The 144,179-nt window shown below is 40.5% G+C and overlaps 6 protein-coding genes across 13 annotated transcripts; 2 read left to right on the top strand and 4 right to left on the bottom strand.

The window, feature by feature from the left end:
• Positions 1-16,153: 16,153 nt before the first annotated feature.
• On the bottom strand, positions 16,154-22,281 carry rhoub (ras homolog family member Ub). The gene is made up of 3 exons (XM_031732827.2): positions 21,848-22,281; positions 19,832-19,890; positions 16,154-18,266 (listed from the first exon to the last, which is right to left on the bottom strand). Exons 1-3 carry the CDS (start codon positions 22,044-22,046, stop codon positions 17,811-17,813), a joined length of 714 nt encoding a protein of 237 aa, XP_031588687.1. The 5' UTR covers positions 22,047-22,281; the 3' UTR covers positions 16,154-17,810.
• Positions 22,282-24,262: 1,981 nt separating this feature from the next.
• rtn2a (reticulon 2a) lies at positions 24,263-39,046 on the bottom strand. 3 transcript variants are annotated; one of them, XM_031732864.2, is made up of 10 exons: positions 38,836-39,046; positions 37,877-37,930; positions 36,814-37,404; positions 35,533-35,730; positions 30,074-30,281; positions 29,471-29,609; positions 27,292-27,361; positions 27,153-27,199; positions 27,005-27,063; positions 24,263-25,070 (listed from the first exon to the last, which is right to left on the bottom strand). In XM_031732864.2, the coding sequence occupies exons 1-10, from the start codon at positions 38,864-38,866 to the stop codon at positions 24,995-24,997; spliced, it is 1,473 nt and encodes a 490-aa protein (XP_031588724.1). In that variant the 5' UTR covers positions 38,867-39,046; the 3' UTR covers positions 24,263-24,994. The 3 variants fall into 3 exon arrangements, with proteins under 3 accessions (XP_031588724.1, XP_031588726.1, XP_031588727.1); XM_031732866.2 differs by lacking the exons at positions 35,533-35,730; positions 36,814-37,404; positions 37,877-37,930; positions 38,836-39,046 and adding an exon at positions 34,386-34,478; XM_031732867.2 differs by lacking the exons at positions 35,533-35,730; positions 36,814-37,404; positions 37,877-37,930; positions 38,836-39,046 and adding an exon at positions 32,470-32,987.
• A 4,226-nt stretch (positions 39,047-43,272) lies between these two features.
• On the top strand, positions 43,273-49,698 carry ppm1na (protein phosphatase, Mg2+/Mn2+ dependent, 1Na (putative)). Its single transcript, XM_031732872.2, has 6 exons — positions 43,273-43,804; positions 44,539-45,110; positions 46,080-46,197; positions 46,291-46,405; positions 46,500-46,563; positions 48,210-49,698. The coding sequence occupies exons 1-6, from the start codon at positions 43,399-43,401 to the stop codon at positions 48,240-48,242; spliced, it is 1,308 nt and encodes a 435-aa protein (XP_031588732.1). The 5' UTR covers positions 43,273-43,398; the 3' UTR covers positions 48,243-49,698.
• A 2,024-nt stretch (positions 49,699-51,722) lies between these two features.
• Positions 51,723-56,542, top strand: LOC116314754 (4F2 cell-surface antigen heavy chain). Of its 5 annotated transcripts, XM_031732877.2 has the most exons (9): positions 51,724-52,481; positions 53,623-53,787; positions 53,886-53,968; positions 54,044-54,121; positions 54,208-54,263; positions 54,348-54,357; positions 54,478-54,543; positions 54,962-55,069; positions 55,379-56,542. In XM_031732877.2, the coding sequence occupies exons 1-9, from the start codon at positions 52,142-52,144 to the stop codon at positions 55,766-55,768; spliced, it is 1,296 nt and encodes a 431-aa protein (XP_031588737.1). In that variant the 5' UTR covers positions 51,724-52,141; the 3' UTR covers positions 55,769-56,542. The 5 variants fall into 5 exon arrangements, with proteins under 5 accessions (XP_031588734.1, XP_031588737.1, XP_031588736.1 ...); XM_031732874.2 differs by having other exon boundaries at positions 51,723-52,481; positions 54,348-54,543; positions 55,379-56,541; XM_031732876.2 differs by lacking the exon at positions 54,044-54,121 and having other exon boundaries at positions 54,348-54,543; positions 55,379-56,541.
• A 553-nt stretch (positions 56,543-57,095) lies between these two features.
• ptgir (prostaglandin I2 receptor) lies at positions 57,096-82,865 on the bottom strand. Its single transcript, XM_031732826.2, has 3 exons — positions 82,635-82,865; positions 81,395-82,438; positions 57,096-60,325 (listed from the first exon to the last, which is right to left on the bottom strand). The coding sequence occupies exons 2-3, from the start codon at positions 82,223-82,225 to the stop codon at positions 60,038-60,040; spliced, it is 1,119 nt and encodes a 372-aa protein (XP_031588686.1). The 5' UTR covers positions 82,226-82,438; positions 82,635-82,865; the 3' UTR covers positions 57,096-60,037.
• A 10,522-nt stretch (positions 82,866-93,387) lies between these two features.
• Positions 93,388-105,310, bottom strand: calm3a (calmodulin 3a (phosphorylase kinase, delta)). 2 transcript variants are annotated; one of them, XM_039597942.1, is made up of 6 exons: positions 105,215-105,310; positions 97,684-97,714; positions 97,069-97,212; positions 95,830-95,936; positions 95,341-95,476; positions 93,388-95,174 (listed from the first exon to the last, which is right to left on the bottom strand). In XM_039597942.1, exons 3-6 carry the CDS (start codon positions 97,136-97,138, stop codon positions 95,146-95,148), a joined length of 342 nt encoding a protein of 113 aa, XP_039453876.1. In that variant the 5' UTR covers positions 97,139-97,212; positions 97,684-97,714; positions 105,215-105,310; the 3' UTR covers positions 93,388-95,145. The 2 variants fall into 2 exon arrangements, with proteins under 2 accessions (XP_039453876.1, XP_031588685.1); XM_031732825.2 differs by lacking the exon at positions 105,215-105,310 and adding an exon at positions 102,981-103,206.
• Between the last annotated feature and the right edge of the window lie 38,869 nt (positions 105,311-144,179).

Raw genomic sequence — 144,179 nt, 5'->3', positions numbered from 1 at the left:
GGTCAGCATATGTCCACTGATAACCATGTGAGATGTTCAGCCTTGACTTGAAATGAACATCTGCTTACTCACTTTATAAACCAGTGCAGGCAGAGGTGACGTGGTAAATAAAGTGTTTTCAAAAAACTGGTTTGGTAAGGAATAATGCTTCTTCAAGAAATAGGAATTCAAAACCCCCCAAAAACCTTCATTACTAAATTTATTATCATACAAGTTGCACTTTTTATTGGTAACACTGATGTCTTAAAGGAGTTGAATGAATCACTTGGGGTATACACAAAAACACACGTGAGGAATCAGCTACACTGACACTGCCAAAAAACTATCAAAATCTGCCTACTGGCACCTATAAAGTTTGCTAGTGAACATGTTTTATCATGTTTGTTCAACCTGCATAGAAACAGAAGTACAAATGGAACAGTTTGTAATTTGACAAAGGGACACGTGCAGGTTCTTAGTTCTTAATCAACTGTTCACTTTAACCTCTTAGTAAAAATTTGAATATTCAGTAAATATCACTTAATTTGAACTGTTTATAACACTGTAGTTAGATATTTTTATTATTGGCACAGTGCACATATAACATAGTCTGCATAGTATCAATCCGGTTGAGAGAAAATGCTTGCGTCAACACTATGCTTCAATGGCAGAACTGGCGGATGAACATTGTCATGGGCAATCTAGTCTTTTTGAAAGAGTGACACTGATTGGGCACAGAACATCACAGCCTGGAACATAATATCACTAGTTCACCTTCTAAGGAGCAAAATGAAATGAAGTGGATTGAAAATGTGGAACCTGCCAGTCAGAAGGTTGCTGGATCAATCGCTGGCTCCTCAACTCTATGTGCCAAAGTCTAGCTTGGGGAAGACATTAAACCATCAAACTGTGAGTGTGTCCGGGATGGCTAAACTTTATGCACTATTACAGCTTGGTAATATTGTGGTATTATTGGGGTAATACGGTGGACACAAGCAGGATATTAGAAATACAAAGTATAGTAAGAATAGTAATAATGGGCCAGAAACTGGAGGTAATAATACTGAAATAAATGTATACCCATGAGGCAAAACCATTTAATAATAGTATAGTGATGTAATGGTAACAATATAATAGTATGTTAGCAATATAATGGTAATAGCTCTGCGTTAGTCTTTTTATAGTGAGACTTGGTAATAACCCCATAATAACCAGGTAATACTGGATGATGACATTATATTAGTATAATATTAACATATTATAATGCTGGAATTACTCTTAGTTTATGTCCTCAACATTTTTCTTTGCTCTAAGCTGACAATAAAAACATTGCCTTTAATGTGGTTGCTTATTACCAGAAAACGTGTTCGGTAGCTTCTGTTTAACAACCAGAAATTGGCTGCAAAATATAAAAGTGTCTCTTTCCATCTAATTCCATGTTGATAACCTGTTAAAGATTACCTGGACACATGGGATAGTTTATGTGTAATAATCAGGAACCAGTCCTGCAAACTGCAAAACTGCTTGTTTCTATTAATTGCATGTTAATAATAACCATTAACAAGGATTTTTATTTCATATTTGTAACTAAACATTAAATTTGATCATTTCCCTTTTGCTGAAATGACTATAAGTTTGTGTTAAAATGAAGAAGAAGAAAAAAATGAGAATGCACTGATAGAAAATTACCAGGAAAGCTTCAGCTTCCTAAAATATAAAATGTGAATGAAGCCAGGGCACTATAGAACAAACATACTAAGAACCAGTTAGAACGAAACTAACCTACTAAGCTGGTAATTTTTCATTTGCAAGAAAAACACGTCACATTACTGAACTGTAAGAATTTAATCCCACTGAAATCCAGTTTCAGGTTTCTTACTCTCATTCTTCTAGAGGTGAAGGCAGCTTTACTGCTGACACAAACCAGACGTCATGACCCTGTTCCCAACGTGTCCAAACTCCCTCCCTGTTCTTAACATCTCAGCTCTTCCTGATGTTTTTGTTGGCTGACGCTCTGTAGACCAACAAAGAAATGAATCAGCAGGTCAAAGTGAAAAGGAATCGGACAATAACGCCCCAATCAAAAGCATCAAAGCCATTTTCTGAACTGAATAGAGAAGCTTGGATGGTGGTTTGACTACCTTTCAGTGGTGCACTCTGAGAAAAGCCCTGGAAAAACAGAGAAACAAAAGCAAATGGATGATGTGGATTCACGTTGCTCTGTGGCATCACAAAAGAGAGTTTGTTCTTATAAACTTTACTGGCGGTGACTGGATACGTTCATAATGTCAAGTGGAGGATGGGAATGGGTGAAGAAAGGCCAGAAGGGAGGGATTCACAGAAAAGAAAACGATGGTGTGACGTTCAGTTTAAAAGTTTTAATTCATTAAATTGTTTGGGAAGGAAAACGTAGGATTGGGTTAAATGCTCCATCAAGACAGATTTACTAATCAACTTAAACTTTCATACTCATTTTAGTCAAGCAGAACTGGATAAAAAAGTAAATACTTTACATAACTGAAATCACAAATCATACTTATTCTGTCTTTTTACAATCCACAGTGGTGTTTAGATGTTTGGATGCATTTTTTGAGGTCAGCAACCACGCAACCTTCTGAGGTCAGCTGTCAATACTGGGTAACATCATGTTTGTCTGGTGTGAAAGATATGTTATCATTGCTTTGTAGTACGGTGAAAAGTTCCACATCAGTCACAACAGTGAAAGGGCTTTGAAGAAAAATAAAGGAAGACTTTTGTTACTTAATGTCCATGTGTTTCAGGACTATATGGGAATCAAACAATAACGGCTGTTAGCTCAAAACTGTTAGATCACAACAGACAGCACAAGTCTGTTGAAACAGATTTGTCAAGCAAATATGCAGAATTGTTTCTCTTTGCAGTCTAAGTTCTACTGACTGTTTGAGCAGACCTTTGTTGCAGACAGGAAAACACTCCACGTGTAGAGCAAAAGACTACATTTGACTCTGTTTCTGTATTGTAAACAATGAACGGTGGACACAGCAGGAAGTCCATTGGCTACGCTGGAAGCTCTAAAAACTAAAGCTTGGTCACTGTATGGGCTTCGTCGCACATTAACTGTTATGTCACCAATTTAAACTGGTGCTTGAAGTGAGCCACACTCACTGTACTTCACTCCTAAATAATAGGAAAAAACCTTTGCATCAGCGAAGGTAAAGTAAAAGAAGATGTCGAAACAGGAAGCAAAAGAATCATGTTTTATTTTTTCTTTTTCTTTTAACGATCCCCACAAGGTCTCGTGTTTTCAAGATGCTCCAGCATCTCTTTCTGTATAATCTTTGAACCACAGGGATGCTTTACTGATGTATCAGTGAAATGGTGGTAACGACTGACACAGTTGTCCACCACTCAAGCCAGGTTACAAAAACTGAGATGCATGACAATCCAAAACCAAACATGATGGACACCAGCAGTTTGGACATCACTTTTGGTACATAGTGCATTTCTGCAAAGACAAAAAGTGAGCACGAACTAGGTGTGAGTCAGTAGGCAAGCTGATGGGTTACAAGACAAGTCAGCAGAGTATTTGAAATTTTTGGTTGATTAGCACTTTATAAAATATAAACATAGTGCTAAAAAAGGCAATATAAGTTTTTAATTTTTTTTTTAACTTTCAGCTTTTTAACTTCGTTGACAGCCTATGTGTGATTGAAGTTTCACCCTCATTTTTTTGAGCAGCATAGTTCAAATTGGCTATATTCCTTTTTTCATCTTCTACAGGATACAGGAAATATGGTGATTATTCTATTACCACTTATCTAAACTGCTTACATCTTGTTGTCAGGTGCTGCCTTCAGTCTCAGATCATTTGGGTCCAGACACTAAGTCTGGACAGTGTCTGGAGTAAAGGCCCTCCTACGGAGCTCCTCTTATAGGTCACATCCTGTCCAAAGGGGGAGAAAGAGAGGGCTCCTCTTGCCGTGGGAGGTGGTAGGCTGGAGGTCAAAGATCAGGGCTGCTTTCTCAGGTTTCAAAGCATGCTGGGGGCTGAGGTTGCAGGGTCACAGCGGTAGTTTAGCTCTAGTTAGGGCTGCTGTGTATTTGTGGGTAACAATAATGGCTTCCACAATTAAACACTAAAAACTGAAGCACTTATATCCTCTGCTGAAAGATGGTGATTGTCAGGGTAACTTTTGGTTTTGGTAGATCATGTGGTCTGTCTATGGGGGCTCCTTACCTCCTGTGTACTGCACCACATGCTCAAACAGTGATTTTAGTGTATGTTGTGTTGTTACTGTGAGATTACTAAGCAATCAATCATTGAGGGCAGCTCTATGTTTGACTTCAGTGGACAAACACGGTCCCAGTGTGAGCTCACTGTTGGGAATAAAAAGGCTATTAGGTCTGGAAGATTCAGGAGTGTGTGCATGTATGGTTGTTTGTGTATGTAGGGGATTATGGTAGAAAGTGGGCTGATAAATCACATTTTGTGGTTTGAAGAAGAAAAAGTGTAAAACAACAGAACGCCAGGATAAAAAATGAGAAAAATTACATAAATAAATAAATAAATCAGTGTGTTATGAAACTTGGGGGTGGAGACTTGGCAAAGAAGAATTAAAAAAAAAAGCCACTGGGAGGTCAGAGAGAGAAGAAAAGGTAAAGGTCATTTTGGTGGTCAGCGACTGAAGAATAAGGCATTGTATTTTTTTGTATTCAATGGAGAAATGAATGCATATATTCAGAAGTGGGATAAAGGGCGATTCTAGAAAGAGAGAAGAATAGGGGGTGAAAAAGGGAGTTAGTGTGGGTGCAGAAGAACGAAATAAAAGAAAGACAAGAGAAAGTCTGCCAAGACTGATGAGATTAAAGAGTGGAGAAAAGCACAAATCAAAAAAGCTGCAAGAAAATAAAAGGGCAAAGAAGAAAAAGTACGTCAAATGTACAAGCTGAATCCTGTTGTTATCCAGTGAACTGGAAAACTGCTCCACTGTACAGGCACAGAGAAGTGGAGCGCTTCTGCAGGTGTTATCTCAGTTACTGATAAAGAGCTTTAGGCACAGCATGCCGTGAGGCAGGGAGACTGGCCGCATAGGGAGAGAGGGACGTGCTTACATAACTGGCCCCGTAACTTCCAACAGCTGGCTTGGCCTGGGCTTGCAGCACTAAACTCTGAGTGGGTCGAGATTCAGATTTCATATGTCTATCGGTGAGTACATTAGAGCAGAGTGGGGAACAAAGTGTCCCTGGCCATGAGAGATTCTGTTTCCTGTCAGTATGCATCTCCTTAGGCTGAGCGGGAGAGCATATGTGTTGATCAAGCGCCAAGAACTGAGGAAAAAGCCACTTTAATTTGCTGATCCACTTATTTATTTCAAATAGTTTGGAACAAATGATGACACAAGGTAACACTTCCAAGCTCAGCACTCTTATCAATCTTTAAGAAGTTTCAACATGAAGTAAACTGTGTATCTTTGATGAACCATGAAAGATGTGTATCAGTAGCCAAGATGAAGAAATGAGAAATGAAAACTGGGGCAAAGAAAGTGATTTCATTAAATCTGCAAAAGTGTTTCCACAAAGACAATCAGAGCTGGAGTGACATTTGTTTTTTCTGTTTAAAAAAAAAACATGCCTCATTGCCTTTCATCCTGTGACAGCCGGGTTAGACTAACAAACCTGAATTGGATTAGAAAATGGATGGATGGAACTTGCCTTATTACCTTGTTAGGGTGAAGGGATCTCAGCTGTCATATTTAAAACAATAGCATATTTCCACTACTAACACATACCCATGCTCCAGTGTTGGTTGATCTTTTTGTGCTGCTTGCAAGCTGATATACTTAATCATGTTAGGAAGAGTAAAACAAATGTAGAAAAAAACCCAATAGTCAATTCTAAAAACAGGTCATTTTAGCCCAGCTGTGCGCCCCGGCTTTGTGGAGTCTTTCATAAACTGTTCATGTTGAGTCTGAGTCTGCAGAGGGTCCCAGTGCTGTGGAAGACATCATGCCTAGTACCTGTCCCAGTGGACCCCAGGATTACAGGCCTGTGGCACTGACCTCCCACATCATGAAGACCCTGGAAAGACTCATCCTGGACCAGCTCCGACCCATAGTCAGACCACATCAGGATCCCCTTCAGTTTGCTTATCAGCCCTGTCTCGGAGCTGAAGACGCCATCATCTACCTGCTCAATCGTGTCTACACTGATCTGGATTAGCCGGCGAGCACTGTGAGGGTCATTATTTTTGACTTTTCCAGTGAATTCAACACCATCAGGCCAACCCTCCTGGGTGGATGCTTCTCTGGTGTCCTGGATTGTTGATTACCTGACAAGAAGACCACAATATGTGCGTCTTCCACATTGTGTGTCTGACAAGGTAATCAGCAACACAGGGGCACCACAAGGGACTATCCTCTCCCCCTTCCTCTTCACCCTCTACACCACAGACTTCAGCCGCCGCACAGAGACCTGCCATCTTCAGAAGTTTTCTGATGACTCTATGGGGGTTGGATGCATCAGCAAGGGTGATGAGTCAGAGTACCGGGCTGTGCTTGACTCCTTTGTCATGCAGCTCAACGTGGTAAAGACCAAGAAATTGATTGTGGAATTTGGGAAGACCAGGAAAACCTTGACCCTTGTTTCAATCAAGGGGGTCAACATGGATATTGTGGAGGACCATAAATACCTTGGATTATACATAGACAATAAACTGGACTGGGTTAAAAATACCACTGCACTTTACAGGAAAGGTCAGAGTCGTCTCTATTTTCTGAGGCGGCTGAGGTCCTTCAACATCTGTCGGACAATGCACAGGATTTTTTATGAGTCTGTTGTGGCCAGTGCTAACCTCTATGCTGTTGCATGCTGGGTTGAGGGTCACAAACGCCAACAGACTTAAAAATGCCAGTAATGTTGTGGGGATGGAGCTGGATTCCCTTAAGGTTGTGTCGGAGAGACAAATGTTGTCCAAGACAAAGACAATGTTGGATGATATCTCCCACCCACTCCATGACATGCTGGCTAGCCACAGGAGCACGTTCAGTGCGAGACCGAGATTACCAAAAAGCACCACTGAACGACACAGGAAATCATTCCTGCCCGTGGCCATCTCCCTGTACAACTCTTTCACCTAATACACTGTAAACACTGCAATAGTTACACCCTTTTTGCAGCACACGCTCTTTTCTGCTCTGCAATATTCTTGTCAACATTCTTGATATTTATTTATAATCACCTCTGTCAATCCTTGATATGTTATTTATACTGGAGCAACTGGAACACACATAATTTCCTTAGGGATTAATAAAGTATGCTGATTCTGATTCTGATTACTAGGTGGCTGGGTTGCTAACAACATGATGACATGATAACAGATATGGATATCCGATATAGATAAGAACCTTCAGGCACCCCATATACATACACACAGAGATTTTGTGTATTATTAAGGTTTCTTTTGTCTCCCTCCCCTCACCCCAAACTGTTTGTGGTAGGTGCCCCGCCCCTCCCTGAGCCTGGATCTAATGGTGATTTCTTCTTGTTAAAAGGGAGTTTTTCCTTTCCACTGTCTCCAAGTCTTTGCTCACAGGGGTCGTCCTATAGTATAAAACACGTTGAGATGACTGTGATTTGGAAGTACATAAATAAAATTGAATTGAACTGATGTCATGCACAGATTGCTCAAGAGTTGTCTGACATATTGGATGTAATAACAATGTGCATTCCCTAATTGGTTGGTAGTAGCTCTTGGAAGTTTGTAGCTGCTGCCGATTGCAAAGATTGTGCTGTACCAACAACATCTTTCTGATTGCTTTGGTTGCTAGAAAGCCACAGTTGTCTCTAGTTTTTCACATTTGTTGCAAATATTCACAACTACTAGCCGAGCGGTACTAAAACTTAAAAATATATGCTGGAAACTTGAAATGGATTATACCTCAGAAAGTTGTACCTCAGAGCTGCAGCCAACATGTTTACTTGAAAGAAGAAACTCCTCCAATTTGGTTTGAGTTGCACATTTAACAATTTCAGCTTGGCTGGTGTTAGAAAATAAGTCCATTCACACTATGACTGCAGCAATTTGCTAGATAACAAAGCAATCACAAGGAGGTTTCTGCCAACCAGTTGGGGAATATATGTTGTTCTCTAGCCACAGGTGGTTGCCAGCAGGTCACCGACCTGTAAGCCTGCATGACCGGGACTTTAGCAATCATTTTCCCAGCAACTGCCATCAACCAACTGCAGCTGGGAATATTCATTTTTTCTCATGATGGGTAGCCAGATGGTCACTGACTGGTCTTCAAGCCTGTGTGACTGGGGCCTTAATCCCTTGATCCTACATCATCACCATTATTGTCACACGTCCAAAATGGTCAACAGGTTAATGTCATTTGGTTAGTGGTCATGTGCCTGCAAAACAGTAGTGACATTACAATTTATCATTATGATAGGATCAAAAATATTAAACTCTAAAAACCATAATTGTCAACTTCATTGTAGAACTAGAGGAAAAGTGAGGTGATGATCACACTCATTAGCTTTTGTGTGGTTGATGTAAACATTTGTCCCACGTGCCAAACGTCCAGGGATCACCAAACAGGGTGGATTTTTCTCCCAATGACCTAGAATTTTTTTTTTTTAAATCCATCTGATATTCTAGTCTGAAAAAATACTTTTGGACTAACCAGCTAATGGGCCATTCATATGTGCAGCTAAACTGGCTAAAGAAATAAAGATTTGGTTTAAACCGGAAAAATACAAAGCTAGCACAGGTTTCCACATATTGAATCATCTTTTGCTGGCCTGTTCCATCAACCCAACTTCCTCTCTCTGCTGCCCTTTAAAAATGGTCACATGATTTCCTCTTTTGTTCCAGATGGACATGAGTTTCGTGGCTTTATCACTTATCACTTAACACATTTACTGATACACATCTTTCATGTGTGGAAAAAAATTATCTTTCCACCACACCAAAGAACACAATGGTCCTGCAGTGATGTTGAGCTGTTCAGACCAGTAATAAGTCACAACGCTGGGTAAATAATTAGCTTTCATCTCAGACATTATCAGTGACCACTAAATCCGTGGACTGACTTGTTTGACATTTGTTTACTTTAGGAATAAATGTACTCTTTTGAAGATAATGTCAATCCCGCATGGATGTTTAAGAATGGTCAGTGAAGGTTTTTGAGCAATACCAGTCACTCATATGTTATCAGAGGTGTCTTTGTTCTGTGTAAATCAGTCAAAGTGAAGGCTATTGGAGTACTAAACTATAATACAACACCAAGGCCAGGGGAAACTAGGCATAAATGAGTGTGTATGCATATAGACACACAAACACACACACGCCCTGCAGTCTTATCTGTCCCATATGAGAGATCAAAGCGCCACAGGCTGCGAGCAATCACACAGAGAACAGGGAACACCAGAAAAATAAACTGATAAGGAGGTGATAGAGGCAACAGAAAAAAGAGGAAGCACTGGATAATGTGAAATAAGTCAAAGTATAGAGAGAGACAAGGAAGAACAGAGGAGAAAAATATATTCACATATGTCACGGAGTAAATGAGGTCATTATACCCATGAGCAGTTTCTACAGAGGGAACAATGCATGTCTCTGTAGGCCAATCAGACAACAGAGGCAAAGTAGGCTGCAGCTGTGAGCCAATCATAACCTCTGTTAGTGACATCAGCCATTCAGCTGGATCCAAAACAGGGAATATGATCAACTCAGGAAAGAAAAAAAAGGCTCCTCTTTGAAATCAAAACCTTATTGAGTTAAACCCCAAATTCTGTGCTCCTGTGCTCCAGTTTCATCACCACTTACTGTTCACAGGCGGGACTACTTTTCATGCCCCAGATACAATTTGACACTAAACACTGAAACCAAGTACAGTCGAGGTGACTTGAGGCACTAAGCAAACAGCAGATGTTCTCCTTACGAAGAAGCATAAAGCAAAACGTTAGTGGCTTCTGAACTCTTAAAAAATATATATATTCTAGAGCTCGCCTGGTAATGTTTACCTTTGAACCTTTGAGAAAACAAGATGTGTCCTGACAACTTGAGTCAAATATTAACAGCAGCCGTCAATGGAAAAAAAAAGCTTCTATTGTGCAGCAGAGGTGGAGATAAGAGAAAAGATACGGGGCCACTTCTGTCATCTCATTCTATCTGCAATTGCTTAATTACATTTTGAGCTGTGTTTGGCTATAAAGTTTGAGGAATGACATTACATTACGTGCAATTACATGCTCTGACTTTTGAAATGCACCACAAAAGCCACATGTGACAAGCACATACACAAAGGTGTGTTTGTAAATGAGGCAATAAGCTGCATGAGCTGCCAAATTTGTTCAGTACTTCAGTACGTTCACAACTCCTAGGGTCAGTTGTTTAAACATAAAATTGCAATGATAACATAAAACCATTCATATTTTCTTTTATATTTTAAAGCTCAATGTCACAATAATAATAATCTACTAAAAATAGTCTAGGCTTGAAAGGCTTGAAGGAAAGAAAGTGAGTGAAGATCTCTTCTGTGATTACTTTTCTGAAGAATTTGTTACCAAAGGACATATTTAAGGTAGCAGTTTATGGTAACTTGGATTATTCTCCATGCTTTCTTGCATGTCTAGTTATTGGTCTTCAGCCACATTTGGCACGCTAATGTTATCTGTGTAGAAACCAGTGCTTCAAGCTAAATGCTAATGGTGGGCATATGGTTGAGAAAAAAAATGTGAATAACAACTAAGCACATATTTATTACATAGTCATAGCATTCCACAGCCTTAAGATTGTAAGTGTGCACTTAATTGGAAATGCACTTGATTATCTGATCATCATCAAGTTTTTGTTTTGGGAGTTTGCTGGTCTGAAGTCTTCAAGTTTGTGTTGGCACAAGGCCACAATCTTCCTAGGAGTGGATCCCCCAGCACCCTCAAAGTAAGCTTGTGCAACGCTCAGAGAAACATTAAATAAATAAATAAATAAAAAATAAGAGCTACATTTCAAACTCTACAGGCCTCAGTTAGCATGTTAAATATTAAAGATGATGACAGTTTGAATGGTTGGGAATGGTTGCCATGAATAAGTCTCTACTCTTCTAGAAAGAACATGGCAAGACGACTTAGGTTTGCAGAGTTGCATCTGAACAAACCACAAGACCAAAGGATCAATGTTCATTGGACAGACAAGATCAAAGTGGAGATGTCTGGCCATAATACACAGAGCCACATTTGGTGAAAAACACAAAAAACGCATATCCGTTGTTAAGCATAGTGGTGACGAGGCACTGATTTGGGCTTGTTTTGCAACCACAGTACCACAGTACTCCTCTGTATAGCTGTGAAACAGGACAAGGATCCCCAGTAAGCAAGAATCTACATAGAAAAGAGTCAACGTGCTGCTATGGCCCAGTCCACAAACTCAATTGAAAAGTTGTGGCAGGACTTTAAGAAAACTGTAAATCTCAATGAGCTAAAGCAACATTGTGAAGAAGAACAGGCCAAATTTCCTCCACAATGATGTGAGAGATTGATAAAGTCAAACAGAAAACAATTACCTCAAGTTATTACTGCTGAAGGTGGTTTAATAAACTAATAAGTCAGTGGGTGAACTTAGTTCGTCACAGGACTCCACTGACTTCATCACGTGATAAACAATTTTTATATGATTGTAGTAAGGCTGCTTACAATTATGCTAATATTCAATGGCACTGAGCTAACTTTGCTAAATAGGACAGTTACCTAATTTTTCAAGTAGAATTTTTTTTTATAAAGCATTAATACTTAAGACGTAACATGTTACATCTTAAATTTTGCAAGTAACAGGTCAAAACTAGTTGTTAGATATAAAAAAATGTTTTTATAAAGTAACAACACTTAAAAAAAATCAGGAAAGCACAAATTATTACAGATCATTTTATTGGAATACCTTAAATTGTCATGGAAATCTATAAACTAAAACTTAGCATGTCATCACAACCTATATGGTCTATCCACCTAGGACAATAAATTTAATCAGAACCAGAATCACTGTTGGCCATAGAGTTGTATTATTTCCTGAAATTTAATTACAAACCATTTTAGACCTATGTCACTTCAAACCAAAAATATCTGTCTCATATTGGTGGTAGGTCTAAAAGTGAGGAGATTTTTGCTGTCTGCTTTCTAACTTTCATGACATCCCAACCTTTTTGCTATTCGTTCTGCTACGGCTTTGCTAAAAATGAGATGAGATTCTCATATAAAAAGCATACAGTTTAAAACCCCAATAAGGTTGATGAAAATAATAATTATTCGCAGAGTGGACTGAAACAAGGACAGAGGACTGTACCATTGCTGACAAATTGCTGTTTTAAAAAAAGAATTTACTGGGCTATTTTTTTAAAGTTATCCTCAAGATGTGAAAGAAGCTGAAGGCAAATACAGTGTACATGTGTAAGTGCATACATGTGCACGTCCAAACAGTTTGCCTGATACAAAGACACATGTTCTACAGACTACAGGACAGATGTTCTGAAGGCAGAGATGGGCCTCTTTATAGCAAAACACAGAGCTGTTCAAAGAGGCCCTGCTGACCCCCGGGACAGAGCGACTCAATTAGCTTCCCATAATGAGAGCGCACTGTGGGGGGTGTTTATATAAGCTTATTAAAACATAATCCTAGTTGCCGCGCCATACTGTAGCATGCCAGACAGGCCACTCCTGCAACCAAGTGTGAGCCAACAGCCGGCTGGTGGGTTCAGTCATCAGAAATAAGGAGAAAAAAATAAAAATATTATTCGTAAATCTATACATTAAAGCTTCAGCAAATAATTTAGATAACATTTAAAACTTCCTCTTCAACTAGAGGTACAGTGATGAGAACATTTTTACAGTCCTTTGTCACAATCACATAAACACCTAACACTTTTAGTCTTGTGAATATATAAGGACAAGTCACTGAAATAACTGAGGTCTAAAAATGATTTCTGTCAAGAATAATGAACTGTACTCAATCAATATCTTTTAATCGGGCCCCAGACATATTGCATCGCATTACACAAGCTTGGGCAACAGTTAATCCTAAAGACAATGTACAAAGTGGACCACAGTCCACATTGTTGAACCCCTTCTCAACCCACAGACCCGATTAACATGGTTAATGTCTTTCAGTAATCCCACCCCGTGGCCTGAGCTCCAGTCATTATGCTGGCAATTGTGTGTGTGGGGTACCACAGAAATCCTTCATCAACTTAAAGACATCAGAACTGATTACTGATCTACTCTTTCATGTGGAGTCAGAGTTCAGTTGTTACCTAAATGGTTCTTAGAAGTTATATAAGGAGGTGTGCTCACGGGGTTGTAACCTTTAGAGGTTGTTACAGCTGAAGGAGGCTACAGCTGACTGGGCCACCCATTTCACACCATTAGCTCACCCAGTGTTGGTTTGACAGAAAGCGGAAGGTATTTCCATGAAGAAGAGCTGCTAGCAGGAACCATTAAGTAATCATACTCTGTATTTGAGGAGTTCAATGGCATAAAAAATTTGCGCTGATTAGGCTTTTTCTGATTTAAAAAAAATGTCTAGAAGGAATGGTTTGACAATATAGGAAATACACTCTCTTGCCAGGCTAGAAAAGAAGATTGTTACAACTCTCATCATCGCCTATCCAATATGATGCTAAGTTAGCACAGCTTAGCTTAGCATGAAAGCAGGAAATAGCTACGCTCTACTTTAGTCTGTTAGAGTTGAATAGTATACATAGCTACTGATCAAACTTAAGCGTAAAGGGAATGTTAGCATGCCAGGTTAAGTCAAAAATCTTCTGCGTCCTCTTAAATGGACCCATGCCAAACCCATGCTTTGAAGCTTTGTGGCTGAGTTTTCTTTGGTTTCAGTTTACTTTGATATTATTACTGTTATGAAATTTCACAAACTCACTAGCTGCAATGTTGGCATCCTATTAAAGCCTTTCATCGAGCTCTTTATAGCAACAGATTCTTGCACCAGTGTTTGTGCGTGATTTTGTACACCTGTATTAATGGGACTAAGATCTACTGAATTCAAAGAATACAAGTCCTGTGGCCTATTCCTTTTGTCCATATACTATAGGTCTAAAAGCTTTGCTAATCTCATCTAATCTAAATTTGACTAGTATTCTAACTAATACTGCACAGTCTCTTTCAGCTGCTAAATGAAATTAAGTATGTCCTGAAGTTTAATTAGTGTCAAAGTTTTGTCAGAAGCTTTTTTCAGGTGAACGTGGGATCATGAAAAGACAGAATTAGACACTTTGAGGTGGTCGGTTAAGACCGGGGCATTTTTGACTTTCCCATGTCTGTATGGAAAACAGGGTGAGGGGTGGATTACACTTAGAAACTGATGGACACTGCATGCTCATATGGCAGTTAATTGTCAATCACAAGCTAAGCCATTGTGAAGCAAACTCTGTTTTATCCTCCTTTTAAGTCATTTAAAAAATTAACATCAAGTTGTCTTAAAAAAGACCTAAAACTAGCAATTGAGACCACATAGAGTTTACTCAGGTCACTGATCTGACTTTTGCACAACTGGATGTCTTTTTGCTCCCAGAAGAATCTTGACTTGCTGAGCATTAAAGAGAATACAGATTAAAGGCACTTTTGCGCTGGCCTTACCTTTTATTCCCAGAGGCTATGTCCATCTTTTTATACAATCTGTGTTTAGACACATCACCATGGTGTTTTTACAGTTGTAGTTATGGCCATGTTCCCATTAACATTTGTAGTTACCCTCGACAGATTAATAAAGGCATTCAAGAGAAACTGAGCAGCTTTTTTGGACTGAACCCAATATTTGCCATAGTGGGAGAAATCTGATTGAGCAACGAATGTTAGTTTGACTTCTTTAACCAGTGACCATGAATGGGCTCCATTGCATGCACAGATTATCAGTGAATGATAATATTTTGTGAGTTCCACATGACTTCCATAATCTTCATGGGTTTGGCTCATTGACGTAATCTTTTTATTTACATTTTGTAACACAAATCCCCCCACATATGTTCATACTGAGCTCTTCTGGTTTATGCAGTAAAATACGTATTACCCATTGCAGTCTAAATTAGCAGAAAGACGTGCACACGGTGACAGAGTTAAACAATCTCACAGTGAAACTTCAGCGATGCGTAGAGCCCGCTGCTATGATGTTTCCTGACTGTTAGCTTCATGATTGACATCTCAGGATTCCAGTCGCAGACAATAACCTGTACTTCTAGCAGGCAGGTAGATATTACAGTCAAACACACAAGCCACGATGCTAAATCACAGGACGTTTCACAAGATAGCTGCCTTGCTGAGACACAACAATGGGGTTTCATGCTAAAATATTGGTGGAAAGTGGAGCCGTGCTAACTATCATAATTAGACCACTTGGCATCACTGCTGCTTTAGTTTCACTCACTCTGAGGCCGGACAGCATACTCATCTGCAGCCTGCCAGACGACACAGACTCTCTTTTTAGTCACCTACCCTATCATTAGCGTTTCTAAACAAGTACAAGATACCTAGCTAACCATCCTTCTCTGCCATTGTTGTACTGTGGTGTAGACACCCAGCTATACATGGCAGGAAAGGGCTATTTTAGTCAATTATAATCATCTGATCCTGCAAAGTTAAAAGTCTTGGTTCCCGACAAAACCTCTGAGGTTTCTGAATCTTTGAAGCGTTTTCCAACAAAAATGAAGTTTTGGTTCATTTTAGAGAGAACTGCTTACCTATGCAGAATCAATGACTGGTGATAGAACATGCAGCAGTTCTTCACTGTTGTTTTCTATGTCAGGTTATCTCATGGTTAATGATCACTTACTGTATATTGCTTTTACAGTACTATAAGGTAATTTGAGTCAACTACATCTAGTATAATGATTCTTAATTGAGATCCAACTGATAACAATAGTTGGAATGCTAAAAAAAAAGGGGACTAGAGAGGGGATATTTTACTTTTGAAAAGATAGAGGACACACACATAGAGTTGTGTATGTTTTTCTGATCCTCATTGTGGCAAACAAATAAAACCCTGTGTGTTTGGATCAAATTTCTCTTTTAGGACATATGAGATCCACGAAAACGTCTATTCATACTCTGTAGTAACCACTAACCTCAGAAACATTCCCCTGCCCTCTACCACGCGACCATGTAACACAGCTCCACAGAAGAGTCAACGACAAAGGCAGGTTAAATATTTCACATTTTATTTAGTTCCACTCATAAAACCCAAAGAACTTCTCTCATGGCAGAATCAGACACAAACTGAAACAATCATACGGAGCCCATTTAGAGTTGGGACAGCACAGACAAAGACCGAGTCACTTATACTGTATCTGTACAAGCAGATTTATCCTGATGACATTACAAACATCAAATGATCACTATGTAACATACATAATGGCGTGTGAGATCTCATACATCTGCTCTGTATTGCTGTTGATCAGTTATTGGCCCAGAAGGAACAGATAAATAGACAGATGAATGAAAGGCTTCTGAAAAATAAGAAGCAAACACAGAATCAGTCTCTTTGGCGATTTCACCTCATTTACTGCATAATCTCAAAAGTGGAGAGAGTTCCGTTTTATACTGACTGACAACGAAAGACCCTGTGATCATCCAGAGCAGTGAGCGGAGCAGCTAAGAGCCTTTACCTGCTTGGATCCTACTTTTGAAGAAGGATTTCCACTCTTTCACTGGTCCAAAGACCATTGCATAGCCAGACTTCAGTGATGTGTTTGAAATGTGGATAATACGACCAAGGTACAGTGGTATAACCCATGTATTGCTGCAACATTGTAACAGTAACAAAATGTTACGAAGTCGAACTGGCTTTAACATTTTGGAATCAGTCAAAGTGAAAACAGATATTGCTAAAACTTCCATAAAGCTACAGCAGAGATGTGTTCTCCAGATTGTGTTGGTTGGATGATGATCAGATCTTTGCTATTAATATTTTGCAAAATCAATCTGATGGTAAAGGAGCTTAATGGCCAATTAACAGCTGTGACAAAACTACGACAGCCTGTAGCATAACATACACCATTTAAAACGGCCATACACATCCTGGAGATGTCATCATCAATCCATTAAAAAAAAAATTATACTCATATACATTTGATTGTAAATTTTTAAAAGGATGAGTTAAATCTGATAAACTACAGAGTCTATTTTAGAAGCTATTTGACTCACAGATGCCTCTCGTTTGGAAAAAGTGCAGGGCTTGCAATGTTCAATTTGGGCTTTTAGGCGGAGCAGTTCATGTTTTGAATTCAATAAAACAAAATTGAAAAGAAAAATCGGGAAAAAATCTATCGCAAGTCTTGAAATCTGAGTTACAGTGTAGATCAAATGAAATAATATACTTTGACAAAGAAATGAACCAAATCATAAAAAAGAAAGAGTATATTTCTTAATATGTGATATCATCACCTTAATGACCCCCAAGTCAGCTGGAATTCCTTTGGACAAGTTCTGTATGATATGCAGTCCATGAGCCGTAACACTGTCTTAGTGCCATAATTTTTGGTTCCATGATGGTCACAGTCACATTTTACATACTGGCTCTGAAGAGCAGACAGTGGTTACAACCTTATGCTGTCTCTTAGGCATCAACAAAGGGTCTTTTCTGGTCAAAGTAAAACCATCAAATCCCCAAACAGCCATATAGCTTAGCCAGGTGCCCCTGCTGAACTGTTGCTCCATCGAATTAAAGTCACAGTAGGTCGTTTGAGGCCGTCCATGTGAAAGTAACAAGGAGTCCTTAAATCCAACTCAGCACTCCCAAATATGTCAGCAGTTCCAGTTTTACATCAGTTACAGAAATATTATCTCCTTCCCCCCTACTGGACACACACATATTTCTTCCACCAGGACTTGGAGAGCATCTTCATCTTATCGGCTGTGCTGCGGACCTTCCTCTCCCGCCGTGCTCTCCTATCAGACTGTCGCAGTCCCACAGAGATGGCCACATCAAACACCTCCTTCAGATTCTTTTGTGTCAGTGCTGAGCACTCAACGTACGTCACAGCCCCGATTTTTTCCGCCAGCGCTCTGGCATCTTCCTCCGGCACCGGCCTCTCCCTCCTTCTTGCCAACTCGATTAGCACTTTGACGTCCTCCCGCAGGTCGCACTGTGTCCCTACGAGGATGATGGGCGTCAGGGGGCAGCGGCGGCGGATTTCGGGGACCCACTTCTCCCAGACGTTTTGAAAGGAGGCGGGGCTGACCACGCTGAAGCAGAGCAACAAGGCATCTGTCCGACTGTAGCAGAAGTGGCGGAGTTTGTCGAACTCGTCCTGATGGAGAAGAACAAAGAGAGGAATTTTATTTTATATATTTTTTTTTAACATTTGTCAGGTTCAGAGTCTTTATTTTGATTTGAGCTGCCTCCCTTTACTCTGACCACACACAGATGCACTTGAACACACTCAAGTACTGTAACATCACATCACAGGAAAGGGAGTGGTGCCAGTAACTGTTAAATAACAAACTGTCTCGATAGTGTTTATATTGCGCTAATATTCAGAACAGACAAATCCTGCCCACACATTTATACCATTTGCAGTAAATCTCTTAAATTGACACTTTGGAGCCACACAGCTTTAACTTACATGGGCCTCCCACATCCTTGAGTACACAGATTAAGGTTGGCAGTAACTTGACTCAGAGCTCTCCTTTTTTTCCGTTTAACTCCATCCTTTCCAGCATATATCTACAAATCCTTATTTGACTAAACAATGCCGCAATCCCTCTCTGTGCCCTTAAAACACAATTAAAATGTGCAGAAAAAAAATCAGTAGTTTCCACATTTGGATTTGAGGCCCAGCACATGCAGCTTTTGAGTTTGACACACACACAAGGTCTGGCTGCGCTTTGCGATCTGATGACGTAGGCCCATCTGCAGAATATACACACACGTATCAACATCTCTGAGTGAGGAGCGACGTTGTTTATCAGCCCTGGAAGTGGCTGCTATCATCTTTTTCCAGACCTTCTGTGTCTTTCCATCTCTCCTCGCTCTCTCCCCTCTCATCTCAACGTTTTTGGCACACCCGACCAGTCTCTGGTTCAAGCTCACCCCCCACCCTCGCATAGAATTGCATCACTACAGTAAGTGTTTGTAGACTTTTATCTAGTTGAATTTGCCCCAGCTTGTCTGCGTCTGCGTGTATGTGTGTGCAGATTTAACGCCGTGAACAGCTCAGAACATGCTGTGAGGTTTTACACGTATTAGGGGTTTACTCAAAAGCCTCATTCCACTTTATAGCCAAACTGTCTTTGATTCTATGCAGAACTGGCAGTGCCCTCGCAGCGGCTGTGAATGTCAAATATGCTGCTCCCAGGGCAGGGTTTGACTGTAGTGGGTTATGAAACAACCACCCAATGCCCCAGAGAAAGAGAAACTGTTTCACAACACGTTCTTTCCAAGATTGGCCTATTAACATTATAATGAGTCAATAAATGTACCTGGCAAGCTCTGTGTAGCACAGTGTCATTCACCTTAGTAACAGTTTGCAACTAATAATAATTTTATAACCAAATGACTTTTAACCGATTATTTGTTCCATCAGTTCAGTGCCTCAAATATAGCGAGGATGAGTCTGCAAATGTACTCAAGAATTTTTTTTTTTTTTTTTTAAATGTCTTTGTAAACATTAGGAGCATGCACGGACCCTAATATCTGCTGTTAAAAACTACTCCTGCAGAACTCTGCATATAACACTGCAACCAAGCACTGGCGACTAATCAACCAACATGTGAGAGTTATGTTGAGCAAAGGCCGAGAAGCATGCAGGCACTGTATGTCAATGACCTGCGTAGAGTGCGAGTGGTAATGCAATGTGTTTGTGTGCAAGCTCACCTGTCCCGCAGTGTCACACAACTGTAGTCTGACTGGGCTTCCATCCACCTGAACCACAGCTGCAGATACAGAAACGGACAGAGAGAAAACAAAGTGAGTCACAGGTGACGGTATGAGTTTTAAGGCTGTGTATGTAACCCCCACCTGACACTTGAGTTAATGCACACACACACAGCTACTAACCGCAACACTCTCAGCAATAAACAAAACCCTTACAGTTTAAAAAACAAAAAGACTCCCCGCTGTCGCCTGCTCTGCTCTTCCAGCTCGCAAATGGCCTTGCTCTGTCTCGCCCACCCACTCTGCCAGTTACCGTTCAGACAGTAACACTTTACTGTCGCTCAGACCGCTCGGTGGGCTTTGTTCTGTGCTGTGTTTTGGCAGAGGCCAGTCCAAGGCTGTCTGATGGTGTGTGTATGTGTGTGTGCATGGGGGTAAAAACAAAGCAGATTTTGTTTATTTAGTGACTCTCTTCCAATAGGCCTCATTTCCAGATTGGAAAAGAGAGTGAGTCATCTCACAGTGAGTTTCATTACAGGGCCATTTATTCTTTTCAGAAAACTGAACACAACGCAGAGCAGCAGGCACATGGAAACATTTACAATAGGCCTGGAGCGTTTGGTCGGTCATACCACCTGATCAAAGGGTTCTGCTGGAACTATTCATATAGGAGGACAGCCGTCAGAACACCCTGCTTTCACAGAGGCAAGGGGGGGGGGGCGCGGGAGGACACAGAAGAAGGAACATAAGAGAGATGCCATTGGGTAATCATTTCCTAATACCTGACATATGATACTCCTTTGATTTTCTCATCCAAAACTTCTTATTGTCCAGTCTCCTAGCCTCCCGCTTCTCCAAGTCTCTGCCACCTGTGGCATTGTGTAACTGCTCAGAAGTCAGCTTTCAAGGGAACGCTCTGATTCCAGGCACTGAAAAATGACATCACTATTAAGGGCCCCAACTGCACAATCACTCTCTGTCAGGCCAGGGAGAAAGACAATCTCTGCCTCAGAGCTACTGCAACAGATGTGCCCGTTTCAGTATAGAAGAGAGGCCTTGGGGTCAAGGCTGACAACAATAGGCAGAGTTGTGCAATCCAAAACCCGTGAACCAGTGAACCAACCTCTGTTCTGTATGGAAGAGTTGAGCCAGCACTTGTCTAAGGGCGGTGTGTGTTCTCCAAGAGTGTTTTATGAGATTTGGGTTGGCCAAGTTGTTCCTTTTAATGCTTATCAAGAGTAATGTCAGGGAATTAGCTATGATTAATGACAAAAATTATTAAGTTTACAAGTTTTTTCACAGCCAGTCATTTTCTTTTTAAATATAAATGTTAGATTTTGAAAAGGTAAAATATTTTTGTATATAAATCAGGGTATGATCCTGCAAAACAACAAAACAGCTCCCATGTAGCTCTAGAACTGCATTTCAAATTGCATTTCAAATGGTATGTCTAAATAACAGATGTGATCATACGTCAATAACAGTGATCAACAGGTCACCGTGTATTTTTTTTCTATTCCAATACTGTTCGTGTTCAAACATCACCTTCAAAGGATTTTTGTTTTTCTTCTCTTACATCGCAAAAGCTTTCAGGGATTACTGAGACAGAAAGTGGAACAGCGCCAAATGGAAACCCAGCTACACAAGGGAGGATACCTCATCCACATTAACTACCGCTGATGGAGGACAAGATAGCAGGAAACACAAAGACAGCTATCAGTCCTTAACATCTGAATAATAGAGGGACACTGGGGAATATAGGTGGGGTGGGGCGAAGCTGATCTCTAAAACAAGCAAGAGTTGAAAAGGTATCCTGTGGACAATGGGTGATACTGACAGGTGGATGGAAACCAACAGATTTTCTATAGGAGGGTTTTCAAAGTGTCATAACTTTTATTAAGTTTATGCACCTCATTAAAATAACCTGGACAGTTGACACACATACACGGCCTGCCTGTGCATTTGCAACATTTCTAAAATCTGGAATAAAATTAATAAAATAATATGTCGGTTTACCCGAGAAGTCATCAAATGCAGTAGGGACGTATTTCGTCGGGTATCCATTCGTGGTGTAGCTGACCACCAGACTGGTTTTTCCCACCGCTCCATCGCCCAGCAGGACGCACTTCAGCAGCCGCTCCTGCGCCTGTCCTGGCCGGGTAGGTTTGGGTTTATGAGGAGGCACTGGAGGGGCCATGGTCCTACCGTAATCCATTCTGAGTGGAGGTGCCTTTCAGTCAGCCAGCTCTGCACCGCGATCTCCTCGATGGACCGGTGAAACACCCACCATGAGAACAGGTTCTTTCCTCCTTTGCAGTTTTTTCCCCCCCACAACGGTTATGATCGCAAATGGAGCTCGTGCGTAAAACCTCTCCTCCTGTACGCGCTGTCAAATCCAGTATGGGAAGTTACCGTCCAGTACTGCGCCGCTGAACACTGCAGTTTTACAAGGCGAGGGAGGATCCAAAGCGTTTTTTGTGTGTGTTTTAGGATTAATTTGACTAATCCCACCTACTTTTTCTCATTGGCTCCGCCCAGCAACGTGGGAGTGTGGATCCAAGTGTTCTTTGAAGAAAAGAACATTACCCTTATTAAACTGTTTTGGGGAAATTAGAAAACAAGAGGAACGATCCTGTTTTTTATTATTATTATCAATCTTTCCTTTCAATATATTATTGTGTAGTTTTCTCGTTTAACCTGTTACACACTGGGTTGCTATGGGCTTGATGTTTGACCTCTTGCAGGCATGTCCAGACGTGTCCTCACCAGTTAGGAGGAAACCTTGATGCCCTTTTTGAACATAGATTTCATACCCAGACTTCAGCCTCCTGACTTACTTTAACTTGTACTTTGTACGCTTTTCCAAGAAGGAACAGCAAGAATCTACAAGATTACTCAATCAATCAATAAATGGAAATATTCAAAGTAATTCTCCACGTGATCGACCTGGTTTAAACTGTCCAATATCTAAGGTGATCCGCTTTCTTATGCTAATTTGTCAGAGACACCGGAAACCTCGAAAACTGAACCGAATATTTTGCCTTTTGCCGCCTCCTTGTGGCTGCAGCGAGAAACTGACATACCTGAAATCAATGTAGCATTGATACTTTTGTATTTTTAAAAAAAGCCACAGTATATGTTGATTTGATCTCTTACGAGTTTATTTTTCCAGCGATAAAACTAGTTATTTTCAGGAATACAAAGAAAAGTGCACTAAGATAATGCAGGTCACGAGTGGTCAATTTTTTGGAAATTGAATGAAAAGGAATTAAAAGATTTCATATTTACACAGCAAATAGAAAACAAAAACATCTGGTAATCTAGGCTTGGTATGACAACTGTATGAAAATGAAGTTTGGCTGGATTAGTAGCAGCTTTGCTAAATATGTACATGTGAATCATGACAAAACAGATTTATACATGTAAAGCTGTGTGGCTGCATAAAGAAACTGCTCATCATTTTTACCTTTTTAAAGAAAGGACAGATGGGTGTGTCTATGCTATTACTAATACTGTCTATGACTAAGCAGCACATGATTTCTGACACTAACTGGCCATTAGGTTTTGGTTTTTAACGGGTTATATCTATGACTGTAGCAATGCTTTCTCTGTTGGATGCAAATTCACATCTATAAGGCATAACAGTCTTTGTGTGAGCTTTAACAGCAGACACTAAAGGGAAATATGGACTTCAACTGTGGAGTATCCTGAATAATTTTATTATTCCTAAAACAGATGCACTTACAGTTCCATATAAGATTACTTGCCCTGTACAGATATAGGAATCCGGTAAGTTTTGTACACATACAAAACTCCATTATTGGGAAACAAATGGTTAGGCTGATACGAGAAGTGGTGCATTGTTGGAGGAAACAAGTTGTGAGTACTGTGAATCAGATCATGCACTGTAACCTGTGGTTGAAAAGGCACCTGCTGTATTTCACTTTCACGTTCCTTCACAAGCTTCCTCTACAACGGGAGATAAAACACTTTAAGAGCAGAGAGAAGATGGGAAATCTTAGCACTTTGTCTATTGCCCATATACGCAATCATAAAACCCCTCAGCAACACTGATGCCTCTGGTACTCTGCCAGAGAAGAACTTCCTCTTGTAAAATTTATAATATTGTAAATTACTAAAGTCACTGAGGAGCTCAGTTATCTTATTATTTATATCAAAGGAGGGAAAGCAGTGCCTTTCAGCTCCCTTTAGGGGTCGCCACAGCTGATCTGCTTCCATCTCACCCTTTGCCTAACATCCTCCTCTATCACACCAACTCTCTGCATGTCCTCCTTCACTACATCCATGAATCTTCTAGTGTAAGCAATGAAGAAATGAAGAAAAAAAAACCCAAAACACACACAAAACATAAAAAGGGTGACTGATAGTGAATAAAAATGGATGCCAGCGAGGGTGAAAAGAAACACAAAATTTTGGAAAATTAAGAAATGTGACTTTAATTGCTGGGTAACAGTTTTGTTTGAGCAAGCTCTATGTCAGTTACTCGCATACATGCACACACACACACACAGAAACGTCCATACACACCTGCATACACACAGATAAACAGTCATGTGAATGAATATGCATGGAGAAATGTACATGTGATTTCACACACATCTTTAATTGCCAGTTTTATGCTGCCGTGATCTGTGTTGACCCCTGTATTAGTCCTCTCGCACAAATCCTCTCAACGACTCGATTCCCTTTACTCAGGCGTGTAGCTGTCAGCGTGGGAACTTCCCTTTTATGGTCTTGTACCTCATTTTGGACTACAGCTCAATTTAAGACACTTTTTGAATTATTTTTACATGTCAAAAACAATATTTCCAAAGATGGTCATGCGCAATCACCTGCGCTGCAGAATCTCTTCGTCTTCGACACCAGCAGCAAGAGTCCTATCCAGGATTCATACACCTTCATTTCACCATGAAGCAGAATCATCTCAGCCCCATCCTCTAACCCCTATAACTTGGATACAGTTAGTGTGAAGTACCATGCGTAGTCCTCCTCATCATTTATTTAAATAACCTCCCTTTCCTTCCCTTCCCCAGTTTCTGGAGCTCTGTTCTGTGGAGCTCTGAGCACAGACTGCCATGTAAGACATCTGAGTGACAGTCTGTAACTCTTGTAGCTTCTCTTTAAGTTGCTGTCCATGAGTGATTACTGGGTTTTGGGTTTGGCACCACCAGGAGTTGGATCAGGAGGAGGGCCACCACCCTGGACAAGTCTTTGAAGACTACAGGGGAGAGACATAAGTGACAATAAGTGAAAATTAGCATCATTCACCACCATTATTTTTTGTTAAGTGTGTGTTAATGTGCTGCCAGAAACTAGACAGGTATGTCCCACAGATAAATCCTATGTTTAAGGAACACATTCCAACATTGTTAGTCCCCTTAGCTCGTCCTACTAGCCCAGGGGTGGGCAATCTCAGTCCACGAGGGCCGGTGTCCCTGCAGGTTTTAGATGTGTCCTCGAACCAACACAGCTGATTTAAATGGCTAAATTAGCTCCTCAACATGTCCTGAAGTTCTCCAGACGCCTGGTAACGAACTAATCATGTGATTCAGGTGTGTTGACCCGAGGTGAGATCCAAAACCTGCAGGGACACCGGCCCTCGTGGACTGAGATTGCCCACCCCTGTACTAGCCATATAGTAAAACCTTTTAAATTGCTTACATTAGATCCCTCCCCTGGTTTGTTTTAGTGTCTTGAAGCCATTTTGATACGGATTACCTGCTATTTCTTCTTGTCATTGTGTGTGCGTGATACTGTCACTGCCATTAACTATATCAGCATATTATCGTGGGCTTGGAAGGCATGACTGGGAAATGGATAAACCAATTTGGTTGTTAGTGGTTTGGATCAACAACCAGGTTTGTTAATCCTACTTATTTTCTCGTTTGGAAAAAAGACAGGAAAAAAGGTCAAGGACACATCTGGTTCTTTGACTAAGAAAAAAAAGTTGATGGAACCAGGCTGTGAACATTAAAAATTCAGAGATCCCACTGTGAACTAAAAAGAGCTAAAAACTAATGCAAAACTAACAGTGGATCTCAAAGCTACCTCTCTATACTTCAACATTCGGCCAATAATTAGCAGCTAATGAGCATACACACTACAACCAGTTAATGATCATTATTATTAATGGCATTATTACAAATCATTCAGCATCATGTTTAGTCTCAGCCTGCTGACCAGCTGAAACAAAATGCTGTGACGTAAAGTATAAGGTGTTTGCTTTATTAATAGCTGTACTGTGCAAAATCTTGAGCGTCCCTTCTCAAAAAAATGTAAAGTGGGATTTGTCATTGATTTTCAGTCCAGTTCTTGTGTAATCTGGCACACCTCAGCCTTTTCTCCCTGCTTCCCTTCCTGAAGAATGACAGCCACCCTTCCCCTAAGACCATTTCTGATGCACAGTCGATGGATCAGCTGAAGGGCCAGATGCATCTCTCAGGTCCTGTTTCAAGTCTTTGCTGGATTTATTTTTTTAATCTATTAGTAATATCCTATTTATTTACCCTTTAAAGCTGAATCATGACATAATTGCCAGAAATGTATAAATATAGATTTTTTTAATTAAAAACAAAAATTAATTTAAGATTTATTTGCTTTTATTAATTTGACTTTGTATCATATTTGCTATATCTGGCATTATGTTTGCAATACATAGCTTAAAAATATATTGTCTAATTTATTTAAGTTTTTCTACTTTCACATCTCATGCAGATAGTTTTTAAGAACTCCTGTCTTCTTTTGTCCTGCACACTTCACACTTGCAGATATGTGGAAACTTTTCAGCTAACAGCACTTTGAGAATCACCTTTTTGTTCAAAAATACCCGTTTATGTCTGTGTTTCTACAACAGGCTGCTAGAAACAAAGTGCCTAAAGATTCAGAGTTTTTTTTCAACATGTTCAAAATTTAATTTCCTTATAGTGTTAAAAACATATCTGAGTAATGCAGCAATGAATATATTTGGCATATTTCTTTATTCTTCTTATAGACTGTATAGTGCTATAGACTATATACTATGTTAAACAGTGTGAATTAAACTTTGTGCAGTCAGCTCTAGTGCATACTTAAAGTAAAAAGAAGAATCTGAGATCATGAGCTCCACTGTGTTGGTGATGGCACCTTTCAGCCACAGGATGGCGTCATACTCACATGTCCTTGATGTTGTAAATGTGGGCCTGGATTTTTGCAATAACGCCATCAACCTGCTCCTGGAATATAACAGAAAAAGGGAAAAATGTTAAAGGATATGGTGGACATTAAATATCAGTGAGTGTACAAATTAAAAAAAAGTTGCTACCTGACGTCGTCTATAAAAAAGGGGCAGAGAAAAGACAGCGATCACACCTAGAAGAGGAAAAAAAGTAGAGTTGCCAAAGTGATAAACAAAGAGTGCATCAATAGTTTTCATATGTCCAGTGATGATATGCATTTCTTACTGATGATGAGCAAAGTAAGGCCATTGCACAGGTCTCCCAGGTATGTCACAAGGTACATCAGAAACAGGAACTAAAAGAATAAACATAAAATAAAGAAACAGCTGCACAGACTTTAGCTTTCACCAGAAAGTTAAGCTGTTATCAAGAAACCCTCCTGCAAACCTCCATTTGGTTTTAATTTCCTTCTGCTAGAAAACAGTCCATCACACTAACACACTGTTGATTTTGCTCCACTGTATTATGTAAATAGGATACAGAATTCATTAAATTATTGTCACTGACATAATTTCTCCTTGATGGATAAAATAAGCTTAAAATATAACCCCCACCCCCCAATATGATATGACTCTTTCCCCACATTTTTCACAGTGGCTCTGTCACTGTACATAGGATACTGACATGGGACACTCTGTGTCAGATGGAAGGAGACTCCAGCTTATCTCGGGTGTCTCTGAGTACATATCCCTGTGTGTCATGCCACATTCCAGCAAGGTCAGGGTTGAGAACAGGGGGTCCTGGGATTAAGGGGCTCAGTCAGCTTACGCTGACTCACCATTTATTGCAAAGGAGTTATTTCTGTCTGCTGTTAACAACTACAATTTCATATTTATGTAGATGTTTTACTGATACTGGTAAAAAATAGAGTATTCTGCATGTTATTCCAATACTGGCAGTCAAGTTTACTAACTATACTGTAACTGACTGGTACAGTTGTATAGTGAATGCTGCATCAATAGCTCCTATCCCAGTCTAATACTACTCTCTATGAAATAAGTGGAAATTACTCTAAATTTAATCAAAAGTAAGTAACCATCACACAGTTTTTGTTCATACTTGACTGACCATTTTGACCCCTCAGAGGATCCTTCAAACTTTTCTTAGACTTGTATCATTTGCATTACTCAAGAACACACCTACATTTGAAATTTTTGTGTGTCTGTATGTGGTGTGAAAATCTGGAACAGTCTGAGTTTACAACTGAAACAATGCAAAAATATTCATAGATTTAAATTCCTCTACAAACAGTTGGTCTGGTCACAGTATAATCAATGATGGTTTTAGTGTGCTCTGTAATGTCTGTTCTCTTACCATTGCTGGTATGGATTCCAAGGGGAAAAAAAAAAAAAGTGTGTGCATATGTATGTGTATATATGTACATGTGTGTGTAGATATATATGTATATGTATGTGTGTTTGTTACTTTGTAATTATTATTGCCTGTTACCTGTGGTAACGCAATTTATAATTAATATATTCTGTATTCAGTTATGAAGGTTCTATTTGTTTTGCTTGGTTTGGTTTGTTTGGTTTGCAACGATGGGCGTAGCTGCGGGAAGCTTATTGTTTTTTGTTGATGAGTGAATATAGGGGTGGGATTTAATAAGTTTTCTTCATCCCACTCCTTTTCAGGTACATTTTGTTTGTTTTTGTTTTTTTGTGCACTTTATGTTCAATATATGTATTTTGTTGTGCCTGAAATGAACAAATAAAAAAAGAAAAAAAGAAAAAAAGAAATGACTTGAGCCCAGTGATGACTGTGGCAAAGGCTAATTAAGAACTGGCACTTTATGCATTCGCTTTCAGAGAAAGGACATAAACCTAAAGCATTTGCCGTCACAGCAAACTATATAAATCATTAATTATGTGATGCTGGCAGATTTTCCGCTTTTGACTTGATGAATATGATCTCTCCTGCTAGCAAAGCCTTGCTAGCAGGAGAGGCATAGCCACGGGTTGGATGAGAAGAGTGAGGCATTTCAATTTGATCTGAAAGGGTTCTTTATCCAAAGGGACACTTAGCCTTCCAAACAATTACCAAAAATATGTCACAGGGACTGCCAGCTGCCAGCAGTGCTATTAACTTATTTAGGAGGAGAGGCTTCAGCTTTGAGCTGGGCAAATGAGAGTAACAGTTGGCATGGCAATGACCTAACCTCCAATGATAGAGGGATGAGGCAGGGAGGAAGATGACAGATGATGAAGCAAAATGAAGGACTACGGAGATGGAGTGATATCTGGGTTAATGATGATAACATGAAGATAAAAATGGAGAGGAGAGGTTCTGGACAAAGCGAAACAAATCACTGAAGACAGGTGATTAGGAGAGTAAATGTGAAGCTGGTATACACATACACACACATCATTTTAAAAAAGTAACTTGACTAAAAAGCTTAACTTACCTTGAGGGATTCAAAAAGGTTGCCAACAAAAAAGAGTCTCTTCAGAGTGTCAACAGCTGACAGAGTCATCACAATGAGTTTCTGCATATAAAGGTCAGCCTGCTCTCCACTGAAGCTGATGTCCAAGTCCAAATAAGACCTGATAGGACAGGACAACAAAAGTCAGATTTAGTCTCACATTTTTTTGCACTGGATTTATTTTTGAGTCTTTTCTGAGTCATTTCTCCTTAAAAACACAGATTCCACACAGATTTAGTTAAATCCTTCAAGCACAAATACTTGTCATAACTTTCAAATCCTAGCCTTTAAATTGCCCAATCTCTGAAATTTCCCAGGTCATCAGCAGCTATTTAAAATCCATTTTACATATAAAGCTATCATTTTATAAATAGGCGTCGCAACAAGATGAGTATCCTGTAAGGAAAATTCAACAAAACTGACAAAATTTCAAGTATGTTTTAACAAACAGAAAAAAGAAAGGTTTCCTGAATGAAAGTTGTTATCTTAACCCCCTGGTCTTGAGCACATTCTATATTAATTTGTATAAAAACTAAAATAACAAAGTTCAAGTCCCCTTCACTAAATAAAAGCACAGCATCTTACTTGAACGGATGCTCTCCATCACCCCAGCTGAGGATGTAGAGGAGTTGGTAGTAGATCCGTACTGAGATGGTGAAGCACATGATAGCCAGGGAGACTGTGGAGACCACAGTGATGATGCTGAGCTGGAACAGGGACAGCAATCCCACCACTAACCCTGTGAGCACCATGCCACTCCGCTCCGTGTCCTTCCAGTAGATCAAGTCCATCACTAAAAGGCAAGACCGTGTGTAACGTGTGGTCAGAAATTTACATGCTTTATCATAAGCACAAATATCATGGAAATTTGAGACTTTTACAATATTTTTTTGAGATGTTCGATTTCCAGGGTGGAATGATTGTACAGCACAGAGGTGTAGAGGGGTCAAACATGCATACATTCACTTAAATCTTGTATTAAATAATGCTTTGCCAGCATCTAAATGATTTATTTAAAGCACATATTAAAATGACTAAGTTCAAGGAATTCAGTGAAGATCTAAAAAGGAGAAATGTAGGTTTAAATAAGTTTGGAAGGTCTCGCTGAGCCAATTTTAAACGAGGGCAGATTCCAAGTACAAGTTATTCAGATGTGTCACCACTTTGCCAAGGTTCAAAAGAAGATACGAACTGTCACCCTTAGAGGAAGGGAAATTGGTTATATATTCAGAAACAGTCCATTAACAGTCCATTCAAGCCTGCAATGAACTGGGAACTGCTGGAACACCAACATCACTGTCCACAGCAAAGCCAGTTTTATATTGCCATTGACTGAGGGTGCTGACCAAGTCAGAAGCCCTTGCTCCAAAATTGATACCTTTAAGCTCGATTGAAATTTGTAGCTGCCCACATGGACAAACCAAATGTCATTTGGAGAACATTTTATGGCCAGGCAAGATGAAGATTGAGCTGTTTCGCCACAATCACAAGAGGTATGTTTGGATAGGTAAAGGTGAGGCTTTCAAACAATAAACCTAACACAGTACCAACTATCAAGCATGGTGGTAGTAGCATCATGATCTGTGGCTATTTTGTTGCCAGTGGTATTGGTACACTGCAGAAAATGGATGAAATAATGAAGCATGACTACCTCTAAATTCTTCAACTTCACTGCAAAACAGCTAGATGGTTAAAACTTGGATACAATTGTGTGTTCCAACAGGACAATAGTCCCAAACACAAACATTAAACTTGTAGAATGGACTTCCCAAACCCCCGACTTCTAACCTAATCTAACTCTTCCAATTCTGCATGGAGCAGTCAAATATCTAGCCAGAAATATGCCAGAAGTTTGTTGATATGCAACAAAAGCATTTGGTCAAGTTGCAACTTGCTGAGGTACATTAAACCAAATATTACTGGGCATGTATGTCTACTTTTGACCCAGTTTGGATTGGAGAAAATCCAAATTAAAATCAAACGTTTGCATCCAATTCAAGCTTTGTAAAGTTTTTGACGATGTAAGCTGTACAATCACGCTTACCCGGAAAAAGAACAGTTTAATGAATTCAGCAAAAGCCCCAAATTACCATGATATTTATGTCCATGATGGGTGTACGTACACCTCTGACAACAACCGAAGAAAAGAAAAGGTAAAAAAAAAAACCAATAGAGCCAACAGAATAGGAAGCAGAAAAACCCCAAAACAGTGGCTGAAAAGTCCAGGCAGCTGTTGACAATATATTCGATTTTAACAAAGCTACTGTATCATTTAAACTCCTCAGCATTTGGCTTATTAATCCCTTTTTTATTTTTGAAGAATCACCATTGAAAGAGCACCTGGAGCACAGGAAAAGAGTTGGAAAGGGTGGCCAGAGAGGTTGAAGACATGAGGCAAGGAGGGATTTTAGGCCTCAGGCATGAAAGAACACAGGGCAGCTCCGAGGACACATCAGGCTCTAGGTCCAGTTAAATTTAGCCCTCAGATGAAAGAGGGAAACAAGCAGTCGAGGGGAATTTAAATGGAGCCTTTCACAGCACCTGCTGTCAGACGTCAGGACATCGGCACCCCCTTCTCCACACCCTGTTAGTTTCCCTCTCTGTCACCCAGCAACAGCTGCCGTGGAGACTGAGGCGTCTGCAGAGTCATGGCGTACCATAGTGAACAACTTTGATGTACACAGTAGAATTCGTGATTCTTCATCTTTTTTCTCTTAACATTTTTAATGTTACAGAAAACGATTAATCAATTAACAGTAATTAAAATTCCATCACACAGCTCACTGTAAATGCAGTGTCCCTGTGCTGTGTAATTATTGTCAGGGAGAGACCTGGTACTTTGTACTCGTCAGTCAGCGAAATGCTAAGCCTCAGCATTAGAATAAAGGGAAGCCTCTTTCAATAGAGTGCACGGACAGCAGGTGGGTTATTTATAAACATCACTGCACACAATTAATACCCATGATGCCCCTGGAACACACCTGTTCATTGTGTTTGTTTGTGCTGCTGCCACTCCGGGACAGTGACACTCACATGGAGACACAGCAGGATGCATGTTTAGTGTAATAATACATAAACAGCAGTAAGACACCAAAACTGGCCATGGAAGACACATTGTATTTGGCTCATCTTCACACACCTTGTACTTGTACTTTACTACTTGCTCTCTATTACTTGCTCAGGGTTATCTAAACACACTAGTATAGAGTAAATATGCAAAAACACGGCAGGAGATATATATATGTAGGTGACTTCCCATTGTAATCCCCTAAAGTTGGTTTATTTCTTTTATTTATTTGCCATTTCCTTTCAAACAGAACGTGACCAATTTATCAGACAAATAATATTAGCTATTTGTTGATCGATTTGCATTGGCATGTATGAGGGCTGATAAATCAAAACTTCAAAAGCAGACAGGAAATTGGGGAAACACCCTTCAACCATGTTATGAGTGTTGACATTGCATAGTTTGTCCAGCAGAGGGTACTCTGCTGTGGCATGTGTTCCTGTGTGTGCCACAAACACAACAGTCAGAGAGTAAACGAATAAATAGATAACTACACATAAAGAGAGAAAGAAGAAATTTGCACATATATTGGAATCTTGAACTTTTAAATCAACTATCGGTAACAGTATCGGTCTTAGAATCCTATATCAGTTGGGCTCCACTTTCAGTCACTTTACTTAAGACATTAACTAATGGATTAATTCTCCCAAAGGGCTACATGAGAAACTAGGACTGTTGTGAAGGGCTGCACCAATAAGCTTATAAATAGATAAAATTCATGTTAACCAGAATTGAGTTCAGAGTTGCTGGTATGGCTCTCCACAACAGTCCCATTGGCCCCTTTGCAAAATTAATTGCCCACCCATGCATTAAATATTTAATCTCCACATGACAGGAAGTATTTCACTGGTTACAAGTTAGCTTAATTCTTCAGTCCACTATAGTTCACTAAGATGAAGAACTGCAGCACCTTATGGACAACTGAGCCTGGCTCCAAAAGTGAGTAAACCCCATAAAACCCGGGTTATAATGACCACATTAAGAGTACAAATAAAGATATACAAAAAAAAGGTACAAAAGGGCTTTGGTCTTTTTTTTATTTATTATCCAGGCGCATCCACAGTTCACCATATATCAAGTACTGAGCTAAAACATGGTGCAATTCACATTAGCTGAATTGCAGTGCTTTAACTACGATATACAGGATGTTACTGTATTATTGATTATAATTAATCAAACAAACAGTCAATCAACTGTCAATTAACCAGTCAAACAGAAGTAATAGGGCCGACTCGTGTTTTATGCCACCTTGACTTGACATAATTTCATTTCAGCCCCCAAAATCCATTTCACTTGTGCCCGGTCATGTCAGCTCAATCATGTCGCCACAAAACCTCATACTACTTTAGAATGAAATATCTCCATCTGTGCCAGCTCTTCAGTCTAAAGAGGAAACACTAAAGAGTAAGAGAACCCAGCTGGCAAATATATTACAAACCATGACTGAAAGTTTATAGTCATTTGAATGGCTGGTGCTCATTTAAATCCAGGGTACTGATAAAGAGGCTACGTGGCTATATTTGAACAACTGATTAGTTTAGTGCCAAACACACCTGCAGCTGATGGAAACACCCATCTCCAGCGAGCAGCAGGAAATCCACTCAGTTTAAACCTTTAGGACTCTGACAGACCAGCCTTCTCTAAGCCAGTCAGAAAGCTGAACAGTCCACCACATGAATCTGCAGCTTTCCTCTGCCATCAATTTAACTGAAATGAAACACAGCTCTTTGCGGGAGCTGTCCCTCAGCTCATCACACTAAGCTTAGACCTATAGCTCACCTATAAAGGTGTACAAAAATTCTATTTCCACATCAATCCAGAGCATCTCACCTTTACTGGCCATTTTGGTTGCCGCTCCAGCGTTTCCCCTCACACCCTCTGCCCCTCTCTCTCTCTCTGTGTACCCCTCACCCCTGTGAGCTGTTTTTGGCCACCCACTGCTCGCTCAGCAGTCCAAAGGCCTGACAGCCCAAAATAATCTCATGTGCAGCACCGCCCAGCACTCTTAGAGAATACAAGAGCTTCACCCATAAAGAGATGATTCGCAACCATTACACTAGATCTCTTCTGACTTCATTTAAAATAACTCTAAAGAAAGATGCATGAATGCATTCCTTTAAACTGGGATTTTGTTTTATTTATTTTTATTTTAAATTGCCTGAAACAGGAGAATGGGTGTCTTGTTTTTTGTTATGTCACCAGGTCCCATCTTTTTCAGTTTTTCTAGAGTTATAAGTTCTGCTTACGATTTAATGTGACAAAACAAACAAGACAAATGCTTAAGATGTCAAATGTCTAAAAACAACTAGCAGCACAAGGGCTAAAATTACTGACTAAAAGTAGCTGAATGATTTAGAAATGTTCGAGAGAACCCAGTCATTTATTCATTGCCAGTTTCAATATTTGACATTTGATACAAAGCTACTAAAAGCAGTCAGAAAACCAAAAGAAACATGATGTTCCAATAGATATATTTGCAGTACTTATTCAGGGGACCCTAATCTCTCTCATCAGCCTGACCGCACATTTATTAACGCTCAAACAGTCATCTAAAATAAGACCGAGCTCCACTCTGACAGAGGATCCACTTCAAGGCTCAATTCACCACTACAATGCTAGCAAACTACCACAAATCTGCACATACTATCTACATCTTTCTTTCTGTTGTGTTGCTGACATCAGCATGTATCTGAGAAGTCAGCCAATGCCAGCTATGGTTTGCTCACAATGAGCCAATCACTCCTTAAATCCCAAGAGAGGGTTATTACGGAGGCCATGAACAGCCAGGACTTCCAGGGGGGTGGGGAGAGGGTCAGTTATCTTTGTCTGCCTGCTCCTGAAGGTCCATGCAGAAAGTGAAACCTGATATTCTCTTTCTTTAAAGTATTGATTGAGCTCAGTAAAAGAATCTTGCTAAACGAGAGAAGAGAAGAAGAGGCAGAGGTCAGGAGAAGACAGAGGTTTTTTATTCCCCTACCTGCTATGTGTGTGCATGCTGTCCAGTCCTCTGTTAGGTTAAGTGCTGAAAACCAGTGATCTCTGACCAGTTGTTCCTGAGTGTTTAGGCCAATGGCAGGCGGCGAATATGACGCTGGGTCTCCCGGTCGCACAGATGTGAGAAGCTTGACTGAAATGGTTTCCCTGGCAACGGGAGATACTGGCTCAGCTGCTGCTGCTGGGAAAAAGAAGAATGTGTCACTATGGTAATGACAGCACACTGAATATGCTAAACTAAACAGCAGCATTCTCAACTATGTTTTGCACAAAAATGCTGATTTGTTTGATTTGACCACTATTTTTCTTTATAACATTCACCATAAACAAAATCTCTTTTACACTAACATGATCACAAGATACAAGTGATATGTGAGACTATTAGACTATTGAATGTAGTTTAGATTAGAGTAGTTAATTAGGTATTTTAGAGTCTGTAGAAATAAAAATTACATCTGGGGTTCCACTGCTCTTCTATTTATACATGCTATTTTTTCTCACTTTTTAATTTAAAGCACAATAACTTTATATGTAATGAAATGTATTCATAAAAATCCACTTTCCATTTCCACATATAAAGTTTACAAAATAGATCTTGGTTGTATGCGGCCTTTCGATGCTACAATTGTCCAATCATTTTGATTTGTCATCACTTCTGCCTCAGACCCACCTAACGTGGAGCATGACTCAAGGCAAAGTCATCACTCAAGCTCTCAGTACACAAAGATTTGAAAGTCTCAGCTGGAGACAGTTAGGAGGAATTGAGAACTAACACTGGTAAAAAAGTTACTGATACTCAATAAATGTAAAATTTGGAAAGACTCCTTTACAAGATGTTTCAAATTCAGTGTAAAAATAATATAAAATGAAGGTAAAACAGCTACTACATAATCTTTTTGTACATCACATGAGGACTTTAAAAGACCTTTGACAAGATCATTATGCTGACTGACAGAATCAATGACAACCCAGTCCTAAACCCAGTTTTTTGTATTGTATTGTATCTGTAGTTGATCATAAGAGTTCATAGTGATTTATGGATACAGGCTACACTTGTAAAACATCTACTCTAATGCTCAGTATGCTTAAAATTACAAGTCAGTTGTGCAAAGAGCTCATTACATTTTTTTGGTTGAAAACCTACTGCTCCCTCAACCAAGCTAATCATCTCTGTACTGGGGCATCCTGAGACTTCCCAGACACTACATATTTTAGAGTTTCACACTACACAGAATGAAGCAACCTCATCACATATAATTCTCACTCTGAAGTATCTGTGAGGGGCTCTGCTGCAGGGATGACAGGATGGAAGGGGAATTCTCCACACTCTCGTTAACACTCTCCTCTCTTTGAACTCCTTCATCGCTCCCTTGAGGTTCTGGGTCCAGGTTTTGGGGAGAGGGCTGAATTGTAATAGTTTCAGTTTGTCTTTGTTGCTCCCTTTCCCTTCTTTCTCCAGCACTTTCTGTCCTCGTCTCAACTCTCTCATGCTCTCTGCTTTCTGACGTTTCCTCTTCTTCCTCTCTACTGAGGAATGGTTGAGGATCCCAGTCTACATCAGGGGAGTCCAACAGTGTTTCCAGGGTGTCCGTGCGGCTCAGAGGAGTGCGACTTCCTCGAGAACCAGCCCTGCGTCGATCGCGGAGGAGTCTAGAGGTGCCCACTGCTTCAGCCTCGGCAATAGCGATGTAGGAGAAAGTCTGCTCGAAGGAGTTCTGACGCGGTGTGCCCCAAATGGACGGGGATGAAGCCAGTCCCTCATCATCATCATCTGGATCTCCATCGCCCCCGTCATCATCGTCGGACCACTCCCTGGCCGTTTGCAGCTCATACATCTCTGACTCCTCATTTCCACCTGAAAGAACAGAAAAACAAGATGGATGTGACCTCAACATACAGACTGACACACAGCAACAAAACGGAGAGGGACAAAGAAACAGGACACAAGCTGGGAAAATAACCAGTTTACAAATAATCTAAAGACACTGGGGTGATACTAGTGTTAGTGCAGTGTTATGCAAGGAGAGAGATTTTAGTTTTATTAAATGGAAACGACAGATGAAAGCTCCAAGGCATCCTATTTGATGTCAGGGAGAAGAAAGAGTGCGGAGTCGAAAGATGAAGCCTTCTTTGATAAGTGCAAAAACAGCTCTCCTTGCAAAATGAACAAATCAGCATTTGTCTAACCTGTGGATCTTCATTGCTAGCGTTAGAGAAGTTGCATGACAGGTGCATTTAGTTGAACTTGCATCAGTGACGGCGACGCATCAATGAGTAGACATTCTGCCACTGAATATCTCTGGGGATGTTAAGTATCTGCTTCTTACCATCAGTGCAGGGAGGAGTTGAGTCTGGAGTGGATGCCACGGAGCCATATTCCTCTGAAAGGAAAACAGTGAAACTTTTGCATGAACCCACAGGTAAAACATAGAAATGTTTAAGGCACGCTGCTGTAAATCCATTCTTTCCACCATCTCACACTGAGCTCGCAGCCTAAAAAACACTGAACGTAGGTGTTGCTTCCAGTGATTAAAAACCACAAAAGAAGCATTGCAGTAACTCGCTATGAGTCACTGTTTTAAGGGTTATAAGTAAACTGTGACTGTACACATTGAAAAAAAACTGGGAGGTAACCTACTCAGCAATTTCAACCTCTATGTAAAACAACACAGCATAAAACTGTGTGCATATCAACCATTTTGTAGCATATTGATTCATTTCCTTGCAGAGCTGTACTGGCAGCAGTAAAGGCCTTCACTACATTAGACAGCCAGCATGACTTTAGCTAATAAATAAACCAGGGAGTGGAACGAAGCAGCATATTCTCGTCTGCACATGCAAATAAGCAGCCACTTTAATTTAAATGTAGAGAGCATCGTGCCCATTTTCTGTCAGAAAGCTGAAATAAAAGGCAGATATGAAAGCACAACAGAAGCTTGTGGCAGCTTGAAATAACTTGCATGCCTAACATGCCTGGCTGAAAAGCCCTCTCAGACACAGCCAAATAAACATCTGCCATCCAACGCTAGATAACAACAACCAAACAATCTGCTTCTGCACTGCATCCGCTCCATTAAGCCATGTGTTTATCAAAGGTATGAGCAGGAGAGAGGAACAGAGAGCATGCAGGAGAGGAGGGAGGGGGAGAGCTAACACATACGATGCTCATAGCAGTTAGCAGGAAAAGATACTGAGCTGGAATATAAGAGATGATGGAAAGGTGAGATAAGCAAATGCAGACGCCCCCAACACTGAAACACAAGCTGAAGGACCAAAGCAGACTCACGGCAGTGGGAGAATCCTAAAACCTGGCCCATGCTCCATCAAGGCATTGCTGGGCCCATCCAGTCATCCAGTCTGGAAGCTCCCCCCCTCCTCCTCCTCTGCTGCCGGCACTCACGTCCTGTGGATTCTCTCTCTCTCTCTCTCCTCCTCCCTCTGTGTCTCGGTCATCTACTGAAAGGCTTCCTCCCTCTCCTGCCTCTCGCTCAGTCACTCAACAGCCCCGCCCTGCCTCACTCCACCATCCTCCCCTCTACATCTCCTCTTCCATCGCTAAGGCTGCAGCTGTAGTAGTAGTGTACGCTACAGCAAAAGGGGTGGGGGGGAGCACGAGTGTCTGTCTGTCTCAGCTTGTTGTCATCTCCCATTCACAGCTACTCTACGCCCATCTATCCCCTCTCCCTCTCTCTGTCATCATGTGATCCCATCTCAGGATCTGATCGAATCAGGCCGTCAGAGAAGGAAGACATTAATAATGTAAAACATGAACATAAAGCAAAGCATACGCAGAGAAGGAATCATTTCAGGTCGGGCACGGTGAGCTGAATCCTCAATTACATCCCATTACTAACATGTAAGGTTTGTCAGTTTTAGTTTGTTTTAGTAATACAGATCAGATTCTGTTTTCTCATATTAAAAAAACACAACTAAAACCACAGTCATAAAAGATGCAGTATATAATATATTGTAACATAGAAATTCAAGTAAAAGCTTTTAATTAGATTGGAAACAAGGCCCGGGAAACATCGAACACCAGGAGGCAGTGTTGTGCAGCTATAAAAACTGTGATATTTTGGTTTTTAATTAATTTACAAAGGTTTAATAAAAAAAAAAGTGCTGTGTGATGTCTTCATAATGCTTTTTATTCTGCCTTTGATTCAAAATTCAGCATTCGAACTACAACACAGACTCTTCATTTCAGTTCTAAAACTGTACACTGCTAATGTATCCAAACCCCAGCTCTTATACTGAGATGTTTGAGTCATTTTTTTAATCATTTGTAAAGTAACTAAAGGAAATTTAAAAAGGAAAAATATAGATTTAAACTAGATTTTTGCCATAAAAAAAGGAAACAAAAAAACTGAACAGAAGTGCAAGCTGAGTGACGTCATGGCAGCTGCCACTAGGTCAAAGCTGTGCCTCAACAAAGACGACCTGAAGAAATTCAGATATATTTTCCTTTTCATAGTTTATATAAAATTTCACATATTTACAAAACTTTTTTTAAAACCTAATTTTAAGGTGATGTGTAACAGCTTAAATGGGTTTTATCTGGGAATAGACCAAATTACTTAAGCCATATATTGTATTCACTTGACAGATTGATGTCCAAATGTTTGAGAGATGTCAAAAACAATTTATGTTTTCTTGAATGATTTCCATAACCGGGGTAGAAAACTGATGAACTGCTTTAAACACGAAATGATTTGAGAGACAACAGCACACTACGCATGCAGCTGAAACAGTCATTATTATCCACTGTTAGCGTCACATGTAACTGAACAGTTCTACATTTATTTATGTTAAAACAAACAGTCACATCCTGAGTTATACGCCTGGCAGTTTCCATGATCAGACAAACACAAAGACCAGTGTCAGTTTATAAAAGGTTTAGTGCTACTTTTAGGTTGATGACAACAAAGAGACACATATAGACCTTAACGCTCTTAACCGCAAAAGTCCCGGGTAAACCAGGTCAGAAACCAAAAATACACAAACTAATTAGATTAAGACGCAGAGGTGTCATCTGACACACAATCAGCAGGTGACAAGTTAGAGGGCCAGTTTGCTGCATATCATCTGTCTCTTCATCTGAATGACTTCCACTTTTATTTTAGCTTATTTTTATCATCCATTTTAGCCTTAAACAGCATATCTTTCTGTTTCATATGAACATTAAAGCGCTTCTTTTAGATTTCTGTCATACATCAGAGATGATGGTACACAGCCTAAAGGAGCTGGTACCATTTACCATTCTCAACATTTAGGGCAGAATGGTAGCCAATGGTTCAAAAGTTTCAAAAGTCCAGTTTGCACAAATAGAATTCAGCTTCACAGTGGATTTAACTCATGATTAACTCACTGGGACTCAATATCTGAACATACAGCACTGTACAAAAGTCTTGGGCCACCAGACACTTTGTTAAAATTTCGCTAGGAAATGGGAAATATGTGCGATGACTTATTAAAGCATGTGCACAAATACATGGAAATAAAGTATATAAGGCAAAAACTGAGTTTGTATCAATCTAATGAGCGTGAAAGTCGATATTTGTTATGATCACCTTTATTCCTCAAACAGCTTAAACTCTCTTAGGCAAGCCGTCTTGTTATTTCTTTAAGTAGTCTCAAGAAATAATTTTCCAGGCTTCTCACAGGACATTCAAAGCTCTTCTTTAGCCAGCTGTTCCGTTCTCTGGCAAGCTCAAGCTTGGGAACTGGTGAAAGCCAGTGCATGTCTGCTAATGTTCTACTGTGTGCTTTTCTTTGCTGGTTTGCTTTTACTGCATGGGTAATATGTTTGGGATCATTTCTATCCTGAAAGATCACGCCGCTGACCAGCTGACACTTTCCAGAGAGGAATGCATGTTGAATTAAAAATATGATGATACTTTTCCCCAACACCACTGGCTGAACAGCAGCCCCAAACCATGACAGACCCTGCACCATGCTTTACAGATGACTGAAACAAAAATGTTGATAACCAACATTTTATTTTACTTTTGAAATAAAAATGCCATATTTATCACTCTTGTGTCAAGTGGCATACTTCAGCCTTTCTTTCCATTTCTCTTACTTAAGAATAACTTCTTGACAGCCCCCCTGTCACTAAGGGCCAGATTTATCTGTCAGGTTGCTGTCAGATTTGCTGGGTTTATACCCATTTCTTAGGGATATGACTTTCAGATACTGTTTAATCTCTGTAGATGATTTTTTTTAGGTCTGCTACTTCTTATTTTGTCCTTAACTTCTTCAGTTTTTTTCAATTTTAAGGCCACACTGCACACCATGATGAGACATGTTAAGTTTTTAGCTATTATGGATCTATTTGGGAATCACCTTGTTGACACAGTAAATTGCCTGTCAAACCGTTCTTCTTCTTTTTTAAATAGATTTAATTTAATAGATTTGGTTCTAAGTTGTCTGTTATGTATAGACCCAACACTGGTTCATCCCTGGTAAGATACCTTGTTTACACTTGAATGACTCATAGCCCAGTTAAGTGGGTTGACAAACAAACATATTCCTCTGAAAATGGCCAGGTATAAGGGCAGGAGTGAAAAACTGTGAAATCCAGCCAATGTCCAAAGAAATGACCTTCAAGCCTGGAGAACTACTCCTCAAGACCACTTCATGTCAACAAAGTCTGGGTCCTTGGAAGCAAAATATAAGGAAGGGTAGCTCAAGACCTTTGAACAATAATATATACAATATTTTTTGCCTGTGATGCTGTTTTGTTGTAGTTGTGACCTTTGGTAAAAATTTAAATCCACCAATTTGCCTCCTGACATTTTAAAAGAAACACTGCATGCCAAAATAAGTACTACTTAAGTTTTATTTGACCCTAAACAGAGAGCAAGTAAATCTATTTATTAACACAGCGCTCATCTCAGAGTCCTCTACGTGGCTTTTTTTGAGCTCTCAGTGATTTCCCTTGTTTAACAGGAGAGCTCTCTGGTCTTTATGATGAGGCTTAGTGTTGTTAAGTAATGTATATTTTTATCACTTGAAATTAACTTGTGTTTCATTTACATGATTAGATTATCAAATAAAATGTACTAGCTAGATTATGACATATAGAGATGAATAAGATTAGGTTCTTTTTTCAATAATCAAATTTCAAGCAAATTAAGAACATTTATAGAGTGACTTATGGACAACACTGGCAACCTCGCAGGTTATTGCGATGACACCTAAACAAATAAACAATATAATTGATGAGTCACTCCGAAATTCTCTCTAAAGATCGTCACAGATGTTAATCTCCCACAGACGTGCAAGACTGATCATGGGATCTGTCAGTGTTTTGCAAAATGTCCTAATTATAATCCATGCATGTGTGCAGACACAGGACTCTTGTGCTTGCTTGCTGGCCATGTGATAATCCAGCATTACCTACAGAGCCGGTACTACACAGTCAGAGGTAGAGAAAGAAGGAAAGGGAGTGGGTGGGGCCAAACTGAGGAGATAAATCCATGGAAATGGATGAGCCAATAGAAGTGCCAGGTCGATAAAGTGAGGAAGAAAAGAAGAGAGAGAGGAAGACAAAAAAAACCAACCAGGTCTTGACGAGGAAGGATTCTCTACAAGAAAGCCGCAGGATTTTTTTTTTAAAAATGTCCCTGGTGTTTTTAAATAGAAAACTAATGCAGTGTTTCATTTAACTGGATTTCACTGAAAAAATCTTTTAGTTTACCTGCTTCCCCTGCTTTGGGTGGAAGAGGGTTATAACCTAACTGTTGCACTGGACCTGTTGAGAAAAACACAGGGGCGGAGGAGGGGCACCCGGAGGAGACGAGGTGCCGCCAAGTCGAGCAGGAAGCTTGAGCACAGACTCCGTGGAGTGATGAGGACGGCCCGGCGGGCGAGCAACGTGGAGGTTCCCTCCTTCCTCCGACAGCTGGTGAAAGAGACAGAGAAGATGGTCACCTTCTTCTTCAAAGGAGGATCCCGGGAGACAGGGCCTGGGGAGGAGGACAACTTGGATGAAGATGACGCACTACCCAGCCCATACTTGGAGCATCCCATTTTGGAAAAGTATGTGTCTGAGGGGGGATCTCATGTGGGGTTGAACTATGCTGTGGCAAGCATGCAGGGGTGGAGGGCTCAGATGGAGGATGCCCACGCCTGTATGCCCCAGCTGAGAGCAGAGTTGCGAGAGTGGGGTTACTTTGCTGTTTTTGATGGACACGCAGGCACCACAGTGGCACAGTATTGTGCCAGACACCTGCTGGATCACATCCTGGCTGCAGGTACGTGTTAACCACTGACTCTGAATCAAAATTTAAGATTGTTAGAAATTTATATTTATATCTCAACACCTTCAAAGAAGCCCCAAACATGTTCTTACTTTGCTTCTTTGACAGGAAAACGCTTCCAGTCTTTTGTGGCTTTAATAATTAACATTCAGACTTGAAATGCACTCGCTGTAGTTTGCTTAGGACCAAAACCTCTTAAAGAATAAAATAAGCAATATCATGCAAAGGAGAAGCAGTCTGGCAAGTTAAATGCTTTAAGAGAATGTGTGTATTTTCAGTCCCAAAACAAATCCTTTGATAAACAGGTCAATTAAATTACTTTAGGGACACAAAATAGCTAATTAACAGCTGATTAATAAAGACTATAAAAGATTCAGACTTAAGGGTTACAGCACACTGTGCATTACTTAAAGTGATTAAAAAAAGAAAAGAACACAACACTACAGTATGCATCTTTTTTTCAAATCAAAAATTCTAGATGCTTTTAGAAACACTTGAAATATCGCAGGGACTGAATTTAAACATGTAATTTCAATCCAGCAGTTCCACAGGAAAAAAAACAAAACTACATTGAGTTTTTCACGTTTGCTCACAGCTACAGTACTGCTCAGTAATGTTTGTCTCTCCAGTGCACTTTCATACTCTGAACTTGTTCTGTGTCGTTAAAGGTTAAATGTAAAATGGCACAAATCAAACATCTATCTTTGATTCTCCCTCTTTTCCAACAGGTGGGATTAAAACAAACGAGGATCCTGAGCAAGTAAAGGAAGGGATACGCGAAGGCTTCCTAGACATTGATCGTCATATGCACAAACTGGCTCGTCAGGACAACTGGGACAGAAGTGGCTCCACTGCAGCAAGTGTGCTGATTTCTCCGCGCCACATTTACTTTATCAACTGCGGAGACTCCCGCACTCTGCTCTGCCATGACGGCCAGGTGGTCTTCTACACCGAAGATCACAAGCCGTTCAACCCCAGAGAAAAGGAGCGGATCCAGAACGCCGGAGGCTCGGTGACCCTGCAGAGAATCAACGGCTCGCTGGCTGTTTCCAGGGCACTGGGAGACTTTGACTTCAAGGAGGTGGACTGGAGGTCGCAGACGGAGCAACTCGTGTCTCCGGAGCCAGAGGTCTACGAGCTGGAGAGGACGCCTGAAGACGAGTTCTTAATTCTAGCTTGCGACGGTGTGTGGGATGCCATTGGAAATGAAGAACTGTGTGCTTTTGTACGCAACCGTCTGCAGGTGTGCGATGACCTGAGAGAGATTTGTACCCAAGTCATTGACCTCTGCCTCTATAAGGTGAGAAATCAGGCCACAAGATCCACAGTAATAATGAAGCACTTTGATAGTGACAAGCTGAACAGAAGCCCTCAGACTTGCAATGTTCTAAAAATACACACACACACACATATATATATATATATATATATATATATATATATATATATATATATATATATATATATATATAATTTAAACTGAACTGCTTAATTCCCAAACACATGTGTGTTATCGTGAGGTCTTATCTCAGCAGACCTTCTGTTTACTTCAAACTCAGCACACTGGACCTTTCAGTAAGACTCAGAGTTACCACAGGTGGATTTGTGAATGGCAAGCTTTACGTCAAGAGGGGGGTGGTGGTGGGGACAGTCTCTGTGAGGAGGTTTTATGCTAACAACTTGTTACGTAAGTAGATTACTCCTGCTGGTCTTCTTAATGCTTTTTAGTTACTATCCATCTAGGCATTGTCAAGCCCTTTGCATGCTCTATAAATAGCTGTATTAAGGCATCCTGGTGACAAGATTGGAGGAAGAAAAGCCGCACATGGTCGGGATTAGGCCTGAATGTGAGGCTGTTGACGCTGGCTCAGACACTTTATCCTGGCTACGATGAGGTGCTATTTATTTCACCTAAAAAAGCCTTACTGTACCTGCTCAGTTCAACAGGTTAATTTTTAGAGATGGTGGAAGCCTCTTTAAAGTCATGTATACAACAACATATAACTGATGTACTAACTGAAACCTTTTCATAACCCTCTAGGTAATTTTAGTCAGCATATAATGCTGAGCTACATTTTTTTCTAATAATTATAGAGAAAACAAATAGCCTGGTAACTACAGCAGTCAAATGTTGTGTTTAAAAAGCCAAGAAACCAGTTTTTTTTCCCACCACATGGAAAAAATACAAGAACCTCAGATAGCACTTAAGTACATGTAACTTTCTACTCTTATTTCCATCTGCATCAAAGTGCTCTGTCTCCCTCTGCAGGGCAGCTTGGATAACATCAGCATCATCATTGTCTGCTTCCCCGGCGCCCCCCAGGTGTCACAGGAGGCACTGCAACAAGAGGCAGAGCTTGAACAACAAATTGATATGAAAGTGGAAGGTACTGCTGATAATTTTCCTGCTGCATGCTAAAATAGATCGCTCTTAATTTCCATTTTTATAATCAGGTTGTTTTACTCATTGACCTCCACAGAAATTATCCAGGCGATGAGGTCCAGAGATGAGGACCCTGACCTTCTATATGTGATCAAATTCCTAGCAGCAGAAGAGATGCCGGGACTGCCCCCAGGAGGAGGAATCACCAGCAAGTGAGCAAACGAATCGCCACAAACACTGATCTGTTTGAAGTGGAATTAATTTTGGAGAATCAAATACCTACTATCAGTGCTTCTACCTTTGCAGGCGAGACTGTATCATCTCAGCGTACCAGAAACACATCATGGCTCTAAGGACTCAGGAGCCTATGGTAAGGCATAGAAGACACGCAATAGAAATGTCACAAAAGCTGGTAGATCTATGGATATTTATCTTCTGTCACATTACAGTTGGAAAACCTTAATGTAGGGATAACAGACTCTGGAGAGCAGGACAATCTGAGGGCAGGATTTCTCTTCACATTAACCAAACCACAAGTTGTGGATTTCTCCCACTGAAAACGACACATCCACATGAACAGAATGAACTTTTGGGATATGGATTTTAAAATTAAACACATATGGTTGCAGCTAGCTATTGATGTGACTGATCAACCTTCTAGTTTAAGTTTCTAAAGTATGAAGACTTGCAGGTTTACTTGTACTGTCAAGGGGAAATCCCGAGCTTTGTATTCTATACAACATTGTGGGGGTTGAGCTAACAGAGCACACAGATTTTCTTTTTAAAATGATGGAAATTGCAGTTTCCATATTTTCCATATTCTTTTGAAACATTTAGCAGGATTTCAGAAATGCACACTAATTTTACCTCTTGCAAAACAAAACTTTGACTCAGTGTCTTCAGCATCTGACCTAAGTCATTACTTCAGGAAGCAGAGAATTAAATGAACTCAGAACTGTGAAAGGGGAGTCAGAGTTATTTCTGTCAGGGGATTAGGTGGAGAAAAGCCAGACATCAGAGCAGGAAGGTTAAAATCTCAGAGGAGGAAATAAGAGCTTTTGAGGATCAATTCGATTTCAACCATACAGAAATTGGGTTGAAATTTTATTTTTAGGATGAAACAAGAAAACAGAATAATGCTGCCCACAACCACCAAACAGGAGCTCCTCTGATTACATCAAACAGAAAACAGGCAACCCGGTATTATATTACAAAGAAAAAAAAAAAAAGAAAAAAAAAAAGAGCACACAAACAAGAGAGAGATGGTCATTTCTGAAGGTGGCATTAAAACTTCTTCAGTATATCTGTGGTCACCACATGACTTCATACATAACCTATGATCCAAATTTCCTGTTTCCTAGTTTAAACCAATTCAATAAGTTGAGACATTTTTTTCAAGATTAGGGAGTCCATCAAAGTAATACATGAGCTGAGGAGACTGAAGTGAGAACAGAATGTAACAAGGCTGCCATGGAAAGATGATTCCCTTCACATGACGATCCCTTTGGAGACACAGTGATTCAAATCCCACAACTTCAGAGGTCTAGCTTGTGCAACACTTCTTATCCATAATGAAGAAGAAGTGTTGTCATGTTACCCCTTCTCAGGCGCCCCAAAAGCTGGTATGTCCTCCATTGTAATTTTTAACCTTCTTGCACTGATGTCTGGTTCTCCTCCACCTCATCACCTGACAGCTCTGAGCACGACCCCACTTCCACAGTTCCGAGTAAAATATCTTTTGGCCTCACTCAGGCATCATAACATTCTGTGATCAAACAAGACCTATTGTCCACTTCCAGGAGCAGAAGGTGAAAAATAAATAAATAACAGTTTTAAAATGTGTTTCCTTGAAACAGAATAATCAAATTTTCAAAAACAAATCTAAATATCGAAACATTTTTTTTCATCAGAGTCTCAGGAGGAAATAATAATAATTACAAAACAACTTTATAGAATTATTATTTTATAGCATTACCGGGTCTGGAACAACTATGTCTTTGTCTTGTGACATTTCAGGACATTGAAGGATCAGAGGAAGATTCAAACTAAAGCCATGAAGAATCAACACCATGAAGAAAGCTTAGACACTTCTTAGATGTGGACCACACTAAGCAAAATTCTTTAAGTAACTTTTTTGGGTATAGGGTATTGTTCTTTTGGGGTATAGCCACACATACTTGCTTTCTGGTCAAATCAAATTAAATATGGAGGAACTAAATGATACATCCACTGCATGTGTTTTTATTTATCTTTTTATCCTATTAATGTGCAAACGTCTTGAGCACCCCCGTGGTCTTAAGCAATAGTCCTCTGGGCTTTCTGGAGATCTTTCAAAGCTTTTATTTGAACATTGGCTGCTTTTCACAGTTTCTCGGTCCAGCCCTTTCATGGCTGTTTGTTAAGCCACTTAACACTGACCTATGAATCATTCAAGCATAAAAAAGGTCGCCTAACCTAAGGAAACAGTGTTGTCGCTACACACAAGAACTTAGCAAAAAACAATTTTAAAATTGTGTCAGTAGGCAACTCCACATAATTTCTTCCCATTTCTTTACTTGAATCTATAGAAAATACTAAAGATACCACAGTTTGACAGGCAAAATAGTATTTTTGCAGCAACAATGTGATTCATAAAGAGTTGCTGGCATATCTTAGCACAGAGAGCTCTGTTTCTCTAAAGGTTTGATGGATCTGGACAACTGTGGAGGACAAAAGAAAAAGTGGCAACGCCTATAAGAAAAATTATCTACAGCAGATAAACAGTATCTGGAATTTACATCCTTAACAAATAAGAAAAAGTCCACCAGGATCTGAGAGACACATCTGGTACTTGAGTTAATCCATCTACTGTCGCCAAAGACTTATCAGAAATGGTCTCAGTGGAAGGTCGGCCCTGAAGAAGCCATTTATAGGAAAAGGCTGAGGTATGCCAAATGACACAAGAACTGGAAGGAATCAGCTCTTACAGAGTGATGAATCCAAATTTGAAATTTCTGGTTCAAATTACAACAGTATGCTTAGAATGTGTCAGGAGAGAGATACAACAGTGACTGTCAACCATTAGTAAAGCACAGTGGAGGCTCTGGGGATTGTTTCAAAATTGATGGAATTATGAACGCAGAAAATTACCATCAGATTATGCTTCACCGTGCAATACCATCTGGAAAGTGTATGATTGGCAACGTTTTCCAATGATCCCCAAAACACTGCCAATGGCCAGTGGACAGAAGAACACACAGTGGATGAGTGTCAGTCATAGACTGGCCTCATGGACTCCAAGATTATTGAGCAGTGTGGGATCATCTTGACAGAACAAAAGGCAGTCGAGGTCCAAAGAAGAGCTTTGAATGTCCTTCAAGTCTGCAGAACTATTTCTGAAGACGACTTAAAGAAATCAAAAGAATGCTTGACTAAAAGAGTTCATGTGTAAAAGGGGGTCATACCAAATGTTGACTATCAAGCTTGTTAGAATGAACTGTGTTTTTGCCTTACATCAATATTTGTATGTTTGCGTGTCTCAATAAATTGTTGCACCAGCTTCGCATTTTACTAGCAAAATGCTAAGACGTGAGTAGTGACTCATGACTTGTGTACATTACTGTACTTTATAATATGACAGCGAGTCTGCCCATCAATTTTCTATTGCTTATCCAGGGAGTAATTAATATTATTTAACCACACAGTCAGACAGTGATAGTTATCTGCTCATCATGGAAGCGTCTGTGTAATGCAGCTCATTTACACTGCCATGTGATATTGTATACAAGCTGCATATGAGGAAAACAAATGATGTGACACTTGTGATGGAGCACAGTATCTCTCGGTAAACAATCGGTTTGCACAGTGCTGTCATGGAGCAAAGGTCACACAGATAGCAATAACTTGTTACATCAACATAAACGTAAGCCACGAGAGAAGAAAGCCAGAGCAAGAGACACAAAAGGATAAAGAATGAAGGAGAGGTTAGGAGAAAGACAGCGAGGGAGGGTAGAGGACCAAACTGGATGAAGAGGCTGAGAGGTTTCTGGGAATTAGCACATCTACCTCATTACTTCTAAGATTTACAGCATTTTAGAGGGCGGGTGTGATGTGTTACGTCAATGTGAATTTCCAATTGCAGTGGAGTTAAAGCCAGTGGATCTCTGTTGCACAGTTAGCTCAGTTTGCTCCATGTATACAGCTTTCCAATTATAGACAGTCACAATTATTTTACTTTCACACTTAATATTTTATCTGTCACATATAGAGTCTAAAATATAAGTGTTATCCTAACTTGGGCTTTCAAAAAACGGTTGAATTTTCTACCTTCAGCTTCAATTTGAGCAAAGACCAAAAACTAGACTCCTTTCACCCCTCTTGTCCTCATCATCCAAAACCAAATAAATCCCCCTAAAACTAACACATGGGGCACTTTAGGGGTCTCCTTCTGACATTCACGGGTTCATCAGAATATTTTGCGAGGGTGTGATGAGGCCCAGCACCTCTTTATTAACTCCCAGAGCAGAGCTTTTATTGGACTGTGCCTCCTTCACATCTCCTCACTCCTGACAAGTCGGATCACTGGAAATGTTCAGCATCCCTCAGCTTGGAACACTTGTGCGGACAAATATAACAAGAGAGAACAAAAAACAAGAAGAGGTAAAGAAGAAGAAGAAAAGCACCTGAGAGGAAGGCACAAAGAAACTACCATATATAAAATGTGAGTAATAACTGAGTTTTGTGGCATTTAAGTTCATTTAAACTGATTTAAAATGACTATTGTGGCCTCACGACAGGAAGTTAAGCAACTTTCACCAGTTTTTTCCTTCCAGTGCTGCAATTTCCTACCTTAGCTCAAACACCATGGTGAAATATGTAGCCAAACAGCCACCAGAGGACCACTAAATTGGCAGCTACTATTTTGGCTGTCAGGGAAAGCTTGTAAATGTCAAGACTTTGTAGAAACTAATGAAAATGTCCGTGGATTTTGTCATTTTTACAGGCAACACTGGAACTTTTTTTTAGAAATATCACTTTTTACAGAAGTGTTTGCTTGGCTGGGATGGCCACAGCCTCTAGTGCAAAGAAGTTATAAACACATAGGATCGGCTTATACGTATGATCTTTTAAATAAAAGAAAATCATCTGAGCATATTTTAAAGTTACAGACTTTCTAGGAAAATCTGTTCAGAAAATCAGTTCTGTTTGTACTACAGTTTCCTGTCAGAGTTGCAACAGAGGAATGGTAAAATCCCCACCACTGCCACCAAGAGCTGTCTCTCTATTATAATGCAGGCTCTTTACCTTACTATAGCAAGGTGCCTTGAAGTGACCATTGTTGTGAATTTGTGCTGCAAGAATAAAATTTTCCAGAATTCAGCTAATTTTAGTTTCAGCTCATCAGAGCTGCATGCGCTGACTCAGAGCTGTTAATTCTGCCTTCCATCACTGCCAGTGAAATTAATTTAAGGGGCAGCTAAGGACAAGAGGAAACATGCCCACGAGCAATTAGGAGCACAGAGTACACGGGGGAATAAAAGTGTTGAAAAAAGACAAACTAGAATGATGTGAAATAATCAGTAAATTAAATCTTGAATAGTCCTTCCTGTGCTGTTTCCCCCCCTCTCCAAACGCTTAATCTTGTTTAAGAGAGAATGGACACTTGTTGTCCCTCACTGTGCCTCCACTGTAACGAAGTGGGACAACAGGACTGCGGGTCAGATTAATTGTTGCACCTGAGTCCGGCAGGTACAGTAGGTGCGGCTCATTACAAAGTTGCCTTGTGATTGTGCTCAGTGTCGCGTGAAAACAGCGAGTTACTGAAAGAGACGAACTTAGCGAGTCCAAAGAAAACTTTAGCGACAGCTGGACAGCTTCTGCGTGCTTCAGCTTGAGTGTCCGAATGTTCATTTAAAGTGAAAATAATCCCTTTAATTGAACGGGTTGTCACCCACCTGCAGCAGCGTGAGATGCCCGTGAACGCCGGGCATGTGGGTTATGGCAGTGTGCCGTCGGGGGCCTCAGAGACATGCCCTCTGCTCACTCCGGAGCCCGACTCTCTGTGGAGGCCCATGACGAGAGAGGAGCTGGAGGCAGCTAACGGGCCTGGATGGAGGAAAGTGCGCTGTTACCTGGTGCTGCTGTTCTGGCTCGCCTGGGTCACCATACTTGCCACTTCTGTCGCCATCATAATAAAGAGCCCCCGGCCGGTTGCGACGCCCTTGAAATGGTGGCAGAAGTCTCTGTTCTATCAGCTGCAGGCCGACAAGTGGACGGAGGCGCAGACCGAGGGTCCAGAGGGCATGTGCGGTAGGACGCCGAAATAAAATGCTGAAATTTGAGTTTCATATTTCTCTGCTTAAAAAAAATTGACATAATGGGGAATTTAGAGGTGGGCGGATCAATTCAAATATCGATAGTATCCACTAGCACATAAGATCGATACTTTGCTTCGATCCTTTCAGTAAAATTTTAGCCCACTAAATTGTGGTCAATTATTTATTTATTTGTTTGTTTGTTTTTTGAAAATGGAGGGGGAAAAACCGTCAAACATGCACTATGAAAAATGTCTGAATCTTTATGTATAGCCTAAAACACACTTAAACTGACCCAAAGTGCTTTAAAGACGTACACATTTACATTCCAGTTCCCCATTTTCAAAATAGATGAGAAGCTGAAACATGTTTTGCTTTGACTAATTATTGTGGAAAGTAAAAATCACAGTGACTGATCAAAATTAATTCAGAATTTACAAATTGATGATTCATCTCAGTCATGATGCACAAGCTGCCTTTATAAGTTAAAGGCATTGGCCCCGTATTACATGGTATCTGATCTATATCAAAATTTGCAGCGTGCACAGCCTTAGACGAACCTCATTCACCATCACTTAACTACGTACTTCCTGGCAGTCATGACAACACCAAAGCCGCAGTCATCAGTTTTTATTGAAACCATTTTTTCCATTATTTTGTCCACCGCATTTATGTTGGTAGGGGCAATAACAGGAAGATCTGCATGAAACAGAGAGCTTTTAAAACCACACAGGTGTCATTGTACCCACAAAATGTGCAAATGTGGCTGTATTTGCACCAATTATTGCTTTTAGTTAAACAGTTTCACTATTACTGTGAGGCCAAAAGCTGCACTTGGGCTCTTCTCTGTGCTGAGAACTACTTTATCTGACTGTGCGATCAATACTATGGGCTACCACATGATTGTATCAAAATTATGAGAGACTGAGAAACTGTTGTTGCGTTTGCTTTGAAAATAGAAAACTTTTTTTTTTAATCCCACATGAGCATCTGTGTGCAACATGTTCTTCAATATAAATGATAAATAACAGCTCTGCTGAAATAAACATGAATGCAAACCCATCACATGAGGAAACTGAACATCATGGCATTCTGATTAAAAATAAGTAACTCTTTCTGATATGTGTTTTCTTAAGCAATGGACGAGCAGCTTCCCTACCTCAAGTCTTTGGGTATAGGGGCTCTAATCCTGAAGGGTGTGTTTGATGTTGAGGTCTTTCCTTTAAACCTCACTGCCGCTGATAAAAACTTTGCTCCACTGGCTTGGATGCAACATCTGCTCAGTGAGAGCCACAAAGCAGGTGAGTAAATAACTTTCTTTTTTTTTTGCATAATGGCATTCAGACCTGGTTTTATGGGCCTTTATTACTGATTACCGTGCTTCGTGCTGGTCCTGCAGATCTCAAAATTGTTCTTGACTTGTGTAAACTGGATCTGTTGGCACCTCAGGGTATAACTGGAAACCTCTCAGCTACCACACAGGTAAAACCTGCTTTCTGATCATGCACCCAGTGACGCAGGAGTTCTTAAAATATGAAATGGATATTCTTTCCACAGCGTGCACTCCACTTCTGGTTGGAGAATGGTGTGGCAGGTTTTGTTATCTGTGACACTGATGCAGCATATTCAGAAAAGGTCAAATGATATTTACTCGTTCTGAATTTTGCTACAAGCAGTGTTACCATAAGCTCAGTTTTCCCAATTAAATGCGTAATTTTCAGACTCTGCTGGAGTGGAGACGTGTCTTTGGGGAATTCAGCAGTCCGGAGGAGGAAAGGTGTAGTTATGCATGTAAATACAGAGTTTTTCATGTTATAAAGGAAGCTCAAGGATTGCTGGAAAAAAAAATGTTTAATTTCAGGATTGTGGTGGTAAAACAGACGTCAGATGTTCTGCGTCCACTAAATGGTTCCCGTCAGGTCAACGTAACACTGGTGGATGTGGTCATGAGGTCCATTCTCCCTCATTCACATCACCCACTGTTTGCACAGGAAGTGGCTGATGCTGTAGAGAGATGCCTACAAACAAGAGGAGATGACATATGGCCCAGCTGGACAGTAAGATTTCTCTATGAAAATAAAATCTTAGTCAATTCTTGTATATTTTGATAGCAAAGTGCTTATTTTACAGATTTTTCTGCTAATTTTCCTAAAATACTTGTACAATTATTTTAATTGACTGTATCAAGTCATATTTTCCATTATAAGCAAACCTGTTATTTGTTTTATTAAATGTCAGAAAAGCTGATGCGCATATTGCTCAATCTAGTGGTATTATCTGTCTCTGCTCAGCTCAACCCTAATAATCGTTCAGTGACCTTTCTATGTGACAGTTTACAAGTATCAGACTACAAAGATGCAACAAAGATACTAAAAACCGCAGCTCTATGCACTACGTGCCATTACATATTTATTGTTTCAGCTTTAGTTTGAAAAGCTGGTTGTTATATGGCCACTCTCTCCATTGTTTTAACAGGTTGGAGGCAACCCATCTCAGGAACTGAAGAAGTTACTCCTGGTGTTGATGATGACTCTGCCGGGATCACCAGCAATCCATTATGATAAAGACATGGAGAAAACAAAGGTAAAGCCTTGTTTGAGACTTTAAATTGACTGATGTATGATTTTTAACCGCTAATGATGCCATCTGAAACATTTGCAGCTTGTATTATACATCACTGAAAATCTGCATGTCACACAGAGAGATGGATGAGCTATCAGATACTCATACACTCAGTATGAAGCTAGCTTTTGCTATAAAAATGTCTCAATAAGACTTGTTCTTTGACTTTTTTCACAAATGAAGTTGGAACTCTTGCAAAGCTGTTGCAGTATTTGGGGTATGGTGTATTTATTTTTCTCACATTTGTCTCTATCCTCCCCTCTTCCACAGGACAAGAGCAAAATGAACCGTGCAGCTCTTCAGCTCTTCTCCTCCCTCAGCTTCTCCAAAGCCAGAGAAGAAGCTCTTCAGTATGGCAGTTTCACCTTCCTCCCTTTCAACACCTCGTCATCCTCCAACTCCTCTCTTTCCTCTCCTTTATCTCCCCCAATTCTTGCCTTTCTGCGCTCCTGGGGTTGTGTCCACTTCCTTGTTCTGCTCAACTTTGGGTTTCAGCCTCAAAGCCTGGATCCTGCCTGGGCCTCGAGCTTGCCTGAAGCCGGGCTGTTTGTAGCCAGCACAGGGATGGATCGTTTTGTGTCCACATCTCTCTACAGTCTCAGACTGCGGCCCTATGAAGCCATCGTAATCAAACTTTTGGAGGCACAAAACTATTCATAGCGTTTCTGTGGTAGGATTTCAGTTTATCTCAAACCACAGTGATGCAGCTGTTTTTAAAAAAAAATTCTCATCTGTGCACAGACGTCACTGAAAATAAAGTCACTGTTTTGTGTTGCAACATTTGAGTGGTTCCCCTTTAACCAGTGGGATCTGTAATATATCTATAATATAGCATGACTGTATGAACTGAGATAACAAGTAAATCTTGACTTCACATCACAAAATTTTAAGTGTTTAAAGAGTTAAAATGATAAATTCACACTGAGTCTATATAACAAATTATAAGTGTGTTTGTATCAGAAGTGAAATAATCCTTTTTACAACTGTGAACAAATTTGACAGTTTCCCGAGTGTTCTCATTGTAACCAAAGCGTTCTCTTGTATTTTGAGTACTTGGCCATTTTTACTGAATTTTTGAAACGGTCATTTACGCTAAGTATGTCCTAACAAAATGATACAATGAATGCTGAACAGCCTAATCAAGCCTGCCAATCAAAGAACAGAATGAACGGGACTTGCAACATAACCCTTTCTGTCACACTCGATTAGTGGTGAAGTGTGGCTGCCTGAGAAAACACTTGGTAATACAGTCTCTCCAGCTTTGGATGTTTACACTAAGTAACCACAAGGTGAAGCTGCAGAACAAGTAACTGTCCAGCTGCTCCCCCAACTCTTAAAGTTTGACAGTAAAAAATCATCAACTGCAAATAAAGAGTTTCTAAAAACAGCAAACCGGTATTGGTACATGGTGTTTACAAAATCAGCTGCCATCGTGCAACTGCTGAGTCATTTACTGCTAATATGGCACTTTTTGTTTTAAAAGTTCCTCATTGTCATCCGTTTCACTCTGAATCATGTCGGAAAACTTGTTATTTCAGTAATTTTTGTGCTGCATTTCACTTCTCAAGAAACTTTCTTACAGGATCATCGGCATCTGCAGTGAAATTCACTGGAATTCCAAATCTGCAACTCTTTTTGCGATGCATCTGAATAAACCTATTAAGCAATTATACTTTTTAAAAGATCACATCTTTCTCACAGGCCTCCATGTTATATTATCTCTAATATTGTTAACATAAAAATGAAAAAGTGCGTTGTACTGTTGCAAAACCTTTTTTTATGACAACTTTTACTTACCACTAAAAAAATGAGAAATGAATACACACACACACACACACACACACACACACAGTCTCTCTCTCTCTCCATGAGGGCTTCCATTTCATATTCTTCAAACATCAGGCCTCATAGAAGAAAAACGGTGCAAAGTAACTTTGTTGACTATTGCTTTGTTTTTACATGGACAAAAGAGTTTTTGACAAGATTGTAACTGTAATGAGATTTTATTTCACATGAATGAAATGTTAATGATAGAATGAATGATATTCTTTCATTCAATTCAATGGATTTACAGCTCGAAGAGCAAAATGTGTGGGTGGTAATGTGTCTAACATCGAGACATGCATGACTGAGCATAAGTGAAATCAAAACGTGAATGTGGATCGAAGACAAAAATGTTTTGAAGAAAAAAAAAAGGCAATTTTTGTCATACTCATACATTTGCAGTTGCATAAATCAAACTTACATGATCATTAAAACACACTGCTTTACAGCACAGGAAAACGGCACTAATACAGTTACAGCTTTAAAGTTAAAAGTCTTAATTCTCACAGTGCATTTTGCAGCAGCACAGAATTTTTAAAAGCAAAAAGCTCTTAAAATAACATTCACAATCATCATAGGTAGTTTAGAGATCTGTGATAAGGAGGAAGAAAAGCAGAATGCAATTTTCAAGCAAAACAGTGACATTATGAACAGGCCTCCCACAGGAATGAAACCCTCTGAAAAAGAAGTAACCCAAATCTCAGAGATAGTTTGGAATAGTAACAACCTATACTAATCCATTTCATTTCTCAACATAAAATATTATTATTAGACTTGCAAAAAAGGCAGGTTTACCTTCACATTACTGTTTTAATGCTAAAGTAAGTGGTAAAAGGAATAGGCCATTTTTACAACAGGTTTTTTTCCCCAACAGAGCACAATTATGAAAAGCTTCTACTGTACTAACATATATACATAAACATATATTTGTATTACATTTTCACATTCACTTAAACCTTATCGGTGTAAAAAGGTAGAGGATGTCTTTTAGAAAACACACACATACAAACACAAACACATGAAACACAAAATAGTCAGTGTTATGAGTCAGGCAATCTTAATTCCTGAAGAAGTAAAAGGTTTACGTTTCTGAAATCCATTTTTTCAGTCACAGTGGTTTTGCTCTTGGAACAGTTGATACATAAGTCTTGACAAAGATGTGATTTTTTTAAAGAAAGGATATTTCAGGAGACTCTGATATAAACTGTAGAAGAGTTTACACTTTCTTGGAGAAAAAGGACATTACACGTGTTTACAGATTTTATTGTTACTCCTATTCTGAGGGCTCCCCTTCGCAGGAAGTTGTTATACTTGAGACGGACAGTCTATGTTTATCCCTCAGTCGAGATAAGGTGGTCTCTACTTTGTTGCCTACTGCTTCTTCATATGTAAGTAAATACAATGTGGGCGATGTCTGAGAAAGTCTCTGAAGCCACCAGCAGAGTCTGGTCAGCACAATGCAGAGCAGAAAAATGTGACCCTTTGGGACCTTTCTGTAAAATTGAGAAAAACCTACTGACGTCTTGGTCTAGCGCCAATCCGTGTTTGAGATTTTTGGTCTTAAATAAAAACACACTATATAGACAAAGAAATAGGCCTCATCTCTTAATCTTCAAATACAGCTGCTTTCTATTTTATTGCCACAAGTTTACAAAATCGACTAGCCATGCAGTCTGCCTTTACAAACGCTTGTGAGAAAGCCGGTTGTCCTAAAGAGCTCACTGAATTCAAGTAAGGAACCGTAATAGGACACCATCACTGCAGCAATTAAGTTTGTAAAATGTTTTCCCTCTTAGATATTCCACAAATCAAGTGGAAACATTAAGTAACCGCAGCAACTCATTCATGAAGAAGCAGACCACGTAAAAGTACCGAGGAAGGGCAGTAATTTTAAGTTGCAAACTCTCTGCTGACTCAGTAACTTCAGAGTTCCAGACTTCCTCTGTCATTAACATCAGCATGTAAACAGTGTCCTGGGAGCTTCATGGTATGTGTTTCCATTGCTGAGAAGCTCTTTTAGGTGGCCCAGTACTTGTGTCCATACAAGTGCTTTGGTTTTTGACCAAATTTGATTTCTTCACTGGATTCACTCATGCTCATTCATAATAACTACTGACACATTAGTAATTAGCATTGCTAACACGGGATCTGCTAAACATTAGCATATGTTGCACATACAACAAACATTGATATCATTAGCATTCAGCTTGGAAAAGAAATAAAAAGAAAAACAAACAATCCCCCCGGCCGCATTGTCTCCATTAGTAAATGTTTGCTTAATATACAGAAAGTTCTGTGAGACTTATATATCATACTGTAATTTAGTTCTATATTTATTCCTATTCATAATAAATTTTACTTGATTTAAATGTAATTCATATGTTTTTTAATTCATGTTTCATGACACACAAAGACATTTTTAATAGATAAGTCATAGTATGAGACACACAAGTCTTTCAAGACATTTCCTGTAAGTTCATTTAATTTCCACATGGGGATATCGCATGGTGGCAGACTTGTTAAGGCTATTCTGGATTATGGGCAGTGGACAGTTCAGTAACAATCTTGTATATCTGTTACACACATATGTCATCCAAATAAACCGTGTAAGCAGGCACGTTGCGTGAGCTGAATCTCATCTCATCCATTCTTTAGACTTAGATAATGCATTAACAGACTTACTGTGCCTTAAAGAAAGGGCCGACTGACCGAGATAAAAACGAAATACTATACATTCATGCATTTCCATACAGCTTTCCTCAACTGCATATATTCTGATTTTACAGTATGTCATCCTTTGGCCTGACATGACTGTAAGTGTCTTAGTTCCAAGTCACAGTGCTGTTTTAATGGCACAGCTCCCCTTGCAATGTTGAAATAACTTCCGTCTGTTAGTGGAAAGTTAACACTTAGTGCAGTCACTTTTTCCAAAGTTAAGGGAGAAATTTTAACAGCCATGTGTAGATTTAAATTGTGACAGTCTTGTCTTTGTGGCTTCAAATACTAGGTGCAGGAATTTTGGAGTTTTCCTTAAAAGTTTTTTCCATATAGAAATGTCCTCCAGCCTCCAGGCCATCACCTTGCACTGCCACGGGTTTTTGTGGGTCATCGAGGTAAATTGGAATACATGTTGGTTGGTGGAACTGACGTATCCGGTGGGTTGCGCTGTATGACATTGTCAAGGGGTAAAGACAGAGCGCAGTGTGCTGTCGTCTTTACGGCTCCTTTACTGAACCGGAAGCTCAGCAGAGAGCAAAGGTGGCGAAACACGGACTTGCGGCAGATGATAAAGACCCAAGGATCAACGATGGGGTTGAGGGCATAGAATCTGAAAGCTGCCAGGTTCTCTATGTCACCGCAAAATGGATGGATCGCATTGATAAAGCCTGCAATCTGTAAAGAAAAGACAGAGAGAGCGTCAAGGTTAGATGCAATTTCTGTGATTTCCAGCTTACAAGTGTAAACGTTTGTGTACCGTCTCTTCTACAAGGCCGAGGTCAAGAGTTAGAGACCCAATTTTTGTAGAATTGTAAATTAAACAATCAAGATGGGTTTATAGTGCAAAATTTCAACTTAGTTCAAGGGGTTTTACAAAATAAATAGATAAATAAAAATCTGACATTTTTATATACAGTTCTGCATTTTCAGAGGTTCAAAATTATTGGGACAATCAAAACAGTTTTATGGCCAAGTAAGACCCGTTCCCTTCAAAGTACTGAATTTGTATGTCATAGCTGTTCACTGTTAGTGTAAGTGCGGGAGGTCATCATAGGCTGACAAACCCAAATAATCTGGTGCATTGTTAAAATTGTACACTGATCAGCTCACCAACACCAAAAGACCTGAAAGACCACAGAAGACAACTGAAGTGCATGATGACAGAATTATTTCCAAGGTTAAGAAAAACAACTTCATAGCATCTAACCGAGCCAAGAACTCTCTTGAGGAGGCAGATGTATCATTGTCAAACTTTAAAATAAAGAGACGCCTTCATGAATGGAAATACAGAGAGTTTACAACAAGGTGCAAACCACTGGTTACACTCAACACCAGGAAGGTCAGATTAGACTTTGCCAGAAAACATCTGAAAGAGCCGACACAGTTCTCTAAAATAATCCTTGAACGGATAAAATCAAGATGAGCTTGTACCAGAATGATGAAGACAAAAGTATGGAGAAGAAGACAAACAGTAAAAAGTTATTAAATGGTAATAATGTAGTTGTAAAAATATTAATACAAATTTTTGAGAGGAAACATCTTGACAGCGGAAAGTTTTTGGCACACGATTAAAGAGATTAAAGAATAAACATTGTCTCAACTGGACGGAAACCATTCGAAGCTTCCTCCAGCAAATAGAGCGGCGTCATCGGCACTTTGTTGCTAAAGCCAGATGAAAACTCAACTGCGTGTTCAGCATCAGTGTCGACGGAGACGGCAGTTCATCTTGCTGTGCAAGGCTTTAACAACTGTCAGCATCACCACACTCGGTGTAAGCGCATCTTTAAGTTTCAAATGTACGAAGTGTTCCGAAAACAGACCCACATAAGGCAGCATGTTAAAACCACATCTTTTTCCTGTATCAACCTTTATGGTATGACAGACTGGAGAAAAGCAGGCCAGACAACAGCAGCAGCAGCTGGCTGCTTACAAAGCCAGGGCAGAGAGAGAAGCAGCAGCTGGCCCACAAAGCATCTTTGTCACCTCACTCCCATTCTCTATCAACAATTCTCCATTTCCTCCACGAAATATCCAACAAACATTCTCCTAATTAATGGCTTGTGCTGATTGACTGCTTTTCTACATCGGTGTAAATGTTTCCATGTTGCTAGGGACTGGACTGAAAACTAATAAGCAAGAAACATGAGAGAGGCCTGAGGGAGAGTCCAGACCCAGTCCAGGGACCAGTCACAAGCATGCTTCGCACACTTTTCAGCTGGCTAAAATCAACCAAACATGATATTTCACCTAAAGATGTCTGGGTACGCCGATGACAAACAATTTTAAAAAAAAAGACAACACAGAATAAGAGAGCAAGCACACCAAAATAACAGCACTTATCATGTGGTTTTACCGAAGGCGTTGAGCTCAACGGTATAACAACATCAAAATCCTGGAAGAGAGCCGTCATCCTGCATGTGTCAGTAGCAGTTACAGTTGAGCGTGGAATGAAATACTCTCCAGATGTTTTTGACTTTTTAGGAAGTAATCATGCAATTTTAAGTCGTCTAAACTTTCTTGAATTGCACAACTGACGCTGGCAGATTCTAGCGGATTTCACAGGCTTAATACATGGCAGATAAGACATGGAGGGATTTTACGAAAACACATCTGAGATAATGTGTCCTCAACTTCCTTTCACACAACAACACATTTCCTTTTTTAAACCTGTTGCAGGCATTGACTGCAAAATTTCACAATTTACCTGCTGCCACCACTTTATTAGTAAGATTCTCCCCTCCTTGTTACTACATTAGTAGCAACTGGTAGTAAAATAAAAAATAAACAAATAAAAAAAAAACTCTAGCTTTAGTAAAAACCAGTAGCTTCCAAGATGGAGTTGGAACTCAATAAAATTATCAATGTCGACTGTGTGTAAATGAAATGCCAGCAAACTTGAAAAATAGTCACCCAAAGTATGTAAGCAGGAAGTCACTGCAGCATCAAGAGCGGTAATAAAACTTTGAAAAATTGGGGAGCGGTTATTTAATAAACTCATCTGGAAGTATTCACAGAGTTTTGAATGTTTGTTTTGTTAGTTGAGAATTTATTTTTTTAATTCATCACTGCGTGAAACGGCTGTTAACAGCTTCGTGATTCCCAACGTTCATCACGTACATTACTAGTCTTTCACTTAAAATTGGCTTTTGTTACCTCGACATCAAAGGTTACACTGACATACATGCTGAAAAATTGAAGTTTACTAAATTCAAACAAACAGTTTGAATTTAGTAAACTCGAGATTTATGTATCGTGCGTGCGTGTGGAAAAGGGCCCAGGTGTAAAGATGTCAGCACAATAGAGGTGGCAGATACATTTTAAAAGCTCTGGAGAATCATAGAGAAAGATGTTCGTAGGAAGAATAAAGAAAATACAACAACACCCTTAACTATTTTGGCTTCTGACCTAGGAACAGGTCTCATGCTGGCAGTAATTTCTTATTTGATTTAATGTTTCAAACAAAAATGAATCTTGGCATTAAACACACTAACAAACACAATGACAAATGCTTTCTTGTGCTCAATGCAAAGTTATGGTACACTTAATTCATCACACTGCGCTGCCAGAAACATTTCAAACAGACTCGTGTGCTCTGCTACCTTCCTCGCTATTGTTGTCTCACTCCACATTACCACCCTCGCTCATGCTTGTGCTCCCTGCATGCCACCCTGCCTCTTATGGTGCTCTCGGCAGGCTTTAAGCCCCGCAGAGAGAAACACAAATCACGAGCCGTCCTCTCAAAGCACTACAGGCTGTGGGGCCAAAACTGATGACATGTCAGGCTCTCCTTAAACAGGAGCATATTAATGGATCTGTCTGTGCTTAAAGAGCAGGCCAGACACTGAGGAAAAGCATCATGGGGGATTATTTAGGAGAAAAGAGAACCAGAGAGCTGCAGGGAAGGCGTGATGAAGGCATATAATGTATCATATATGTACTGTATATAAATCTAGCCAACAAAGTGCCGTACATGTGCAGTTGCATTCATCTATTACCACCCACAGCCTTGCAAATTGTAATTACAAATACTGAATGAAACCATGGAGATATTTTCATTTTAATCAAAAACTGTATCTTTTAAAGCAGATTAAAAATCGATGGATTTTTAAACATTTCACAATTATACGCATAAAGCTTTGGAGGGCACTGTTACCAGACAAGTTTATTTCAGCTAAACTATTTTACTTTGATATTTCGACGGCCCTCGGACTTGTCAGTATGGTTTTACCTTGCCTGCATGCAGCTTTCTCAGTCCTCAGTTCCTTCCCTCACCACCTCTCCTCAAGTCTTAATCCTACCCAGCAGCCAAGGCAACAGGCATATAACAAAATGAGGTATTTTTGCTTAGACGTCATCATTTTAAAGGGATGTAGCACAACAATCCGAATGAATGCAGAGACTCCTTTATTTACAGAACCCCCCCTAATGCCATGGTTTGTATATTCCAGCCGTGTCACGCGCCTTTTTCATGCGTCATGGGTAAAAGCACTTTAGCAGAGGATGCAACACCTGTGCACCCTCGAATATAACTCTTCCAACAAGCCTCCTCTCTTCTCTCTCTGCCAGATGCATTTTAGGAATCGAGACATCCTTCAGCATGGCATATTTAGATTGATTTCTGGGTCATGGGGGGGGTGATGAAAGACAGAGGAGATGAGGAGGCACATGGCATCATTTGCTCTGGTTTGACCGGAGATGCAGTTATCCTTTATTTAGGCCACCCGTATTTTGCTTTGGAGATTTTTTTTTGTTTTATTTTGCTCAAATTGTTTTTTGTGGATCTCGCTTCTTTGTTCTGACAGTCTTCATGTACCTGGATCCAGGCCATCTGTTGTAAATAAGGCATGTAAGACACACATAGGATGCATGTAAGAGGCTGCGGATGGCTGTTTCATTCAGGAAACAGACCACATAATGGATTTCTACACTCTACAACCCATTACTGCCTATCGTGTTGTCCTAGCGGACTCCCCTAACTCTGTCTTCCTGATCCTGTTTCACTGTAAGATTATTCTGAAACTTTAGAGGAGACAGTGCAGAGAAAACGGGGCTTTCAGAGATCATTTACAGATCGATTACAGTCTCTGAAGGAATTAAAATTTTTGGAAAATATGTGTAATTTCTTTCCTTCCTAGAGTAAGAAGAGAAGCTCAATATCAATCTCATTAGCGCCTGTTAAACCTGCAATATTTGTTTTGTTTTTTTAGTTGGAGAAACTGAACTATTAATACAAAACTGACATCATGTGTGCAGCTTATTTCATGTTTGTATTCAATATTTGCGCTTTTTTAACTTCCACAGAAAACAGCTGCTTCTTTAGTTACCTAATGCACCGCAGTGTTCGCCGCCCGGTTGCTTGCTTTTCAGGAATTTGAAGGCGTGTTGTGTAGTGCGAGGTCCCTCAGAGCTTTTCCATTGAAAAACACACAGCCTGTGTCAGTAACACTGCTCATAGCTTGAGCTAAGGCTGCGTAAGTTTAAAGCTATGACTCCCACAATTCACAATACACGGACTCATTTGATCTGTTCTTCGGTACATCTCAGCTTCGGCACCTGGTGAGCTCATCATTGGACCCACTTCAGTTTGCCTACCAGCCTGGCATTGGAGCGGATGATGGCGTCATTCACCTCCTACATCGTTCCCTCGCTCACCTGGAGACCGCTGGGAGCACTGTGAGAATCATGTTCTTTGATTTCTCCAGTGCCTTCAACACCATTCTTCCCTCGGTCCTGAAGGACAAGCTGGAGAACTCTGGAGTGGACCATCACCTCACTACCTGGATTCTGGACTACCTCACCGACCGACCACAGTATGTGAGGACTCAGGGCTGTGTGTCGGACAGGGTCGTCTGCAGCACAGGGGCCCCACAGGGAAGCGGTTCTGGCTCCGTTCCTCTTCACCATCTACACTGCAGACTTCTCCCACAACTCCACCCAGTGCTTCCTGCAGAAGTTCTCTGATGACTCTACAATAGTCAGCCTCATCACTGATGGGGACGACAAGGAGTACAGAGGACTGACCCAAGACTTTGTGGACTGGTGCCAGCTGAACTACCTCCAGATCAACACTAGTAAAACCAAGGAGCTGGTGGTAGACTTCCGCAGGCACAAGCATCCTCCACTGCAACCACTGAACATCCAAGGTATGGACATTGAGGCTGTGGACAGCTACAGGTACCTTGGTGTTCATCTGAACAACAAACTGGACTGGACTCATAATTCAGACGCCCTCTACAGGAAAGGGCAGAGCAGGCTGTACCTGCTGCGGAGACTCAGGTCGTTTGGAGTGGAGGGCCCACTCCTGAAGACCTTCTATGACTCTGTGGTGGCCTCAGCCATCTTTTATGGTGTGGTCTGCTGGGGCGGCAACATCTCTGCCGGGGACAGGAAGAGACTGAACAGGCTGATCCGAAGGGCCAGCTCTGTTCTAGGATGCCCTCTGGACCCAGTGGAGGTGGTGAGTGACAGGAGAATGGCGGCTAAGCTGTCATCCCTGTTGGACAACATCTCCCACCCCATGCAGGAGACTCTGACAGCACTGAGCAGCTCCTTCAGTGGCAGGCTGCGGCACCCATGGTGTGAGACGGAGAGATTTCGCAGGTCTTTCCTCCCCACTGCTGTCAGACTCCACAACAAAGACTTCAACTGATCTAACACCCACACCCACACATGTGCAATAACACTAAGTGCAATAACACTAAGTGCAATAATCTTTCTGGCATCGTTGTATTTTTTACTCAGTTGTATATAGCATTTGTATTCTATTTTTATCCTATTGTATATTTTATTCTATTTTATTCTACTGTATATAGTATTTTATTTTATTCTATTCTGTACAGTTGTGTACGGTATTTATTCTTATTGTATTCTAATTTTTGCTTCATAACTTTTGCACTGTCCACTTCCTGCTGTGACAAAACAAATTTCCCACGTGTGGGACTAATAAAGGTTATCTTATCTTATCTTATCTTCTTAATTTAAAAGCACTGATTTTAACGGGTTTAAGTATGGATGTGGCTTAATATGTACTGACGTTTGCCACAAACATTATTGTTTTAACGAGTTTCTGCACCTACAGTTTTGTGTTATCATCGTTTCAGAGGACGTCATACTTACAGTCATTTCATGAAGATCTACTCACTATTTGCTGAATCCTAACATTTGACCTGAACTTGACCTTAAAAGTAAAAGCCTTTCACCGTAGCCATCCCTTCAAGGGTAAGCTAGCAGTAACACAACCATACGACCTTTTTCCTCAGGTTGATTCATCCACTTATATTTTGCTCTGAAGTGATTCAGTGATGCTCACACAGACGATATACTGTTGCCTTCAGCTTCATAACTTGCTTACAGCTGTTAGCCTTTACAAGCAATAGTGAGTCATTTGCAGACTTTTTGGTTCACTTCATTTAAGTCTTTATGAGAAATCTAACACACCCATCCTCCATGGAATAAATTTATAGGCTTGAGCTTGATTATGCTCTCATCCTGCTTTTTTGGAAACAAATGAATCATTTTGGGCTGTAGAGTTGGCAACAGCATGAGAGCGCAATTTACCAAAGGTGCGTGAAACGTTGCTGTATTTCTGTTTTTTGGCCAAAGAGGTTGCATTAGTGCAGGGACAAAGATAATCGTACAAAGATCTATAACCGTTACATAGCATGGAGGCATCTGATTCATTCAGCACTTTAAATGAGGTGAATCATAAAAACTACTAACTACACACAGATGAGCCACGACAGAAAAATTAATGGCCTTTTTATTGTGAAACTCCCTTTAGTGGTGTTTTTCCATGCCTAACATTCAACACTGGGAGAAGGGCTTCTGGGTCCTGTGGGATGCAAAGCAAGGACTATGTGTTCCCTGAACTGTTCCTGACCAGTTTGTTTAGTATAGCTTGGATGCACGCAGTGTCCTGGTAGGGAAAGGGGGCACATGTGCATGTAAGGTGCCATTAACACAGGTCTGCTGGGTGGCACATGTTAAAGTAACGTCCATATAAACGCCAGGACCGTACTATGTTATAACAATCCCATGTGCTTCACCTTTCAGTGTTTTCTTTTTTGATATTGTGGCTGAATGGTGTACATATTTGTGGTTTTATTTTTGAAAGTATACTTTAGTTTTAGTCTTTAGACATTTTCCACATACAGTAAATTGGTGGAAATGTGAGTTCATCCAAACGTTTTTTTCCTCTGAGTTTAGTTTTCACTTCTCTTCAACTTCACACATCAACAAACCTTATCTCTGCTTTCTGCCCGTATGTATTTATCAAAACATTCATTCAAAACATGACAGCAGATTTAAGGTCAGGGAAAGGTTCAAAACAACACACTGCCGGTCCTCTGTATTTTGTCCCTGCTATAAAGTTTTACAGTTCATTGATCCTTCGATCATTGGAGATTATAGGATTTCCACTAACAGCTATGCAGGATTTTATTTATTAGGTGTTTTCTGTGTCATTTCTCCTGAGCCACTTAAACAGAGCAGCGCGAGGCTTCATGACATAAAGGCTGTCTGAGGATGCTTATCTCTGAGGATGCTTATCTCCTGAGATCCTGAAGTGGTTGAGTTTTTGTAGTTGGTGAATCATTCAGTGTGGCACTATAATGCGAGGGTAGCCGTTTTTTTTGTTTTGTTTTTAACTAACCGTTCCATTATCTGCGCCTGGGAAGCTACTGAGGAGGTGTTTTCTGACATTTGAGCTTAAGGAGAAAGTACAGAGAAGAAAAAACGAGTGGGTGTTTCCTGCCGACAGCATCTGCAGGATATACATCTCTCATGCATGTAAAACGGCTCAATGGTGATATTCGTATTGCTTAGTGACTTGACAGAAAACACATCTCCCTTCTAGCCTTTAGAGATCAGTATTAAGCTGATCATTTCCATGAAAGACATATTATAAGAGTTTGTGTTCTGTTTCAGAAGAAAAAAACTATACGCTGCAATAAGTGACGATAGCATAGTCAGTCTACTGCTGTAATCAGACGTGCTTCATCAGGGGAATTACACTGTCTATACTTGCGATCCATTAGTGAACTTCCTCTCTAAGATGTGCCCAATACTGCAGTGAGCTACTGCACCTGAAAACATTAAACCTATAACGATCATCATGTATAAATTACTTCTGAGAATGACAGACACTCTGAACACTCACGCATCAATTCAACTGTCTGCAAAGACCTCAGGGCAAAGAAATATTACATTTAACATGCATGCCTTGGTATCGCAAAAAAACTGACTCCTGTTTTAAATAATACACCATGTCTTATCCATTACATCCTTTCTAAGTTTGTGGAAAACACATAAAAGTTTTAAGACAAACCTTTATTATCTCTTTAGAATTCAGGGCCAAATAAAGCTGTCACTCTGAACTCTCTCACAATTAAATCGTGTCTCCGGAGCAGGACGTGCCGAATGTGTAGGAGTTGCTGTTTGCTTAACAACTGAAAAAAAGAAGCTGGTGTCAGAACTACACTCCTCAAACTCCCCAAAAGAGGAAGTGGAAGTAACCGTGAAACCATAAAACCCCACTTTTTAAACTGTACAGTGTAAAATATGAGGCACAGTGTTTTAGCTGGGCAAATTACAAAACCTTGAGAGTATTACAACAGAAGAAGCTGTAGACCGACACTTTAGTTCCTCTTCATTGGAGATAAAATGGCCCATTTTCTCTGCCATATCCGATGCTGCTGTGGTCTAAAGAGCTTTGAAAACAAAGCGTCTGGACTTCTTTAGGTTTCTTGAAACTTAAAACTTCAAGAAACTTAAAGAAGTTCAGATGCTTTTCTTTCCAAGCTCCTTAGACTACGGCGACCTGGGTGACTGAGAACCTTCACAGACATGATGCTACTGTGCTTTCATATAATGTTAACAGGGTCATATATGCCCTTTGAAAACAGCGGGAGTGCATCTTTTGAAATGACTTCAAATCGAGCAGAATTGCTCACAGTCAAGTGTAACTGTTGTTGACTGAGATTGAGTTTAATGTCACTAGTGAAGTCAGTTCAGATGAATTTCATCCTGGTTGCGACATTCTTTCACAGAGAGCCATCTGGATGTCATCCATGTCCTTCTTCACACTTCATCTAAATTAACCGCACATAACCGAGCACTATGAACTAAATCCCTTGTTGCTGTTAGCAGCGAAAAACATCCACTGGAACTAATTTGCTGTTGCTTTAAAACATCGGTCCTATTTTTTTGTTTGATTTATTCATCTTTCATCCCAGTTATGGCATTATATTAACTCTGGTGATGTGATGATATGTGACATGGTCACGTAGTCAAAGGGTCACACAACCAGCTGGGGTGGAGGTAACCGGTGAGCGCTCTATGTGTGAAGCACTTTGTAGCTGATAAAGCCACGATTCAGACGACCTTTCAAAAAAACAGAATTATTTTATTGCTTGCCATCCCAGACTAACTATCATATAGTTATGAATATATACAAAGGTCAAATAAAACACAATGGTCAAAATCCCAGGAGGTTATGATTAGCGCATGTACTGTGTTTCCACCCACAGCAGGTGACAGGTGATATCCTCACTTTACTGCAATGCCAATAAAGTCTGCTCAGCTGACAACTGTTGCTTTTGTGTTGACTATATTTATTAGACAAACATCATTGGAAGCGACTCAGAATGTGTTTTTATCACTTTGGCACAAGGTAAAGTCGACCTTTTTTAACTGAGGTCATTTTGATCCAACTCATCAGCTTTATTGCACAACAGTGAAAGGAGAGGACTGACAACCATACAAAGGTTCCACATGCGTAAGGACAGGCTTTAAATCAAGATTAACAAACTCAGTTTTAATATGTTTAATGCTGGAAAGTAAAATATGGATTTTTTTACATTTAAGTGAGTTTGTTTCAAATACTTTAAACATGCTGAAGACGCAACCATAAAAGAAAAAATAAATTACTTACATGAAGTCAGTCTTTTGAGCTACCGTATTATAATTCTGTAAATCCTAGGCCTACTTTCTCATCGTACATTTTGGATATTTTTTAGCACAACTAAATGAATGGATGCTGTCCACATTGAGGAGCGCATGACATACAAAGAAGAATTCCAGGTCTTAACAAGCACAGCAGGCCTTCATTTTGGGCTTTTCCAAACTGGTTCTAACAGCAAACCAAAGCCAAATAAATCCCTCACCATCTTTAGATGTTTTAATTTTGGGATTGTCTTCATTATTAAAGTAAAAACACTGCAATATACACTTCATTAAACTAATAGCGCAGCATATTAGCAACAATATTGCAACACTATTCTAGTTAAACACAGCCAAGGCATCACTGCATCACTATGTGGTTTTTACACTGCCTAGTGTATGGTGTAGTTTTAAAGGTTATCAAAGCGGTTTGCATAATTCATTTATTCTGCTAATGTGAGCTACAAATAACCACAAAGCACTTCATTTATGAAGTCTGTAAGTGACTATTGCTAAGTGCTTTGTTTGCATGTTTATTTGGATCTTTGATTGAATTCCTAACTGGCATCTTGATCAGAACAGCTGCAATTCAGCATTATTCCCTGTCATTGTCCATTTCTTAGTTTTTCCCACTGAGCTGCTGGGAACAAGAATCTAGGTGCCAGGCGATGTGCTGGGTGTGTGTCAGCTGGGGATCAGCAGCATAGTAGCATCAAAGAAAACCTCTCAAACCGAATATAATAACAAGGATTGAAGTCTGGATTACGGCACTATCAAAGCACACAGAACAGACTCTAAAGCAAAGCTAACTGTTACACAACTGTGAGACAGATTAACCAAATGAGACATAATGTACACAAAGAGTGAGAAGTGAAGCCAGCCAGTTGATTCCTTATGTTTTCAGTCTTTATTCCCAGATAACAGGCGTGCGCGCGCACACACACACACACACACACACACACACACACACACACACACACACACACACACACACACACACACACACACGTTATCCATCAACTATCGATGATTAGCTGTAAAGTTTTGAACTATTTCCTCAAATGTTTTCTATAAGAGTAGCCGACTCTATCTCAGTTTCTAGTTCTGTTCTGTGTAGAAGAAACGTGATAGAAAGAAGAAAGTTAGATATTTTATAAATGTGCTTTTTAAACTACATGCAAACATTTCATTTTTACTGTTAAAGAAAACAATAATATTTAAAAAACCACCTCGCTGTGCCACTTGTGCACATTTTTTATCAACAGCAACTTGTCTGTAATAAAAAAAAAATGTTCCTCTACTTAGACAGTTTAGTCTCGTTTCCATCAGTGAGGGTCACACATCTAAAACTATACAAATACATCCTATGTGGACTGGCTATTTGCCAACATGATGTATTTTTAGGATTTTGCAGGACTCTCTGGGAGAAGATGACAGCAGAGGAAACTTCCCATCATATTCTCAAGTTCTCTGCAGAAGTAAACACTAGCCAGGGTGCACTGACCCTCAAAATTTTAAACCACCAAATCGTCACTACTGTCTGGTTGCAATTATGTTGTTTAGTTTGTTTAGTCCCTGTTGTCTACATACTCTGTCTTAGATGTCTTTGAAGGCAGAAGTCAATCCGCGCACAGCTGAAATGCATTTTGGAAAGAATCACAAAGAGGATTCATTGATGTCTCCCCCCTCCCCTCATCCCTCAGCCCCCAGCTCCACCCACAAACATTTTTTTATTTATTGATATGCTAGATCAATGATTTCACTGTAAAACTGTAACTTTATGTGATGTGTAGAAAGTACAGATACTGGTGCTGATGTATCCTGTCTCCGTGTTGAATAATTAGAGCAATGCTCTGATTTCATTGATAGAACAAGAAACCTTCAGCCTTTGTGATAAGGCATCACCACAGCAGGTAACATGTTTGAGTTGGCAGAGCTTTGCACCAGATGCCCTCGTTTCTCTAGCTGGAATCAAACCAGCAATCTTACACATGTTGAGCGAACATATTAACCACCGCACTACCGAGCCAGCAGTTTCTGCAACAGGAAATCAGTATTACATTTTTCACTATGACATCAGCAAAACTGTTTAGCTTTCTCGTGGAGAAGATTTTCTTTAAAAGACTTCAAAAGACTTCCTCATGACCCGAGCTGAGGGCACACCTGTGCACATAAAATACACACATTAATAGGATTTATTGAGATAAGGAAGGTCTTTACAAGAATTATCAGTAACCTGGTTAGTCATACATGATTCTTACTCAGCTGGGTGATTAAATTAAAAGCAGGTTATGTGAGAGTCAGTATCCTGCAGAGAGCAGTCAGTTGTAGATTGCTGATCGAACTGTTAGCAGTTTTTACAGTTCCTTCCTCTTCTGGAGCCCCTCCAGCTGGCAGCGTGACCAACTCAATGATCACCCTAAGCAGCCATTTAGTTGGCCACGCTAAAAACCAGCCTTGCTATGATAATGGTTTTTAATTGCAGCAAGGCTTTCACCACATTATTGAACTTGAGTGTCAACTGCTTCCCTTTTCAAGTGTCCTTCAGCACATCAACAGATGCTCTGCGTATTCTGCCATTATTATCCTCTGTTTGATGTGAGGGTGTTGTATTTCGCTGCTGTGCCATTGTGCTAGGTCGTTTATCTCCTGATGCTGTTGACAAGGCGGAGTGTAAAACAAGAATCCTATTGTTCTCTGGAGCTGCTAACATAAGGACACTAGACTTAGGTGTATTTACTTAAGCTGATTATCAATTCTGAAACACAGATCAGTGGTTGTGATTTGATAAGCGGATATGAAAAAGGATTTGAATTAACTCTGGATGCATAGGTAGAGATTTGTGTCTCTACCTGGGCATAAAACCAGGGGGCATTAGCTCGTTAGGTGAATGTGTAAACCACCACACTATAAAGCCACATATATGACATAAAATTCATTATGAAGAAGTCAAACAGGTTTTTCAAATCAAAAATACCTTTTTAATTACATAATATATGCCTGTGGAAAATGTGATTACTGTAGTCAGCACCCTGCAACGTATCATTTTGTATCATTTGTTCTACATAAACTTTATTGTTCTACATAAACTTTTGCCTCGTCTTGTGACTTTCCTCACAATCTGAAGCGACTACACGAGCCCTAAGGTTGAGAAACTCTAAACTTGGGCGTGGAGCACATTTCACACAACAGCGTGTGAACAATGACACTGTTGACAAAAAGGCAAATAACTGCGCACACACGTGGCAAAAAAAAGAAGCCAACTATCCAGCGCTCTCAAAGTGAATTTATATATACAGCAAATAGCTACATGAAAAAAGGGGTGTTGGTACTTTCTGTTGTATGCACACAGGCACACCAAAGCAGGACAGCTCATATCTGTTTAGACCAATTGCCTTTGTTCCCAATAAGGATTAGCAAGTGGAAAGGAATTGAATCATTCATAGAGTTGCTGATCTTTTGCTTTAATAGTCAAGGCCTCAGCCACATAGGTTTAGTGACCATGCACAGTAAGATCAGTAGAAACCAAATTTATCAACAAATGTATATGCAATAGTAACAGAGCAAATACATATAGAATTATGCAGTGGATCATTGGTTCCTCTGTAAAACATTTTACTGTATCTACTATAAATAATAGCAAATAATTCTCGTTGGGTAATTCAGCTTCCTCCGACAGTCCATGTTAGGTTAATAGGTGATTGTAAATTGCCCATAGGTGTCAATGTGACTGGATGTCTGTCTCTCTGTGTTGGCCTTGCATTAAACTGGCAACCTGTCCAGGGTGTACCCCACTTCTTGCCCTATGGTAGCTGGAATATTACCATGACTTTGAATCTTTGAATGGATGGATATTATATTATCTTCAAAAAATTGGTGCAGAATTAAGGGGCCTGTAATCTAAAGCATTAGCAAGACTGCAGCAGTAGGAGGAAAACTGTTACATAACTTCATAATGTCTTGTCCTTCCAGTTTTACCGCTGAAGTATTCAATATGTAACTACAGAGAAATATGTGGTAAACAATCTGGCTGGAAGTAGAGAGATCATTCAAAGGACAGAGAAAAAAAGTGCCATATACAGGAAATAAATGACACACAAAAGCGCAACAATCACTGTTTTGACGTCTAGATTTGAGACAAAAAGCGACTTGTATAGAAGAGTCTCTCATAGCCACAAACCCACAGTGTATTATCAGCTAGACTCAGGCAGCTGTTTTCAGCACAAAAGAAGGTTTCCTGCACGTCACCTACCCTGCACCAAACAGCAGACCAAAAATCTCGGAAACTAGATGGTAAACAGAGCATATAGCAGCTAAAGGGACAGATTTGTTTTTTCTTCAGGAGTTGGTCACGGAGATACATCGGAGGGACCACGCACATTCACAAACACAACATTAAGAAAGTGCTTAGGCTGCTTCATACTTGTTGGATGTGCAAATAAGCAGCTATATGTATGGCTCACTTTCTCAGAGCTGAAAGTCGCAAAAAAAGTCTACTAAAAATGAATTTACTAACGGTATTCAAACTACATTAACCATTTCAAGCTCAATCAAGCATGCAAAGTACAGTACAAGGTTCAGTTAAGCACATAATCATCATCACTCACAAACAATTTTTCATTCGGGGAACCAAAAACACATGAACAGATGATGACTGCTGCAGCTGCCCCCATCTGCTCCACATCTGTCTTCAGCCTCTTCCATTCATTCTGTTCCTCAGCCATTAAAGACCTCTTCCACAGCTGCTCACCTCTTATTGTACTGGAGCCCAAAGCCATGTTCTCTGGCTCCCACACTTAACTGGCACATCAAAAGGTTTCTTCAGGAGATTCGTTGGCATCATTTGTTGCCCGATTTCAAAATGAGTTCAATGGGAAGGCAAACAGGATAAAACTACAGGTAGTACAAAAAACAAGCTCAGTGAGCCTGCAGCCATCTGACTACTGAAATAAAAATAAATACGTGCACATGCATGTGCATTTGTAATGTGCACAAAATAAATGTTTATTTTATAGCTGTTATTGTTTTTATTGAGTTACATTTGAGTATGTTATTTACGTTAAAAACAAAACTGTTTCTGTAGAAATAGGAACGAACATTGATGAAATTGTTTTACATATTTTTGTGAACAAATTACTCGATTGATCAGGCAATATGGGCTTAATTTTTAAGTTTTTAAAAATTTTTTATTAGTGCCCTTTTTTTTCTTGTGGGTGGTTAAACTTTTTTTATTCTTTATGAAAAAGCCTTCAGTGTACAATATAGAGCTTGTTTACCAGCAGCAAAAAGAAGATGCCCCAGTTTTACAAAAGCAATCCAAATTAATGAATTACATGATTTACTTTGATGAAGCAATTACAATTACTTGAGTCGATATAGTTTTAACAGGACAACTACTAATCTCTTAAGTAAACTCCCCAACACTGTATAGATGTTTGCATGCGTGTATCTGCTTAAGCACAAAGGAAAGGAAACCTCTTTGTTCTTTTCACAAAGTCAGCTGTTGATTGCAAAGCATCATCTTTCCGTTTAGAGACAACACTAAACCTCACAACGGGGTTTAAATACCAGAGAAACAAAAAAGGTTCTTATTTTCAACTCTGTCATAGCATTAGTACTTTTACACATGTAAGTGCGACGCCCATGCTGCTTGGACTGTGCTTCTAACAACAACCTAAACATATGCAAAGGTAATGGTATCCTATGCTGATGTCACACAGAGTGCTTTCCATTCTAGTTTATGCTTCCTCCTGTCCTCGCTCCTACGTGGTGTGGAAACAGTTTTCCCATAGAGAAGATGGGGAGCGAGAAGGGTCGTGCAGGAGGTTTAACAAGAAAACACAACTGCATTACTTACAGGTGGCACGGTGGTTGGCATGGTTGCCTCACAGCAAGAAGGACTGGAGTTCAATTCTGCCATCAGGTCTTTCTGCGTGGGGTTTGCATACTCTCCCCATGTTTGTATGGGATGCTTAGCTCTTTCTCTAACTAGTCGCACAAGTTGACAGTTTAGCTGAATTAAAGAATTCAACTGAGACTTCCAACTTTTGCTTAATTTTAGACAACCTCTGGAAGGCATTTTAACTTGAATCTTCTGGATATGTCTGGATTTGGGAAATTCCCCTCTTCATCCACACTAATTTTCTCAATCTGGATCCAGTTGGATGCGAATAGGAGTGTCCCTGAAAAAAACACTAAAAGCCTGTTATTCTGCATATTTTCAATGGCATTCAGGCTTGGGCTTTGACTGGGCATGTTAATGCATGTAAGAACTGGCGGTTTTGAAACTATTGTTATAATATTTAGTTGTATGCTTGTTTAAGTCCTGCAGGGGAACAACGAACATTCATCTAAATGTTCTTGAACTAAAAGCAGAATATCCTGTGAAATTTGTCTTCATAACATTTTGTTAACTAATACCTCAATCTTTCTTAAATCTATGACCTCACGAATAGTTTACCAATGAAATTTTTGTGTCTTTTAACAGAAGAACTGTGTGCTGCATACTGTTCCACATAGCATTTTGAAAACTTCACTCTGTGTGATTTCTCTTGCCTGGTCTGTCAAACAATCCAGATTTATGAAGCGCTGCGATGATTCTTGGAGGAATGATGCCCCGTAAATGTGTTAAAGCTGCCTGCTGTTCATCATCTTCCCAGCAATCAGCCCTCTTGCCCAGTTAGCTCACAGCTATTGGAAGCAAATTGATATTTCCATTTTTCTTTTTTCCAAATCACAGAACGCACTGTACTCCTGTCAGATTTGTATATTACTAGCCCCAGCGGAGCGAAAGAGAGCCAGGGCTCAACAGGAGTTATATGAAGTCCAAAGACTTAACATTAAAGTAATTGAGGCTCTTAAATCAAAGGTAGCATGACGTATCTACTGTGAATGGAATCAAAAAGATAGATTTGTTTTTTAAACAAAATAAAAATGTAAATTTTATTTTTATTTTCTATTTCACCGCTACTGCCACTAAGCAGTGTTTAATCTTTGGTCTACATTTAACAAATGTGCAAAGGAGATGCCAAACTTTATACTAGGGCTGTGGGCGACTAGTCGACTAGATGTTTAAACGTTGCTTCTCTTGATGGTCCGTACTAGAAATAATATTTGGTTAAAAGTATTATTCTCTGTGAATGGAAGATGTAAACAAGCAAGGGGGAAAGTAAACAGACGATAGCAGCGCTGTTTTGCAGTACTCACATATTAAAAAATGAGCGGCTTATATGTCGGCTTTGTCAGAATAAACTGGAATATAACCACGCAGCCAAAGCAATGTGTAACCGCATAATGATGCTAGCAGAAACCAAGGTTCTTGCTGCTAGCACTGCTAAAGCTCGCCAAACACTGTAATTGAATCACTGCGTGTGCTACATACACGACGCATATTTCAGCTACATTTAAAACATGTTTGATTATCAAGAAGCTTGATTCATATTTCATAGAGCTTATTGGACAAAGGTTAATTTTGTCCATGTGAAGTGCGCTCAGTTTAAATGTTTTCTGTTTTCCTTCTATTAGACTAGCAAATTATTTTGAATCCCTACCTCACATATCAGAACACTGATGGTTTGAAGAAGATTGAAACCAATAACAAATAAACAACATTTACAGGGTGACATTTACTGTCATTCAATTTCTAACTTTCCAGCCTCTAGCCTTCCACCTTACTTAGACGGCCACACGGTGGGTAAAACTACTCAGAAGATCAATGACTGAAGAATTAGTATAACCTCATTTGAGCTGTTATTTTTTTTTTAGATGCAAGCAATATTTTCAAAAGCGGCTAGGTGGAATTTACCATGGATCTTTTTGCACTCCCTAACCACACACACAGGAATCAATACAGACCTGATGACTGAGACAGGCAGTTGGCATCTGCCCTAATGGAAACCTTTTATGAATAAGTTAAAACATTAGTGATCAAATCGACCCCACGCTGCTGCTGATGCAGTTGCTTACTTAGGAAAAAAAAAAAACCCAGGAAAAACCAAAGGCCTGCCATTTGTTTTTCATTATTCACAAATAGGCTAATGGGGAAAATTTCTAGCTAAAACAACTTTATTGAGCCAGGTATTGACCAGACGGGCAGATGGGTCGGTTCCCATAGCGACACTATGAAGGGCATTGATTTTTAGCCTGGAGGAAACAGCCTTTAAAATGGAGATTACAATAGGTTAAATACTCACATTATTCTTACTGAGCTGTCAACTAATACTTATAAACTTCAATGGAAGTATGTAATTTTAGTGTTAATTCAGCAGTATCAACTTGCATAATCCTGAGAGAACGCTTTAAAACCTGTCCAGCAGCAGGAGATGATTTTTTTCATAGCTGTATTTTTAAACATTTTACAACCAACAGAGAGCATATTGGCAATAAATTTGACAATAAATCTGTAACAGTGTGTCAGTATTTGCCTCTAATTGGATAACTGAACCTAATAGTTTCCAGCTGTCTACATCAATTGCACGGTATGAAAAGTGCCAGTGGGAGGTAATAGATAACATTAAGATCAGGGCCACAGTGTGACAAACTTGCCAAGTACTGCTTATGCGAGCCACGCAACAGTAAACCTGACATACATCGCGTTTCCTTCTTTGTCTCATAGATCGTGTTTTACCACTAACAGTTAATCTTGCCATACTCAGAACCAGACCTCAGAAAAATACAGAGAAAACACCGCCTCATTTATTAGTGTCCAAAAGCCATTCAGCGGATGCAAGATTGTGAAATGTGATCTGTAAATACAAAGTCCGCAGACATTATTTATACCTGTGAGCCAAAGACCACTGAAAATAATTAATGTGTCGTGATTCGATAAATATTGATATTCCCTGCCAAACTTAAATTTAAAAATGTAAGTGTTCATTTTCCAGTGCCTGCTTTTCATCTCGCCTACATCAACCCACGTGGAGTGCAGAGCCATAGAAGAAAACGTAATTCTTTAAAGTATATTCAGTTCCTTAAAAGTGATCTGAGACAACAAAAACTAACCGGAAACACATGCTCAGTGTTTTCATTTCTTGTTTTTTCTTTTTGCACATTGTTGTTGTAGAAGTGCAAGAATTAATGACCAAATGAAGACTGTATACCTCTTTTTTGAAGCAGAGAAATTGCGAGTATAAATTACACTTGAACTCGACATTGTTTTCATTGCAATGAACAGATTCAGACTTCTCTGCCCACATCTGCTGTGCCTCAGGCAAACCCACCATTATTAATCATGAGCCTACATCTGTCTGGAAGCTTCGACACGACAATCCCAACCACAATGTGAACAACCATACACACACACATGTCTGCTGAGACACTGCTGCAACATTGTCTTTCACTATATATACAACGGATATCAAGCTTATAATTTAAGCACGTTGATAGTGAAACTTAACGTTAGGCTAAATTTGGCTTTTTAGAAAACAAAGCTCAATTATAGAAATGCATAGAAAAGCTCAAAAGTAAAACAATTTTCCATTTTTAACCTTGAAACTGAAACACAAACTGTCTGCATGTCTTTACAAAAGAAGGACGCGTGTGAAGTTGGAGTTTCCTGGATTCTTACTCAGAGTGTGAACGACTATGTATCGTCATCCCTGTCGCTCTTAACCATAACTCAGGGCAAGTACAGTCACATATACCCTAGGTTAGTCAAACCTTTAGGGCAAATGTTACCACAAACCACCAAGAAGCAGATGGTGAGTAGATGGTGAATAGCATGAGCATGACAAAATGCATTTTCAGCTTCCTGTAAACTAATTTATCATGACACTGTCTGTTTAAGAAAAAAATAAAGGCTAATATACATATGCCAGCACATGAATGCCTTTATAACACGATTCACACATCCTCTGTGAAAGGCAGGGCCGGACCAGTCTGCCAGGGTTGTCAGGTTGTAGGCACACTCCTCTTAACGAGAGGCAGATACCAAGCTGTGAAGAAAAATGCATAACACAAGCACACAAGCAGCGACAGTGTGCTATGTGTGGCAAAGGCTGCACTTAGGGACACACCTTTCATTAGCACAGCACAACCGTTAAGGAGACTTCAACAGGGTAGACAAACACATACCACAACTTACAAAAACATCAACCGTCGCCATGCCACCAAAAGCTTGCTTGTAATGATTACAGATGGAGGGAAGGGAATTCACTTTATTAGATGCACACAAAGTCAGGAAACGCTGAGGCTAAAATGACCAGTAAACTTTGCCTTCCACCAAACAGCACCTGTAGAAGGAAGCCAACACCGAGGTGTCAAAAACTCCAGTTCCTCAAATCGCCACTTGAGGCTGGATGGAAAACTGAGTCAAACCTCACAGACTCCAATGCAGAATACCTGGACTTTCGCAGACATAAGCATTTTTGCAGCCTGACACACTCCACCCTTTTGGATGAATGTGTTCACTTCCTGCACCAAAAAAGGAACAAAGCAAAGACCACAAAGCTAAAAATGAGCCTTAAAAAGCACTCACCAATGGATGAATTCAGGTGTTTCCATCTATCTTATTTACAGATTACATCAGATTTGTCTATGATCACTACAGATAGTGCACAAAAACATCCACGACAGGGCCAGTAATGATGATGACATAAACTAAACCTTCTTTAACTTTTCCCTTTTTGTCTGTAAATTTCCATAACCTCTTTTCATTTCACTGTGACGCTCTGGTCATGTTTCAGCAAACTGCAAAAAAGGCAATCAGTGTGTCACCTCTTCTTCAAATGTGACTGTGTAGTAAAAGGAAAAGGAAAAACAACATAATATCAGTAGCTTGCACAGAGGGAAGGTCAAATATAGACTCACAGTGAGTGGCAGTGAGCAGACCACAAAGATGACAGTGATGAGCGCCAGCAGCACCAGGTGATCCATCTCCTCTTCTCCCTGCCCAAACCAGGCCAGGCTCAGCCTCCTCTTTCTGCCCGTTGACCCGACCGAACCACGGCGCAGTATATGGCTCTTGTGCATCTTGCAAAGGGTGATAATCACTGAACCGTTGCACACGAACACTGCAAAGATCAGCAGTGCCGTGAGGGAGGAGTAGGACAGAGAGAAAGCCAAAACCAAGTTGGCCTGTTCATCCTCAGTCGCATCCATGTCAATGAAGCACCATGTCCCAGGGCAGTACTGCCTGAATTTACCGTAACCAACAAAGGGCAGTAGGCAGAAGGCCACAGAAAATAGGTAGATAAAGAGAAGGGTAAATTTAGCAAAGTTGCGGCGGATGTGTACAGAGTAAAAGTAAGGGTGGCTGATGGCCAGGCAGCGTTCCACAGCCATGGCGCACAGGATGAGCGTGGGTGCAAGGCCGAAGAAACTCATGGCAAAGCCGAAGAGGTTACACAGTCCTTTGCCGCCTAGGTCTGTAAGGGACATGCTGCGGGCATAACAGATGAATACAGGTGGGCTTAGAAGGCAGGTGCCCAGAAGATCTGTGAGAGCCAGGCCGGTTACCAGGATGCAGAACACAGAGGACCTGGAGCGATGCTCCTTCTGATGCACTCCCAGGATAAACAGAGCCAGGAGGTTTCCGACAACACCAAGCAGAAACATGATGATACTTGTGGCCGGTTTGCCATCGCGGCCCACAATGCAGGTATAGTTACATGATGCATTCGAAACAGTGCTATTGTTCATCTTGTTGAGAAGAAAATAATAACCGCTTCAGTGTGGAATTAATAAGGAAATCCCAGACATCAATAGAAAATCTTGTCCTCTTAACAGCAACATTTGGCAAGACGTAAGACAGAGGAGACGTGTAGTGAGACTCATAATCCTGTTTTGACTTAAAATATTAGAAGCCTCTTCTTCCTCCTCTGGTTGTTTCTTGTAGACAGTTTTCAAATCTTTCTGTGGACCAAAAAGAAACAAAGAAAACAAAAACAAAAAATATATATCTTTAGTTCTCATAAACATAAAACTATAATCTAGGTGAAATCCTTCACAAAATACAAAACAGCCACACCTTTCTGATTCTTCTCACGTCGAGTTATCACATTGACACCCTTAAAATATATCTAAGTTTTACTAAGAAATACGGACTCACCTTTTACTGGATCTGACAGAAAGCCGCAGCATGTAAAAAGTACTTGAAAGTTACTTCTTCCCCTTTCGGTAAACCATTAAAGGCAGCACGAGTCTGCTCTGGTCTACCGGGTTTAAATGTACCGCTGCCGGTAGTGTCGGAAAAACAGAATCAATTCACGGACGGACTTGAGGACTGCTGGCGCGGCGCGTCTCCTCCTAACTTTATCTGTCTGTTGTCTCTGCGCCTCCTAACCGGTTTCGGATCGATGTAGTCTAGGCTATAGTCCCTCCCACTGCACTTGTGACTCAGATGACATCTAGAGCAACAGGACACTTTAGAGCTGATGCAAAACTGTATTTAAATCCAATAGAATTTCGGTGCTTTCTAGTGACTATTGACCGGAATTAACCCTTCCCGTCCTAAGACGCTTCAAGATGGTGTAGATTTCAAGATAGTGTGAATTTGCAGCGAAATATATAGTGAGTAATATATCATAAATCACGAATAAAGATGGGGGTATAACTTAACGTATCCATTGTAAAGCATTTAAATCTAATACCTGGAGACTAGGCTACAGTGAGCTAAAGTAAACTAAACTGTGGTAGGTCTATATATACGAAATAGGAAGAAGATACTGACAGCATATGTATTTTTAACCCCCCCCCCCCACACACACACACACATTGACACACAGACTTCGTCTTGATGTGAGCTAAGAACAAAATGTTTAATCAGTCTTTTGTATAAGTATTTGGTTTGGCAGAGTCTGGCATTCATTTTTATGAAGGTGTTTTGAATAGCCTCAATCTCTGCTTGCTTACACTTCATGCAGCCTTTAGCACAACTCTAGCGATACAGAGAGAGAGAGAGAGAGAGAGAGAGCGTTTTGTGATGGGAGCAGCTTTACCTTTTCCACACTGGTTCATTCTTAATTTGTGAAACCTATAGCTTCTGTTGTATCTGTACAGTCTGTAAAATACTGGTGTGGTGAGAGCCAGTGAGAGGGGGAGAGCGGTAAATAGAGAGGTTAATCCTTCAAGTGTGTTTGCTCTGGAAACACTGCGTCGCTTTGATTTGTCCATGTCATGTTGGCCACGTATTACTACACACATTGTTCCTTACATGACGCCTAGACACACTGATACATATAAAAGGGTTTACACAGCCATTATGTTATATTATATCTTCCTTAACTGGCCAATTTCTCTTGACTGATGTATGTGCAGGTTATGCTTGGATTCCACTGAGGAGAAATGATCGGAGAGCAATACATTTAACACCAGACACTGTTGTTTCATTTCGCCACGCTGTTTTCATCAACAAATCAAAGGAAAATTGCTGGGATGAGATGTTTGCTGAAAACATAAAAATCACATCAATATTACTACATCATGATGTAGTAATATTGACGATCCCTCATGTGCTATTACTTTAGTCCTTAATGGTTTGTTTCAGTGACACCTACAAAGGATACTAACAATAGAGTCATCACACACAATAGCCATAAATACAAATTGCAGCATAGTAATTACATTTCACTGCTCACTTTCCTCTCAGAGTAATCCTGTTCACGCTTGCTTCCTGTTGCTGTTTCTGTAGCTGACCAGTCATATTCATAACAGCAAAGTGCCAAGCTTCAATTATGGATAGAGTAATGCAGATCAGATTTCTCCTTGTGTTATACTTTGTAAATGAAACTACTGATGCAGAGTTACACAGCTAATACAGACATGCAGTTTCAGTCTTCTCAGTTTCACTTCACCTCTTGAGCATTCATGCACTCCCTCTCTCCCTCCCTCCCTCACTCCCTACCTCCCTCACAAAGTTTACTGTTAACTACCAACTTGAGATCTGGATAGCACTTAAGTCGTTTACAGTTGCTTTGCCCATAAAGCAAACCAGGCTAGCAACTTTAAATAAACAACACACAAAGAAGCTAAAAACAAATGCAGACATACTTGCAAACATTCCTCAAACCATCAGATGAGTTTGTGAACATAGCAACTGAGGCGCCAAGATCATAACATTTGGTAAATTTACACAATTGCTTATTGAGATACATAAGCAGTTTATATTAGCTGCAGCAAAGCTTTGGTTTACAATCAAAGCTGTGGGTGTTTGCTTGTATGATCTTAATTAATGAGTAGATGGATCTGGCACCTACAGTTCAGATGAAATATGTACTCAAAATAAGAAATAATGGATAGCAATGAAGAATGCTGGATGACGGACAGATTAGTGAGAGGATAGAAGCTGGGTGATTGGTAGATGAATAGATGGAGTAGGGGATGATAGTCTGGATAACAAATGGGTGAGTGGGTGAATGGATACTAGAAGGATGATGATGATGATGATGATGACGAGTGGGAGAATAGCTGGATCAAATGATTAGGAAGAATGATGGACAGACAAACACATTATTAACACTGACTGACAGGAGGCCTTGAGATCAAACCACCAAGACATCAGAGTCTGTTGAATTTTAAGTTGTAAGTCACAATTCCTGAATTCCCAGTGGGAATTTTCATCTGGAACATGCCCTCAAGTTGGATTTACAACTTGGAAAGTCGAAGCGGCCCCACTAACCCTGACTTAACAGTCTAAGGTTCTGGCAGTGCATGTATTTACATGCATATAAGTAAAACTGTAACAACTACTGTTGTGTATTTTTGACTTGTTAAATAAGCCATATGCAGAGCACAGAGCAGACTCTATCCATTACGGTGTCACAGCAGTGTTTTTAAATGTAAGAAAACCCCTAAAACACTGTGCTGCATTGCCACTGATGAGTGAACGGCTCAGCTTTGTCAAGGAGAAAAGCAAATCCTGTTTCTCCTTGCTTTCCCGACTAGCCTTTGACCGTCATCCGATCCAAGTATTGGTGCACCACCAGCAAGTGGTGGACCCAAAGAAAGTGGAGAGCTATGTAACTCTTTTCAAGTGAACACACCCACAAAACTCTGGAAACGGATCAATTAAGCCAATCCCTCTAATGGCTGCTTGAGGTAAGCTCCAAAAATTGAGTAATTCCACACAATGTCCCAAATTGTTTCTAATCTATGGTTAGCTTAACCCTTCATAGCAAGACTGAGGAGGGCTAACATTTTATATAATTTATCCACCTGGCTACTGGAGCTAGAGGTGTTGCATTGACTGATAGGTGTCCTGACACAGGTAGTTGGATAGCTGGAACTACTCCCTCCACTTCTGGATCTTTCTGCTGTGTTTGTGCTGTTAGACATTATAGGGATCATAAAAATGACATGTAGCCCGGCACATCAGACAAAGTTACACTGAGCGACACTAGCAGTCAAACAACATACCTCCAGGGATCACTCAAGCTCACAAACCCTTTAACCACTGTTGCATTCATTAGTTCTCTCTCAAGGGCATTGAGAGTCATTTGGGAGAGGCACAGAGTAGAAAAAAGTGGCAAATAGGAGTAGTTTGTTTGTTTGATTAAAATGTCAAAACCACCTACAGCTATGGTCAGAGGTTTGCATACACTCATCATGGACATGAAGGATTGCTTTGAACTGTTCTTTTTCAGAGTGAAATAAGTCTACAATATCTTTCATCTTTAAAACATCTTTAATGACTTTTAAAATCGAGAACTGGATGCACAACTTTTAATCTATTTTGGATTTAGTTTAGTTAAATGTCCCTTAGGAAAGTGTACCTCGACCAGACACTTTTGGTAACCATCAACAAGCTTCTGGCATAAATCTGGCTGGATATTTGATCACTCCTCATGGGAGAATTGGTAGAGTTCATTTAAACTGGTTATTTTCCAGGAATGGACCCCGACTTTAAGCATAGTCCAAATTACAAATGGAAGTAAGAAAGGACTATGAATCAGATGTGCAAACCCCACGACTGCATTTTTCTTGATTTGGCTCGTTGGCATCCACTGAGAATAACATAACATGAATATTAAAAAAAGGAAGTTTCAAAATACAAGAAATACTGCTATTTTGAAATGGGGTGCCTTTAAGTGAAACATGAACATATATTGCTTAAATCTGTCTATGAATTGTAAAAAAAGGCTGAGATGAAAACAAAGTCTAGCTAAATGTTGCTTGAACAGTATTTTTCCTTTTCTTTTCTAGAATAATAGCCCATGACCCAGCTGTTTTTAAGTACAGTAGAGGCAGGGAGTGGACCTGAATACAAACCGCCTTACCTGATAAGCATCTTTTTACTTTCAGTTGAATATCAAAGTGGCTTTACTGTAAAACAAATGAGCCGTCTCACATCAGCTTCTGGTTTGTTTTCTGCTCAGAAAATGTTATTTCAGAGTTGGGACAAGGGAATTTACTGATGTAAAAATGCATCATTTTCAGGAAGAGAGCTTAAAAAACCAAATTTCAGAGTGGCTGAATAATGATATTATTCTGTCTTCACCAGAATTACGAAACATGTGAAGTTCAGGGATGTTTGAACTTGGCTGTTTTCATCTCTCTTTGTCTTTCTAATTGGAAGCAGGATGTTAGCGGTAAAAGATCCGAATTTAAAGCAGAGGTCATATTAGATCTCCAGAGTCCTTGGAAAAGCTCCCAAAGCTGAATTTGATTATGACAAAGGTCAAATTAAGCATATGGATGGATGCTGTGCACTTGTGTCTGTTGACATGTTTCACAGGGCTAAGTAAGAGTAGATAAAAAATGCAATAGAAAAAGAAAAGATTCCCATGCCTACAGATATTTTCCATATTTGTACGGCACTTCCTTCCTGCTGGTTCTTGTTTTATTTTAACTGAGTGATTCAGGTACTGAAGTCATGGAAATAATAATCACTAAATTATAAAATTAGCCACCACATGTTTTCAGCTGTCCATGTCATGGTGTGTTTTGTTCCTTTCTTCTCTCAAATTCACCCTTCATTTGTGTTTTTGCATTCGAAAGACCGGTGACGCAAAAAACACTCTAAAAAAATCTGTTAAGATCATTATTGTTCAGTGAGCCAGATGCTGACGCTGACTGTAAAGACGTAAGCTGGAGATTGTGGAGAAGACACTGCTGATCTAATACGGATACAAACCCAAGTGCAAACCCCCAAAATACTTTGAAAGAAGATTCATGCCAACTCTGTTCACGTTTGTATTTTTCATGCTCACTTACTTTACACAAAGATCTGGTGCATATTTATAGCATACTGTCCTATAAACTGACCACTCTGTTTGAGCATATTATTTGTCTTTAGTCCTCAGCAAAACTGCTTTCAGTGAAACATCAATTGTGAATTCCAACAGCCAACTTAAATGAAAGCTACCAACTCTGCCAAGAAGAGAGAGAATAGCTAGAATTATGTCTGGAGCTTGTTATCGGCTATCAAAAGCATCTGGTCGAGATAAATCTTGCAAAGGTACATTTAACTAAATATTAAGGGGGTTATGTATACTGTTGAATCTTTGTGGTGTAGAGAAAACCCAACTTGTGCACCCAATTCTTTGTTTTTTTTAAAAAATCACTAAATACGTATCTTGTAAAGTCATTCCACCGTAGAAAGCAAATAGTTCAGCCCAAAATGACTGTGATGACTGTATGAAAACGTCTGACCACAACTCTAAAAGAGGAAACGAGAAGTGCTTTAAAAAACATAGAACTTTCTTTTTCTTATTCTTTCCATTTTTAAATTCAGTCGCTTTTTATTGAAGCATTTCAGGAAATCACAGACAACAACATTTCCCTGCCATTTAGCTACACACAGAATAATATTGTTAGCAGGTGTCTACACAGAAACGGAAAGGGCTTCCCTGACGATACACATGCAGCTACAATTCAAAAATAATAAGACAGGCCTGCACTGGCTTACTTTAGTTAATGCAATTCAAATCATAATAGCATATGAAGACGTCTTCACTGCTGATGGAGGCCATTTATTTGTTGTTTTTTCTTTTTTTCCCAGAAGTCCCTACTGCTTTGTCTTATCTGTTTCACTTGACTTTCTGTCCTTTAAATTAAAAGCTTTTCAAATAACGCAGAGTTTGAAGATTTTTCTTCTCCACCACAACTAATTCCATGTGTATGGATAAATGATTTCCTTTGGGCAGAGACTCTGCAAAACTCTTTTCTTGTATCCTCCTTTGTAAACATTAAAGAATCAAAAAAGAAAGATTTGCAACATAGACCTACTCCTTAATCAATTAGATCCAGCCTGAAAGATTTCATGGTGTCAGGTTTTGCATCCTGAGTGTGGACACTTAAAGGACTTGCAATAAAAGTGATGTTTTGGTTTCTTTTTTTTTCTTTTTTTTGTAAGCATATTGAGACCATTGTGGTTGTGAGTTCTGAGAAAGAAGGAAATTAAATACCAGAGATCATACTTTGAAAAAATCCAGGCTATTTTGCTGAAGTCTTTAGCAGCATTAGATGGAAATCGCTTTAGGAACCACAAAGCAAGAGAAAGCACTCAACCTGAAGTGAAATGTCACTTAGCCCTTCTCTTGAAGATGGATAAGGGATACTGAAACTGTAATTTCCATCTCTAGTACTTTTAAACGTAAGAAGTTTTCATTTCTCGTTTATTCTCTTTAGCTTAACAGTTACTCAAAATCAGGACCTACAGCCATGTTGCCAAGAAGAGAAAGACTACGTAAAATGTCAGTGAAATGATTTATAAAGTACTCTCACACTTTTTTATATGTTTCATTTGTCTAAAAATTAGATATGATTTATTGAGCTTCATACTGATTATGAGTTTCTGTTCATATGAGTTTAAGTGTTACGTGTGATGGTCTCCTGTGGTATCATAATCTGAAATGTATGCAAAGTCTTTATTAAAGGTTAAGACAAAGCCTACAATTATTTTGACAGGTTATTTCAAAATAAGCATTCAGAAGTTTAAGGGGGTATTATTGTTAAACACAACATGCGTTGGAACTTTGAGCAGAAGGTCCAAGATGGTTTAGTTTTTATGCTAAATCATGCTGGCCTGGGAGTTTGAGAGTTCTGTGCAGTATCTCGGCTGTTCCTAATCCTGCGCTCTTCTGGACAGAGAGCTCTCATGTTGTGCCTGGAATTTGCTGGAGCCACTCTTCGAGTTTTAGGGTTCCAGGTCCTAATGCTCCAATTAATACTTGGACCACTTTGGACTTTACCTTCAACATTGGCTCCAGTTGTTCCTTCACCCTCTGATAATTCTCATGGACTTTCTTCCTGATGTTGTTGTCTGTTGGGATTGTGGTCTACTGGTCCTTTTTAGTCACCACTATGTCTGGTTGGTCCCACAGGACCTTAGCCCTGTTTTTCTCAATGAGCTTTGGTGGTATCTTCCATCAGAACTTCGAATCCATTTGTGGCACAGATGTTCTTGTACACTATCCCAGGTAGTTGGTTGTACCTCTTAGTGTATCCGTCCCAACTTGCATCTTAAATCCTACTACTGTGTGTTGGATAGCCTCCAGGTCACCTTTGCACACTCTGCAACTTGGGTACTGTTGGCAGTGGTAGACTCTTGACTCTATGGATCTGGTGCTTATAGCCTGAATAAAAACTGTGTGTGTGTTTTGTTGACATTTTATTTGAATAACTCAGTATTTAAAACTTATAGAATATTCATTTTAACAAATTATTTTTGTGAACTTTTAAAATAATCTTTTGCCAACGCAATAGTGACTTGCTTTAATGAGAAGGTTCAGAAACATGAGAAGTCAAATGCATGTATTTGTAAGTAATAATTCATGCTGAAATTATTCTTCTCCCAAGATGTTTACTGGTGGTTTCAACAGAAACAAAGAACAGCATGACCCTTTCCATCACACGATGAAGATGTCACGTGAGGCATTCCAAACAGCGGTCTTCACATCCTTCAGTGAAAACCGGCTATGGGTATATGGTAGCCTATGTGGTGAGCTTATGTATTACTTGCACTTCTTCTTTCAGTGCAGTGATACATGTTTGGATTTAGTGGATGCAAGTTTGCACGTCCTTTAGTCTACCCCACAAACAGCATCACTGGATTACATCTAACCAATTACATATTGTTGTTACCTGTTCTCATCTTCAAAACAACCAAAACTGAAGGTTTAGTCTTCACTGAATATATACTTTAAGAAATTATTGGCTTTCTTTGGCAAAAAACTGGACACTTGTTACAACCAGAACAGAGCTGTAAAGCCATATTTTAGCTCATCCATTGCTGGATTATTGATCACCAAAGTAATTAAAAATACTTACTGGTGCCTATATGGTGATCTTTATATAAACAAATGGGCCACAAATGGTTTCTACAGAAATAACCCATGTAACTTATTTTTTTTCAGTCTAGTTTTTTGGGATTCAAATAAATCACTCTTTGGTTGAACAAGGTACTGACACAAACATATACACTCGAGGCATAATTTATATATTTATATTTGTAAGTACATGATTTTCTTTTGAAGGATACATACCAGAAGGAACATTTTATAATGTGCTTAAGTTTAGTTGAGCAGAGGGTACGGCTAGAGATGTGGATGAGGATCGATTTTGTCAGCTGAACTGCTAAATAACAAAGGATACTGTAATCTTAAAACCCATTCTGTGTATATTGGTCTCAGCAAGAGGATTACGCAACAGCTAGATATTTTCACTTCTTTCTTCTATTTTGAGACACTTTATACTTTAAGCCAAAGCACTGATAGTTGGTGGATAACATTTAAAGATACAAAAGTGAAGAATATATACAACGTGCAGGAGAAACTAAATGTGTTCAGCTTCATGCAAAGTGAGATAGTGTGCCAGGCTTTGCACAGTGTTGAATTATGTCAAAACAGTAGATATGAGGAGAAAGAGGTGGATTCTTGGGAGGTCTTGGAAAGGGAGGTATTGTGTGAAAAAAAATAAAAACAAGTTAGAACAACTGTCCAAACATAACCCTAAAATAGATACATTATTTAGGAGTCTGCTTTACACCGTGCAATTTATATAATGCCCACTACCCCACCTCCCCTCAGACACAATGACAGTGGAAAGAAATATGTGTTTCTCAAGCAAAGGGGTGGTTAGGTTACAGTGTACACACGCATGGGTAGTGGGTGTGGTGCACCCAAGCAAACCCATGCACCACCTACAATTCACACATAACACACACGCGGATGTTTCCTCATATGCACAAACAGACCATTTCACCCTCCATCTGAAGATTTATGTGACTAAGAATATGCTACCCTTTAATGTTCTTCAGAAAACAGAAAACATGTTTTCTCAAAAAATTATTTCATTCATCTGTTTCCAGTTAGGCTGTCTCATCTCCTTCCTGTCTTGCGCAGCACATCTCGAGTCCAGTTGGAACGTGATGAAACACCGCCACCGTGTGGACAAGTAAAATGTCTCATGTTGTTTTATTCTGGTGACAGCGTTTGATTATTTACAGTGTGTGTGCTCGATGGAAATGTATTTTACCTACACTGTAATATGTCAAAGGTATTAGGTATAGAATGACAGGGAAAACCGGAGGTTTTTGTCTAGCAGTGATGAAGTGTACTTTTAATTAAGTGCAAATTTGATGGGCGTGCTTGAGTGCTTCAATTTTTTTTAAATACAACTTCTACTTTAGGTTCTCTTTAGTAGAAATTATTGTGTATTTCTGAGCATTTTACTTAAAAAACATGATTAGAATGTAAAATTTTTTATTTTAGATCAAAAAATTTTAGATCTAAAATCTAAGCACTTGCTTCAGGATAAATTTGACCAGCTATACTTGCACACATGTTCTAGTACTGATGGCTAAACAAGTCCAGACCTTTTGTTATAGCCTAATCCCCAAGGATTCAATTGCTGTGCTTCAGAAAATTTGCTCTAGTTTCCATAAAAACTGTAGTATTACATTATAAAATCTCAATGCATTGGATATGTAGTGAAACATTTAGTGTGAGTATATATATCTCATTACACAGCTGCATTATGATAGATTATACAGCCTTGTATTATTTGATTATTGGATCATAATCACTGAGGCATTGTCTTTCGAGCAGCACATTAAATGGCTGGTGTGTGCTGGGGGGGCTATTTCAGCTGCTTTACATGTTTTTCAGTGTGCTGCAGTCTGTGGTATTTATCAGATATTGTAATCAGTTTTGCTAGTACAGTTGTAATCTGTAAGTTGCTAACTGCATGATTGCCTCTCTTTTCTCCACTTGATACAGCAGATCCAAAGTAAAACTTATAATTCAATTATTTATAATAAATGTCTACAACCCTCACTGCAAAAGAGGCGGAGCATTGTTGATTCTCAGTGTAAACCAGCAAGCCTTTCCAGCCTATGTTACACAACCGCAGACGGATTATCACACCTGCCTGTCTGTAGTGCTACGGTTCTTATTGTACTGCTGAGTGTGCTCCTGTTTCCTAATTCATTTATATTATCTACTTACACTTGCATGATTAGCATGTGGACACATCCAATCACATTCACCTGGCCCAGATAAAACGCCGTTCTATTGGCTCTTGATCTTGCCTCTCAGAGAGAAAAGCTTTTTGCATTTAGATTGTGTGAGGGGTCATGACCCTTGCTGACCTGGATTAGCACAAGCTCCTGCAGCAATCTCATGAGCTGCCAAATATAGCCTGTGCCTGGGATAGTTTCTGGAGTGAAGGCCTAGGCTGACCTGCTCTGACCCAGTCTGAGGCTATCTGAGAGAGACTCCTTTCTAACACAGAAGCCCTGGATGGGGAAGTGTATTGCAACATCATGAGAATTTGTGAACAGTTACAAAAAAGAAGAAACAAAAGGATGCATGCCTGTTTCATTAATGATTCATTTTAGAATAAACATGTCAAGGAAATGCAGGTGAAGTAAAGCTCAGTCAATTTATTGATTTATGGAAAATATATCACATCTTTCCATACTGGACACACCTTCAGAAATTAACAGTCCAATAACCATTTACTTCCAAACATCTGAATCAAATGTTACCAATTAGTACGTCTCAAACAGAGCAGTATATTAAGTTTCACACGTTGAGGAAATCACAAGATTCCCCAGCTTAAATTTAGCCAACTGTTGAAAAACCTAACACTGAAACCAACTGCACATCTAAAGCTGAAGTCGTTGCTACAAACCCATTTCATTCCCCAGATGAAAGCCTCAATGAAACACATCAGCCCCCACCACAAGCAGTATGTGTCAGTATACACCGAATGTATTCTGTTTAGTAAAACAGCAAGCCGACTGGAGGTTGAATCACCGGACTATAAATTGAAGATCAGACAACAACAAGGACGAGAAATGAGTGAAACGTGTTGTTATAGCAGCAGCAACAGTGACATTTGGTTTCTTTTTCTTCTTTTAAAACAAAATTTTTTGTCCTCCATTTTTTTAAACAACCACATGGTTTATACCAAAGTGCAAATATGATGAACTGCATGTATTTTTATGTTATTATATTAAGTAGAGTTTTTCTATTCTAAAGAACTACAGGTCTTGCAAGAAGGTTGAGGCTTTTTTTTTTTTTTTTTTTTAAAGGAGTATTATGGCACATTTCAAAACCAAAGAGAAAACATGTCACAGATCATTTACTACAACAATAGGCATTGCAAATTTAACGATACACTTATATAGATATAATTTGTGACCAAAGTTCGTCAGCAATACATTAATATTTGAGAACACATTTATAAAGCGTTACATCAATATTGCATCATCAGGATATCTGTTTGCAGAACAAATGTATCAACTGCAGTCCTCAAGTGTGTTTTTCCAATAATCATCCTGAAGCAATTCAACACACTCCTGTCTTCAATCAGTGCTGCAGGCAACGTAAAGCCCACGACTCAAAACAATACAAAATAACATCCAACTGAGGAAAAAAAACAAAAACAAAAAACCATCCAGCAATTTTCAGTCCCTCGTTCTCGTCCGAACTCTTCAAGGTTATAAGAATGCTCATCTCCAGCAGAGCACCAATAAACACCCTACATTGCAACTATTTGCTCCTGCAATAATCAATAGTGACACAAAATTTTTTTTACAGATATATAGCTATATATTTATGTATATACCTCCAGTGTGTACACAACCTGAACACTACCTCTGACAAGATCAGAGCTTCCTTGTTGTCACAAGAGACAGTCACAGAAAGGGTGCATGCAAGAAGAGTACTCAATTCAGTATTTGGAGAGTCACCACTGGTGCAAGAGAGTCGATTTTCTTTGTTCAAGACTATCAGATAAGAATTGAAAAGCCAACTTCTCTACATGAACTGTGGCATAGGTTCCTATCCCTCTGCCTTTTACGGTGTTGCTCTTTCCTCTAAATTAATCAGGAGCAGGGTGACTCAGCAGAATCTTGGTCTGAAGTACCGGGGGCTTCGGCCCTCTTAAAGCTTGGTCCATTAACTTCTCTAGGGATTATTCTGTTCTGGTGGTGTTGATGAAACAGATACCTTAGAAGTAGCTGGATGCACTAAAGCACAATTTGCAAACTGTTTAGATAAATAATTTTTTTGGGGGGGGAGGTAAATTTATCATTTGAGAATTGTTCTTTTTTTGGTATATTTGACAGTGATCTTAGAGGACAAGCAACGTTAAAAGAAATTTTAAATTTCTCTTCACTTGGCTGTCATCATCTGGACAAATTCTGTGGAAAACAAAAGAACAGAAAGCAACATTTAAACTTACATTCAACAATAAACAAATAACTTCGTCACAGATAGAAAAAAAAAATAAGTGCATACACACAAACTTGTAGATTTTCACATTTGCAGACTCACAAAAAACACGGTGGTTAATAAACAAAATCTCACCCTCGTAGTTGACCTGACCATCTCCATCAATGTCGGCCTCGCGTATCATCTCATCCACCTCCTCATCAGTGAGCTTCTCACCCAGGTTGGTCATAACGTGCCGTAGCTCTGCTGCACTGATGTATCCGTTACCATCCTACAGGTGGCAAAAAAAAAAAAAGCAGAAAATTAGTTTGTCTACAGGCAGGTGGGTGTCTACTACAACAGATACCATAGCACCAAAGACAAGGCTACTCCCTTCACCTATGCTGCCGAGATCCTGATTTAGGAAGGTCTATTGAGCTAAATGCTCATTATATGTGTGTTTGGGAAGCTTAATATAATAGTCCAGCTAGCAGAAAGACAGAAACGCTCCAGAATATCGCTTATGTAGACATTTTTCACTCTTGTCTAGCCATCATCATGGATCAAAGTCATTTCTATCAAATACAGAGGATCTCCTTTTGCTGAATAGTCTAATTAAATATTTTCACTTTACTCCTACTTTACCTTGTCAAAGACTCTGAAGGCTTCTCTGATCTCCTCCTCACTGTCTGTATCTTTCATCTTCCTGGCCATCATTGTCAGAAACTCAGGAAAGTCAATTGTACCATTGCCTTAATAAAATAAATAAAACAATAAACAAATAACAAAACAGAAAAAAAATAGTGTTATCATTGAGTAATTTACCAGAAAAACTAAAAATCCAATCGGGAAAATTAGCTTATGACAATGCAAGCCAATTCAAAGTATTAAAGGAAAACAGACATGGCAACAAGAACAGACTATATTCAATGTATGGCTACATACATCTATACAGAGAGAACAGAAACAAGTTGTGCTATCTCAGGTAGGGCTGCTCAATTAATCGAATTTTAATCTAGATTACGATCTGGGCTTTCAACGATCATTAAAAATGACCGAACCGATTATTAGCACCTCCCTCGTGCTTTACTCTCGCTCTGCTCCGTGTGGCAAATCGAGATTTGGAGAGGAGAGGATAATGGCTGCTGAAGAAAGAATGCCGTTGGTTGAAAAGAGAGGTAAAACGACTTCAGTGGTGTGGAAACATTATGGGTTCACGGAGTCAGACGTGGATCAAGTAGACATAGTGTGGAAACTTTGCTACGTTGTCGTAGCTGCACCACAGAGCAACACTACAAATGTATTCAATCATTTGAAGACCGCTCACAAAGTGATATACGATCAAACAATGAAGGAGCATAGAGAAAACTCTCGACAACACCTGCTTCATCCTCACAGACCTCCATTCACGCTACCCTGTACAACGCTACTAAATATCCCACCAGCTCCCAGAGACACAAGGAGATAACAAACGCGGTAACGTTTTTCCTCGCCAAAGACCACTGCTCAATTAACACGGTGAACAACCAGTATTATGCAGTATTTTGAAGTTCACTAAACATAGATGTTTACATTTTTCATTTATTTTTTATATTGCAAACATTTGCACTGTTATCAGTATTTGCACATTATTTTTTGACAATCTTTAAAGCCATTATTCAATACATTGTTATTGTTAAATAAATATCGTCAAATAATCAAGATCTCAATTTCAGTGAAAATAATCGTGATTATCATTTTTGCCATAATCGAGCAGCCCTAATCTCAGGTATCAGTATCTACACTTATGCCAGTCACTGAATTCTTGAATGACAAAAGAATTCTCTTATTAAAGAGCTACAGTAATGCAACTTCAAGTTTTTGTGCATGTTAGTTTGATCTCACCGTCAGCATCTACTTCATTGATCATGTCCTGCAGCTCAGCCTCTGTAGGATTCTGTCCCAGAGAGCGCATGACAGTCCCAAGCTCTTTGGTAGTAATTGTACCATCGCCATCCTTATCAAACAGTGAGAATGCCTCCTTGAACTCTGTATGTTTGCAGAAACAGAACTGTGAGTTGTAATGAAGATTGAATCCAATGAAAATCCATTTTTAAAAACCTCTGATGTGGTAAAATGAATTAAAGGGGGAGAAAAATCATCTACAGTCAGTACATTTGCAACAGCTGGGATACTGAACAAATGACCCCCTGATAAGAACAGGCTGCATATAATGCACTGCACCTTTAATAAATGTAGACATCCAAGCATTTCACTTTGATTTCTAGGACACCTGACTCAAAACCCTGCTGCTTCTCATTACCCAGGGTCTGATTTTATACCTAGGGAAAGCAAATTGAATGCAATTATCTAGTTAATAGTATGGGACCATAATTAGCATACAATCCCATAGACCTCAGTTTTGTACAATCTCTGAGAGCCTAGTTTCTAAGGTTAGTGGGAGAAATTAGGTGTTGCTAAACCTAAAACAAGCCAAAAATGGTTAAGGTATGCACTCACCAGCAATCTGCTCCTCAGTCAGCTGATCGGCCTGTTGAAAGGGGAAAAGGACACTGATAAAACACTGATGCTTCAGCATGGAAATAAACTCTTTTTCAACCCTGCCACCATTTACAATGATTAAACTGTACATTGTATTCAAGAAATACAGTTTTTAAATGGCAGGTTCAACTTATATTAGGACTAGGCAAATAAGATAAGATAGCGTTTTTAAGTCCCAGAGATGGGAAATTAACGCTGTTACAACAGCAAAGTAGAGAGGGCAGTTATAAATACATAGCAGCATCATGCCTAAGAACAACAATACTATGCAAAAACAGAAGAAAATATACATTAGACAAGGTAGAAGAAATATACTTTTGATATAAATATATGTACATGCATGACCTGATCAAAAGTTTAGGACCACTTGAAAAATGGCAACAAAAAAAACATATATCATATTTTGCATGGTAGGATCTTAACAAGGTTACAAGTAGAGCTTCAAAATGTAACAAGAAGAAATGGGAGTGAGACAAAACATTTTTTAAGCATGCAATTTATTGAAAACAACAGGCTGAAACTGAAACAGGCTGTTTTACAGCTGACCGAAGGTTTAGGACCACATGCCTTTAAAAGGCCAAATCTGTGCAAAAACGTAGATTCATTGTCATTTTCTGTCAGGTAGTCACACTGTCATGATGTTCTGATGGCAAAGGCAAAAAAACTTTCCCTTTTGGAACGTAGTTGGGTTGTTGAACTGCATAAGCAGGGTCTCTCGCAGCGTGCCATCGGTGCTGAGGTGGGACGCAGTAAGACAGTCATTTGGAATTTCTGAAATGATCCTGATGGTTATGGAACAAAAAATGTCAAGTCAAAGGGCCCAAAAAAAATTCACCAGCATTGAGCCGGAGGATCCAGTTGGCTGTCTGTCAAGACACTGGACGATCCTCGACCCAAATTAAGGCCGTTACTGGTGCTGACTGCAGCCCCATAACCATCAGACAGCATCTGACACTGAAGGGTCTCAAAAACAAAAAATGTCTTCAAAGGCCTCATCTTCTTGAATGCCACACAACTGACTGTTTGGACTTTGCAAGAGAGCACTAAACATGGGACATTGAAAGGTGGAAGAAAGTTGTATTCTCTGATGAGAAAAAAAAAAAAAAAATTTAACCTTGATGGTCCTGATGGTTTCCAACATTACTGGCATGACAAGCAGATCCCAGCTGAGATGTTTTCTACACGCTACAGTGGAGGGAGCGCCATAATGGTCAGGGGTGCTTCTTCCTTCAGCAGAACTATAGAGCTTCAGGAGGTGCAGGGGTGTCAAACAGCCGCTGGCTATGTCCAGATGTTGCAGAGAGCATCATGACTGAGGACCCTCATCTGTGTGGTAACGACTGGGTTTTTCAACAGGACAACGCTACAGCACACAATGCCCACAGAACAAGGGACTTCTTCCAGGAGAATAACATCACTCTTTTGGACCATCCGGCGTGTTCCCCTGATCAAAATTCAATTAAGAACCTTTGGGGATGGATGGCAAGGGAAGTTCACAAAAATGGACAACAGTTCCAGAAAGTGGATGCCCATCGTGCAGCCGTCTTCACCACTTGGAGAAATGTTTTCACTCACCTCAGGGAAACGCTTGCATCAAGCATGCTGCAAAGAATTTTTGAAGTGATCAACAATAATGGTGGACCTACTCATTACAGAGTTCATGTTTGGAACTTCGATTTCTGTTGTTGTTTTCTGTGTGTTCTGTGCGTTGTTTTCAATAAATTGCATGCTCAAAAAATTGTTTTGTCTCACTCCTATTTCTTCTTGCTGCATGTTGAAACTCTACCTGGAACCTTGTCAAGATCCAGCCATGAAAAAATATGATTTTTTGCCATATTTTTTCAAATAGTCCTAAACTTGATGGGGAAAAGAATAACATTTAATAAACAAGAAAAGAAAGACTAATGAAACAGCTGTTTCTCATATTTTTGGAAAAGGAATGACTAAGCAGTAACAAATTAAATATCACTTCTGGATTGATATAAAAACCTTCACAATAATTACAGAGAATTTCCAGCAGGCAAAATGGGGAACATGTGCATCAGGCTCCACTGTGTACACAGGCTCTGCCAATGCAAATGCAATTTAGACAAACTAATTCAAAACAGACTGCAGTATTTTCTGGCAGCTGGACCTGGCCATTACCTATGACCTAGATAAAACTAAGTTAATACAGCATAAAAAGGTTTCCTATAAATTTAAACTGTAGATCTGTTCACATTTTCAAATACAAATTTATGTATTTTAAATTAAAGAAATACACATGATTATTTTACAAACATTATTTTAACTCTTGTAATAATAATTGTTAATAACTAAATGAAAATATTCTGGGAATACTAGAAACAAAAGCTAAACCATCTTCAGATATTGTTAGCCGAGAAAATTTGCATTAAATCGGCTCAACCTAAGATCCAACACTGGAGTTTCTGCAGTCAGTCTGACTTGACCAGTATTCAAATCACTCTCAGAGAGATTACTTAAGGCTTGTAAATGACTGTTATTTAATTTGTAAATGAAGACAGACTGCCAACATGTTGCTATCAGTCTGAATGAGTCTTTGTCAATGAGCACAACTCGAGGGGACTCGACTGGCTGCCAGCCGGCTGTATTCTAGTTATATTGAGTGTAAATTTAATAGTTAAATAGGAATTTCTGACTATGTAGACAGAAATATATGTGATTTTCAATTATTTATCATAATTAATGGCTGTATTATTAGAGACACACTGCATGTAATTGCCAACTTGACCCAATTCAATCACAAGGCAGATGCCAGACTGATTCCAATGGCAACAATTCTTTCTTTTTTTTTTTTTTTGGATAAAGAGTTAGTTTAACCATTTAAAGTTTAACTTTGAGGAAAAAATACACATTTGAAAAAAGATGCAAAATTGCAAATTATTAAAAATCACAATAATATTATATCATGAGTGAATTACTGTGATTTCTTACTGTAGGGTGTCTGCTGATTCATACGGTATTTTTTCCCACATTCTCCCACACACACACACAAAATAAATTAATAAATCAAACAAGGAATTTACACTCATCTAAGACAAATTCATTCTTCAAGTTCATCTGAGACATAATTGTGCGATCTATATGAAGCCTTATCAGGCCTGTCCAAGTCAGTCAACATGCTCATTTCAGGCTGAGAAAGTGCGATGAGGGACGGGTATAAATACTCCACAGCCCGAAATACACACGCCTGCTATAATTAGTGAGACACGAACAGGGTCGCCAATGTAGCACACTGAATATCACCGTAACTAACCACCTCCTTGAGTCTTTTTTTTTTCCTTCTTAAACATACATAATGTTAAGGATCAGTAAAAAAAAAAAAAAAAAAAAAAAAAAAAAAAAAAAAAAAAAGACTAAACCCTCTGACAACTGTTGCTTTGAATGTGTCTTCACACTAAACTACTCCTTCAGGATGTTTGTTAGAAAACTGGGAAATAACTGCTGCATAAAACAGACCATTAGAGTCTGCAACAATTTAGCATTGACACTAATTCGGTGATGAGGATAAGCTGATAATGCTATATTGTAGCCTAAGGACTCACTGTGCATTTGCTCTAGAGCTAATGCTCTAGAGCAAATGAAACAAACATGTTTTCACTGTATCCACATGCTCTTGTACCACGGATAATGGACAAATGAACTTGCCTTTTCAAAACCAAATAGATTAAAACCAACATTTCTGTAGCAACATTTCTGTGGTATTGGTGGTAATGCCATGCGTTCAAGTCAATTTCAATGAGTCACTCGTTTAAGGGGAAGGGGGGTAGGCAGAAGGGAGCATGGCAGACTGCAGAGTATCCAGTCTGCTCACTGCCAACCAATTCAGTGTTGCTGAAGCAAGCAGTGTCTGGATCAGAGCACAGCTGGAGGATTTATACAGCTGCTGTAAAAAGTACTGCTGGCTTTCAACTCATCAGTACCCCACAGAGCATGTCACATATTCTTATGTTGACAATATTTTTCTGAAGTGCAGCCAGTTAATCATATTTGCAAATGGTGTTTGAGCAGCATGTGAATAAATAGGATTTTGTAGCTGTCCAAGTTTCCTTACTTGGCAAAGACAGCAAGGGACACCATTCCTCTGGTCTGTTACAGTATGCAGACGAACAACAGACGATACATGATAAGACAAAGACACAGATATGAGTCTATATTATAAGTATTTAAAATAGTTAGATCCCATCTTGAAGGGTGCACTGCGGGTCTTGACAGCCGACTGCACCAGGCATGCTTTGGTTCAATGCGGGGGGAAGGGAGGCGAGAAAGGAGGGGTGGAAAAGAGGATCATTCAGCAGAAGCAGAATGCGGTTCAACGTTATGGCGCAATACGTAACGCAGGACATGGTGTCATGGTGGTATTGAATCTATTTCCAAAATGTTGCAGCGCGTTGCTGAACGCTATGCAATATGACAAACAAGTGTTGCTACCTGTAAGGCGTATTCTTATGTAACCCCAATCGGTGGTTAAATACGACCCCTTTTTTTCTCGCTTGTTGCGCATGTCCGAGTCCGTTCAAAACACCCTGCTGATGTGGCTAACACAGATACTGCCCGTGCTGCAGCACCTTATGAGGCATGTCGAAAATGACAGTTACCCAGAGTCCCGATGTCTTTCTCGTAAGATTAACGAGATGGGTAAAGATCACATTCACACTGGACGGTCTATTTTTACACAGCACCTTCACCGCCACCACGCCCACTCTCGAGTCCAAGCGAACCAATAAATAAATAAGTCAGCAAAAAACCTAAAAATCAAATGACGCAAATATGTGTCCAAGCACGGAGATTATAACCATATTATCCACAATAACTCTGCTAATCAGCCTAATGAATGGTGTTACATTAGAGCATTAAACAGGCCGTCTGTGTCCTCTCACAATACGGCGTGTGTGCTGCGCATTTGGCAGACACTAATAAATAAAATGTTTGTCTTCTCTTCTATCTCGTCAGCTGTTAAGCACACAGAAAACCACCGATCGAGAATTGCGTTATATAGACGATAAAATGATTTTTTTTAAAAAAAACAGCGTTGTATGCACGTCAGGTTTGGGATTTTTCTGCAGTTTTCCAACGTTAAAATGCCCTTCTGAAGTGAAGCTGGACTCTTAAAAGACTAGAAGATATACTTTATGGCTTTGGAACCTATGCATTTACGATTATATTTCAGACATTACGGTGTAAGCGATTCATAGCTAAGGCTAACTAGCTTACATCAGCTAGCTTACACTCACCATCGTCCCGTTGACTTTTCAAGCTCCGTGAAGATGAAGAAAAGCGCAGTTAAATGCGTTGTATTTCACTTACTTAGAGATCAGTTACTCAAATAGAGCAATGAAATAGAACAGGATTTTCAATATAACAAATGTTTCGGGAAATCTGTGTAGACAGTATCCTTCTGTTGCAGCAGAGTTGCCCGGAAACCTAAACCAGCGACGTGCTGTACCACAGTTTGACAGCCGTGTATCCCTCCGCCGCTCTCTTGTACGTTTTTAGTCCCACTGAATCCACTGTCAAAATAGAAAAACAGAAGGATTATAAAGATCTTTCTGTTGCGGTAATCATTCACTGTTTATCGCCTAATAATTATTTGACACTTAACAAATAGCAAACCACAATTTTTGCTGCTTTATAAAACCAAACCGCGCAAAGATACTAGCCCTATTACCACGTCTCATAAACACAGTCTATGGGAGATAAGAGTGTTCCACTGATCATATTGAACACTATATTAATGGACCATTTTAAAATTACAGCGCAATTTCTGTACCGCTCATTAATTTAAAAATCATTCGTTCACAAAATACTGAAATAAACATTTGTTGATGATATTACACTTGTCATGAGACAAAATATTCCAAAACATTATCTCGAATCCAAAATAGGTCATCAGAACCCCTTCCAAAATGTTCTTTCTCGTCTTCTTGATCCAATCTCATATATAAATTGGACAGAAGTATTAGTGTCTGAACACACCAGAAAAACTGCCAACACACAAATGAATGACTTAGCCAAGTCGAGAACAGTCTAAAAGAAATCAATCACTGAAACCACAACGCACAATTTAAAGATTATAAATATCTTTCTATAAATGTACTGATGGTGATGCCTATTCGGTTACAAATGTTCCATAGTCTAGACTCTCTGCCAACTACAATAACAAAGACAAAGACAGTGATGTTCCCATTTTAAAACCTGTTTTTTCCAAATACCAATTACAGTTTTTCTCAGTTCCTAGAATCCCTGACAATATTTATCCATCTAAATATGTGCTGCACAGAAACGGACTCTGAGGTTTCAGACCAAGAAAAATTCCACTTCTGCAGAAGAGACACCTTCAAGCCAGACTGAAGTATGTTAAGGACAAGATTATGCATGCTCGAACGACGACAGATGACAGAAAACTAGAGCTCTTTGGCCATAAAGGTGTTGCTTATGTTTGAAGAAAGATGAAGAAGCATTCTACCCAAAGAACACCACTGCTACAGTGAAACATGGTGGTGGGAGTATTATGCTGTGGGGATGCTTCAGTGCATCTAGAACTTGGAATCATGAAGAAAGAAGGATATGTGAAGATTTTGAAAGACAACCATAAAAAAAATCAGCAGCAAAACTGGGTTTGGTTGTGGCTTTGTCTTCTAGTCTGTCTGCCAATGATCCAAAAATATGTCGCTCCTGGTGGAGAACTACCTCCAGAAGATCAAAGTGAATGTTATGGAGTGATCTGCACAAAGTCCTGTTAAAAATCTGTGTGGTAAACTCATGCCAGAAGGTCATCAGATCTGCAGGAGCTTCAGAGATTCGCCATAGAAGGATGGACTAGGATTGCTCAGCAATTGCAAGCTGTATCAGACTGCAGTCTGTTACAACTTGCTATTAGCATCGGTGGGGAAGTGTTTTATACTGTCTATGAGCCTGACTGGATGGTGTGCTGAGTATTGAAAAGTTGGCTTGAACAGCAAACATCAAAAATCCAAAACCAGAGGAGTTCTTTCTCTGTTATGACTTTGTCTCTGTGGCAGTGCCTAAGTTGAGGGAACATAAAAAAATAGCCTACAAACTGGTTCTTTTTTTGTACTGCCTCCTGGTGACAGTACACAGCTACAACTTTTAGATAATGGTCTGCAAAGGTCTGTGTAGGAACATGGCATGGCAGAACGACAGAAGAGTCTCTAATGGGTGCAGCCATTTATTTCCTCACCAAACACGGCTCATTCTCTGGACATCGTTGAGCACCGTGAAAACTATAAAATAAGAAAAAATTGATACCCGTACAGTCCTTTTGAACCATAACAATAAGCAATAACAACAAATGAGCTTAAATTAAATCAAGTAAATTCAAAACAAGTAATTCTGAGATTTACAGTCACTGATTAAATAAAACAAAAAGGGTTGCTTTAAACGGCATCAAGGGGTTACACAGTTCAGTTGAATAAAATATAACAACAGATCACATCACATCACATACCTCAGTCTGCTTGCCAAGGGTGCAAACTCCCGTGAACACTTAAACATTCGGCCGTTTCTCATGGGGTGCTGCTAGCTTACGTGACACACGTCTAAGCTAAAACATAGCACATGGATGTATGTAACGTAAGTACAGAACGAGCAAGTTTTCAGATAGCTCACAATACAAATACAGTAACATAGCTTACGTTAGAAACAAACTTAATATACTTTATCAAAGTATCACTGCAACTTACATGGACTTTATACAGCTTATTCCTGTGCACGACAGACTGCTCTATACAGGTTACAGGGCACGCCTCTGAGCGCATCCGTCATTAATGCTACTGCGCATAAAGTTCCGACAAGCGGTTCATTACACTCCCACCAATCATGCTATGATTTACAAAGTAGCTAAATCATACATGATTCTGAACAACAACAAAAATGAAACCATTTCAACCAATATAAAGGTGTACAAACCATCATAGAGCAGGTGCCACTTGGAATCAGTGTTGGGTGTAATGCGTTACTAAGTAACGCGTTACTGTAATTAAATTACTTTTCCACTGAAAAAGTAGAGTAACTAATTACTGTTCATTTTTAGGTATTTTAATTACAGTTACTTACAATGTACTTGCGTTACATTGTAAAATAATTAAACTCGCTGAATATCATTATTTAATTTAAATAATTTATCTTCTAAATGTAGAAGTAAACTCTGCCGCTTTAACATCGCTGTAGTGCAGGTTCCAGTCATTTCGCGCCAGTTTGCTGCATAGTCGTATTCTAAAGCGGAAGATGTCGGACTCGGCTGAAGCGGTTGGCTGTTTTATGAAGTGGACATATTCCCGTCTCTTCACTTTTCTGAAACAAGCAGACAAGAATATTACAGTAATATGTAAGCTATGTCCTGGGGAGAAAAAAACCATCGGCTGCTGTTAATAGTACGAGTAATCTACTGAAGCGCCTGACAGGAGAGCATAGACGAACACTTCTGAGTGATTCTTGTTCATCATCCATGGATTACACCGCAGCAACTCCTGCTAAGCAGGCAAAACTTGATTTTACTTCAGCAGCACAGAAAGCGTCTGAAGGTGAGCTTACAAAAATTATTGCAGGCTACATTGTGGAAGACATGCTACCGCTGCGTACTGTAGAGCAGAGGTGTGGACTCGAGTCACATGACTTGGACTCGAGTCGGACTCGAGTCATTAATTTTATGACTTTAGACTTGACTTGAAAAAAGGTTGTAAGACTTGTGACTTGACTTGGACTTTTACACCAGTGACTTGGGACTTGAATTGGACTTGAACCTGTTTACTTGAAAAGACTTGATATTTTACCCAAATCTAAAATTTAACATACATATTATATAAAAAGTGCGGACCATTAATTCACTTTATTCATTCATTCATTCATTCTTACCACACTCCGTATGTATGTGTGAGCGTGGGCTGTAGCACAGCCAATCAAATTAACCAGATTTGAAAAAACAAGAACAAAAACGCTCGAGCCAAAAATGCTTCCAAGAGTAATTTCTTTCGGTACATAAACTACGAAGTAGTCAACAAAAAACGAAATGCAATATGCAAAACATGCAAGAAGAGAATCACAGACGGAGATGGAACAACTTCCAACTTTGTCCGACATTTGAAGTTGCATAAAGAACGGTAGGTGGTGCTTTTTTTTTTTTTTACTACGATGAGACAGCTGACTTAGCTAACTTCATCTTATTAGCAAATGTTCTTCGGCTACGTTGATGATACTGTTTGGCTTTAACAGGTATGATATGTTTGTCATGCTATTTTAAATCCGGTCCTGCAAGCGCATCCAAGAATAACATGCAACTTGTTAGCTCAGAATTGTCGGTGAATGGTGAGCAGGGTCCGTTTCAGAAAGTGGGTTCTGTAGCTGTACTCAGTCTCTCTCCGTCTCCTCCCATCATTAACCCCGTAGATTTAACCCAGTTTAGACTGACAAATATTTATTTTACCATCACATCACAATTCAAAATCACTGTGTTTAATTTGCAATTAGTGTATGGTCGTGTTTAACTTTTGCATGTCTGAGCCAGGAAAATTTTTTTTTTTGGTTAGAAAATCTGGCCCACCTTAGTGTGTAATTGAGTAGTCCTGCTATACATGGCCTTTTTCTTCTGTCATTTATGTCAATACATCAAATAAAACACTTTGATCTTATATTATTAGCTGTTGTTTATTTGCAAAGGTTATTCTCAACAGGGATGCTAGACAAAAACGGCGTTTACTACAGACAGCCTAGCATACGCTCTCCACTTGCGAGTGAAAAGAAAAAGAAAAACACCCCTTCCCTATTGGTGTTAGAGTTTACCATGTCAGCCAATCAAAAAAAAATGATAAGGCAACATGTGACATTTGGTTGTTTAGGGAGAAGGGAAGTTTTAGGAGTGACACCCGCGACGGAAAGCGGGCGAGCGAAAGAAAAAGAGAGAGAGTTTTCATATGTGAGACATTAGTGACGTTTAGCGTGTTTGGAGGCTATAGTTAGTTTGTTGTGTAGTTATTGTTTTGTATTGTGTGTCGGTTAGACTGCTGAATTTCATATTTGATCTAAAAAGCTGTCAAAGGCAGATTCCAGTGTAAACGCTGTCTCCACATAGAAAACTGGACTGTTGCACCTCCAGTTGTCAGACCTGCAGGGTTTAGGCCTGTGGTGTTCTCCTCTGTCTTATACTGAACACAAACTACATTTTTGGACTGGCACAAATAATTTGTGTGCCTTCTTATTTGATGCAGCACACCTGATTGTTCTGTAAATAGATTTAAATGGTTATATAAAAACGCCTGAGGCCTTGGCTGCATTTTTAGGTAAATAGTACCATATAACTTTGTTGTTTGCAAAACTTGTGCATAATTTTTAGAAATGTACAATTTCTATTTGCATTTCAAGTTATGAAAATGATTCGTTAAACATGTAAAAAAATATAACTTTTTTCTACTCTGATTCTGAATTTTTGTCTGAATTTAGATCAACTGTGCTAATATAGTATACCAAAATGAAAAAATAACTCAAATTTCAGATATTTGAGGTTGTGCTGTAAATAATGATACCAAACAAGGCAAGAAAAACATATTTTAAAAGTGAAATATAGAAGTAAAATCAAAAGTAGTCAAGAACGGCCAATTATACCGGGACCCCAGAGGGTTAAAAAAAGACTTGAAAGGACTTGAAATTCAAAGTTTCGGACTTGGGACTTGACTTGAAAGTTGTCTGTCTTGACTTGCGACTTGACTCTGACTTGCTTGACTTTACTTGAGACTTGACTTGTGACTTGAGGATAAAGACTTGGGACTTACTTGAGACTTGCAAAACAATGACTTGGTCCCACCTCTGCTGTAGAGTCTCCGTCTTTTAAAAAAATTATTTATTATTTAAAGAGTTTAGTTTCTATTGTTTGCCCACTCAAGGTTTATAGGGATTTTTAAGAAGTATTTAGTTAAATTACTTATTTAGTAATTAAGTGACTTTTCTGACACAGTAATTAGATAAGTATTTTAAATACAATATTGACTAAGTAATTAGTAATTAATTACTTTTTTAAAGTAACTTACCCAACACTGCTTGGAATGTTACATTGTTTATGTCAGTATGTCAGTTCATCTCAGATAATAACATGTTTGTTATTATTCTCTTTCAACAAGAACCACCAATTTTTGGATAGGCCGCTCGATAATGGGGGGCTTGAAAGCACGGTCCTGTTTCTTGGTCCGACTTTGGTCTCCTACTTGAACCTTGACTGGATGGACTAAATCATCATCGCCTTCGATAATTTCAACGATACGTCCCAGTTGCCACTGACACCTTGGTAACATATCTTCCTTGATGACAACAATGTCATTCACTTTTAGATTGCGACGGGTTTTGTGCCACTTCTGTCTTGTGGAGGCATTCATGAGGTATTCTCTTTTCCACCTACCCCAGAACTGCTCAGTTAAGTATTGTACTCTACGCCACCTCTTCGCTGCATACATGTCTTCTTTCACAAATTTCCCAGGTGGTGGTAGAGCAACTTAGGACTTCATCAGTATAAGATGGTTTGGAGTAAGAGGTTCAGGTGCTTTTGGGTCGCAGATACTGTCCACACTGGCAAGGTGTGGCTATTTACAATAGCCATGGCTTCATAAAACAAAGTTCTAAGAGAGGCATCGTCTAGTCTTCCTGCACACTGAGCGGTAGTGGCATTTAGCACATTACGAATGGTCCTAATTTGGCGTTCCCAGACGCCACCTGCATGACTTGCAGAAGGAGCATTGAAAACAAACTCACACTGTTTGTCTGCCAGGAAAGCCTCCAGTGCCTGCATGTCACATTGCTTGAGAGCCTCTCTGAACTCATTTCTGGCTCCTACAAAGATTTTGCCCTGGTCACAGCGAAGTTGGCAAACAGCTCCTCTTAGGCTGATGAAGCATCCAAGGGCATTGATGAATGCATCTGTTGATAGGTCTTCTAGCATCTCGATATGGACAGCACGTGAAGACAGGCACGTAAAGATAAGCCCTACCTTTTGTACTCCTTGCGGCCCCGCTTGATGAAAAATGGACCAAAGCAATCAATACCAGAGTATGAGAAAGGAGCAGAGGCTTCAGTCCTTTCCTTCGGGAGCTCTGTCATGCGTTGCTCCTCGGTGGGGCGCCGAAGTTTTCGACATTGCACACATTTATGTATTAACTTGGCAACTGCTTTGCTTCCCCCAAGCACCCAAAACCCATTTGCTCTGAGTTCTGCTAGAGTTTGACTCCGACCTTGATGACAGATGTCGACAGTATTAGTCTTGTAATGCGACTTTCCTTTGGAAGGATAACCGGGTGTTTTAGTTCTTGACTGAGCGTCGCCTTTGTCAGTCTTCCACTGACACGAAGTAGTCCTTCATCTAAGATGGGATCAAGGCAGCTTAGGGGGCTTGAGCTCGGAAGAGAGTTGCCCTTCTGAAGTGTCTTTATGTCTTGCAAAAAGGCTTGTCGCTGAACCAGACAGATTACTAGCTCACGAGCCTTTATTCTTTCCTCCACCATCACAATGCTGCTGACACGATCTGACTTCATACCTAGTCTCTTAATTCTTGCAACTACTCTAATGAGCGTTGTCCAGCTGGAAAAGCGGCTTAGACGGTTCAGGATGTCATTTTGCTCATTGACATGGGTAGCAAAGGTTTTCACTGATTTAACTTCAGGGTCACAGACAACAAGCAGATCTGGTGAAAAATGTAGTGTTGGGAGTATCTCAGGTTTCCATAGAAATTTAGGACCCGATAATCAGTTTGTTGACAGAATGTCCCCTGCACAAAGACCTCTCGAAGCGTGGTCAGCTGGGTTTTCTGCCGTATCCACATAGTGCCACTGAGCAGGGTCTGTGGTTTCTCAGATTAGCTGAACACGATTTGCGACAAACACATGGAATCACCGTGCCTCATTGCTGATGTAGGCCAATACAACTTGGGAATCAGTCCAGAAGAATTCCTCGTCAATCTGCATGTCAAACTCTGTTTTTAACATGATACTTAGCCTTGCGGAGATTACTGAGCTTTGTTGGTGCAACTCTTGCTTTGGCTAACACAAGGCTACAGTGTACTTCATCCTTTTCATTCTTGTATCTGAGGTAGGAACATGCACCATAACCTATGTTACTGGCATCTGAAAAGTGATGCAGTTCCACCCTCACTATGTTGCCAAAGTCTGTAGGATGGTAGCGTCTGGGTATTGCTATTTCCTTTAGCCTGTGTAGATCCCCTTTCCACTGCTCCCACCGTGAATGTAGGCTATCAGGCTATCATCCCAACCTATGCCCATGCGACACAGCTCCTGGAGAATACATTTACCACTCAGGATAAAGGGAGCTACAAGACCAAGAGGGTCTTAGAGGGAGGAAACAGCAGACAGGATACCACGGTGAGTTGAGGGTTGATCCCTTTTGTCAGTGTTGAAGCTGAAGGTGTCACTTTCTGTTGACCACTGAATGCCAAGTACGTGACCCTCCGCTGTTGAATCCAGGCTAAGGTTGAGAGGCCCAGTGGTTACTGCCCTTTCTGAAGGAGCAACACCAGATAGCGCCTCCACCTTGTTCGAGTTAAATTTGTGCAAGTGTAAACCTCCAGTCTTACACAGCTGTTGTGCGTTGATAATCAGGTCTGTAGCTTCTATGACTGATGGGACGCTAGTTAGTTCATCATCAACGTAAAAGTTCTTTTCAATGAAAGCAGCCGCTGAAGGATAATCAGCTTCGCATTGCTGTGAAAGATATTTAAGGCCAAAATTGGCACACCCTGGAGAGGAACCAGCACCGAAAAGGTGCACCGCCATTCTATACTCTTGGGGTTCTGTTTCCAACTGACTGCCCTTCCACCATAGGAACCTCAGGTAGTTACGCATGTTGGGTGGGACATAGAACTGATGGAACATTTTTTCAATGTCTCAGGTGATGGCTGCTGCTTCCCTCCTAAAGCAGCAGAGAACTCCTACTAGAGAGTGTATCAGATCAGGGCCAGTCAATGAGGTGTCATTCAGAGAGAGGCCCTGAAACTTGGCTGAACAGTCGAAGACCACCCTAAGTTTGTCTGGTTTCCTAGAATGGTACACCCCATGATGTGGAATGTACCACGTTGTCTCTCCCTCATGTGCAGGGGGGGCTGGTTCTGCAACACCTTTGCTGATGGTTTCCTCCATGAATGCTGTGTAATGGTCATGGTACTGCTTGTTGGACCATAACTTCCTTTTGAGGTGTTGCAAACAAGCTTCAGCCAGTCGCTTGTTGTTTGGCAGCATGGGTGGAGAGCTGCCCTTGAAAGGAAGTGGCATCTCATAGTGTCCATCCTTCCTTTTTGTGATTGTGCTGCCGAGGAGTTTTACAAAATGAGCATCATCTTGAGAAACATATTTATCTTCATAGTTTCTTTCGCTGAAATCCATTTCTAGGACCTTTAACACATCATTGACCGGAGGCAATGGCATTTCCTTTACTGCCACTCTCTGCACAAAGCTCTGATGTTCCTTTCTATCAAGATATGGATTTACTGATCCTATGATGCTCCAGCCAAGCACGGTTCTTTCAGCTGGTTTTCTGACCCTACGATGACTTCTAGAGGAGCCAGTGCTGATGGGCAATCATAGATAATCAACAATCCCACTTCACAGTCTTGAAGTGGCTGCAGCTTGTTTGCCAGTTGCCTCAGGTGTGGCCACTGAAGTGCGGTGTCCTTTGTAGGAATGTGAGACTCATCAACTGGGATGAAATCCCTTGTGTATGCTTGGCATAGCTGAACATGCGACTCACTATGGAGCCCATAAACTTGCAATCCACAACTGCCACTTTACTAGCTATGACTGTGTCTACTGCTGTCATTGTACTTAGCTTTAATTGCACTGGCTGAGTCTTCACATTGTCCTCACCTGCAAGATAACTTTTCAAGTACAACATTTTTTCACCTGCAGGGAGGGGTTTGTGGCCAATCAATGCCATAAAGGATATCTTCCAGTCTATAAACTTTAAAGGGTCACCAGTGAACACTGTGGGTTCAGGTGCAGGCAGACGGTTGGAGACGAACAAGCTTGCAAGCTCCTGTGTTAAGCTGACCTCCTGTTGCTTTTGCAAAATCTCAGGTGGTGCACATTGAGGTTGAAATGATTCAGCCTGTGGATTCAACAGATTTTGAGATTCAATGACTTGGCTATCAAGTTGTGATTTGTCATCTGCTTCATACTTAAGGCTTTCCAATTCATCGTAGTTGTTGTAAGCTCTCACTCTGGCTGCTGCTACTTTTACCTCATTTTCTGCTTGTAGCTGTTGCAGTTTAGTTCTCTCTTCCTCTAGCTTTGCTGTCATTTCTGCAATCATTTGGGCTTCCTTGATTTTCCACTCATGCTCTAGGCTACTCAACTTTGCTTGCTGTTCATGTATTCGTTGCATTGCCTTCGCCTGTTCTAGTTTAGCTGCAAGGTCAGCTTCGGCATCCACACGTTTGCTAGAAGTCGTAGAGGTGGCTCTGGAGTATGAACCTGAGCCCTTTGAATGCTCTGAAATAACTGTTTCTGTTTCAGTTTTCCCAAAAACAGATCCATACTCCTCCTTACTTAATATCATCCTGACATGCTCCTTCTCGAGCCTGTCATTAAAAGTCTTATCTATATCTTCTAGTCGTTTACTATTCTCTTGACAACATCTGGAGTGAAGCATGATTACGTCGGATAGGCTCATACAGTTCATGCACTAATGCTTCTTTAGCCTTAATGCCCGTTTGTGTTCTAACAAGGTCTTCGTTTGAGCAGAAACCTTTCAGTTTTGTTCTAATTCCTCATGCTAACTCCTTCCAGGACTCATATGCCTTGCTAAATAACCTTTCATTTTTCTTGGCTTCCTGTTCATGCATCTCCTGCCCCTTTTCTGTTAGTCTTCGCTCTCTGGAGCTGGACCTGGCTTGTTGTGCCTCTGTAGATTTGTCTTTCTTCAACGGGGGACAACATTATTATTAATTTTATTTTTGGCTTGTTGCACCTGCCCTTTTAAGTGTATATATCTGAACTCAAATGGGTTGAGTGGTGGTTTCAACTTATTAACACTCAACTTAGATATTTACACCTTTAACCTCACAGACTGGCAACAAAACCCAAATAATTCAACACATAATAATACTGATGATGCCCTCAAATCAGACAATTTGCCACCTAAGTTTTTACAGAAGTACAACTGATAGCATAAACCCCAGATTCAGTCTTAGCCCTTTTAATGCAAGAAATGTGGGATATTCAGCATCACAAGTTTACATGCTACTGTGTTAAATACAGAACAGGTCTTTCTTTCTTGCATTACTTCAGACTGCCATGTTGAAGATCATTTGCTCACACAGCTTACAGAATGCAGATGTGCATGACATTGTATTTATAATGTCCTTATTTTGAGTCCTTTACTGATGCAGCGGTCTCTGGATGATGCAAAACACTCCTTTACTCACATTTCGAAGAAAGAATACAATTAATGTAGATGGCTGCAAGGCAGCGATGAGTTTTCACTGTAGCAGCCCTTGGCATCAAGAACAACAGAAGAGTCTCTAACAAAAACTTTTTTTAAAGAAAATAGATCAGTTAATTTCTCAGTTTATCTGGAACAAGAAGACACCCAGAATAAAAAAGGTTTTTCTTCAAAGACCTAAGATTACAGGAGGGATGGGGTTGCTTTGCTTTCAGTTCTATTATTGGGCCTGCAATATACGTTGTATGTCATTCTGGGATGGGGAAAATAGACCTGATTGGGAACGGATGGAAAGTATGATTTTTTTCCCTAATACTCTTAAATCGTTGGTTCATTCAAACTCAGATACGAGTAAACATAAATATAAAAACTCGGTAGTATCTAACTCACTAAAAATTTGGTCTCAAATTAGAAGGCACTTCCATTGGCATCAATGTTCAATCTCTACACCATTAATTCATAATCAAGCATATACATTGCTCTCAGGGTCAACATTCCAGCTATGGAATTCCAAAGGGATACACACAATCAAGGATTTGTTTATTGATAACCTTTTTCCTTCGTTTCAACAACTCCAGAAAAAATTTTCCATAGAAAACAGAGATTTTTTCAAGTATTTACAAATACGTCATTTTATTAAAGAAACGTTTCCATCTTTTCCCAATGAACCACAAAAACCAGTCTCAGATGATCTGTTCCTAATGAACCCACTAAAGAAAGGAGCTATTTCTAAGATCTATAACCAACTTTTGCAAATAGACAGTACAACTACATTGGACCACTTGAGAAACGCTTGGAATGAAGAACTGGGTATTAACATCACCGAAGAACAATGGACTAAGGCACAAGAATTGGTTCACTCTACTTCCGTCTGCTGCAGGCACGGATTATTACAATTTAAGGTCCTACATAGGCTCCATCTGTCTAAATTGAAGGTTTCAAGGATGTTTCCAGGAGCAGACTCAAGATGTGATCGATGCGGCCAGAATTCAGCCTCATTGTCACATATGTTTTGGACATGTCCTAATATTGCTATATACTGGTGTAAAATATTTAAAACTTTGTCTGATATTTTTAAAAAACAGCTCCCCCCAGACCCAGTAATGGCACTTTTTGGTGTAGCTACAGTCAAATACTTAAATAATAAACAAGTTTGTGTTTTGAGTTTTATAACATTGCTAACAAGACGCCTTATACTTCTAAACTGGAAAAATAAAGCCCCCCCAACTCACTCTGCTTTATTAAGAGATACAATGTATCATTTACAGTTGGAGAAAATTAAATTTTCATTGAGAGATAACGTTAAACAGTTTTACCAAATTTGGCAGCCCTTTATAGACTACTTTAATAAGTAAAACTGAGAGGGATGGCCTCCTCCCATATCGGCTTTAAGATTATATACATTGGTTTGAGCAGGTGTATTGTTCTTTTCAGGGGGGGGGGGTTGTTGTTTTTTGTTGTTGTTGTTTTTGTTTGTTTTTTTTTTCTTTTTTTTTTCTTCTATCCCCTCCTTTGTATATACTTATTTAGGCATCTAAATGTAAATGTACAGACATATACATATATATATGATTGTTTATATAATGGTAATTATACTTTATGCAAAAAAGGAGGGGGAGAGGAAGGAGGGGGAAGGGAAGGGGAGGGAGAGGGAGGGAGGGAAGGGGAGGGAGAGGGAGGGAGGAGGAAAAAAAAAAAAAGCATGTATTTAGTGCATGTGTTTTTCTAAAACATATGGGTTGTACAGCACTTGTTTCCTGGGGCCTGTTCTTCGTACCTCGCTTACTACATCCAAGATCAAATGACACATCCAAGATCAAATCATCGCGCTAACCTTGAGCTCGCTAATCCGGTTCTCCGAACACACCTGTTGTTGACGATTAGTATAGCTGGATGAAGTAATGCGAGATCATTGGGTGGCTTAAAAGAGGCTACGCATCGATAGTAGAAACATTGATCGGCAACCCTGTGATTGGTCGGCGAAGATGTCAAGCGGCGCTCAGTATTTCACGGCAGCAGAGCAAGAACTCTTGATTGAGGGATATCAGGAGTTTCAGAGTTTAATTAAAAAACGCAAGGGAACACTGCAAAGGCTGCAAAAGCAAGGAGAGAGGGCTGGCAGAAAGTTGCTGACAAATTGAACTCGTAAATAATTTATTATATCATATTCCATTATATCCTCTTTCACATTAGAGCAGGGTGCCCAATCCCAGTCCTCGAGCTACTGTCCTGCAGCTTTTAGATGCATCCCTACTCCAACACAGCTGAATCAAATAGTTGGATTACCAATTCGGCATGCCATCAAGTCTGGCAAAGGCCTGATAACGAGCCATTCATTTGATTCAGTGTGTGCTGGAACAAGGACGCATCTAAAAGCTGCAGGGCAGTAGCTCTCGAGGACTGGGATTGGGCACCCTGCATTAGAGCCACAACAGGACCCACTAGAACATGGGGACAAGTAAAAGTGAAATATAAGAATATTCTACAGAATGGTAATATTTATCACTTATATTGCTTTTAGTCTCTTGAAAAGAGACCCTGAAATAATCTGTTTGTTTGTTTATAACAGCAACCAAGAAAAGGGCAGAGCAAATAAAGACAGGTGGTGGTCCTGCACCCCCTCGTGTGTGTGTGTGTGTGTATGTATATATATATATATATATATATCTATATATATATATATATATAAATAAGGACGAGGAAGGACGGGAAGGATCCCGTCTATCCCGCAATATACGCTGAATTCTGTAAACTCTCCTTATCAGTCTTGCACCTTCCTTGCTCGCGTACAAACGGACAGGACATGGCTGCGACAGACTTCCCAAATCCACCTTCGCTTTTATAGCCGTGGTCTCTCATCTTGATTACACGAAGTGTTTTACTATTACTACTCTAAAATATGAATTACATCTGAAATAATCAAATACATGTAATAGAATGATTACTAGTACATTTCCTTTTTTAGGAAATGACCTGTATGTATCTGTATGCAATCAATAAAAGAATCAAATACATTATCTTTAGTTACATTGATAATATTTATTTATGGCAAAACTGGAGAAATATCGCTGTTGCTTTCGTATAAATGAAGCGGACATACCTGAGTGGCCGCGATCTAATCCTGTTTACATAAAGTAAACCTGCTCCCGAGCAGGTTTACGCCACGGATCTGTTGCTATGACAGCAAGTCCCGGATGGGCTTCGGAGAACCGAACGATCCAAGATCACGCGAAATCGTCAACAATCAAATCCGGCTAACTTACTTAGCGAGGTACGAAGAACGGGCCCCTGAACTGAACAGCCAGGTTGTGTTTTTTATTTTTTATTTTCGCAGGGTATTTGTTTCTAGGATATAAAGCTTTGTTAAACAATGCAAACAGTAATTTCCATTCCATATTTTTGTGATAAAATGAATACTGTTGGATGAAACTATGCCTTTAATGTAAATCCCTGCCTGATATGTCTGAAATGTACAGAAGGGCAATGTAAATAAATATATATAGTGGCAAAAAAAAAAACAAAAAAAAAAAACGCTGCTGCTAATTCAACAGATGCCCACAACATGTGGTAAAAGACTTCTGGGCTTAAATCGAGTTAAATGAAGATGAAAATTTAATTTTTTGTATGTTGTTTCTGTTTAGCTGCAAAAAAAAAAAAAAAAAAAAAAAAAAAAAGTCTGTCTGCCAATGATTCAAAAATATGTCGCTCCTGGTGGAGAACTACCTCCAGAAGATCAAAGTGAATGTTATGGAGTGATCTGCACAAAGTCCTGTTAAAAATCTGTGTGGTAAACTCATGCCAGAAGGTCATCAGATCTGCAGGAGCTTCAGAGATTCGCCATAGAAGGATGGACTAGGATTGCTCAGCAATTGCAAGCTGTATCAGACTGCAGTCTGTTACAACTTGCTATTAGCATCGGTGGGGAAGTGTTTTATACTGTCTATGAGCCTGACTGGATGGTGTGCTGAGTATTGAAAAGTTGGCTTGAACAGCAAACATCAAAAATCCAAAACCAGAGGAGTTCTTTCTCTGTTATGACTTTGTCTCTGTGGCAGTGCCTAAGTTGAGGGAACATAAAAAAATAGCCTACAAACTGGTTCTTTTTTTGTACTGCCTCCTGGTGACAGTACACAGCTACAACTTTTAGATAATGGTCTGCAAAGGTCTGTGTAGGAACATGGCATGGCAGAACAACAGAAGAGTCTCTAATGGGTGCAGCCATTTATTTCCTCACCAAACACGGCTCATTCTCTGGACATCGTTGAGCACCGTGAAAACTATAAAATAAGAAAAAATTGATACCCGTACAGTACTTTTGAACCATAACAATAAGCAATAACAACAAATGAGCTTAAATTAAATCAAGTAAATTCAAAACAAGTAATTCTGAGATTTACAGTCACTGATTAAATAAAACAAAAAGGGTTGCTTTAAACGGCATCAAGGGGTTACACAGTTCAGTTGAATAAAATATAACAACAGATCACATCACATCACATGCCTCAGTCTGCTTGCCAAGGGTGCAAACTCCCGTGAACACTTAAACATTCGGCCCGTTTCTCATGGGGTGCTGCTAGCTTACGTGACACACGTCTAAGCTAAAACATAGCACATGGATGTATGTAACGTAAGTACAGAACGAGCAAGTTTTCAGATAGCTCACAATACAAATGCTGTAACATAGCTTACGTTAGAAACAAACTTAACATACTTTATCAAAGTATCATTGCAACTTACATGGACTTTATACAGCTTATTCCTGTGCACGACAGACTGCTCTATACAGGTTACAGGGCACGCCTCTGAGCGCATCTGTCATTAATGCTACTGCGCATAAAGTTCCGACAACCCCCTGTCATGATCCTGGGTCCTTTTGACCCAGCGTTTTGTGTTTTCTATTAGTGTCATTTTGGTTCTGTTCTTCCTACTGTTTAGTGTTGTTCTGTTCTGCCGTCTACTCCTGTGTTAAGTCCGCGTTTCCTAGTCTGTGTCTTTGTGTGTATGTGTTTCCCGTTTTATTGTGAAGGTCTGCGTCTGATGTGAGTGTTTTCAGTTTGCCTCCCTTGTCTTGTCAGGTTAATCTCTCCCAGCTGTGTCCCCCACCTGTGTGTATCTCCCTGTGTTCTCTGAGTGTATTTTAGTCGTGTCTTTTGTCTTAGTGATTGCTGGTTCGTCTGTGTTGCTCCCCGTCATGTCCTGGTGTATTCTCCTGCATCTCGTTTCTCACCTCAAGGTTTTAGGTTAGTTTTGTGTAGCTTTTCCCAGTTTAGTTTATTCTTAGGGTTTGGGTTTCCTCCTCCTCGTTCTCGTTGGTTTTCCCTTTTGTTAATAAAGCTCGCTCACAACTGAAGCAGTCTGCATTTTGGGTCCATTAATATTCACACGGCCTGCCTCGGCACCCCGTGACAGTACGAACCAGCCACGACATGGATCCAGCGGACTTACCGGGAGAGCGATCTGATGCGAGTCCAACGCCTGGTCGAGTGGATAACCCACACCTCGAACATGAGAGCTAGGATCGTGGGGATAAATGGCATTGAGGAAATCCTCAGAGGAAATCCTCTATCTCCGCCAGGTCAGAGGATGTTCGGACTTATTGGCCAACTTGTATGAAGCCCGGGGCGGCGCGAGCTCGGGAAATATCGGACTTTGTCCAGCAGCAACAGCCAGCCACCCCGGAGCAGCGCGTCAGCCTCACCTGCAGGATGCGAAGTTTACCCGGCCTGTCGGAGCCGGCTGCGGGGAAGAAATGTCGATCGCGCGCCGGCGCGCCACCCCACAGCCGGACGTTCGGACTTCTAAATCGCCGGCTGTGGTGAGTGAGGACTCTTTTTCCATTGTGGATTGTGGAACTGTTTGTTCCGGGGCAGTGTGTTGTGCGACGGATAACAATGTAAACAGCTTATCGCCTGCTCAGCCATTCTTAGCTCAGTTAGCTGCTACGCAGCCACTCTCCACTCAGTCTCCAGTGTCAGTCGCTCACTCACCGTCAGCTCAGTCTCCGGTGCCACACTCTGCTCAGTCTCCAGTGCCCCCAGCGTCACCTGTAGTTCAGTCTCCAGTGCCCCCAGCGTCACCTGTAGTTCAGCCTCCAGTGCCCCCAGCGTCACCTGTAGTTCAGCCTCCAGTGCCCCAGCGTCACCTGTAGTTCAGCCTCCAGTGCTCCCAGTGTCACCCTCAGTGCAGCCTCCAGTGCTCCCAGTGTCACCCTCAGTGCAGCCTCCAGTGCTCCCAGCGTCACCCTCAGTGCAGCCTCCAGTGCTCCCAGCTTCACCCTCAGTGCAGCCTCCAGTGCTCCCAGCTTCACCCTCAGTGCAGCCTCCAGTGCTCCCAGCTTCACCCTCAGTGCAGCCTCCAGTGCTCCCAGCTTCACCCTCAGTGCAGCCTCCAGTGCTCCCAGCTTCACCCTCAGTGCAGCCTCCAGTGCTCCCAGCTTCACCCTCAGTGCAGCCTCCAGTGCTCCCAGCTTCACCCTCAGTGCAGCCTCCAGTGCTCCCAGCTTCACCCTCAGTGCAGCCTCCAGTGCTCCCAGCTTCACCCTCAGTGCAGCCTCCAGTGCTCCCAGCTTCACCCTCAGTGCAGCCTCCAGTGCCGCCTGTGGTCCAGGCCCCAGTGCCCCAGCTTCACCCTCAGTGCAGCCTCCAGTGCCGCCTGTGGTCCAGGCCCCAGTGCCCCAGCTTCACCCTCAGTGCAGCCTCCAGTGCCGCCTGTGGTCCAGGCCCCAGTGCCGCCTGTAGTCCAGGCCCCAGTGCCGCCTGTAGTCCAGGCCCCAGTGCCGCCTGTAGTCCAGGCCCCAGTGCCGCCTGTAGTCCAGGCCCCAGTGCCGCCTGTAGTCCAGGCCTCTGTGCCTCCAGTGTCTCCAGTGTCACTTTCGGTTCGGGTCTCCAGTGCCCCCTGTAGGTCAGGCTCCTGTAGTTCAGGCCCCTGTGCTTCCAGTGTCACCGTTACTTGCAGTACAGGTTCCAGTATTACCAGTTTCACTCATTCACTCCATGCAGGGAGAAAGTCTAAGTTCCAGCCAGGGTTTCTCGCACTTTAGCTGCTTCAGGCACCGTTATGCACCCAGGGCCTCCCAGAAGCTAGGTTTCAGTCCCCAGCTGGTTCTGGACCCCTGAAGATTAAGCAGCCCTCAGAGAATAACTCCGTGTCAGCGCTGTCTGAGCAGAGCCAGTGCTCAGCACAGCACCCTCTACTTTCGTGTTTGCTAGTGGCCTCCATGACCGCTGGCTTGCTGATGGCTTCCGCTGGAGGGTCCGAGGGACCGCTCCGGCCTTTGTCTCTGGTCTCCGCTGGAGGGTCCGAGGGACCGCTCGCCCTTTGTCTCTGGTCTCCGCTGGAGGTCCGAGGGACCGCTCGGCCTTCGTCTCAAGTCTCCGCTGGAGGGTCCGAGGACCGCTCCGGCCTTCGTCTCAAGTTTCCGCTGGAGGTCCGTGGGACCGCTCCGGCCGCCGTCTCTGGTCTCCGCTGGAGGTCCGAGGGACCGCTCCGGCCTTCGTCTCTGGTCTCCGCTGGAGGTCCGAGGGACCGCCCGCCTTCGTCTCTGGTCTCCGCTGGAGGGTCCGAGGACCGCTCCGGCCTTCGTCTCTGGTCTCCGCTGGAGGATCCAGGGACCCGTCCAGCCTGCAGCGCCCGGCTTCACGCCGTCAGCTGCAGCGCCTCCGTCTCCGGCTTCCACGCCGCCAGCTGCAGCGCCTCCGTCTCCGTCTTCCACGCCGCCAGCTGCAGCGCCTCCGTCTTCCACGCCGCCAGCTGCAGCGCCTCCGTCTCCGGCTTCCACGCCGCCAGCTGCAGCCTCACCATTCATGCCAGGTGCAGCCTCATCTTCCACACCGGCTGGAGCGCCTCCGTCTCCGGCTTCCACGCCGCCGCCAGCTGCAGCGCCTCCGCCTCCGGCTTCCACGCCGCCGCCAGCTGCAGCGCCGCCGCCTCGGCTTCACGCCGCCGCCAGCTGCAGCGCCGCCGCCTCCGGCTTCCACGCCGCCGCCAGCTGCAGCGCCTCCGCCTCCGGCTTCACGCCGCCGCCAGCTGCAGCGCCTCCGCCTCCGGCTTCCACGCCGCCGCCAGCTGCAGCGCCTCCGCCTCCGGCTTCCACGCCGCCGCCAGCTGCAGCGCCTCCGCCTCCGGCTTCCACGCCGCCGCCAGCTGCAGCGCCGCCGCCTCCGGCTTCCACGCCGCCGCCAGCTGCAGCGCCGCCGCCTCCGGCTTCCACGCCGCCGCCTGCAGCGCTTCCGTCTCTGGCTTCCACACCAGCTGCCGCCTCTTCATTCACGCCAGCTGCAGCGCCTCCGTCTCCGGCTTCCACGCCGCCGCCAGCTGCAGCTTCACCATCCACGCCAGCAGCAGCCTCACCATCTACGCCGCCGCCTCCGGCTTCCACGCCCGCCGCCTGCGGCCTCTTAAATCTCCGGCTTCCTCGCCGTCACCTGCGGCCTCTTCGTCTCCGGCTTCCTCGCCGTCACCTGCGGCCTCTTCGTCTCCGGCTTCCCTCGCCGTCACCTGCGGCCTCTTCGTCTCCGGCTTCCTCGCCCGTCACCTGCGGCCTCTTCGTCTCCGGCTTCCTCGCCCGTCACCTGCGGCCTCTTCGTCTCGGCTTCCTCGCCGTCACCTGCGGCCTCTTCGTCTCCGGCTTCCTCGCCGTCACCTGCGGCCTCATCGTCTCCGGCTTCCTCGCCGTCACCTGCGGCCTCATCAGCCTCGCCTGGTCCAGCCTCCGAGTCTTCAGCGTCGTCTGGTCCAGCCCCGTCGGGGTCTGCAGCGTCGCCTGGTCCTACCCCGTCGGGGTCCGCAGCTGACTGGCCACCTTCCAGGCCACTGGCCAGGCGACATCGCCGTCGTGGGCGGCCCCCGGACCGCCTCCGCCTGGGTCGTCGCCGCTGCCGTCCTCACGGCCGGCCCCCTGAACTGTCCGGGCTCCTGGGTTGTCGGCCCCCGGGCCGCCCCTGACCTGGGTCCACATCGCCACCGTGGCCTTCCGCACGGTCGGCCCCGAACTGTTTGGACTCCTGTGCGGTCGGCCCCTGGCGCCCCTGAACTTTTCTGTTTTGGACTCTGTTTTCTTGTGCTCCGGTGTGTTTCTTTTGTTGTTGTTCTTTTGGTGCTGGACTCGCGTTTTGTTGTGGACTTTCTAGTGCTCCTGTTTTGTTTTGCCTCGAGCCCTCCGTCCTGGACCCCCGCCGCCCGCCCTGGTCCGGTTGTTTTCTGTTTTTCTGGCTGTTTTTGTTTTCTTCTTGGGCTGTCTGGAGCCAGCCTTTGTGGGGGTACTGTCATGATCCTGGGTCCTTTGACCCAGCGTTTTGTGTTTTCTATTAGTGTCATTTTGGTTCTGTTCTTCCTACTGTTTAGTGTTGTTCTGTTCTGCCGTCTACTCCTGTGTTAAGTCCGCGTTTCCTAGTCTGTGTCTTTGTGTGTATGTGTTTCCCGTTTTATTGTGAAGGTCTGCGTCTGATGTGAGTGTTTTCAGTTTGCCTCCCTTGTCTTGTCAGGTTAATCTCTCCCAGCTGTGTCCCCCACCTGTGTGTATCTCCCTGTGTTCTCTGAGTGTATTTTAGTCGTGTCTTTTGTCTTAGTGATTGCTGGTTCGTCTGTGTTGCTCCCCGTCATGTCCTGGTGTATTCTCCCTGCATCTACGTTTCTCACCTCAAGGTTTTAGGTTAGTTTTTGTGTAGCTTTTCCCAGTTTAGTTTATTCTTAGGGTTTGGTTTTCCTCCTCCTCGTTCTCGTTGGTTTTCCCTTTTGTTAATAAAGCTCGCTCACAACTGAAGCAGTCTGCATTTTGGGTCCATTAATATTCACACACGGCCTGCCTCGGCACCCCGTGACACCCCCGTAATGATAATTTATGGTACAGACAAGTGCTTCATTACAGTGAGGCTCTCCCATTTTATACAGACATTTGTTATATGTCTTTATTACTCACCCATCCAAATCATTGAGTTCAGGTGTTCAAATCACTTCTATGCCCACAGGTGTATAAAATCAAGCACCTAAGCATACAGACGGCATTCACAAACATTTGTGAAAGACCAGGGCCCGTATCCCTAAAGATTCTGAGAATCCTCTCAGAGAGCTCCTAACTTAACCTAAAAATTCCTTGCCAGGAGTTTTAGCTTAGAAGTGATTCCAGAACATTTTCAGTGAACTCTGAGCAAGGAATGGATGGAAAATCCTATCTTAGTGAGGAGGTGTGGTTGACCCCGTTGCTAGGTATGAGTCATCATTTCAAAAGCCGTGATTGGTTGATCCTACAAGTTTGATGGAAATGAGCTTTTGGTGAGAATGAGCAAAGGATGTACCCTCAAATCAATAAACATAATTATACACTCTAATCTTATGCTGACTGTAATTGTAAATAATATTTCACATTCAAGAAAATATCTGGAAAATGAATAGTAAGCTGTAGGGGTTATAGCCTAACATTAGAATCTAAAATATGTGAAAACTTAAACTCATTACACCCTGTTCAAATAATGATTCGTGTCTTATTTGCTCATATCAATATCCTAGCTGGCATATTTTGTACTTTCACTCCCATATGGACCCCATTGAAAACAAATGGTAAATGGCCTGTATTTGTATAGCGCTTTACTAGTCCCTAAAGACCCCAAAGCGCTTTACACATCCAGTCATCCACGCACACATTCACACACTGGTGATGGCAAGCTACATGTAGCCACAGCCACCCTGGGCGCACTGACAGAGGCGAGGCTGCCGAACACTGGCGCCACGGGCCCTCTGGCCACCACCAGTAGGCAACGGGTGAAGTGTCTTGCCCAAGGACACAACGACCGAGACTGTCCAAGCCGGGCTCAAACCGGCAACCTTCCGATTACAAGGCGAACTCCCAACTTTTGAGCCACGATCGCCTATCTCAAGGGGCTGTCCCTAATGAAGAAGAAATCACAATGTTACAAGTTCAGTGTGGTCTTAACTTGAAGGTAACACGGCTCAGCTTTTATCAATGTCTGTGATTGCTGGCTGGTCTATTTGTAAAGGCTTGTTAACAAATATCCTACAAACACAGAAAATGGAGAAAAAAGGACTGCATAAAGCCGAACTGGACTGAGGAGCAAGGTTTGTTGCTGGCCCAGTTGGTGAACGAACATAAAGGTATCTCTCCTGCCTCTTCTGTTGGCCATTTTGTGCAGCTGCTTAGGGGAACTCTTAAGCCACTAAAAGTCCTCTTCCCTGCTCTTAGCAGATCTCGCCTTAGGAGCCCTTTTAAGCGCTAGGAATCTTGAGGAATAGCTTTTATATTAACTGGGATTGTCGTGTCACTGTTAGGGGAAATTCTAAGAAAACGTCACGGGTCTGAGAATTTTCTTAGAATTTGGCCGCTAGGAGCCACTTTTTGCACAAAGATTCTTTAGGGATACGGGCCCAGGTGCTTAGGGTGATAGGATGCCACCTGTACAACAAATCTAGTCATGAAATTTTCATGCTATTAAATATTCTATAGTCAACTGTTAGTGGTATTAGAACAAAGTGGAAGCAATTGGGAATGCCAGCAAGTCAGCCACAAATGCCATATCACAGAGCGGGGTCAGTGGATTTTGAGGTACATAGTGACAAAGGTCACCAACTTTCTCCAGAGTCAATCATTATAGACCTCCAAACTTCATGTTTCTTTTAGATTAGCTCAAGAACAGTGGTTAGAAAGCTTCATGGAATGTGTTTCCATGGCTGATTGATACGTGACTCTATTGTCACAGTCCTTGGTCGATAACCCAGTGTTTTGTATCCGTTTAATTTGTATTTCTTATTTGTTATTCATGGTTTTAGTTCTCTTGATGTAATGTTTTATACTTGTAGCTTCTTGTTTCTGTTTCTGTACCTTCCCAGTGTTCCATGTTTGGCTACCGTTTTGTCTCTGTGTTTTATGTTTCCTCTGTGTCCAGGTCTGTCATGTTTCACATCTCAGTGTCTCGTCTGTGTCTTTGTGAATTGTGCCATGTTTCCTGTTTTATTTTGATAGTCACTGTCCTGTGTATAGTGTATCTAATTTTGCTTCCTCTTGTCTTATTATGTTTGATTACTCTCAGCTGTGCTCCCCTGCTGTGTCTCATCCCCTCGTTATCCCTCAGTGTATTTAAGCCCTGTGTTTCTTTCTGTCAGTGTTGTGTTGTGCCCTCATAATGCTGTGTGTTTTCTTCTTCTTCTTCTTGGTTTTGATCCTAGTTTCTAGCTTCTCAGTGTTCAGTTATTAGTTTCCAGATTCTAGTTTAGGTTTGATTTTTGCAAGTTTATTTCATGGATTTTTCTGCTACAGCGCAATACAGCTGCCTCTTTTAGTTTACCCTTGTCTCTGAGTCCTGTGTTTTGGTCCAGTTCTGCCTGCCACACAGCCGAACCATGAGGGGAGTACGGTGTGGGGCTGAATGCTGCTGGCCTTGGTCCCTTAGTTCAGGTGAAAGGAACTCTTAATGCATCCCAAGACATTTTAAACAGTTTCATGCTCCCAATTCCTCAATTCGTAGAATATCTGACAGTATTTATCCACCTAAATATGTGCTGGGTTTCAAGTGTTCTCCTTTGAATCTCTCATCTTGTTGGCAATGACCATATTCACAAACTCCCTATAATGGGGCTCTAATAACAACCTTTGTCTCCACCATGTGGTCGTCTTTCAGTCCTACAAAGAAAGTACTCTCTGAAGATTGTGAAAATGACCAATAAGAGTGGAATGAATTTCTCCCTACACTAACTGTCTCCTTGGACTTCTACCTCCACCATCTCCTAGTGATGAAGGAGCACGTTTTCATACCTGGGCTGTTTAGTCTGTTTAAATCAAGCTCTGGTTTAATTTTCCACTTCAGTGTGGTTTATTTGTGAACACAGTAATCAGACTTGAGTGCAGGCCACACAACTGCACTAGGATCCTTTAGAGGAGTTGTTTTGTCTCACTTTGGTGCCTCATAAACTCCCCAGCAGCTTGTTTATGGTTAGTGGTGAGAACATGATGTGACCTTGATCCAGTACATTCTGTTTTTGTTTCCTTCTTCTGATTAGTCCTATGAAGGCAGCACATCTTCTTTCAAAAGTGTAAAGCAGTGTGCTTTTTTTAAAAAAAATCTCTTTGAAATTCATTTGGCACCGTGCTCATATAGTTTTGCTTGAAACATCCACTGATCCGGCGTACAGCACTTTCTTTCTCGTAAGTGGATGGAACAATTTCAAGTGTCAGTTTGGCTAGCAATTTTCCCAGTGTTTTCCAACTAAACCACAGGAAAAAGCTTTAGCAATAATAGCTGTTTTTGGTGAGGCAATATGACTTTGAATTTTAAGCACATAAGTAAGCAATCCAGAAAAACTGTAGTTTCAGCATACTGATACAGAGTATATCCTCCTGAGAAACAGCGTATGTATTTATGTCCTCTGTAATTGACATTTGTTTTTGGTCTGTATCTTTTGACTTATTTGAGCTACTACCTTAGGTCCTGATGTACGACATAGAGGAAATCCTTGGCTTTCCATTGATATCTCAGGTGTTTGGGTGGCCTCTTTTAACTCCAAAGGGGAAGGAAATTCAAAAAAAGGTTTAATGGGAAGATTATTTTTTCCTCGCTTCTCAGGAGGATATAGTGTATTTTCTATGTGAACATCAGTGAGGAACTTTTAAATGTGATTTACAAATACTCCAGTAGAGGGAAACATTACTCTAGGATTGCCTACCCACCAGCTAAAGCTGGCCTGTCACAACACTGAAAGTGACTCAGTATTCATCTCTTTGGGAAGTTTTAGAAGTGAAAGATTAAGTTCCACGAACTAATGGATAAAAGAAAGCAAATGCAGTCATCCCCAACCAACACTACCAATCCTAACACTCAGCCTGTTCTTTGCATTTTTTTTTTTACCCAGTTATAGATGCCAGATAGGGTAACACAGGGTGTCACACAAACAATATCACATCAAAATACAACCACTGGTCGTCTTGTTATTAGAGTAAGCAGGGATTTGGTTATTTACCCCTTTTTTAACTACACTGACTCACCAAAGGAGAATAGTGTAGGCACCACTCGCTCATCTATTAATATTGATAGGTGTTTGACATAATGGAGGTAAGTTAACTGGGAGATCTTCAGTGAGAATGATCTCGAACTGAGAGCCCAGTTAACAAATCTCCCTGGAAAAAAAAAATCAACCATAAAAATAAGATAACTCTTTATTGTCATTGCACAGTCATACATAGTGCAATGAAATTGGAAAACTGTCCTACATCGGCACTACATGTAACACAACACGACATGACACAACGCAACACAAACAACACAACCAACACAACACAGTATAATAACTTAGTAATAAAAAAGAAGTGTTTGTATTGCACACTGTTATTATTGCACATTAATTATTATTGCACCTTGTTATAAATATAAATATTATTATTATTACTGTTTTTACCGTTGTTAACCTCCCCAAAAAAGTCCAGGTAGGTAGCCAGTCAGGTCAGCTATTTGCATTGATCAGGGCTATTGCCCTGCTGTAAAAGCTGGCCTTGAGTCTATTTGTTCGGGACCTCAGCAGCCTGAACCTCCTGCCAGACGGCAGCAGCTTAAACACCCGGTGTCCTGGGTGTGTGCAGTCCCGTAGGATGCTGTGTGCCCTCTTGAGACAGCGAGTGCTGTACAGGTCCTTCAGGGACGGAAGAGGATGTCCAATGATTTTTTGGGCCATATTGATGACCCTCTGGAGTGCCTTTCTGTGTGCTGTGGTGCAGCTGGAGAACCAAACACTGATGCAATATGTCAGCACACTTTCAGTGGAGCAGCGGTAGAAGACGGTCAGCAGCTCCTTCTTCAGGTCCATTTTTCTGAGGATTCTCAGAAAGTGGAGACGCTGTTGGGCCTTTTTAAAACCGCAGAGATGTTAGAGCTCCATTGGAGGTCTGTGTCTATGTGCACACCCAGAAACTTGAAACTGGGGACCCTTTCCACACACTCCCCGTTGATGCTGACAGGCTGCAGCTCAGACTTTCTCCTTCTGAAATCAACTACCAGTTCTTTTGTCTTGGTGGTATTGAGGTCCAGGTTGTTATCTACACACCAATCTGACAGTGACTAAAATGCTTTACAAAAATCTGATTATTGGGTACTGAAGCCCTTACTATGGCAGACAGAAAAATTCTTGTGAGATTTGTGAGGCTGTAATCAAAGGGCGATCCTTTTTGTCGGGGGTCCAGCTGTGTGCTTTTGGTTCAGACCACTTAGCATCCTATCAGCCCGGTTTTGTTCATGTTTTAGCAGTGCCAGAGTCTTAATGGCTCATTAAATCCTTAAAGTTGTTATTTTTAGTGAATGTATTTACTAAACTGTCTGATCTGTATCCTGGTGTAGTTGAAATGGCATAGTTAAATATGTCTGGAATGTATAGAATCCTGTTTAAAAACACACCCACATGACCTAAGTTTCTCCAGCTGTTACCATGAGAGTCTGGTCTGGGTGTTTGTCGAAAAATGTTAGCATGAGTAACTGAGGATAATTTTACTCATGCTTCCTTTTTTAGGCAATAAAACTACTTGGATAGGTTAATTCCAAATGAATTTGGGAGGATCTGGTGAAAACCCTGTCAACTGATGCGTAAGCATGTGGAGCATGGAAGAATGCAGAAATGTGTTTTCTTTCCAACAGTGGGCTATAGTTAGAGTAAATTCACTTTTACAGTAGGACTTCATCATAAGCATCTCTGACCATTGATGGCCTACCTCCCACGGATTATGGTGTCTGGAGACTTCTTGGTAGTTCTCAGTCACAATTTTGTGAATGCCTGCTATCTAAGCAATGCTTGCCATCTCATCTCTTTTGGGAAATGAGAAATCAAAACAAATTATGAGCCTTGAGTTTCTTTTTACTTTGATCATAAAACAGATAAAGTTCTTGATGTCTGGTGATTGGGGTTTGTGGTAAATAAAGATAGCATTTAGAACTTCAAATATTTATGTATATGCAAAACAAATCCTTTTTATTTCTCCTCTTCTCTAGGTGTCTGGCACCTATAAGGTGTGGGGCACATCCACTGCATATCCCCTGGCTCTAACTCAGGAGGTAGAGTGGGTTGTCCACCAGTTGAGTATGTCAGTGGTCAATGGTCAATGGTAACTTTATTGTCCCTAACGGGAAATTGATTTGCAGTATGTCCGTACAAACAAACAAACAAACAGACAACCAACACATCACATACACTCACCAAAATAATATAATATAAGCCTGATAAAACAACCTAGATTTTTCATCAAAAAAGTGCAATGTGCAATGGCAACAACACTTATGGTTTAGTGTTATTAACTGTGATAATAGCACTAGGTACAAAAGACAGTCTATGTCTCTTTGTCTTCACTGCAGGCACTTTATAACGACGACCTGATGGAAGCAGTTGAAAATCATTAAAGAGAGGGTGATCTGAACACAACAAGACAGAGGTTGCCTTCCTCAGCACCTGCCTGTTATAAAAGTCCACAAGCTGGACCTGAGGCCTCCCTGAAATCTTGCCAGCCGCTTTAACCAGGTTGTTAAGTCTGGTCTTATTATTCAGGGACATATTACCGTACCAAGCAATGATACAGAAAGTTAAAACAGATTCAATGAAACTTTTATAAAAAAGAGTCATCATTTCAGATGAAACATTAAAACCTCTCAACCTCCTTAAAAAGTACAGTCTTTGTTGAACCTTTTTCACTGTAGCAGCAAGATGTGACTCAAAGGACAGAGCCTTATCAAGAACAACCCCCAAATACTTATAACTGTCCACCAGTTCAATGGCTGCACCATTTACCACTGTTAGCGCAGGATAGGGGGATGTCTTCCTGAAGTCAATAACCATGTCCTTGGTTTTTAAGGTGTTAATCATTAAGAATGACTGATCACACCACGAAACAAACTCATCCACAACAGGCCCATGGGAATCCTCTTCACCATGAAGGAGGCTTACAATGACTGTGTCATCTGCGTATTTAATGAAATGCCTGTTGGCCTGTGTACTGCGACAGTCAGTAGTGTACAAAATATACAGTAGAGGAGAGGGACAACAACCTTGTGGTGAGCCAGTAGAAGAGTTCAGCTGTTTGGAAAAACAGCCGTTTACTCTCACACACTGAGATCTGTCAGTTAAAAAGTCTAAAATCCAACCAACGAGATTAAAATCAAGTTTAAAGTGGTTAAGAAGCTTATCAACTAAAAGATGCGGCTGGATAGTATTAAAAGCTGAAGAAAAATCAATAAATAAGAGCCGAGCATGAGCTTTGGCGCCATCAAGATGGCGATAAAGGTAGTTCAACAGAGTGACCACTGCATCATCAACACCTCTACAAGGCCTGTATGCAAATTGTAGTGGATCTATAAGCTTCTCTACTTGCTGCAGGATCTCCTTCCTGACAAGTTTTTCAAAGGACTTCATCACTAAGGATGTTAAAGCGAAAGGCCTAAAATCATGTAATGGTGTAGGTTTTGTGGTCTTAGCGACTGGAGAAATAATTGATTTTTTCCATACCTCTGGAACCTTCTGTTGCTGAAGAGATAAAAGAAAGGTATAATAAAAAATACTGCATAATTGCTCAGCGCATGTTCTAAGCACCTGGCCACATATATTATCAGGACCTGGACTTTTATTAGTCTTACTCATTTTAAAAAGATTTCCCACCCTTCTTTCATCAAAGAACAAAGCTGGGGGGCCCCTGGTGCTCTCTATTAAGAAATCAAGTGTATTCCTTGGATTATAATTATCATTAAATCTCAAATAAAATTTATTCAGCTCATTGGCTAACTGAGAGTCTGAACTAAAACCAGGAGACTTATCTTATTACAGTCACTGAAACAGTGACCAGTCATGTGTTTCATGCCTGCCCAGGCCACCCTTATGTTATTGCTACCCATCTCCGCCTCTACCTTATCCTTGTATTTTATTTTGGCTTTTTTAATTTCTGATCTGATCTCCTTCCTAATTTCTCTAACTTTCAAGATATTCCCATCAATAAAAGCTTTTTTCCTTTTATTCATGAATCAGCCTCATAAGAGCTTTTGAAGACCATGGTTTGTTATTAGGGAAAAGATGCACAACCTTTGAAGGGATAATCATGTCTCTGCAAAAGGAGATATAGCTGCAGACAACGTCAGTGAGTTCATTAATGTCTCTACGTGATTCTATAAACACCGACCAGTCTGTACAGTCAAAGCAGTGGGAAAGAAACTAAACCCGGTATTGTTTCCCATGCCTATATCTAGGTGTTAATGATTGACAGTTATAAGCATTTAGAAAACAGAGAGAAAAGCCACCCACACATCTGTGGGGGAAAAAAACAAGTCCAGGCAATGCTTCTGTAATCTTTTACTGTCCAATTTTGGTAAGTGAATTGTAGCCTCAGATTCCTTTTCTTACCTCAGAGGAGTGGTGTACTATGGGTCTTGACCACTTGTGCTTGCCTACATGGGCTGAGTTGCTGTGATGGTCTGATTAGTTATTTCTGTTTTGGTGATAATGAGCAGTTAAACATGTATACCCAGTGATGAAGTGGATGACTAGTGGCTAACTAACAGACAGTATGTTTTTTTTTTTGTTTTTTTTTAATGTTAAAATAATAATTGAGAACAGACGTGATTAAAAGACGTGATTTAAAAAAAATCAACAACTGGAATTATGGAATTTCCCTGCTTGTGGACACCTCCTAATTTGATTGACATTTTCCCCAGAGCTACTCTGTGAAGGAAATTGTAGTGATTGCTCGTGTAGTAAACTGAGAGATACTGGCAGGCCCAGCTTAGAAACTAAGTTACACAGTGATAATGAACTGTGGCGTGTCATGAGATATGACGTATCTGATGAAGACATTTCATATTGCATTAAGCTCCATATATCAGCATGACAGAGTCTGGTCTGGCTGTTGATGAATTAGCTGCATATGGCAGAATTAGTAATGCTGTTGATAATGTGGGTGTGGGTGGAATTTTTATGAGAATTTTACTCTTGCTGTATTGTTTTTGTGTGCCTTTCTGTTAGTCTACATTTTTTAAATTTATTTGTTTACATTGTTCTACATCATTTAGTCACTAAAACTACTTGGATAGGTTAATGTGGGATGTATTCTGGTGTGTAGCTGAGGAGTAGCTTGTCACCAGACAACAACTTTACCACCTCATCTTTGTGTCTCTCAAAGACCTTTTCCATTGGTCTGCATGATAGTGAAGAATGGCAAAAATGATGTTTATTCAACAGTGAGGTAATTTTAGAACAAAAAAAATCCCTTTTACAGTATGACTTTATTCTCTCTTGTTACAATTTTAATGAATAGAGAATTTAGAGAATTTAATTGTCATTTGGCCCTAAATTGCTCTTGTAGGTGCAACCTTTAAATACTCAGTTAGAATGGAGGTTTTGCTCACGTCCGCTAAAGGCAGCTGTAGCCAACACAGAGATTGAGATTGAGTCTGCAGATCAGTTCTGCCAGCAGATGTTGAGAAAAGTCGATGGCCTACATCCAATGGTCTGTGGTTTCTGGAGACCTCTTAGTGGTTCTTGATCCCAACTTCAGTGTGCCGTCTCAGCAATGGTTTCCTCAGGCAGGAAATCAACACTAATGAGTCTGGAGCTAAATTATGTCTACTGAGTGGGTGTTTGTGGCACATAAACATGGCAGTTAGGAAACTCATCAAATGTTCACGTACACTTTTTCCAGCCACAACTTCCTTAAACCGTTATTTTTTATCATGACAGTATGTCAAACAAAAGAAAGCAAACCTTTCTATTGCTTTGCTTGTTTTTTGGGTTTTTTGGAATGGAAAGCTGCATTATTTACACATGGGATCAGCTGACGGCAGTAATTAGTCCTGTTATCCCTTCCAGTACCGGTCCATGGCCTGGGGGTTGGGGACCGCTGGCTTACATGATGTGCTTTGAACAAACATGGCTAAACCAACATTTCCCAGCCCTGTCATGATTGCTGGCGGCAGATCGTATGTTTTAAGTGAGGACCCAAATGCAGACAGCACAGCTGAGACGGAACTGAACAAAAGCGAGATGGTTTATTTGGGGCTGATGGCAAAAGGCAACAAAGTCAGAGGTAAAGAGACGAAACTGGGAGAGCTAACCTAAACATCTCACGGTGAGCAGATGGGAACTCAAGCGCAGACTGAAAGTCACAGTTTCAGTTACACAGCTCTTCATTTACAGAAAACACCAGTAGCTAAATATGTACAGCTGGGGAGAAATCCGGGGTCCCAGAGGTCCATAAGGGTGATTCAGAGAGGGGGGGAAGGGTCTCTCACACTCGCGCTCCACAACACAGTTCCACACAAAAGAGAATCCTCACTCAGCCACGACAGTAGCTCCCACTCTGAGAGACTGGGTTGGTCACAGGTCTGGGGAAACTGTTCACAGGAGAAGGGAAGTCAAAAAGAAACAGCTCATGAAGGTATGTCTTAGATCTTTTCACAAAGCTAGAATCTAACACTAACGTGTCAACCACAATCATCCAGCGACGAGGGAATCTGAGCCCCAGCTTTAAATGGCATAGAAACACGATAGGTGAGTGATTGGAGACATGTGCGTGGGCAACAGGTGGAGGCCCACAGTGAGATCTGCCCAGGCAGAGTCATGAGAGAGAGCAGTATTACAATAAATAAATGTAGCCTCGTGGGGCCGGCCCAGGATACACAGGGACCATGACAAAACACTAAACACTTGAAAAAAGGAAAGGTGGCTCATGAAACATGGAACCTAGAAATGGATACCTGAAACATGGCATTATAAGAACAGACGACCCAGCAATGACCAAAGGGAAACGGTATGACGAGGGAAGTGGAAACACACGGGGAACACAGCTGCGATGAATAGACATAATGACACAGGAAGAAGCAAAACTCAACATGCTGAACACAGGAAGCTGTCAAAATAAAACAGGAAATAGACTAAGATGCAGACTAGACGCTTGGCTCGACCGCAACTGACCAGAGCAGCAAAATATTTTTTTAACTTGACTAATTAAATTAAGAAGAATGGGACCACAAAAGGAATTTAATTAAATAAACCTCAAGTCATCCGGAACTGAAGCTAAGATCTGAGCACATAAAGCCATAAAGAACCCATACAAATCATTTGAACATAACAAAATTAAGAAAGAACTACACATTGGGTCGAAAACTCAGGACCATGAGTATTATAAGTACTAGTCACTGTTACAGAACAGTTGTAGATTTAGCATTTTACATTAAGTGCAAGAAAGAAGTTTAATTTAATCTGTTGAAAAAAGATAAAATCTCTATCATCAGTGAATTCTTTATGGCTAGCAATATGATTTAAGTGCAAACAGACACTCAGTATCTGCAAAGTACTGTTTGAACTTTGAACTTTGAACCACTGAGTTCAAAGTTCAAACAGTAATTTTGATCTGCTAGTTCAGAACTGTTTTCATTTAGTTGCATGTGGTTTAGAGTACTGCCCATTTAAATTCCTGCCGAAGTATTTAGACTGTTTATTAGGTCTCAATACCAGTAGATAGGAACTCTGAGGAGAGTTGTGTAGAGATGACTGCTGTTGACCCTGTGGTGTGTGCTTTGCATGCATAGAGAGGATTTTTTTTTTTTTTTTTTTAACACTGGACCGCTTTCAGAATCATTTTATCATTTAGATCATTTACAATAAGCCTGTAAATCTGTCTGGTCTGTCCCCCGGTGAAGCTGAAATGCAATAGTTTATTATCTAGTCATCTGGCAGACTGTGAGTATGTCTGGAATAGATAGTTTTTAAACAGCATTCTATTAGCACGAGAGTCTGTACTGGCTATTGACAGATTTTGCTGTACATAAGTGTTATTTATTTTGTGGAATGTTAGCATGAGTAATTTAGGAGAATTTTACTTTTGCTCCCTTTTTGGGCAATAAAACTACTTGGATTAGCTAATTCCAAATTAATTTGTGAGGTGTAGCTTGTCACAACAGCTTTAGCAGAAGCTCTTCTGCTTTCTCTCAAAGACCCTGTCCACTGATGTGCAACCAAGTGGAGCATGAAAGAAGCCAAATGTGCTTTCTTTCCAACAGTGGGCTACTGTTAGAATAAATTCACTTTTACAGAATGGCTTCATTATTTAACGTTTTAATGGAATAAAGAAAACTGAATTGGAATGCGATATGTGTTCTGATGGATGCCTGCTATAAAATTTCAGTTACAATGGAGCTTAAATCAAGTCTGATGAGTCAGATATTACTGTGCTTAAGCATTGGCTGCAGAAGTTTGAGGTGTTTTCGTGTGTGTCTTTGTGATGCAGGTGCAGATAGGAGGTGGACGAGGAGCGGATGTAGACGAAGAGGAGGTCGAATGGAGACATCAGGATGGGTTCTGGAAGAAGACGGACATCATTTGTTATTCTCGCAGTATAAAAACTGTATGGCCTGAACTCACAGAAAGATTCAGCGCTGTAAAATTAAAAATTAAATATTTTTAAATGATAGATATTTTTCCTGTACTTCCTTCTGAAAAATTTGAACACTACAAAAGCCTGCTTGATTCTTCTCTGGGTATTAAAGGCCTACCTTTATATGCCTGCGGCTTGTGGTTTCTGAAAGTCTCCTGATGGTTCTCGTGCTCAGTGGTGCTATTTTTGGTCATTTTATAATGGTTATAAGGCTGAGGTGAGATTGAGGAAGTCAGCTGAGTGAAGGTGAGTGACTAAATGTTTCTCCCACTGGTAATAATTTGTCCAGATAAACAGAATCAACTTTCTGGAAGACAGAAGAGATTTTAAATTTCTATAAGCCAGGAACTAGTGATAAGATCTTTAAACAGCAGCGAAAATGGGGAAATGGGAATTAGGGGAAACTTACTTTTTGGTCACTGAACTGTGACATGGCTAACCTTGGGTAACGTATACTTCAGTGGTTGATAGTTAATTTTAGAAGAAGCCCAGGGATGAAATTGGGGTTCAAGTTGTGGCAGATGTGCTTTGACTCATTCTACTTTGTTGTAGGTTTACTGGAACAGCGTAGGGGTCATTTCCCAGGCACACATAAAATCCCTGAGAGTTCCTTTGGTTTTGTGTTAGGAAGTGTGGCTTGCTATTAACATCTGCCAAATCAAACATGCAGAGCCTTCCTCAATGAAAGCAGCTTTTTACCCATAATTGTAAGCATAGCATCTGCAAAAGTAATTAGTCATGATGCGCTGTGTGGAAGTTAGAATGTGGATCTAAGTGCAGGACTCCAGAGACGGGAGGAGAACTTAAAGTGGTAACTTTATTGCTGGAAGAAGTACCGCACAGCTGACACTGATCACAATGAAGGAGACAACGGAAGTTAAACACAAGGAGACACTAAAGGACATAACAAAGGAGAGACAAAGGAAACAGGAAGGGAAATAAATAATTAGGAACATAACATACATAAGGAAATAGATATGAGAGGATAAAAGTCGGAAGCAAGTTAAACTCTAAGGCAACTGGTGAAAAATAACAGGAGTTTTTCTGCCATTTAAATGTTTAACTATTACTAATTATGTTTTTGTAGCATGAATTCCTGTGGGGAGTTCTTTATCAGTAGGAAAGGCTGTAAATCTGAAGAAAAAACAGTTAAAAAGTCTAAATTTATGCCCTCATTCATATTTTCCAAAGACGTCCAGTGGGATGGATTGGAGTCTTTGCTGTGCTGACTCTGGACCCCAGGCCTTATGTTTGAAACCTGCTTTAAAGGTTTATGGACTGCATTGTATATGGACTAACTGAAAACTCAAAGCAATAAACATTTCACAGATTATTCACCAAGTTATTCCGTATACTTTCACTCTCTATTTACCTTTCACATGCACCTATGCGCAATTTGGAAGCAGAATTTAATCTAACATACATATCTTTGGACTGAGGGAGACAATTCAAGGAAAACCATGCAACCACCCTTGTTAAGGGTGGAGTTTACAAATCCAGAACTTTCATGCTGTGAAGGAGCAATGCTTGGTTCATTTGTCTTTGATTCTACTGCATATAGTTTTGACTTTAGCTTCATCACAAAGGCATTTGCCAAAAACACCAGGAGCACATGCTGTGCCCTGAAATGGAAACTGTTTGTAAATGCTGTTTATGCAGAGTTTCACCTCCAATAAAAATCATTACTAGTGATTTGGAGTCAGAAAGACAGTTTTATTAGCCTGTAGTTTAGCATATTATCACACATCCACTTCAGTGTTCGCTGGCTAGAGTTCAGCACCCCCATGTTATTTCTAAGCCCACTGTACTGAGTGCTCTCTTTCAGAAAAGACTATGTTGCAACCACTGAGAATTTTTTTAGCATGCTTATGACTTTTTCTGTATGTATTTCTGTATTTGTGGTCTGTAATATTGTATAATAATTTAATAAGATTTGACAGTGTACTAGCCAGACTCTACTCATCCACACACATACACACAGACACATACACACAAAAGAAATGCTGCTAAGTGTTTCCTTGAACTATGACAATGACACTGAGTTTGACGTGCCACTTTTTGATGTACTTGGCTCTGCTCAGTACCATAGAAAGTTGCCTTCCTTGTCCTTCCTTTTGTTTATTTTTGACTAACTTATGATTGGATTATACTCTGCCAGAAGAAGGAAGCTTTTAACCTTTGTCTGTGACTTCATATCCTTTTGCTTCAGTGACATTTAAACATCGGTCATAATACACTAATTAACCTTCTTATTGTGTTAAAGGTCAGTTTGACTCATTCCAGTTTTTGTGTTGACCAAAGTACCGGTCATCCTTTTTTTTTTCTTCACGAAAGTTTAAAAAATACATTAATATTAAACGCAAATATTCTAGATGGAAAAACCCTAAACACAAAAAAATATTTGTGAGAAAGAGATGAACAGGCAAATTTTATGATAAAGAAAAAGAAAGAAAAAAAGGAGTTAGAAAAGAAACTTTGAAAGCTTAAAAATAGTACTTGTTGAGCTTTACAACTTAATTCCAGAGTGGAAATGAAAAACATTAAAGTGTCTTTTCCCTTCCTGCTCATGCAACACCCATCCTGTGTAATTTCCTCACGGTCTTACCCAAGCAATGAACTCAGTATAGATTCTGGGAAAAACAGAAGTGATGCATTTCTGAATGGGTCAACCATTCTATGACGTTGATGTCATAGTAAATACTGGAGCAGTAAATACATTGGTCTTGTTTATCTTATATAGAATATATGCCATATAAAAACAAATTCACAATAAATATCAGAAAGGAGTTAAAGGTAAAGTAAATACCTGAAGTTATTTAATAGAAATAAAAAGAATGCTGTACTCATAAATATACATTAATTAGTGTGTAATTACATCTCCAACAACTTGATGTGTTCCCATAAGCTTAGAATGAATATATTAAAAAGACATAGGAACTGACAACGGTTTGTGAAAGCCGCCATGTTGTCTTGCAATCTTGAATACAGTGGCTAAGATGGACATCAGTGTTCTGCCTAATAACATTTTGTATTTGTGTGGCTAGAGGCTGGCCACATACATAGCATGCCTTATTAGTTAGTGTCAATTTAAAAATCACAACTACCTCTTTCAAAAGTATATAACATTTGTACATGTGTCTTTCTCATCCTCCTCCAGTGCTCTCCATCCTCCCTCATTTTCACCTCAAGCGGATAGGTAAGAAAACTGAATTACATTTATTGAACTCTACTGATATCTAGCTTTAGATTTGTTGTGCAGGTGTAAAGGTTGTCTGGTGTATGGGGTTTTTAATCACAGGACTGACCCTTCCAGTGCTCTTTAAAATGCAACTTTAATGAGTTTTGCTGCACATTTTTGTTTATAACGTGTTTTGTAGCTGTAGCGTGTGTGAGTGCAAGAATAGTTGGACATAAGGAACAGTATGAATGCACTCACTGTTTAATTTTTATTTTTTTTTATTTTCTATGGAATGGCAAAGTAACTTGAGCCAAATACCCACTATCAGAGTTAGTTGCCTGTCCAGCTCACATAGTCTGGTGCCAATACTGTGTGGGAGAAAACCTGAGTAGTTGAAAGGAACTTGCACAAGAACCTAAAAGCATCGTCCAATTACAAGGTTTGAACAGAGAACCTTTTTACTGTGAGGAAACAGTTAACCACCTCTATCACTTATATTCATGTCTTTTTATGATAGCAATATTTTATTTACCCCATAAAAGACATTTTTCTTGAGGACAGCAAACAGCACCAAACAAAGATCATAAGTTCCACCCACATCTCCATCTCCCAGTTATTCAAGAAAAAAAAATCGGACTTGATTTGGCACAATGCAACGGACAGGAGGAAGGAAGGAAGGAATGGCAACGGATCATTGATACTCCTGGTTAAGGCTTATGAAAACAGTTGTGTCCTGTATAAAATTTGTCCTTCGCCCCCAAAAATCCCAGCTGTATTACACGATGAAGTCATTGCACTCAGTAAATACGGAAGTTGTTATAAAAGAAAAATTGCTGTGGGAGTTCCACATCTCTGAACTTCCCCGGTGGCATTAAGTTTTTGTACACACTGGGAGAGTCCCTCCCATTCCATTTATAGGAAGTCTACAAATGGAATGCCGGAGATGAAATATGATTAACTTTTATCTTACGGAAATGATTGTCAATAGGTTCATGGCCTGACCCCCTCTCTAAAGTTTACCACATTAGTATAACTTTGTGGGTGCTATCAATTTAGGACCATTATGTTTACATTTTCACTGGTATGTAGCCCACACATATTATCACAGGAGGGCTGCTGTACATGAAATGACCAGCAGACTTGGGAAAGCAATTCACTGGAAAGATTCGACACATTCACAGGGTGTCTCGCCTTTGTTTTCCCCCAATGTGGTGCCAGCCGAGGTTCCTGAGTGCCATCTTAAAGGTTCCAGGCGGCATACTTTTCTTCATTGTCATGTGTAAAGGCTGGAGACTGATTTCCTTCCATGAATGCAGTTGATAATATTTTGGTAACACTTGCCTCTGAGTCTATATGTGGCTTTAACTGTATCTTATGGTCCCTGTGCATCTCAATGATCCACCTTCACTCCCCGTTGTGAGCCACAAAAATATTGAATGAACCTGCTGTCTTCCAGTTGTCATAAACACACTTATAAACTGGACAATATGTGTTCTGCTAGTTTTTGCTTTTCTCTAAACTCTCTGTGCTTTCACTTTAATTTTTTTCCCCTTTTCTTTCTGTAAAAGAAACCGTTTCTGTGTTTTGTAAATGTGAACATGAGGCCTACTTCCAAAAACTAAAAAAAGTATTCCCTCACTTCAGTGGCATGTCAAGTATTTTTGGTGTGTCCCTTAAAGCTGCCAGTATGCTGTTACTGGTGTTTTCTCTGTTGTGCACAGTACATTTTGATTTGCATGATATTCCAGTGGGAATTGTGGGCTTAACGGGAAAGAATCACAAGTAAAGGCTAATTGCAGTGCCAGTTGCAATGTGTTTCCTTGACTTTGAGCATTTTAAATTCCCTTCCACATAGTCATTGTTAGAAAAAACACACAAGATAGGGAGAGGTTGTTCATTGTTTCAAAAATGACTTCATACATCATTCTCGCAAAGGTCTCAAGCCACCCACATTTCTTCATATTTTGCCAGCAAAATGGGAAATAGATACAACAGTTTGTTTAACATAGTATATATGGATCAACTGGAGGCCCAGATCCAACTCTGTGGTCCTCTGTCAGCACTTTGCTATAATTTTTTTCTGTTTCTTAAAGGCATCACTTTCAAATACTGTTTACTTGCATACCTTCCAATGTGACAAGAATAATCGAAAAGAAAGGATAAGCATATCGCTTTCATGTTATGTAATATGTGCTTGTGTGATGAAGCCAAATAAGTCAGTCTTTATATTCTGATTTCTAAAGTACATGATTAAGTTTTTAAATATTAACATTATTTTAAATTGTTCCCAGATTTTTGAACGGTGCTAAAACATTTTTCTATTATATATGCAGGTTTCATATAAAGACACATCTGTGTTTTTTAAATAAATGTTGAGCTATGGAAATCAGCAGTTAGGCATTTTCACATGAATTATCTTACAAACAGTGTTTTTGCCAGTCTTGTTTTTGTGTCATGTAAAATATACAGTAGCCTGTATCATTTAGAACAGGGGTTGGCTATTATTTTTTCCAAAGGGTGTCAAATTTCAGTAAATGTCATGCTGGTGGAACTCAGCAGTAAGGCATTTTCACATGAATTATCTTACAGTGTTTTGCCAGTCTTGTCTTGTCATCATGTCATGTCAGCAGTTTATCTTTAATGGTGTTTCAGTGTTTATGAAACCTTTTGTATAGCTCCCACTGTTTGCACCTGTGAATGAGTAATGCTTGTTATAAAGTTGTGCTCGGTCACAAATCCTGCATGCATTGCGTCATGAAGTGATTGCGATCAGCAATTACACAAAGTCTTGTAAAAGGAAATTGATGTGAGCTCAAAGCTGCTTTTGTTTCTCCAGTGACAAACACAGAAAAGGAAGGCTGCAAATTGATTCTCAGAAATGAAAATAATTTAATTTTATCTCACTGATATGGTTGTTATCTATAGGGTTGAGTTAAATATTGACTCCCTTCTGAACTTTATAAAATCAGTATGGCTTCATGGGTCCTATCTAATTAGCTTAATACAGTTGCTTTATGTAAGCAACTGTACCATGACTGTGCAACACAAATATACACATTATGTATTTGTATATTTGTGTTGCACAGTCATGGTAAATTATCAGGACATCCTTATCTGGACATGCTGAAGAAAAGCACCCTGGTTAGTTATTTTGTGTCGTGTAACATATACAGTAGCCTGCATCATTTAGAACAGGGGGTTGGCTATTGACCCTTTTTCCAAAGGGTCAATAAATAATAAACTCTTCATCACAAAATGGTTAACTGCCTCTTTAAAGATTTTGTGGGATATGACATAACTTTCTTTGTCAGCTGCGTTCCTGGAGGTGTGTAGCTTTGTTGGTTTTGCAGTTTACCTGACCTGCTAATCACCAGACATGCATGTTTGGTTGCATAGTGATTTAAATTGTAGTCCTTGAACACAGCGACTGTGAACCACAAACTAAGCTCACAGCTTTTTTTTAACTTCTGTAAATAAATATTTTACGGTACATGTCTTGTTAGAAATGCGGCATTTGGTATCAATCTTTCTCTTTTTTTTGCATGAGCTGACATGTCTGACATGGCAGTCTGTAAGGATTCACTTGCATGCATCCATACATAAATAAAAGTTAACATTTCAAAATAAAAGCATCACACTCTGCAGAGCATGAAATAGTTTTCAGTTATCTTTTATTGTTTGCAAGTGACTGCACGTGAAACAGAGCAGAAGGGTTAAGAGGCTGGGTGTTGCCCACAGGCTGTAAAAGCCCCGGTCTGACAACAGGTATATCTTCAATGGTAAAAAGGTGAATCCTCTGCTAAGTGTCTGTAAAGAGTTTATGGGTGCTAGAGTATCAGATATATACGCTTCAGTTAAGTGTTGAACAGGAATCAACAGCTCCGCTCTCTTTTGACAGAATAGAGCAGGGGTGTCGAACTCCAGGCCTCGATTGTTTTAGATAACACCCTGTGTGAACACACCTGAATCAAATGATTAGTTCATTACCAGGTTTCTGGAGAACTTCAAGACATGTTGAGGAAGTAATTTAGCCATTTAAATCCCCTGCGTTGGATCAAGAACACACATAAAACCTGCAGGACATGGGCCCTCGAGGCCTGGAGTTTGACACCTGTGGAATAGAGGTTTCAATCGGAGTCTAAGAGGATGTGACAGAGTGGGTTAGGCAAGAATAAGAAGGTAAGAATGACCTTTCCTTCAGACTCTCTGGAGAAAGGAGGACACAGACAAGTTAAGTACACGCCTATCAAAAACTAAGCAAACTGGTAAGCAAGGCTAAGTAGCGAGAGATGTTTATAAAACTACAACATGAGTAGGATAATGGAGTGAGTCTAGAGGTGTGGGACCTGACTGACCCTAGGCACAGACCGAAGGGCAGCAGGTCAAACCGGTGGTGGGCATTGTGCAAAGGCGTCACCT

The sequence above is a fragment of the Oreochromis aureus genome, linkage group 14, assembly GCF_013358895.1.
Source record: "Oreochromis aureus strain Israel breed Guangdong linkage group 14, ZZ_aureus, whole genome shotgun sequence".
NCBI classification, from domain to species: domain Eukaryota; kingdom Metazoa; phylum Chordata; class Actinopteri; order Cichliformes; family Cichlidae; genus Oreochromis; species Oreochromis aureus.
The sequence above is the reverse complement of the archived record's forward strand: the minus strand, read 5'-3'. Positions and strand labels throughout refer to the sequence as shown.

Bases quoted from the DNA above. Each gene is read 5' to 3' on its own strand.
- rhoub (XM_031732827.2), bottom strand. From the start codon at position 22,046: ATGGATTACGGTAGGACCATGGCCCCTCCAGTGCCTCCTCATAAACCC. The intron at 19,891-21,847 runs GTAAACCGACAT...CTGTATCTGCAG, and splicing joins TGCATTTGATGACTTCTCGG to CTGTGGTTCAGGTGGATGGA. The intron at 18,267-19,831 runs GTGAGCTTGCAC...CTTCTCCATCAG, and splicing joins TGTGTGACACTGCGGGACAG to GACGAGTTCGACAAACTCCG.
- rtn2a (XM_031732864.2), bottom strand. From the start codon at position 38,866: ATGGGCCAGGTTTTAGGATTCTCCCACTGCC. The intron at 27,362-29,470 runs GTAAGTTAAGCT...TTATTCTTTTAG, and splicing joins ACCTTTTTGAATCCCTCAAG to TTCCTGTTTCTGATGTACCT. The intron at 27,200-27,291 runs GTAAGAAATGCA...TTCCTCTTCTAG, and splicing joins CCTTACTTTGCTCATCATCA to GTGTGATCGCTGTCTTTTCT.
- ppm1na (XM_031732872.2), top strand. From the start codon at position 43,399: ATGAGGACGGCCCGGCGGGCGAGCAACGTGGAGGTTCCCTCCTTCCTC. The intron at 46,198-46,290 runs GTACTGCTGATA...TGACCTCCACAG, and splicing joins AATTGATATGAAAGTGGAAG to AAATTATCCAGGCGATGAGG. The intron at 46,406-46,499 runs GTGAGCAAACGA...CTACCTTTGCAG, and splicing joins GGAGGAGGAATCACCAGCAA to GCGAGACTGTATCATCTCAG.
- LOC116314754 (XM_031732874.2), top strand. From the start codon at position 52,142: ATGCCCGTGAACGCCGGGCATGTGGGTTATGGCAGTGTGCCGTCGGGG. The intron at 53,969-54,043 runs GTAAAACCTGCT...TTCTTTCCACAG, and splicing joins ACCTCTCAGCTACCACACAG to CGTGCACTCCACTTCTGGTT. The intron at 54,122-54,207 runs GTCAAATGATAT...CGTAATTTTCAG, and splicing joins ATGCAGCATATTCAGAAAAG to ACTCTGCTGGAGTGGAGACG.
- ptgir (XM_031732826.2), bottom strand. From the start codon at position 82,225: ATGAACAATAGCACTGTTTCGAATGCATCATGTAACTATACCTGCATT. The intron at 60,326-81,394 runs GTGAGTCTATAT...TTTTCTTTACAG, and splicing joins TCTGCTCACTGCCACTCACT to ATTGCAGGCTTTATCAATGC.
- calm3a (XM_031732825.2), bottom strand. The intron at 95,937-97,068 runs GTGAGATCAAAC...TATTTTATTAAG, and splicing joins CAATGAAGTAGATGCTGACG to GCAATGGTACAATTGACTTT. The intron at 95,175-95,340 runs GTGAGATTTTGT...TGTTTTCCACAG, and splicing joins TGGTCAGGTCAACTACGAGG to AATTTGTCCAGATGATGACA.